Consider the following 129,891-nt stretch of genomic DNA (forward strand, 5'->3'; position numbering starts at 1 on the left):
CAGGACTCCATCTAGAAGTAGTTCATCTTATACTGTGGAGACGTGTGGCAGTACTCCAGCTAGAAGTAGTTCATCTTATACTGTGGAGACGTGTGGCAGGACTCCATCTAGAAGTAGGTCATCTTATTCTGTGGAGACGTGTGGCAGTACTCCAGCTAGAAGTAGTTCATCTTATACTGTGGAGACGTGTGGCAGGACTCCATCTAGAAGTAGGTCATCTTATACTGTGGAGACGTGTGGCAGGACTCCAGCTAGAAGTAGGTCATCTTATTCTGTGGAGACGTGTGGCAGGACTCCAGCTAGAAGTAGGTCATCTTATTCTGTGGAGACGTGTCATCTATGGAACCTGATCTCTTGCTCCATCGCTTCACATGCTTGTTGTCCTGTGAGTTTGAAAGTGTCATGCTCACGCTAAACATGTTATTGTTCATTGAATTGTAAAAAAAATAATAATAATTAAATCTTACTGTATGGACCATCAGTAGGACAGTAGTTAACTGTCTATACACTTGATGCCCTTCCAGACTCCCTCTGCCTACCCAAGGACTTCAGAGGACAAAAATCAGTTAACCACCTAAATGAGGAACTCAATTTAACCTTGCGCAATACCCTAGATGCAGTTGCACCTCTATAAACTAAAAACATTTGTCATAAGAAACTAGCTCCCTGGTATACAGAAAATACCCGAGCTCTGAAGCAAGCTACCAGAAAATTGGAACGGAAATGGCGCCACACCAAACTGGAAGTCTTCCGACTAGCTTGGACGGAAATGGCGCCACACCAAACTGGAAGTCTTCCGACTAGCTTGGAAAGACAGTACCGTGCAGTATCGAAGAGCCCTTACTGCTGCTCGATCATCCTATTTTTCCAACTTAATTGAGGAAAATAAGAACAATCAACAAAAAAATGTCTGATACTGTCGCAAAGCTATCTAAAAAGCAGTCAGGATGGTGTTTCACTTCAGCAGTAATAAATTAAATAACTTCTTTGAGGAAAAGATCATGATCATTGGAAAGCAAATTACGGACTCCTCTTTAAATCTGCGTATTCCTCCAAAGCTCAGTTGTCCTGAGTCTGCACAACTATGCCAGGACCTAGGATCAAGCGAGACACTCAAGTGTTTTAGTACTATATCTCCTGATATAATGATGAAAATAATCATGGCCTCTAAACCTTCGAGCTGCATACTGGACCCTATTCCAACTAAACTACTGAAAGAGCTGCTTCCTTTGCTAGGCCCTCCTATGTTGAACATAATAAACGGCTCTCTATCCACTGGATGTGTACCAAACTCACTAAAAGTGGCAGTAGTAAAGCCTCTCTTGAAAAAGCCAAACCTTGACCCAGAAAATATGAAAAAGTATTGATTTATATCGAATCTTATTTTAGAGAAGGCTGTTGCGCAGCAACTCACTGCCTTCCTGAAGGCAAACAATGTATACGAAATGCTTCAGTCTGGTTTTAGACCCCATCATAGCACTGAGACTGCACTTGTGAAGGGGGTAAATAACATTTTAATGGCATCAGACCGAGGCTCTACATCTGCCCTCAGTGCTCCTAGACCTTAGTGCTGCTTTTGATACCATCGATCCCCACATTCTTTTGGAGAGATTGGAAACCCAAATTGGTCTACACAGACAAGTTCTGGCCTGGTTTAGATCTTATCTGTCGGAAAGATATCAGTTTGTCTCTGTGAATGGTTTGTCCTGTGACAAATCAACTGTACATTTCGGTGTTCCTCAAGGTTCCGTTTTAGAACCACTATTGTTTTCACTATATATTTTACCTCTTGGGGATGTCATTCAAAAACATAATGTTAACTTTCACTGCTATGCGGATGACACACAGCTGTACATTTCAATAAAACATGGTGAAGCCCCAAAATTGCCCTCGCTAAAAGCCTGTGTTTCAGACATAAGGAAGTGGATGGCTGCAAACTTTGTACTTTTAAACTCGGACAAAACAGAGATGCTTGTTCTAGGTCCCAAGAAACAAAGAGATATTCTGTTGAATCTGACAATTAATCTTGATGGTTGTGCAGTCATCTCAAATAAAACTGAATGACATCGGCGTTAATTTGGTCCCTGATCTCTCTTTTGACGAACATATCAAGACTGTTTCAAGGACAGCTTTTTTCCATCTACGTAACATTGCAAAAATCAGAAACTATCTGTCCAAAAATTATGCAGAAAAATGAATCCATGCTTTTGTTACTTCTAGGCTAGTCTACTGCAATGCTCTACTCTCTCTACTCTCTAAATACATTTTTGTTAGTGCTAAATATGGCTGCTAGAATCCTGACTAGAACCAAAAAATGTGTTCATATTACTCCAGTGCTAGCCTCCCTACACTGGCTTCCTGTCAAGGCAAGGGCTGATTTCAAGGTTTTACTGCTAACCTACAAACCATTACATGGGCTTGCTCCTACCCATCTTTCCGATTTGGTCCTGCTGTACATAACTACACGTATGCTACGGTCACAAGACGCAGGCCTCCTAATTGCTCCTAGAATTTCTAAGCAAACAGCTGGAGGCAGGGCTTTCTCCTTTGAGCTCCATTTTTATGGAACGGTCTGCCTACCCATGTGTGAGACGCAGACTCGGTCTCAACCTTTAAGTCTTTACTGAAGACTCATCTCTTCAGTGGGTCATATGATTTAGTGTAGTCTGGCCCAGGACTGTGAAGGTGAACGGAAAGGCTCTTGAGCAACGAACCGCCCTTGCTGTCTCCGCCTGGCCGGTTCCCCTCTTTCCACTGGGATTCTCTGCCTCTAACCCCATTACAGGGGCTGTGTCCCTGGCTTACTGGTGCTCTTCCATGCCGTCCCTAGGAGGGGTGCGTCACTTGAGTGGTTTGAGTCACTGACGTGATCTTCCTGTATGGGTTGGCGCCCCCCCTTGGGTTGTGCCGTGGCGGAGATCTTTGTGGGCTATACTCGGCCTTGTCTCAGGATGGTAAGTTGGTGGTTGAAGATATCCCTCTAGTGGTGTGGGGGCTGTGCTTTGGCAAAGTGGGTGGGGTTATATCTTTCATGTTTGGCCCTGTCCGGGGGTATCATCGGATGGGGCCACAGTGTCTCCTGACCCCTCCTGTCTGAGCCTCCATTATTTATGCTGCAGTAGTTTATGTGTCGGGGGGCTAGTGTCAGTTTGTTATATCTGGATATCTGGAGTACTTCTCCTGTCTTATCCGGTGTCCTGTGTGAATTTAAGTATGCTCTCTCTAATTCTCTCTTTCTCTCTTTCTTTCTCTCTCTCTCTCTCTCTCTCTCTCTCTCTCTCTCTCTCTCTCTCTCTCAGAGGACCTGAGCCCTAGACCATGCCTCAGGACTACCTGGCATGATGACTCCTTGCTGTCCCCAATCCACCTGGCCATGCTGCTGCTCCAGTTTCAACTGTTCCGCCTGCGGCTATGGAACCCTGACCTGTTCACCGGATGTGCTACCTGTCCCAGACCTGCTGTTATCAACTCTCTAGAGACAGCAGGAGCGGTGGAGATACTCTTAATGATCGGCTATGAAAAGCCAACTGACATTTACTCCTGAGGTGCTGACTTGCTGCACCCTCGACAACTACTGTGATTATTATTATTTGACCATGCTGGTCATTTCTGAACATTTGAACATCTTGGCCATGTTCTGTTATAATCTCCACCCGGCACATCCAGAAGAGGACTGGCCACCCCTCATAGCATGGTTCCTCTCTAGGTTTCTTCCTAGGTTTTGGCCTTTCTAGGGAGTTTTTCCTAGCCACCGTGCTTCTATACCTGCATTGCTTGCTGTTTGGGGTTTTAGGCTGGGTTTCTGTACAGCACTTTGAGAAAACAGCTGATGTAAGAAGGGCTTTATAAATACATTTGATTTGATACTAGTACATAAACTAGCCGTCAACGAGTATGTAACATCTGAAATGGGACTCCATGTCACCACTTCTTCCGAAGTCAGCCCCTCTCCCTGTTCGGCGGCATTCGGCGATCGACGTCACCAGCTTTCTAGCCATCGCCGCTCCATTTTTCGTATATCCATTTGTCTTGTTTCCATACACACCTGGTTTACATTTCCCCAATTAACTTCTTGACTGCTACCCATCCCTTAAGCGGGATAATTTTCATCAGCAACCGCTGAATAGCGTAGCGCCACAGTCAAATAATATTACTAAAAAATATTCATATTCATGAAATCACAATTGCAATATTGCAAAACACAACTTAGCCTTTTGTTAATCCACCTGTCATCTCAGATTTAGAAATTATGCTTTACAGCGAAAGCAATCCAAGCGTTTGTGTAAGTTTATCGATAGCACAACAAAACATTATGTACACTAAGCATTAAGTAGCTAGGTCACGAAAATCAGAAAAGCAATCAAATTAATCGTTTACCTTTGATGATCTTCGGATATTTTCACTCACGAGACTCCCAGTTACACAACAAATGTTCATTTTGTTCCATAAATATCTTATATCCAAAATACCTCCATTTGTTTGTCGCGTTATGTTCAGAAATCCACAGAAAAGAGCGGTCACGACACTGCAGGCGAAAATTCCAAATAATATCCATAATGTCCACAGAAACATGTCAAACGCATCTAAAATAGCTAGCTTGCTTTGTGAGAGAGAACTCGGGAGACAAAGGGCTGTGAGACATGGGTTTAACTCTGGACACATGAAAGGTGGGATGTATATGAAGGGTACGGGGAAACAGAAGACGAACAGCAGAGGGGCTAATGATCTTGGAGATGGGGAACAGGCCGATAAACCGGGGGGAGAGTTTGCAGGATTCCACCCGGAGGGGCAGATCCCGGGTGGACAGCCATATCTTCTGCCCGAGACGATACCGGGGAGCCGGGGTCCAATGGCGATCCGCTTGTCATCGATACCTGGAGGTTGTCTTGAGGAGGGCCGACCGGGCTCTCCTCCAGGTACGACGACAGCAACGGACAAACATCTGGGCAGAAGGTATGCCGACCTCCTCTTCCTGCTCAGGAAAGAGCGGGGGCTGATACCTGAGGGAACGCTCACATGGTGATAGGCCCATGGCAGAGCAGGGAAGGGTGATGAGCAGGAACTGAATGGTTTCGCTATGATTCCCTGACACCTGTAGGTTGATGAGAGTGGTGTTATGAGTGACCCGACCGATAGAGTGCCCGTCCAGCGATCTAACATCCATGGGAATGGAGAGGGGCTGAGTGGGGATGTTCAGCTCAGAAGCCAGTGTGGCATCCAAAAAGCTCTCGTCGGCCCCAGAGTCAATAAGGACCCGGAGAGATTTGGACTGGTTTCCCCACAGCAGAATGACATGAAAAGGGGTGCGAGTAAGGGAAGCAGAAAAGTTCCTCATATGGCCCACCAGAGTACTCACTCCTACCGGTAAGCCTGGTCTTTTACCGGGCACGAGAACACAAAATGACCAAAAGTCCCACAATACAGCTCCTTGTGCTGATCCGGTGTTGACAGCCCAGCCCTGGCTAATTGCATCACAAAGACAGGTGAAACAGATCAGTTGAAATCTAACTGCACTGTCCAATTTACAGTGGCTATTAAGAGTGAAATAATACTATGCTATGGTTTGAGGAAAGTGCACAATTTCTAACATGAAAAGTTATTAATTAACAAATTAGACACATTTGGGCAGTCTTGATACAACATGTTGAACAGGAATGCAATGGTCCATTGGATCAGTCAAAAACGTTGCACAAACACTGCTGCCATCTAGTGGCCAAAATCTATATCGCAGCTGGGCCTTGCATTTCAAAGATGATGGTACAAAAAAAATGCTAGAGAACAGTTGTTTTTTTCTTTGTATTATCTATTACAAGATCTATTGTGTTATATTCTCCTACATTCCTTTCACATTTCCACAAACTTCAAAGTGTTTCTTTCAAATGGTACCTGGAATATGCATATCCTTGCAACAGGCAGTTAGTTGTGGGTATGTCATTTAGGCAAAAATTTAAAAAAAGGCGCGGATCCTTTAGAGGCTAGCAGTCGGCGCCCCCATTTCTCAAGGCATGAGTGGTTTGAGTCTTCAAATAATCACTCCATTGTGGAATTGCCTTATCAGTTGTTAGTTGAATATTATATCTTACCATTTAGAAAAGGGCGCGTATAATACCTCTGCGTACACATAACTGACAATCTGAAATGGTCCACCCACACAGACAGAAGCACAACAGCGCTTCTTTTTATTTATTTTTTTATTTTTTTATTTCACCTTTATTTAACCAGGTAGGCTAGTTGAGAACAAGTTCTCATTTACAACTGCGACCTGGCCAAGATAAAGCACAGCAGTGTGAACAGACAACAACACAGAGTTACACATGGAGTAAACAATAAACAAGCCAATAACACAGTAGAAGAAAAAAAATAATAATAAATACGGCTTGGCCCCTAAGACCATTACAAACTTTTACAGATGCACCATCGAGAGCATCCTGTCAGGATGTATCACCGCCTGGTCCGTCCGCAGCCGCAAGGCTTTCCAGAGAGTGGTGCGGTCTGCCCAACTCACCACCTGCCCTTCAGGACATCTACAGCCCCCGGTGTCACAGGAAGGCCAAGAATTTCATCAAGGACCTCAGCCACCCATGCCACGGCCTGTTAACCCCATCATAGCTGGGACCGAGAGACTGAAAAATTGCTTTGATCTCAGGGGCATCAGACCTAAATAGTCACCACTAGCCAGCCTCCTCCCAGTACCCTGCCCTGAACTTAGTCACTGTTGCTAGTATGAAACTGTATGCACTCTGGAGTCACTCTGGATAAGAGCACCTGCTAAATTACTAAAATCTAAATGTAGCCTGCTACCTGATTTGATTTGATTTAATGTTAGCTTGCCAATTTGACACGGTCCATCAATCAATGTAGCCTACCATGTTTGTCAACAGCAATCGTGATTAAACCCTCTTAAAAACAATGTTGAAAAGGGGACAATGTGAGCTAACTACGCTAGGTAGGCCTATGTTTGTTGGAGAAAACAATGCATTATGTCTACTTACCACAATGTTTAAGCCAACTGTTCAAAGTTTCTACCTGTAGTTTACACAGTAAACATGATCAGCTAACAGTAACGTTACTTTGGCAACTGGACCCTTCTGCTGCTTGCCAGGCAGAGCAGACAAAGGATGGGGAAATGAACCTAAACCACTACGTGTCATGTATAGTTCACTTTAATTTCATATCATTCAAATATCCAATGAATGGCGGCCAATATTGAGAGATATATCGTCAGGCTACCCTGACGTATCTGAAATGGCATGATCAGTTGATGTTTACTGACCATGGAAAGTGTGCAGTTACTTCCTGTATAACTCTGATGATAGAGCTAAATGGGCACGACTGTTTTTTGTATGGAACAATATGACATTTGTTGCTTTGACTATGGTCATCAAGAAGTGATGCTATTACAACCAAATAGTTCATATTTATTTAACAATCACTTGAAATCAGTCAGTCAGTGGTATTAGTATCAGAACCAGTCAGTCAGTGGTATTAGTATCAGAACCAGTCAGTCAGTGATATTAGTATCAGAACCAGTCAGTCAGTGATATTAGTATCAGAACCAGTCAGTCAGTGATATTAGTATCAGAACCAGTCAGTCAGTGATATTAGAATCAGAACCAGTCAGTCAGTCAGTGATATTAGTATCAGAACCAGTCAGTCAGTGATATTAGTATCAGAACCAGTCAGTCAGTGATATTAGAATCAGAACCAGTCAGTCAGTCAGTGATATTAGTATCAGAACCAGTCAGTCAGTGATATTAGTATCAGAACCAGTCAGTCAGTGATATTAGTATCAGTGAAACCAGTATCAAAACCAGTCAGTCAGTGATATTAGTATCAGAACCAGTCAGTCAGTGATATTAGTATCATAACCAGTCAGTCAGTGATATTAGTATCAGAACCAGTCAGTCAGTGATATTACGTATCAGAACCAGTCAGTCAGTGATATTAGTATCAGAACCAGTCATCAGTAGATATCAGAACCAGTCAGTCAGTGATATTACGTATCAGAACCAGTCAGTCAGTGATATTAGTATCAGAACCAGTCAGTCAGTGATATTAGTATCAGAACCAGTCAGTCAGTCAGTTGTATTAGTATCAAAACCAGTCAGTCAGTGATATTAGTATCAGAACCAGTCAGTCAGTGAAATTAGTATCAGAACCAGTCAGTCAGTGATATTAGTATCAGAACCAGTCAGCCAGTGATATTAAGTATCATAACCAGTCAGTCAGTGATATTAGTATCAGAACCAGTCAGTCAGTCAGTTGTATTAGTATCAGAACCAGTCAGTCAGTGATATTAGTATCAGAACCAGTCAGTCAGTGATATTAGTATCAGAACCAGTCAGTCAGTGATATTAGTATCAGAACCAGTCAGTCAGTGATATTAGTATCAGAACCAGTCAGTCAGTGATACCAGTCAGAACCAGTCAGTCAGTGAAATTCAAAACCAGTCAGTCAGTGATAACCAGAACCAGTCAGTGATATTCAGAACCAGTCAGTCAGTGATATTAGTCAGCCAGTGATATTTAGTATCATAACCAGTCAGTTGTATTAGTATCAGAGTCAGTGATATTAGTATCAGAACCAGTCAGTCAGTCAGTCAGTTGATATTAGAATCAGAACCCAGTCAGTCAGTGATATTAGTATCAGAACCAGTCAGTCAGTGATATTAGTATCAGAACCAGTCAGTCAGTGATATTAGAATCAGAACCAGTCAGTCAGTGATATTAGAATCAGAACCAGTCAGTCAGTGATATTAGTATCAGAACCAGTCAGTCAGTGATATTAGTATCAGAACCAGTCAGTCAGTAGTATCAGAACCAGTCAGTCAGTGATATTAGTATCAGAACCAGTCAGTCAGTGATATTAGAATCAGAACCAGTCAGTCAGTCAGTGATATTAGTATCAGAACCAGTCAGTCAGTGATATTAGTATCAGAACCAGTCAGTCAGTGATATTAGTATCAGAACCAGTGAAATTAGTATCAGAACCAGTCAGTCGGTGATATTAGTATCAGAACCAGTCAGCCAGTGATATTAAGTATCATAACCAGTCAGTCAGTGATATTAGTCTCAGAACCAGTCAGTCAGTCAGTTGTGTTAGTATCAGAACCAGTCAGTCAGTGATATTAGTACCAGAACCAGTCAGTCAGTGATATTAGTATCAGAACCAGTCAGTCAGTGATATTAGTATCAGAACCAGTCAGTCAGTGATATTAGTATCAGAACCAGTCAGTCAGTGTTATTAGTATCATAACCAGTCAGTCAGTGATATTAGTATCAGAACCAGTCAGTCAGTGACATTAGTATCAGAACCAGTCAGCCGGTGATATTAGTATCAGAACCAGTCAGTCAGTGATATTAGGTCAGGCTGACTAAAGAAGTGGTACGAGACAAGATTAACGAGATAAGACAGGGGATTGAGGTCAAACCTAATTCACACACACCTATAAACACTGTCAAACCTAGTGTGTGTGTGTATATATATATATATATGTGTGTGTGTGTGTGTGTGTGTGTGTGTGTGTGTGTGTGTGTGTGTTGTGTGTGTGTTGTGTGGCTGATTATCATAGGATACATGCAGAGTGTGGACAAGGCTGACTCAGGCTCTAGTTATTATTGTCAGCTAAGGAAGACCAAGTTAGTTGACTGGAAATAGTTGACATTATCCATCATCGGCTACAATAACTAAGATGTGCTTGACTCAACGCTCCAATCCAACCACCCAATCACCTTACACATACACTCTTGATTGGCACTGGCGTTTGGGATCAGTAGTGACTTACTGGTTGATTTACAAATACGAGTAGTTTGAATGGACAAGAAGTCTAACTTCATCTAGGCTACTCTGGACTGATACTGTCCTTCAGACACAGGCCCCAGCCAGATCACACATTGAGAGACAGAGAGAGAGAGGGAGAGAGAGAGAGAGAGACAGAGAGAGAGGCAGAGAGATAGAGAGGGAGAGAGAGAGAGAGAGAGAGAGGCAGAGAGAGAGAGAGAGAGAGAGAGAGAGAGAGAGAGAGAGAGACAGAGAGAGAGAGGCAGAGAGATAGAGAGGGAGAGAGAGAGGGAGGGAGAGAGAGACAGAGAGATAGAGAGGGAGAGAGAGAGGGAGAGAGAGGCAGAAAGAGAGAGGCCTATGCGATAATATGAGTGTAATTCGCTAAGTGACAGTGTTGAGCAGTGTTGAGGGAGGGAGGTGAGAAATCTGTTAACTGTCCCTCGTGATCATCCTGATCAATCTGTCCCTTGTGATCATCCTGATTAATCTGGAGCAAGACATAATGCTAATTAACATAATTTATTTACATTTTATTTATCCGTTATTTTACCAGGTAAATTGACTGGGGATTATTAGGTGACCGTGATGGTTTGAGGGCCAGATTGGAATTTAGCCAGGACACCGGGGTTAACAGCTCTACTGTTACGATAAGTGCCATCCGAAAGACGGCACCCTACACAGGGCAATGTACCCAATCACTGCCCTGGGGCATTGGGATATTATTTTAGACCAGAGGAAAGAGTGCCTCCTACTGGCCCTCCAACACCACTTCCAGCAGCATCTGGTCTCCCATCCAGGAACCCCGCAGGTAGCTAAGGAAGAGAAGCCTGGAAAATAATAGCCGAAACCACACGAGCACACACGCACATAACCACACACATGCACACACACATAACACACAAACACATACACAAGGCATGTTCCAGGCATAAGCAACAGTGGTTTTTCTCTTATGTCAGTCACTGACAGCCACTCAATTAGCCATGTCAGCTAACAATGTTTTGATTGGTAGTTAGTCTAGCCAGCTATCTAAACTTGAAGTAATCATGGAGGAATACTAGGGCAAACAGGGGATGTGCCCAGGGGCTCTGACCTCCTGGGGCCCCCATAAGGTTTTGTTTTTCATTCTCACTCAGACATCATATTAGCATGGCATAAATCATTACAAAATGGGTAGAATTGCAGGAAATGTGCCTTAACCCCCCTCCCCTCCCCTCCCACCAAATATTGCTTAGGGCCCACATACCCACACACACAACGCCTGACTCAGGGCGAAGAGAGGAGGAGGAGAAGAGCGAGATGTTTTCGTATGCATTAAGGGAGTGGTGTTCAGATTAAGTAAACGAAAGCAATATTGGGCGCAGGAGAGAGTCCTACATTCCCGCGCTCCGAGGTCAGGTTGTCAACAGAGAGCATTTGGAGTGGTTGTGAGAGTTTATGCGAGAGCGCTCGTGTATGTGTGCCTCCAGAAATACACAAACCACCCTGCTTTAGTAATCAAATTAATGTCGGGGATTTCCTGTCCTCTGGCGGACAATATGTGATTAAACGGAAATCGATCGAGGAGGAACTTCGCGGGAGCAGGATTTATACAACATTTTAGTGTTAACCCTAACGCTGCTCCTGTCCCATTCGGGGACACTGTTGAACGGGAGAAAGTTTCGACCTTACTATATTACTAACAATCATTCCCCCGCTCTGTCGACTGAGAGGAGAAAAATAGGAGAGGAATATAACGTTTTTTTTCCAAACCGAGAGCACTGAGAGAACTGCATGGGGCGACCGGGGCCAGGGCTCGTTATCGATCCGGTGTAAATATGACGTCTGTGTTCGGTTATGCTCCCGTCTTGAACGCTGTTCTGATCGAAGACAACCCGGGATAATAGATAAATACTCCGGGGACTTCACCACACACACACACACACACACACAAACACAAAGTGCGCGGCAGTGGCACGCACGGTGAGCCAGCCAGCATGTAGCGGAGGAGCTCACGACACACCGGGAAGCCGACTTCATCAGCAGGAGATGAGGTCTAGAGTTATTAAAAAAGTTGCATCAGTCGTTAATTTATCCACCCACTCTACTCCGTCGCCACCTTCAACAGTGAAGCACCAGATATAAATCATCGTACGGGACTGGGAACTACAACAACTGAATTTAGGACACACGGCGCACGCCTGTCCGGACAAAAGTTGCGGTGGAGCATCCGAGATAGGGGATACGTATTTGGAGAGAGGCAAAGGACGCACGGCACGGCGAAGACAAGCTGTGTGTGTAGTTAGGAGTGTGTATTAGAGTGTGTGTGTGTGTGTGTTGTGTGTAGCTGAAGCGATTAAAAGGTGTTTAATCCTGGAACACGTAGCACCAGCAGGTTGGCTTCTGTTCACCTGGTACCCGCGAGACAACACAACTCAGGTAACTATAAACCTATTATATTACCGGTCCTGTTCCTATTGCAACTCTGAGTGTCTGTCTGTTGTTCATAGTTAGAACACAAGTTAAAGTCGAAGTCATAGTGTCTCAAACTGGGCTGTCCTTTTTACGCAGCAGCTTTAGTTACCCAAGTGGCAGCCCTCACGGGTCATAGCAGTAGTCTGGTGTTAGTACCACGGATCAGACAGGGAGAGGGGGACATTGGAATAACGTTCCCTCTCTCGCCTCTCTCTCCCTTTCATTATTTGTGTGTGTGTGTGTGTGTGTGTGTGTGTGTGTGTGTGTGTGTGTGTGAGTGTGTGTGAGTGTGTGTGTGTGTGTGTGTGTCGGTGTGTGTGTGTTGGTGTGTGTCGATGTGTGTGTCGGTGTGTGTGTGTGTGTGTGTGTCGATGTGTGTGTCGGTGTGTGTGTGTGTGCATACGTGTGTGTGTTGGTGAGTGTGTGTTTCAAAGACAGAGAGAGAGACCTTTGATCAGGTAGTTCAGGCAGGGAACCACATACTACTTTCTACTGATTCCTGTCTGTTTGGAAGTTTCCTATGTCCTGATGACAACAGAGGAGACAGATAACTGATGAGAGTAGAGAGACAGATAACTGATGAGAGTATAGAGGAGACAGACAACCGATGAGACTATAGAGGAGACAGACAACTGATGAGACTATAGAGACAGATAACTGATGAGACTATAGAGGAGACAGACAACTGATGAGACTAGAGAGACAGATAACTGATGAGACTATAGAGACAGATAACTGATGAGACTATAGAGGAGACAGATAACTGATGAGACTAGAGAGACAGATAACGTATGAGGCTAGAGAGACAGATAACTGATGAGACTATAGAGACAGATAACTGATGAGAGTATAGAGGAGGCAGACAACCGATGAGACTATAGAGGAGACAGACAACTGATGAGACTATAGAGACAGATAACTGATGAGACTAGAGAGACAGATAACTGATGAGACTATAGAGGAGACAGACAACTGATGAGGCTAGAGAGACAGATAACTGATGAGACTATAGAGACAGATAACTGATGAGGCTAGAGAGACAGATAACTGATGAGGCTAGAGAGACAGATAACTGATGAGACTATAGAGGAGACAGATAACTGATGAGGCTAGAGAGACAGATAACTGATGAGACTAGAGAGACAGATAACTGATGAGACTAGAGAGACAGATAACTGATGAGGCTAGAGAGACAGATAACTGATGAGACTATAGAGACAGATAACTGATGAGACTATAGAGGAGACAGATAACTGATGAGACTAGAGAGACAGATAACTGATGAGGCTAGAGAGACAGATAACTGATGAAACCATAGAGGAGACAGATAACTGATGAGACTAGAGAGACAGATAACTGATGATGCTAGAGAGACAGATAACTGATGAGGCTAGATAGACAGATAACTGATGAGACTAGAGAGACAGATAACTGATGAGACTATAGAGGAGACAGATAACTGATGAGACTAGAGAGACAGATAACTGATGAGACTAGAGAGACAGAGAACTGATGAGACTATAGAGGAGACAGATAACTGATGAGACTATAGAGACAGATAACTGATGAGACTAGAGAGACAGATAACTGATGAGACTATAGAGGAGACATATAACTGATGAGACTATAGAGACAGATACCTGATGAGACCATAGAGGAGACAGATAACTGATGAGACTAGAGAGGAGACATATAACTGATGAGACTATAGAGACAGATAACTGATGAGACTATAGAGGAGACAGATAACTGATGAAACCATAGAGGAGACAGACAACTGATGAGACTATAGAGACAGATAACTGATGAGACTAGAGAGACAGATAACTGATGAAACCATAGAGGAGACAAACAACTGATGAGACTATAGAGGAGACAGATAACTGATGAGACTAGAGAGACAGAGAACTGATGACACTAGAGAGACAGATAACTGATGATGCTAGAGAGACAGATAACTGATGAGACTAGAGAGGAGACAGATAACTGATGAAACTATAGAGACAGATAACTGATGAAACCATAGAGACAGATAACTGATGAAACCATAGAGACAGATAACTGATGAGACTAGAGAGACAGAGAACTGATGAGACTAGAGAGACAGATAACTGATGAGACTAGAGAGAGACAGATAACTGATGAAACTATAGAGACAGATAACTGATGAAACCATAGAGACAGATAACTGATGAAACCATAGAGACAGATAACTGATGAAACCATAGAGACAGATAACTGATGAAACCATAGAGACAGATAACTGATGAAACTAGAGAGGAGACAGATAACTGATGAGACTATAGAGGAGACAGATAACTGAGCTACATCACAGACAGTGTTGGACACATACCATTGAATGCCTACAGTTCTGACTGTGTGTGTGTGTGTGTGTCTTATGCACTTCTCATCAATAAACGTAGCTCAAAGTGCTTCAAAATAAGTATTCGGTACGTGGCTGTGTTTAAGAGAGACTGCATTATGATTGCATGACTAATATGGCATCCTAATGACTAACTGACTAATATAATAGTAATTATAATAATATGTGTGTGACTTCAGAGTGCTCACTGCGCTAACTGTGAAACGACTGTGGTCCAGAATTCAACAAGTCTCTTTTCAGTTTAACCCTTTAGGCTATAAACCTCTGATGACATTTCACACACGTAAACACAAACAAACAAATGCACACACACAGACACACTACAAAATTGTTGATTTAGCATGTGTAACTGCGATTCTAATCAGTACAGTGAACCATTGTAGCCAGTACGTAATGGTTCATCTAACCTCCTGAGGTGGAAACTGAGCTGCGCTTCCTGACCTCCTGCCAAATGTATGACCATATAAAGAATTTGAAAACAAGTCCAATTTGGATAAACTCCCATATCTATTGGGTATACCACAGTGTACCATCACAGCAGCAAGATTTGAGGCCTGTTGCCACAAGAAAAGGCCAACCAGTGAAGAACAAACACCATTGTAAATACAACCCATATTTATGTTTATTTATTTTTCCTTTTGAATATTTGATATTTGCACATCATTACAACACTGTATATAGACATAATATGACATTTGAAATGTCTTTATTGTCATTGTTCATTTCACTTTTGTGTCATATCTATTTCACTTGCTTTGGCAATGAAAACATGTGTTTTCTATGCTAATAAAGCCCCTTACAATGAAATTGAATTGAAATTGAGAGAGAGAAAGAGACTGGGGGGGGGGGGGGGTGTTAAGCAATGATACATCTAGAGGTAACTGCCAAAATAAATGTAACACTTGATTAAATAAGGGACACAAAGGATATTGAAAGCAAGTTGTTCCTGTGTGGTTCCCAAGTTAATTAAGCAATTAAGCAATTCCAGACACTTCTACATTTACATTTACATTTAAGTCATTTAGCAGACGCTCTTATCCAGAGCGACTTACAAATTTCTATGCCAAGAATCTATGCTAAGGCAAAGCTGTTCTGGCTGCTTGTGGTGGCCCAACGCCCTATTGTTCTGGCTGCTCATAGTGACCCAACGCCCTGCTGTTCTGGCTGCTTGTGGTGGCCTAACGCCCTGCTGTTCTGGCTGCTTGTTGTGACTCAACGCCCTGCTGTTCTGGCTGCTCATGGTGGCCCAACGCCCTGCTCTTCTGGCTGCTCGTAGTGACCCAACGCCCTGCTGTTCTGGCTGCTCGTAGTGACCCAACGCCCTGCTGTTCTGGCTGCTCGTAGTGACCCAACGCCCTGCTGTTCTGGCTGCTCGTAGTGACCCAACGCCCTGCTGTTCTGGCTGCTCGTAGTGACCCAACGCCCTGCTGTTCTGGCTGCTCGTAGTGACCCAACGCCCTGCTGTTCTGGCTGCTCGTAGTGACCCAACGCCCTGCTGTTCTGGCTGCTCGTAGTGGCCCAACGCCCTGCTGTTCTGGCTGCTCGTAGTGACCCAACGCCCTGCTGTTCTGGCTGCTCGTAGTGACCCAACGCCCTGCTGTTCTGGCTGCTCGTAGTGACCCAACGCCCTGCTGTTCTGGCTGCTCGTAGTGACCCAACGCCCTGCTGTTCTGGCTGCTCGTAGTGACCCAACGCCCTGCTGTTCTGGCTGCTCGTAGTGACCCAACGCCCTGCTGTTCTGGCTGCTCGTAGTGACCCAACGCCCTGCTGTTCTGGCTGCTCGTAGTGACCCAACGCCCTGCTGTTCTGGCTGCTCGTAGTGACCCAACGCCCTGCTGTTCTGGCTGCTCGTAGTGACCCAACGCCCTGCTGTTCTGGCTGCTCGTGTTGACCCAACGCCCTGCTGTTCTGGCTTCTCGTAGTGACCCAACGCCCTGCTGTTCTGGCTGCTTGTGGTGACCCAACGCCCTGCTGTTCTGGCTGCTTGTGGTGACCCAACGCCCTGCTGTTCTGGCTGCTTGTGGTGACCCAACGGCCTGCTGTTCTGGCTGCTCGTAGTGACCCAACGCCCTGCTGTTCTGGCTGCTCGTAGTGACCCAACGCCCTGCTGTTCTGGCTGCTCGTGTTGACCCAACGCCCTGCTGTTCTGGCTTCTCGTAGTGACCCAACGCCCTGCTGTTCTGGCTGCTTGTGGTGACCCAACGCCCTGCTGTTCTGGCTGCTCATGGTGACCCAAAAAGCTCAATTTTAGTTTCATCTGACCAGAGTAGCTTCTTCCATATGTTTGGGGAGTCTCCCACATGCCTTTTGGCAAACACCAAACGTGTGCTTATGTTTTTCTTTAAGCAATGGATTTTTTTGGCCACTCTTCCATAAAGCCCAGCTCTGTGGAGTATATGGCTTTGTGGTCCTATGGACAGATACTCCAATCTCCGCTGTGGAGCTTTGCAGCTCCTTCAGGGTTATCTTTGGTCTCTTTGTTTCCTCTCTGATTATTGCCCTTCTTGCCTGGTCTGTGAGTGTTGGTGGGCAGCCCTCTCTTGGCAGGTTTGTCATGGTGCCTTTTTCTTCCATTTTTTAATAATGGATTTAATGCTGCTCCGTGGGATGTTCAAAGTTTCTGATATTTTTTTATAACCCAACACTGATCTGTACTTCTCCACAACTTTGTCCCTGACCTGTTTGGAGAGCTCCTTGGTCTTCATTGTGCTGCTTGCTTAGTGGTGTTGCTGACTCTGAGGCCTTTCAGAACAGGTGTATATATACTGAGATCATGTGACACTTAGATTGCACACAGGTGGACTTTATTTAACTAATTATGTGACTTCTGAAGGTAATTGGTTGCACCAGATCTTATTTATGGGCTTCATAGCAAAGGGGTTGAAGACATATGCATCTACCACTTTTCTGTTTTAGATTTGTTTAGATTTTTTAAAACAAGTTATCCCTTTCATTTCACTTCACCAATTTGGACCATTGGTGGTCCATGTCCATTACATGAAATCTAAATAAAAATCCATTTAAATTACAGGTTGTAATGCAACAAATTAGGAAAAACGCCAAGGGGGATGAATACCTTTGCAATGCACTGTATAGGCCATCAGGAGGGTATGTTAGGTTATAGGACCCTTGGAATGTGAATTCTGAGATACTGCCAAGTAAAATACTTCACATTCTCTGTCTCTGTCTCTCTCTCCGCCTCTCTCTATTTCTCTCTCTCTGCCTCTCTCTCTCTATTTCTCTCTGCCTCTCTATTTCTCTCTCTCTCTCTCTCTCTCTCTCTCTATTTCTCTCTGTCTCTCTCTCTGCCTCTCTCTCTCTCTCTCTCTCTATTTCTCTCTCTCTCTCTGCCTCTCTCTCTCTCTCTCTATTTCTCTCTCTCTCTCTGTTGCTCTCTCTATTTCTGTCTCTCTCTGCCTCTCTCTATTTCTCTCTCTCTGCCTCTCTCTCTCTCTCTATTTCTCTCTCTCTCTCTGTCTCTCTCTCTGCCTCTCTCTCTCTGTTGCTCTCTCTATTTCTCTCTCTCTCTGTCGCTCTCTCTATTACTTTCTCTCTCTCTCTGTCTCTCTCTCTGCCTCTCTCTCTCTCTTTCTCACTATGGATTAGAGCTGGATTCACAAACTTGGTGATTTGAGTGAGGTTGGGTGGATGTCATCGTGTGTCATAACAGTGGTGTCTTCTATCATGTCTTCCTGGGGTGCTGCGTCGGGTTCTAAAGGGGGGCTTTGCTGCACTGCTGTTACTCTTTCAAGTAGCTACTGGAGTGTAGGATGATGCTGCTGTCTCCTCTGGTTCATCACCTACAACAGGGAATGTTTTCATCAGACACAGACACTGAGGAAACTCAGCCCAATAAGACTTGATCCTTCTACAGAGCAGGAGCATTTTCATACACTCAGCGGGAAGACGCTACCCATCTATGCAGGGACTGAAGTCTACGAGGTGGTCGGGTGGTTTAGTAACTGACTCTACCCTGAGAGGAGGCTGCCAGTTCCTGTGCAAACCTCCCTCAGAGAAGTGTACAGCTGCTCTATAATGGACAGTTACTCATAGAGCCATCTCAAACAGATATGATTTGTACCCTGATCCATCAGTGGAAAGGTGGTGCTGTTTTTGTGGGTAGTAGGGGCCAGTATTAGGAATGAGGAGACAGTGTAAGGTAGGAGGAGACAGTGTTAGGTAGGAGGAGCCAGTGTAAGTTAGTAGGCACCAGTGTTAGGTAGGAGGAGCCAGTTTAAGGTAGGAGGAGACAGTGTTAGGTAGGAGGAGACAGTGTTAGGTAGTAGGGGCCAGTATTAGGTAGGAGGAGGCAGTGTTAGGTAGGAGGAGACAGTGTTAGGTAGGAGGAGTCAGTAGTGTTAGGTAGGAGGAGATAGTGTTTGGTAGGAGGGGAGAGTGTTAGGTAGTAGGGGCCAGTATTAGGTAGGAGGAGACAGTGTTAGGTAGGAGGAGACAGTGTTAGGTAGGAGGAGACAGTGTTAGGTAGGAGGAGTCAGTGTTAGGTAGGAGGAGACAGTGTTTGGTAGGAGGAGACAGTGTTAGGTAGGAGGAGACAGTGTTTGGTAGGAGGAAGCAGTGTTTGGTAGGAGGAGACAGTGTTTGGTAGGAGGAGTCAGTGTTAGGTAGGAGGAGACAGTGTTAGGTAGGAGGGGAGAGTGTTAGGTAGGAGGGGAGAGTGTTAGGTAGGAGGAGACAGTGTTTGGTAGGAGGAGACAGTGTTAGGTAGGAGGGGAGAGTGTTAGGTAGGAGGGGAGAGTGTTAGGTAGGAGGAGACAGTGTTTGGTAGGAGGAGACAGTGTTAGGTAGGAGGGGAGAGTGTTAGGTAGGAGGGGAGAGTGTTAGGTTGGAGGAGACAGTGTTAGGTAGGAGGGGAGAGTGTTAGGTAGGACTAGACAGTGTTTGGTAGGAGGGGAGAGTGTTAGGTAGGAGGAGTCAGTGTTAGGTAGGAGGAGACAGTGTTAGGTAGGAGGAGACAGTGTTTGGTAGGAGGGGAGAGTGTTAGGTACAGTGTTAGGTAGGAGGAGACAGTGTTATGTAGGAGGAGTCAGTGTTAGGTAGGAGGAGACAGTGTTTGGTAGGAGGAAGCAGTGTTTGGTACAGTGTTAGGTAGGAGGAGACAGTGTTCGGTAGGAGGAGACAGTGTTAGGTAGGAGGAGTCAGTGTTAGGTAGGAGGACACAGTGTTTGGTAGGAGGAGACAGTGTTAGGTAGGAGGGGAGAGTGTTAGGTGGAGACAGTGTTAGGTAGGAGGGGAGAGTGTTAGGTAGGAGGAGACAGTGTTAGGTAGGAGGAGACAGTGTTAGGTAGGAGGAGACAGTGTTAGCTAGGAGGAGACAGTGTTAGGTAGAGGGAGTCAGTGTTTGGTAGGAGGGGAGAGTGTTAGGTACAGTGTTAGGTAGGAGGAGACAGTGTTAGGTAGGAGGAGTCAGTGTTAGGTAGGAGGGGAGAGTGTTAGGTAGGAGGAGACAGTGTTAGGTAGGAGGAGTCAGTGTTAGGTAGGAGGAAGCAGTGTTAGGTAGGAGGAAGCAGTGTTTGGTAGAGTGTTAGGTAGGAGGAGACAGTGTTAGGTAGGAGGAGTCAGTGTTAGGTAGGAGGAGATAGTGTTTGGTAGGAGGGAGAGTGTTAGGTAGGAGGAGACAGTGTTAGGTAGGAGGAGACAGTGTTAGGTAGGAGGAGACCGTGTTTGGTAGGAGGAAGCAGTGTTTGGTAGGAGGAGACAGTGTTTGGTAGGAGGAGTCAGTGTTAGGTAGGAGGAGAGAGTGTTAGGTAGGAGGGGAGAGTGTTAGGTAGGAGGAGACAGTGTTTGGTAGGAGGAGACAGTGTTAGGTAGGAGGGGAGAGTGTTAGGTAGGAGGGGAGAGTGTTAGGTAGGAGGAGACAGTGTTTGGTAGGAGGAGACAGTGTTAGGTAGGAGGTGTGAGTGTTAGGTAGGAGGAGACAGTGTTAGGTAGGAGGAGACAGTGTTAGGTAGGAGGAGACAGTGTTTGGTAGGAGGAAGCAGTGTTTGGTAGGAGGAAGCAGTGTTAGGTAGGAGGAAGCAGTGTTTGGTAGAGTGTTAGGTAGGAGGAGACAGTGTTAGGTAGGAGGGAGTCAGTGTTAGGTAGGAGGAGACAGTGTTTGGTAGGAGGAAGCAGTGTTTGGTAGGAGGAGTCAGTGTTAGGTAGGAGGAGACAGTGTTAGGTAGGAGGGGAGAGTGTTAGGTAGGAGGGGAGAGTGTTAGGTAGGAGGAGACAGTGTTTGGTAGGAGGAGACAGTGTTATGTAGGAGGGGAGAGTGTTAGGTAGGAGGGAGAGAGTTAGGTTGGAGGAGACAGTGTTAGGTAGGAGGGAGAGTGTTAGGTAGGACTAGACAGTGTTTGGTAGGAGGGGAGAGTGTTAGGTAGGAGGAGTCAGTGTTAGGTAGGAGGAGACAGTGTTAGGTAGGAGGAGACAGTGTTTGGTAGGAGGGGAGAGTGTTAGGTACAGTGTTAGGTAGGAGGAGACAGTGTTAGGTAGGAGGAGTCAGTGTTAGGTAGGAGGAGACAGTGTTTGGTAGGAGGAAGCAGTGTTTGGTAGGAGGAGACAGTGTTTGGTAGGAGGAGTCAGTGTTAGGTAGGAGGAGACAGTGTTAGGTAGGAGGGGAGAGTGTTAGGTAGGAGGGGAGAGTGTTAGGTAGGAGGAGACAGTGTTTGGTAGGAGGAGACAGTGTTAGGTAGGAGGGGAGAGTGTTAGGTAGGAGGGGAGAGTGTTAGGTTGGAGGAGACAGTGTTAGGTAGGAGGGGAGAGTGTTAGGTAGGTCTAGACAGTGTTTGGTAGGAGGGGAGAGTGTTAGGTAGGAGGAGTCAGTGTTAGGTAGGAGGAGACAGTGTTAGGTAGGAGGAGACAGTGTTTGGTAGGAGGGGAGAGTGTTAGGTAGGAGGAGACAGTGTTAGGTAGGAGGAGTCAGTGTTAGGTAGGAGGAAGCAGTGTTAGGTAGGAGGAAGCAGTGTTTGGTAGAGTGTTAGGTAGGAGGAGACAGTGTTAGGTAGGAGGAGTCAGTGTTAGGTAGGAGGAGATAGTGTTTGGTAGGAGGGGAGAGTGTTAGGTAGGAGGAGACAGTGTTAGGTAGGAGGAGACAGTGTTAGGTAGGAGGAGACCGTGTTTGGTAGGAGGAAGCAGTGTTTGGTAGGAGGAGACAGTGTTTGGTAGGAGGAGTCAGTGTTAGGTAGGAGGAGAGAGTGTTAGGTAGGAGGGGAGAGTGTTAGGTAGGAGGAGACAGTGTTTGGTAGGAGGAGACAGTGTTAGGTAGGAGGGGAGAGTGTTAGGTAGGAGGGGAGAGTGTTAGGTAGGAGGAGACAGTGTTTGGTAGGAGGAGACAGTGTTAGGTAGGAGGTGTGAGTGTTAGGTAGGAGGAGACAGTGTTAGGTAGGAGGAGACAGTGTTAGGTAGGAGGAGACAGTGTTTGGTAGGAGGAAGCAGTGTTTGGTAGGAGGAAGCAGTGTTAGGTAGGAGGAAGCAGTGTTTGGTAGAGTGTTAGGTAGGAGGAGACAGTGTTAGGTAGGAGGAGTCAGTGTTAGGTAGGAGGAGACAGTGTTTGGTAGGAGGAAGCAGTGTTTGGTAGGAGGAGTCAGTGTTAGGTAGGAGGAGACAGTGTTAGGTAGGAGGGGAGAGTGTTAGGTAGGAGGGGAGAGTGTTAGGTAGGAGGAGACAGTGTTTGGTAGGAGGAGACAGTGTTATGTAGGAGGGGAGAGTGTTAGGTAGGAGGGGAGAGAGTTAGGTTGGAGGAGACAGTGTTAGGTAGGAGGGAGAGTGTTAGGTAGGACTAGACAGTGTTTGGTAGGAGGGGAGAGTGTTAGGTAGGAGGAGTCAGTGTTAGGTAGGAGGAGACAGTGTTAGGTAGGAGGAGACAGTGTTTGGTAGGAGGAGAGTGTTAGGTACAGTGTTAGGTAGGAGGAGACAGTGTTAGGTAGGAGGAGTCAGTGTTAGGTAGGAGGAGACAGTGTTTGGTAGGAGGAAGCAGTGTTTGGTAGGAGGAGACAGTGTTTGGTAGGAGGAGTCAGTGTTAGGTAGGAGGAGACAGTGTTAGGTAGGAGGAGAGTGTTAGGTAGGAGGAGAGTGTTAGGTAGGAGGAGACAGTGTTTGGTAGGAGGAGACAGTGTTAGGTAGGAGGAGAGTGTTAGGTAGGAGGAGAGTGTTAGGTTGGAGGAGACAGTGTTAGGTAGGAGGAGAGTGTTAGGTAGGTCTAGACAGTGTTTGGTAGGAGGAGAGTGTTAGGTAGGAGGAGTCAGTGTTAGGTAGGAGGAGACAGTGTTAGGTAGGAGGAGACAGTGTTTGGTAGGAGGGAGAGTGTTAGGTACAGTGTTAGGTAGGAGGAGACAGTGTTAGGTAGGAGGAGTCAGTGTTAGGTAGGAGGAGACAGTGTTTGGTAGGAGGAAGCAGTGTTTGGTACAGTGTTAGGTAGGAGGAGACAGTGTTCGGTAGGAGGAGACAGTGTTAGGTAGGAGGAGTCAGTGTTAGGTAGGAGGACACAGTGTTTGGTAGGAGGAGACAGTGTTAGGTAGGAGGGAGAGTGTTAGGTGGAGACAGTGTTAGGTAGGAGGGGAGAGTGTTAGGTAGGAGGAGACAGTGTTAGGTAGGAGGAGACAGTGTTAGGTAGGAGGAGACAGTGTTAGCTAGGAGGAGACAGTGTTAGGTAGAGGGAGTCAGTGTTTGGTAGGAGGGGAGAGTGTTAGGTACAGTGTTAGGTAGGAGGAGACAGTGTTAGGTAGGAGGAGTCAGTGTTAGGTAGGAGGGGAGAGTGTTAGGTAGGAGGAGACAGTGTTAGGTAGGAGGAGTCAGTGTTAGGTAGGAGGAAGCAGTGTTAGGTAGGAGGAAGCAGTGTTTGGTAGAGTGTTAGGTAGGAGGAGACAGTGTTAGGTAGGAGGAGTCAGTGTTAGGTAGGAGGAGATAGTGTTTGGTAGGAGGGGAGAGTGTTAGGTAGGAGGAGACAGTGTTAGGTAGGAGGAGACAGTGTTAGGTAGGAGGAGACCGTGTTTGGTAGGAGGAAGCAGTGTTTGGTAGGAGGAGACAGTGTTTGGTAGGAGGAGTCAGTGTTAGGTAGGAGGGGAGAGTGTTAGGTAGGAGGGGAGAGTGTTAGGTAGGAGGAGACAGTGTTTGGTAGGAGGAGACAGTGTTAGGTAGGAGGGAGAGTGTTAGGTAGGAGGGAGAGTGTTAGGTAGGAGGAGACAGTGTTTGGTAGGAGGAGACAGTGTTAGGTAGGAGGTGTGAGTGTTAGGTAGGAGGAGACAGTGTTAGGTAGGAGGAGACAGTGTTAGGTAGGAGGAGACAGTGTTTGGTAGGAGGAAGCAGTGTTTGGTAGGAGGAAGCAGTGTTAGGTAGGAGGAAGCAGTGTTTGGTAGAGTGTTAGGTAGGAGGAGACAGTGTTAGGTAGGAGGAGTCAGTGTTAGGTAGGAGGAGACAGTGTTTGGTAGGAGGAAGCAGTGTTTGGTAGGAGGAGTCAGTGTTAGGTAGGAGGAGACAGTGTTAGGTAGGAGGGAGAGTGTTAGGTAGGAGGGGAGAGTGTTAGGTAGGAGGAGACAGTGTTTGGTAGGAGGAGACAGTGTTATGTAGGAGGGAGAGTGTTAGGTAGGAGGAGAGAGTTAGGTTGGAGGAGACAGTGTTAGGTAGGAGGGGAGAGTGTTAGGTAGGACTAGACAGTGTTTGGTAGGAGGGGAGAGTGTTAGGTAGGAGGAGTCAGTGTTAGGTAGGAGGAGACAGTGTTAGGTAGGAGGAGACAGTGTTTGGTAGGGGAGAGTGTTAGGTACAGTGTTAGGTAGGAGGAGACAGTGTTAGGTAGGAGGAGTCAGTGTTAGGTAGGAGGAGACAGTGTTTGGTAGGAGGAAGCAGTGTTTGGTAGGAGGAGACAGTGTTTGGTAGGAGGAGTCAGTGTTAGGTAGGAGGAGACAGTGTTAGGTAGGAGGGAGAGTGTTAGGTAGGAGGAGAGTGTTAGGTAGGAGGAGACAGTGTTTGGTAGGAGGAGACAGTGTTAGGTAGGAGGAGAGTGTTAGGTAGGAGGGGAGAGTGTTAGGTTGGAGGAGACAGTGTTAGGTAGGAGGGGAGAGTGTTAGGTAGGTCTAGACAGTGTTTGGTAGGAGGGGAGAGTGTTAGGTAGGAGGAGTCAGTGTTAGGTAGGAGGAGACAGTGTTAGGTAGGAGGAGACAGTGTTTGGTAGGAGGGGAGAGTGTTAGGTACAGTGTTAGGTAGGAGGAGACAGTGTTAGGTAGGAGGAGTCAGTGTTAGGTAGGAGGAGACAGTGTTTGGTAGGAGGAAGCAGTGTTTGGTACATTGTTAGGTAGGAGGAGACAGTGTTAGGTAGGAGGAGACAGTGTTCGGTAGGAGGAGACAGTGTTAGGTAGGAGGAGTCAGTGTTAGGTAGGAGGACACAGTGTTTGGTAGGAGGAGACAGTGTTAGGTAGGAGGGGAGAGTGTTAGGTAGGAGGAGACAGTGTTAGGTAGGAGGAGACAGTGTTAGGTAGGAGGAGACAGTGTTAGCTAGGAGGAGACAGTGTTAGGTAGAGGGAGTCAGTGTTTGGTAGGAGGGGAGAGTGTTAGGTACAGTGTTAGGTAGGAGGAGACAGTGTTAGGTAGGAGGAGTCAGTGTTAGGTAGGAGGGGAGAGTGTTAGGTAGGAGGAGACAGTGTTAGGTAGGAGGAGACAGTGTTAGGTAGGAGGAGTCAGTGTTAGGTAGGAGGAAGCAGTGTTAGGTAGGAGGAAGCAGTGTTTGGTAGAGTGTTAGGTAGGAGGAGACAGTGTTAGGTAGGAGGAGTCAGTGTTAGGTAGGAGGAGATAGTGTTTGGTAGGAGGGGAGAGTGTTAGGTAGGAGGAGACAGTGTTAGGTAGGAGGAGACAGTGTTTGGTAGGAGGGGAGAGTGTTAGGTACAGTGTTAGGTAGGAGGAGACAGTGTTAGGTAGGAGGAGTCAGTGTTAGGTAGGAGGAGACAGTGTTTGGTAGGAGGAAGCAGTGTTTGGTAGGAGGAGACAGTGTTTGGTAGGAGGAGTCAGTGTTAGGTAGGAGGAGACAGTGTTAGGTAGGAGGGAGAGTGTTAGGTAGGAGGGAGAGTGTTAGGTAGGAGGAGACAGTGTTTGGTAGGAGGAGACAGTGTTAGGTAGGAGGGGAGAGTGTTAGGTAGGAGGGGAGAGTGTTAGGTTGGAGGAGACAGTGTTAGGTAGGAGGGAGAGTGTTAGGTAGGACTAGACAGTGTTTGGTAGGAGGGAGAGTGTTAGGTAGGAGGAGTCAGTGTTAGGTAGGAGGAGACAGTGTTAGGTAGGAGGAGACAGTGTTTGGTAGGAGGGAGAGTGTTAGGTACAGTGTTAGGTAGGAGGAGACAGTGTTAGGTAGGAGGAGTCAGTGTTAGGTAGGAGGAGACAGTGTTTGGTAGGAGGAAGCAGTGTTTGGTACAGTGTTAGGTAGGAGGAGACAGTGTTAGGTAGGAGGAGACAGTGTTCGGTAGGAGGAGACAGTGTTAGGTAGGAGGAGTCAGTGTTAGGTAGGAGGACACAGTGTTTGGTAGGAGGAGACAGTGTTAGGTAGGAGGGGAGAGTGTTAGGTAGGAGGAGACAGTGTTAGGTAGGAGGAGACAGTGTTAGGTAGGAGGAGACAGTGTTAGCTAGGAGGAGACAGTGTTAGGTAGAGGGAGTCAGTGTTTGGTAGGAGGGAGAGTGTTAGGTACAGTGTTAGGTAGGAGGAGACAGTGTTAGGTAGGAGGAGTCAGTGTTAGGTAGGAGGGGAGAGTGTTAGGTAGGAGGAGACAGTGTTAGGTAGGAGGAGACAGTGTTAGGTAGGAGGAGTCAGTGTTAGGTAGGAGGAAGCAGTGTTAGGTAGGAGGAAGCAGTGTTTGGTAGAGTGTTAGGTAGGAGGAGACAGTGTTAGGTAGGAGGAGTCAGTGTTAGGTAGGAGGAGATAGTGTTTGGTAGGAGGGGAGAGTGTTAGGTAGGAGGAGACAGTGTTAGGTAGGAGGAGACAGTGTTAGGTAGGAGGAGTCAGTGTTAGGTAGGAGGAGACAGTGTTAGGTAGGAGGGGAGAGTGTTAGGTAGGAGGGGAGGGTGTTAGGTAGGAGGAGACAGTGTTTGGTAGGAGGAGACAGTGTTAGGTAGGAGGGGAGAGTGTTAGGTAGGAGGGGAGAGTGTTAGGTAGGAGGAGACAGTGTTTTGGTAGGAGGAGACAGTGTTAGGTAGGAGGGAGAGTGTTAGGTAGGAGGGGAGAGTGTTAGGTTGGAGGAGACAGTGTTAGGTAGGAGGGGAGAGTGTTAGGTAGGACTAGACAGTGTTTGGTAGGAGGGGAGAGTGTTAGGTAGGAGGAGTCAGTGTTAGGTAGGAGGAGACAGTGTTAGGTAGGAGGAGACAGTGTTTGGTAGGAGGGGAGAGTGTTAGGTACAGTGTTAGGTAGGAGGAGACAGTGTTAGGTAGGAGGAGTCAGTGTTAGGTAGGAGGAGACAGTGTTTGGTAGGAGGAAGCAGTGTTTGGTACAGTGTTAGGTAGGAGGAGACAGTGTTAGGTAGGAGGAGACAGTGTTCGGTAGGAGGAGACAGTGTTAGGTAGGAGGAGTCAGTGTTAGGTAGGAGGACACAGTGTTTGGTAGGAGGAGACAGTGTTAGGTAGGAGGGGAGAGTGTTAGGTAGGAGGAGACAGTGTTAGGTAGGAGGAGACAGTGTTAGGTAGGAGGGGAGAGTGTTAGGTAGGAGGAGACAGTGTTAGGTAGGAGGAGACAGTGTTAGGTAGGAGGACACAGTGTTTGGTAGGAGGAGACAGTGTTAGGTAGGAGGGGAGAGTGTTAGGTAGGAGGAGACAGTGTTAGGTAGGAGGAGACAGTGTTAGGTGGGAGGGGAGAGTGTTAGGTAGGAGGAGACAGTGTTAGGTAGGAGGAGACAGTGTTAGGTAGGAGGAGACAGTGTTAGGTAGAGGGAGTCAGTGTTTGGTAGGAGGGGAGAGTGTTAGGTAGGAGAACATCTGTCTCTGATATCTAAAGTCAACTGTTGTTCATGGAGTAACACCAAATTAGCTTGTCTGTCTGCTAAATGTTGAGCCTGTGTTTGTTTACAATGTAGAGTGAGGAGCCTCAACGCAGGGAAGGCGTGGTCCCGGGGGGTAGGAGCGATGAGTTCGCTGCGTGTCCCTGTTCTACTGGCGATGCTGGTCCTCCTGCTGACCGCTGGATTCTGCAAACAGAGCTCTGTGCACGTGACCCCGGGGGCGAGCACAGGGGCGCGCACGGACGGACGCAACCTCCTGGAGCTCATCATGGACAAGGTGCGTCTGACGCGGCAGCAGCAGGACGAGGTACACGTGCGCCACCCCGCCAAAAAACAGGAGTTCACCTTGGAGACCAAGGAGAGGAATGAAGTGAACAAGTCTCATCACGGAGAACACATCATAGGTCAGTCATTAACCATTAGTAACACACCTCACCATGGAGACAACGTCATAGGTCGGTCATTAACCATTAGTAACACACCTCACCATGGAGACAACGTCATAGTTCGGTCATTAACCATTAGTAACACACCTCACCATGGAGACAACGTCATAGGTCGGTCATTAACCATTAGTAACACACCTCACCATGGAGACAACGTCATAGGTCAGTCATTAACCATTAGTAACACACCTCACCATGAAGACAACGTCATAGGTCGGTCATTAACCATTAGTAACACATCTCACCATGGAGACAACGTCATAGGTCAGTCATTAACCATTAGTAACACACCTCACCATGGAGACAACGTCATAGGTCGGTCATTAACCATTAGTAACACACCTCACCATGGAGACAACATCATAGGTCAGTCATTAACCCTTAGTAACACACCTCACCATGGAGACAACGTCATAGGTCAGTCATTAACCATTAGTAACACACCTCACCATGGAGACAACGTCATAGGTCAGTCATTAACCCTTAGTAACACACCTCACCATGGAGACAACCATGGAGTAACACATCTCACCATGGAGACAACGTCATAGGTCGGTCATTAACCATTAGTAACACACCTCACCATGGAGACAACGTCATAGGTCAGTCATTAACCATTAGTAACACACCTCACCATGGAGACAACGTCATAGGTCGGTCATTAACCATTAGTAACACATCTCACCATGGAGACAACGTCATAGGTCAGTCATTAACCATTAGTAACACATCTCACCATGGAGACGTCATAGGTCGGTCATTAACCATTAGTAACACACCTCACCATGGAGACAACGTCGTAGGTCAGTCATTAACCATTAGTAACACACCTCACCATGGAGACAACGTCATAGGTCAGTCATTAACCATTAGTAACACACCTCACCATGGAGACAACGTCATAGGTCAGTCATTAACCATTAGTAACACACCTCACCATGGAGACAACGTCATAGGTCGGTCATTAACCATTAGACACCTCACCATGGAGACAACGTCATAGGTCGGTCATTAACCATTAGTAACACACCTCACCATGGAGACAACGTCATAGGTCGGTCATTAACCATTAGTAACACACCTCACCATGGAGACAACGTCATAGGTCGGTCATTAACCATTAGTAACACATCTCACCACACGTCCTCACCATGGAGACAACGTCATAGGTCGGTCATTAACCATTAGTAACACACCTCACCATGGAGACAACGTTAGGTCGGTAGTAACACATCTCACCATGGGAGTCATTAACCATTAGTAACACATCTCACCATGGAGACAACGTCATAGGTCGGTCATTAACCATTAGTAACACATCTCACCATGGAGACAACGTCATAGGTGGAGACATCTCACCATGGAGACAACGTCATAGGTCGGTCATTAACCATTAGTAACACATCTCACCATGGAGACAACGTCATAGGTCGGTCATTAACCATTAGTAACACTCACCATGGAGACAACGTCAGGTGGAGTAACACATCTCACCATGGAGACAACGTCATAGGTCAGTCATTAACCATTAACACATCTCAACATTAGTAACACACCTCACCATGGAGACAACGTCGTAGGTCAGTCATTAACCATTTGTAACACACCTCACCATGGAGACAACGTCATAGGTCGGTCATTAACCATTAGTAACACACCTCACCATGGAGACAACGTCATAGGTCGGTCATTAACCATTAGTAACACACCTCACATGGAGACAACGTTAGGTCGGTCATTAACATTAGTAACACACCTCACCATGGAGACAACGTCATAGGTCGGTCATTAACCATTAGTAACACACCTCACCATGGAGACAACGTCATAGGTCGGTCATTAACCATTAGTAACATAGGTCGGTCATTAACCATTAGTAACACACCTCACCATGGAGACAACGTCATAGGTCGGTCATTAACCATTAGTAACACACCTCACCATGGAGTCATAGGTCGGTCATTAACATTAGTAACACACCTCACCATGGAGACAACGTCATAGGTCGGTCATTAACCATTAGTAACACACCTCACCATGGAGACAACGTCATAGGTCGGTCATTAACCATTAGTAACACACCTCACCATGGAGACAACGTCATAGGTCGGTCATTAACCATTAGTAACACACCTCACCATGGAGACAACGTCATAGGTCGGTAATTAACCATTAGTAACACATCTCACCATGGAGACAACGTCATAGGTCGGTCATTAACCATTAGTAACACACCTCACCATGGAGACAACGTCATAGGTCGGTCATTAACCATTAGTAACACACCTCACCACGGAGACAACGTCATAGGTCTGTCATTAACCATTAGTAACACACCTCACCATGGAGACAACGTCATAGGTCGGTCATTAACCATTAGTAACACATCTCACCATGGAGACAACGTCATAGGTCGGTCATTAACCATTAGTAACACACCTCAACATGGAGACAACGTCATAGGTCAGTCATTAACCATTAGTACCTCACCATACAACGTCACGGTCATTAATGGTAACACATCTCACCATGGAGACAACGTCATAGGTCGGTCATTAACCATTAGTAACACATCTCACCATGGAGACAACGTCATAGGTCAGTCATTAACCATTAGTAACACATCTCACCATGGAGACAACGTCATAGGTCGGTCATTAACCATTAGTAACACATCTCACCATGGAGACAACGTCATAGGTCGGTCATTAACCATTAGTAACACACCTCACCATGGAGACAACGTCATAGGTCGGTCATTAACCATTAGTAACACACCTCACCATGGAGACAACGTCATAGGTCGGTCATTAACCATTAGTAACACACCTCACCATGGAGACAACGTCATAGGTCGGTCATTAACCATTAGTAACACATCTCACCATGGAGACAACGTCATAGGTCGGTCATTAACCATTAGTAACACACCTCACCATGGAGACAACGTCATAGGTCGGTCATTAACCATTAGTAACACACCTCACCATGGAGACAACGTCATAGGTCGGTCATTAACCATTAGTAACACACCTCACCATGGAGACAACGTCATAGTTAAGCTGGATACCTGCTACTATTGACCCTTTAAAAATAATAAATATGTATAATTTTCCCTCTCAATTGTTGTATTTTGATCTGCTGTGTGAATCCCCCCTTCTTTCTCATGTTTTGTTGATGTGGTAATCACGTTGATGCTATCTCTTGTTTGATGTGGTAATCACGTTGATGCTATCTCTTGTTTGATGTGGAAATCAAGTTGATGCTATCTCTTGTTTGATGTGGAAATCACGTTGATGCTATCTCTTGTTTGATGTGGTAATCACGTTGATGCTATCTCTTGTTTGATGTCGTAATCACGTTGATGCTATCTCTTGTTTGATGTGGTAATCACATTGATGCTAGCTCTTGTTTGATGTGGTAATCACATTGATGCTATCTCTTGTTTGATGTGGTAATCACATTGATGCTATCTCTTGTTTGATGTGGTAATCCTGTTGATGCTAGCTCTTGTTTGATGTGGTAATCACGTTGATGCTATCTCTTGTTTGATGTGGTAATCACGTTGATGCTATCTCTTGTTTGATGCGGTAATCACGTTAATGCTATCTCTTGTTTGATGTGGTAATCACATTGATGCTAGCTCTTGTTTGATGTGGTAATCAAGTTGCTGCTATCTCTTGTTTGATGTGGTAATCACGTCGATGCTATCTCTTGTTTGATGTGGTAATCACGTTGCTGCTATCTTGTTTGATGTGGTAATCAAGTTGCTGCTATCTCTTGTTTGATGTGGTAATCACGTTGATGCTATCTCTTGTTTGATGTTTTAAACACGTTGATGCTAGCTCTTGTTTGATGTGGTAATTACGTTGATGCTATCTCTTGTTTGATGTGGTAATCACGTTGATACTATCTCTTGTTTGATGTGGAAATCACGTTGATGCTATCTCTTGTTTGATGTGGTAATCAAGTTGCTGCTATCTCTTGTTTGATGTGGTAATCACGTTGATGCTATCTCTTGTTTGATGTGGTAATCACGTTGATGCTATCTCTTGTTTGATGTGGTAATCACGTTGCTGCTATCTCGTTTGACTGACACTGGTAAAAACACCCAATCAAAAACACACTTTTTTCCCACAAGTTGTCCGTCAGTCCAACTTTCATGTGGTCAAAATGGTGTTTATTTCCTGTTCTCGCAGAGGTGTTCCCCAGAGACCTGAGGCAAAAGGAGAAGTTCCTCAAACACCTAACAGGTCAGACACTACTGCTTCTGTGTGTGTGTGTGTGTGTGTGTGTGTGTGTGTGTGTGTGTGTGTGTGTGTGTGTGTGTGTGGTCACCAGTGTAACTTCTGTCTGTGTCTCTGTGTGTCTCTCAGGTCCACTATACTTTAACCCAAAGTGTAGGAAACATTTCTATAGACTATACCACAACACCAGAGACTGTACCATCCCTGCCTGTGAGTATTAATGGCGGAAATATACACACACACACACGCACACACATACGCGCGCACACACACACACACACACACACACACACACACACACACACACACACACACACAGAAGCAGTAGTGTCTGACACCTAAGATAGTAAGGGGAAGCCAGATATGTATCTACAGCCAAGCGTATTGCCTCTATCATAGTCATTACACTCATATACTTATAGGGTTGCAAAAGAACTTTTTCTTGAAATCCTGGTTCCTGAAAAAAGCGGGAAATCCGGAATCCATCAACCAGGATTTCTGGAAAACTTGGGAATTTTTGAAAAGTTAGCATATTTTTACAACTCTAAGCTGATATCATCTTGTGACATGTCTTGTGTCTGACTAAACAGATATCAGAATGGCAACTATATACTGTAGCAGTCCAAGGTTTGGACACTCATTCAAACATTTGTATTGATTTAAAGAATGTTCTGCATTGTAGAATAACAGTGAAAGACAACAAAACTATGAAATAACACATATAGATTCACCTAGTAACCGAAAAAAGTGTTAAACAAATCAAAATGTATTTTAGATTTTTTAGATTTTTCAAAGTAGCCACCCTTTGCCTTGATGACAGCTTTGCACACTCTTGGCATTTTCTCAACCAGCTTCACCTGTAATGTTTTTACAACAGTTTGGAAGGAGTTCTCACATATGCTGAGCACTAGTTGTCTGCTTTTCCTTCACTCTGCGGTCCAACTCATTATAACCCATCTCAATTGGGTTGAGATTGGGGTGATTGTTGAGGCCAGGTCATCTGATGCAGCACTCCATCACTCTCCTTCTCGGTCAAATAGCCCTTACACAGTCTGGAGGTGTGTTTAGGGTCATTGTCCTGTTGAAAAATAAATGATAGTCCCACTTAGCGCAAACCAGATGGAATGGCTTATCACTGCAGAATGCTGTGGTAACCATACTGGTTAAGTGTGCCTTGAATTCTAAATAAATCACTAACAGTGTCACCAACAAAGCACCCCCACACCATGACACCTCTTCCTCCATGCTTCACGGTAGGAACGACACATGCAGAGATCATCCGTTCAACTACTCTGCGTCTCACATAGACACGGCGGTTGGAACCAAACATTTCAAATTTGGACTCATCAGACCAAAGGACAGATTTCCACCGGTCTAATGTCCATTGCTCAAGTCTTTTCTTCATATTAGTGTCCTTTAGTTGTAACGATCGTCGTTGGTGGAAGAAGGAGTAGACCAAAACGCAGCGTGGTAAGTGTTCATGTTGTAAATTTAATCAAAACTGAACACTAAACAAAATAACAATAAGGAATAACGAGAACGAAACAGTTCTGTCAGGTGAAGCAGACAAAACAGAAAACAACTACCCACAACTCAAGGGCGAAACCAGGCTGCCTAAGTATGGTTCTCAGTCAGAGACAACGATTGACAGCTGCCTCTGATTGGGAACCATACCAGGCCAAACACATAGAAATACAAACATAGAACAAAACAATAGAATGCCCACCCCAACTCACGCCGTGACCAACCTAAAATAGAGATATAAGAAAAGGAACTAAGGTCAGGACGTGACATTAGTAGTGGTTTCTTTGAAGCAATTTGACCATGAAGGCCTGATTCACGCAGTCTCCTCTGAACAGTTGATGTTGAGATGTGTCTGTTACTTGAACTCTGTGATGCATTTATTTGGGCTGAAATTTCATAGGCTGGTAACTCTAATCAGTTTATCCTCTGTAGCATGGGTAACTCAGGGTCTTCCATTCCTGTGGCGGTCCTCATGAGAGCCAGTTTCATCATAGCGCTTGATGGTTTTTGCGACTGCACTTGAAGAAACTTTAAAAGTTCTTGACATTTTCCATATTGACTGACCTTCATGTCTTAAAGAAATGATGGACTGTCGTTTCTCTTTGCTTATTTGAGCTGTGCTTGCCATAATATGGACTTGGTATTTTACCAAATAGGGCTGTCTTCTGTACGCCCCCCAACCCCCCCTACCTTGTCACAACACATCTGATTGTCTCAAACTCATTAAGAAGGAAATAAATTCCACAAATTAACTTTTAACAAGGCACACCTGTTAATTGAAATGTATTCCAGGTGACTACCTCATGAAACTGGTTGAGAGAATGCTAAGAATTCACAAAGCTGTCATCAAGGCAAAGGGTGGCTACTTTGAAGAATCTCAAATAGAACATATATTTTGATTAGTTTTGGTTACTACATGATTCCATAAGTGTTATTTCATAGTTTTTATGTCTTCACTATTATTTAATGTATAAAATACTAAAAAAAATTAAGAAAAGCCCTGGAATGAGTAGGTGTTTCCAAACTTTTGACTGGTATTGTATATACACTGTATATACTTTATGTTTTTCAAACATTAGGAACACCTTCCATGAACCCCCCCCCAACGCCCTCAAAACAGCTTCAACTTGTCGGGTCATGGACTCTACAAGGTGTCGAAAGCGTTCCACTGGGATGGTGGACCAGGTTGACTCCAATCAAATCAAACTTTATTTGTCACATGCGAAAAATACAACAGGTGTAGTAGACCTGACAGTGAAATACTTACTGACAAGTTCTTAATTAACCAACAATGCAGTCCAAGAAAGAGTTATGAAAATATTGACCAAATAAACTAAAGTAAAAAAATTTAAAAAGTAACACAATAAAATCATAATAACGAGGCTATATACAGGGGGTACAGAGTCAATGTGGAGGCTATATACAGGGGGTACAGAGTCAATGTGGAGGCTATATACAGGGGGTACAGAGTCAATGTGGAGGCTATATACAGGGGGTACAGAGTCAATGTGGAGGCTATATACAGGGGTACAGAGTCAATGTGGAGGCTATATACAGGGGGGTACAGAGTCAATGTGGAGGCTATATACAGGGGTACAGAGTCAATGTGGAGGCTATATACAGGGGGTACAGAGTCAATGTGGAGGCTATATACAGGGGGTACAGAGTCAATGTGGAGGCTATATACAGGGGGTACAGAGTCAATGTGGAGGCTATATACAGGGGGTACAGAGTCAATGTGGAGGCTATATACAGGGGGTACAGAGTCAATGTGGAGGCTATATACAGGGGGTACAGAGTCAATGTGGAGGCTATATACAGGGGTACAGAGTCAATGTGGAGGCTATATACAGGGGGTACAGAGTCAATGTGGAGGCTATATACAGGGGTACAGAGTCAATGTGGAGGCTATATACAGGGGGTACAGAGTCAATGTGGAGGCTATATACAGGGGGTACAGAGTCAATGTGGAGGCTATATACAGGGGGTACAGAGTCAATGTGGAGGCTATATACAGGGGGTACAGAGTCAATGTGGAGGCTATATACAGGGGGTACAGAGTCAATGTGCGGTGGTACAGGTTAGTCGAGGTCATTTGTACATGTAGGTAGGGGTGAAGTGACTATGAGTACATAATAATCAGCGAGTAGCAGCAGTGTAAAAGCATATGGGGAAGGGGAGGGGTGTCAATGTAAATAGTCTAGGTAGCCATTTTATTAATTGTTCAGGAGTCATATGGCTTAGGGGTAGAAGCTATTAAGGAGCCTTTTGGTCCTAGACTTGGGACTCCACTACTGCTTGCCGTGCGGTAGCAGAGAGAACAGTCTATGACACCTCCTAGTATAGATGTCCTGGATGGCAGGAATCTTGGCCCCAGTGATGTACTGGGTCATCCGCACTAGCCTCTGTAGTGCCTTACGGTCAGATGCCGAGCCAGTTGCCATACCAGGCGGTGATGCAATTGCTCAGGATGCTCTCGATGGTGCAGGTGTAAAACCTTTTGAGGATCCGGAGGCCCATGCCAAATCTTTTCAGTCTCCTGAGGGGGAAAAGGTGTTGTAGTGCCCTCTTCACGACTATCTTGGTGTGTTGGGACCATGATAGTTTGTTTATGATGTGGACACCAAGGAACTTGAAACTCTCAAATTGCTCCACTACAGCCCCGTCGATGTTATTGGGGGCCTGTTTGGACCCCCTTTTCCTGTAGGTCACGATCAGCTCCTTTGTCTTGCTCACATTGAGGGAGAGGTTGTTGTCCTGGCACCACACTGCCAGGTCTCTGTATAGGCTGTATCATCGTTAAAAGTAATCAGGCCTTCCACTGTTGTGTCGTCAACAAATTTAATGGTGGTGTTGGAGTCGTGTTTGGCCACACAGTCGTGGGTGAACAGGGAGTACAGGAAGGGACTAAGCACGCACCCCTGAGGGGTGCCAGTGTTGAGGATCAGCGTGACAGACGTGTTGTTGCCTACCCTCACCACCTCGGGGCGGCCCGTCAAGAAGTCCAGGATTCAGTTGCAGAGGGAGATATTTAGTCCCAGGGTCCTTAGCTTAGTGATGAGCTTTGTGGGCACTATGGTGTGGATCGCTGAGCTGTAGTCAAAGAACAGCATTCTGACATAGGTGTTCCTTTTGTCCAGGTGGGAAAGGGCAGTGTGGAGTGCGATTGAAATTGCGTCATCTGTGGATCTGTTGGGGCGGTATGCAAATTGGAGTGGGTCTAGGGTATCCGGGATTATGCTGTTGATGTGTGCCATGACCAGCCTATCAAAGCACTTCACGGCTACCGGAGTGAGTGCTACGGGGCGGTAATAATTTAGGTAGGTTACCTTCGCTTCCTTGGGCAGAAGGATTATGGCGGTCTGCTAGAAACATGAAGGTATTACAGACTCTGTCAGGATGAGTTTGAAAATGTAAATGAAGACACCTGTCAGTTGGTCCGTGCATACTTTAAGTACACGTCCTGGTAATCTGTCTGGCCCCGCAGTTTTGTGAATGTTGACCAGTTCAAAGGCCTTGCTCACATCGGCTACCGAGAGCATTATCATACAGTCATCTGGAACAGCTGGTGCTCTCATGCATGCTTCAGTGTTGCTTGCCTCGAAAAGTGCATAAAAGGCATTTAGCTCGTCTGGTAGGCTCTCGCCACTGGGCAGCTCATGGCTGGGTTTCCCTTTGTAGTCCATAATAGTTTTCAAGCCCACCACTTCTGACGAACATCAGAGCTGGTGTAGAAGGATTCGATCTTAATCCTGTATTTACACTTTGCCTGTTTGTGGTTCGTCTGAAGGCATAGTGGGATTTCTTATAAGCGTCTGGATTAATGTCCCGTTCCTTGAACGCGGCAGCTCTAACCTTTAGCTTGATGTGGATGTTGCCTGTAATCCATGGCTTCTGGTTAGGATATGTACGTACGTTCACTGTGGGGATGACGTTGTCGATGTACTTACTGATAAAGCCAATGACGGAGGGGGTACACTCCTCAATGACATTGGATGAATCCCGGAACATATTCCAGTCTGTGCTAGCAAAACAGTCCAGTAGCGTAGCATCCGTGTCATCTGACCACTTCTGTATTGAGCGAGTCACCGGTACTTCCTGCTTTAGTTTTGGCTTGTAATCAGGAATCAGGAGGATAGAACTCTGGTCAGATTTGCCAAATGGAGAGGGAGAGCTTTGTACGTGTCTCTGTGTGTGGAGTAAAGGTGGTCTAGAGTTTTTTCTCCCCTCTGTTTGCACATGTGACATGCTGGTAGAAATGAGGTAAAAAGGATTCAAGTTTTCCTTCATTAAAGTCCCTGTTTGCCTGCATTAAAGTCCCTGGCCAGTAGGAGTGCTGCTTCTAGATGAGCATTTTCCTGTTTGCTTGTGGCCTTATACAGCTCGTTGAGTGCGGTCTTAGTGCCAGCATCGGTTAGTGGTGGTAAATAAACAACTACGAAAAATATAGATGAAAACTCTCTTGGTAGATAGTGTGGTCTACAGTTTATCTTTAATATTAGACATCACGCACCAGCTGCTATTGACAAATAGACACGCTCCTCGTTTTAGCAGATAATAGTCCGTAGCAGATGTCTCTGTCCTGCCGATGCATAATCCCGGTAGTTTTATATTATCCGTGTTGTCGTTCAGCCACGACTCGGTGAAACATAAGATATTACAGTTTTTAATGTCCCGTTGGTAGAATAGTCTTGATCGTATATCATCCATTTTGTTTTCCAATGACGTTGGCCAATAGAACGGATGGTAGTAGAGGTGTACTCACTCGCCTAAGAATTTTCCGAAGGAAGCCCAATCTCCGCCCCCTTTTTCTCCATCTTCTCTTCACGCAAATGACGGGGATTTGGGCCCGTTCCCGAAAAAGCAGTATATCCTTCGCGTCGGCCTCGTTAAAGTAAAACAATCTTTATCCAGTTCGAGGTGAGTAATCGCTGTGATGATGTCCAGAAAGTTATTTTTTGGTCGTAAAAGACAGTAGCAGCAACATTATGTACAAAATACGTTTTAAAAAATAATTAAAAATTACAAACGCGCAAAAACAAATAACAAAATAGCACAGTTGGTTAGAAGCATGTATAACATCAGCATGTATAACATCAGCATGTATAACAGCAGCATGTATAACATCAGCATGTATAACAGCAGCATGTATAACATCATGTATAACATCAGCATGTATAACATCAGCATGTATAACATCAGCATGTATAACAGCAGCATGTATAACAGCAGCATGTATAACATCAGCATATATAACATCAGCATGTATAACATCATGTATAACAGCAGCATGTATAACATCAGCATATATAACAGCAGCATGTATAACAGCAGCATGTATAACAGCAGCATGTATAACAGCAGCATGTATAACAGCAGCATGTATAACATCAGCATGTATAACATCATGTATAACATCAGCATGTATAACATCAGCATGTATAACAGCAGCATGTATAACATCAGCATGTATAACATCATGTATAACATCAGCATGTATAACATCAGCATGTATAACAGCAGCATGTATAACAGCAGCATGTATAACAGCAGCATGTATAACATCATGTATAACATCAGCATGTATAACATCATGTATAACATCAGCATGTATAACATCATGTATAACATCAGCATGTATAACATCAGCATGTATAACATCAGCATGTATAACATCATATATAACATCAGCATGTATAACATCATGTATAACATCAGCATGTATAACATCATGTATAACATCAGCATGTATAACATCATGTATAACATCAGCATGTATAACATCAGCATGTATAACATCATGTATAACATCAGCATGTATAACATCATCATGTATAACATCAGCATGTATAACAGCATCATGTATCAGCACATCAGCATGTATAACATCATGTATATCAGCATGTATAACATCAGCATGTATAACATCATGTATAAACAGCATGTATAACAGCATGTATAACATCAGCATGTATAACATCAGCATGTATAACATCAGCATGTATAACATCAGCATGTATAACATCATGTATAACATCAGCATGTATAACATCAGCATGTATAACAGCAGCATGTATAACATCAGCATGTATAACATCAGCATGTATAACATCAGCATGTATAACATCAGCATGTATAACAGCAGCATGTATAACATCAGCATGTATAACATCATGTATAACATCAGCATGTATAACATCATATATAACATCAGCATGTATAACAGCAGCATGTATAACATCAGCATGTATAACATCAGCATGTATAACATCATGTATAACATCAGCATGTATAACATCATGTATAACATCAGCATGTATAACATCAGCATGTATAACATCAGCATGTATAACATCAGCATGTATAACATCAGCATGTATAACATCAGCATGTATAACATCAGCATGTATAACATCATGTATAACATCAGCATGTATAACATCAGCATGTATAACATCATCATGTATAACATCAGCATGTATAACATCATCATGTATAACATCAGCATGTATAACATCAGCATGTATAACATCAGCATGTATAACATCAGCATGTATAACATCAGCATGTATAACATCATCATGTATAACATCAGCATGTATAACATCAGCATGTATAACATCATGTATAACATCAGCATGTATAACATCATCATGTATAACATCAGCATGTATAACATGTATCAGCATGTATAACATCATGTATAACATCATGTATAACATCATGTATAACATCAGCATGTATAACATCAGCATGTATAACATCAGCATGTATAACATCAGCATATATAACATCAGCATGTATAACATCATGTATAACATCATCATGTATAACATCATATATAACATCAGCATATATAACATCAGCATATATAACATCATCATGTATAACATCAGCATGTATAATAACATCAGCATGTATAACATCAGCATGTATAACATCATATATAACATCAGCATATAACATCAGCATGTATAACATCAGCATATATAACATCATGTATGTATAACATCAGCATGTATAACATCAGCATATATAACATCAGCATATATAACATCAGCATATATAACATCAGCATGTATAACATCAGCATGTATAACATCAGCATATATAACATCAGCATATATAACATCAGCATGTATAACATCAGCATGTATAACATCAGCATGTATAACATCATGTATAACATCAGCATGTATAACATCAGCATGTATAACATCAGCATGTATAACATCAGCATGTATAACATCAGCATGTATAACATCATGTATAACATCAGCATGTATAACATCATGTATAACATCAGCATGTATAACATCATGTATAACATCAGCATGTATAACATCAGCATGTATAACATCAGCATGTATAACATCAGCATGTATAACATCAGCATGTATAACATCAGCAGCATGTATAACAACATCATCAGCATGTATAACATCATGTATAACATCAGCATGTATAACAGCAGCATGTATAACATCAGCATGTATAACAGCAGCATGTATAACATCAGCATGTATAACAGCAGCATGTATAAACAGCATGTATAACATCAGCATGTATAACATCAGCATGTATAACATCAGCATATATAACATCAGCATGTATAACATCAGCATGTATAACATCAGCATGTATAACATCAGCATGTATAAGAGCAGCATGTATAACAGCAGCATGTATAACAGCAGCCATCCCCTCCAGCATCATTTGCTTCCAACAGTTGTGTCAACTTGGCTGTGTATTCTTGTATTCTTTGGGTGTTCGTCCATTTTTGAAACACACGGGAAAACGATTGAAAATCCCAGCAGTGTTGCAGTTCTTGACACAAACCGGTGCGCCTGGCACCTACTACCATACACCTGGCACCTACTACCATACACCTGGCACCTACTACCAGACCTCGTTCAAAGGGGACATACGTCTTTTGTCTTGACCATCTGAATGGCACACATACACCATACATGTTTAAATTGTCATTGATCATAGCCTGGATTCACCTGGTCAGTCCACGTCAGGGAAAGAGCAGGCGTTCCTAATGTTTTGTACACTCAGTTTACATGTCATTATTCTAAATTATAACAACGTTGCATTCCAGCAATAACGACTTACTCTAACAATGTGTGAGTTACTCAAAACATTGTTGTTTGTAGACTGACCTGTGGTGTGTGTTGTTTTTCAGACTATAAGAGGTGTGCCCGTCTTCTCACCAGACTGGCCGGCAGTCAGAGGTGTACAGAGAGGTAGAATACCCTGGTAAGACTATGGATGATGTGTACAGAGAGGTAGAATACGCTGGTAAGACTATGGATGATGTGTACAGACAGAGAGGTAGAATACCCTGGTAAGACTATGGATGAGGTGTACAGAGAGGTAGAATACCCTGGTAAGACTATGGGTGAGGTGTACAGAGAGGTAGAATACCCTGGTAAGACTATGGATGAGGTGTACAGAGAGGTAGAATACCCTGGTAAGACTATGGATGATCACCTCACTTTCTCTATCTCTTCCTCTCTCCCCCTTCTTCTCTCTTTCCCTCTCTCTTCCCTCTTCTCTTCCCCCTCTCCTTCCCTCCCTCTCTCCCCTCTCTTTCCTTCTTTTCCCCTCCTCTCTCTCCCCCTCCTTCTCTCTCTCCCCTCTCTTCCCTCCTTCTCTCCCTCCTTCTCTCTCCCCTCCTTCTCTCTTCCCCTTCTTCTCTCTTCCCCTCCTTCTCTCTCCCCTCCTTCTTCTCCCCCTCTTCTCTCTTCCCCTCCTCTCTCTCTTCTTCTCCTCCTTCTCTCTTCCCCCTCCTTCTCTCTTCCCCTTCTTCTCCTTCCCTCCTCTCTCTTCCCCTCTTCTCTCTTCCCCCTCTTCTCTCCCTCTCTCTGCCTCTTCTCTCTTCCCCTCCTTCTCTTCTCCCCTCCTTCTCTCTTCCCCTCCTTCTCTCTTCCCCCTTCTTCTCTCTTCCCTTCTTCTCTCTTCCCCTCCTTCTCTCTCTCCCTTCCCCTCTTCTCTCTCCCTTCTTCTCCTTCCCCTTCTTCTCTCTTCCCCTCCTTTCTTCTCTTCTCTCTTCCCCTCTTCTCTCTTCCTTCTTCTCTCTTCCCCTCCTTCTCTCTTTCCTTCCTTCTTCTCTCTTCCCCTCCTTCTCTCTTCCCCTCCTTCTCTCTTCCCCTTCTTCTCTCTTCTTCCCTTCTTCTCTCTTCCCCTTCCTTCTCCCTTCTTCCCTTCTTCTTCTCTCTCCCCCCTTCTTCTTCTCTTCTCCTTCTTCTCTCTTCCCCTCCTTCTCTCTTCTCCTTCCCCTTCTCTCTCTCCCCTCCTTCTCTCTTCCCCTCCTCCTTCTCTTCCCCTCCTTCTCTCTTCCCCTTCTTCTCTCTTCCCCTTCTTCTCTCTTCCCCTCCTTCTCACTTCCCCTTCTTCTCTCTTCCCCTTCTTCTCTCTTTCCCTTCTTCTTCTTCCCTCTTCCCCTCCTTCTTCTCTCTTCCCCTCCTTCTCTCTTCCCCTTCTTCTCTCTTCCCCTTCTTCTCTCTTTGCCTTCTTCTCTCTTCCCCTCCTTCTTCTCTTCTTTCCCTTCTTCTCTCTTCCCCTCCTTCTCTCTTCCTCCTTCTCTCTCCCCTCCTTCTCTCTTCCTCTTCTTCTCTCTTCCTCCTTCTCTCTTCCCCTCCTTCTCTCTTCCCTTCTTCTCTCTTCCCCTTCTTCTCTCTTTCCTTCTTCTCTCTTCCCCTCCTTCTCTCTTCTCCTTCTTCTCTCTTCCCCTTCTTCTCTCTTTCCCTTCTTCCTCTTCCCCTCCTTCTCTTCTCTCTTCTCTTCCCCTTCCTCTTCTTCCTCTTCTCTCCCCTCCTTCTCTCTTCCCCTCTTCTCTCTTCCCCTCCTTCTTCTCTCTCTCTTCCTTCTTCTCTCCCCTTCTTCTCTCTTCCCCTCCTCTCTTCCCCTTCTCTTCTCTTCCTTCTCTCTTCCCCTTCTTCTCTCTTCCCCTCCTTCTCTCTCCCTCCTTCTCTCTTTCCCTTCTTCTCTCTTCCCCTCCTTCTCTCTTCCCCTTCTTCTCTCTTTTCCCCTTCTTCTCTCTTCCCTTCTTCTCTCTTTCCCTCTCTCTTCCCCTCCTTCTCTCCCCCTCCTTCTCTCTTCCCCTCCTTCTCTCTTCCCCTCCTTCTCTCTTCCCCTTCTTCTCTCTTCCCTTCTTCTCTCTTTCCCTTCTCTCTCCCCCTCCTTCTCTCTTCCCCTTCTTCTCTCTTCCCCTCCTTCTCTCTTCCCCTTCTTCTCTCTTCCCCTTCTTCTCTCTTCCTTCCTTCTCTCTTCCCCTTTCTTCTCTCTTCCCTTCTTCTCTCTTCCCCTCCTTCTCTCTTCCCTCCTTCTCTCTTCCCCTTCTTCTCTCTTCCCCTCCTTCTCTCTTCCCCTCCTTCTCTCTTCCCCTCCTTCTCTCTTCCTTCTTCTCTCTTCCCCTTCTTCTCTCTTTCCCTTCTTCTCTCTTCCCCTTCTTCTCTCTTCCCCTCATTCTCTCTTCTCCTTCTTCTCTCTTCCCCTTCTTCTCTCTTTCCTTCTTCTCTCTTCCCCTCCTTCTCTCTTCCCTTCTTCTCTCTTCCCCTCCTTCTCTCTTTCCCTTCTTCTCTCTTCCCCTCCTTCTCTCTTCCCCTTCTTCTCTCTTTCCCTTCTTCTCTCTTCCCCTTCTTCTCTCTTTCCCTCTCTCTTCCCTCCTTCTCTCCCACCCTCCTTCTCTCTTCCCTCCTTCTCTCTTCCCCTCCTTCTCTCTTCCCTTCTTCTCTCTTTCCCTTCTTCTCTCTCCCCCTCCTTCTCTCTTCCCCTTCTTCTCTCTTTCCCTCCTTCTCTCTTCCCCTTCTTCTCTCTTCCCCTTCTTCTCTCCCACCCTTCCTTCTCTCTTCCCCTTTCTTCTCTCTTCCCCTTCTTCTCTCTTCCCCTCCTTCTCTCTTCCCCTTCTTCTCTCTCCCCCTCCTTCTCTATTTCCCTTCTTCTCTCTTCCCCTCCTTCTCTCTCCTTCTCCCCCTCCTTCTCTCTTCCCCTCCTTCTCTCTTCCCCTTCTTCTCTCTTTCCCTTCTTCTCTCTTCCCCTCCTTCTCTCTTCCCCTTCTTTTTTCTCTCTTCCCTTCTTCTCTCTTCCCCCTTCTTCTCTCTTCCCTCCTTCTCTCTTCCTCTTCTTCTCTCTTCCCCTTCTTCTCTCTTCCCCTTCTTCTCTCTTCCCCCTTCTTCTCTCTTCCCCTTCTCTCTCCCCCTCCTTCTCTCTTCCCTTTCTTCTCTCTTCCCTCCTTCTCTCTTCCCCTTCTTCTCTCTCCCCCTCCTTCTCTCTTTCCCTCCTTCTCTTCTCCTCCTTCTCTCTTCCCCTCCTTCTCTCTTCCCCTTCTTCTCTCTTCCCCTTCTTCTCTCTTCCCCTCCTTCTCACTTCCCCTTCTTCTCTCTTCCCCTTCTTCTCTCTTTGCCTTCTTCTCTCTTCCCCTCCTTCTCTCTTCTCCTTCTTCTCTCTTCCCCTCCTTCTCTCTTCCCCTCCTTCTCTCTCCCCCTCCTTCTCTCTTCCCCTTCTTCTCTCTTCCCCTCCTTCTCTCTTCCCCTCCTTCTCACTTCCCCTTCTTCTCTCTTCCCCTTCTTCTCTCTTTCCCTTCTTCTCTCTTCCCCTCCTTCTCTCTTCTCCTTCTTCTCTCTTCCCCTTCTTCTCTCTTTCCCTTCTTCTCTCTTCCCCTCCTTCTCTCTTCCCCTTCTTCTCTCTTCCCCTCCTTCTCTCTTCCCCTCCTTCTCTCTTCCCCTCCTCTCTTCCCCTTCTTCTCTCTTCTCCTTCTTCTCTCTTCCCCTTCTTCTCTCTCCCCCTCCTCTCTTCCCCTTCTTCTCTCTTCCCTCCTTCTCTCTTCCCCTTCTTCTCTCTTCCCCTCCTTCTCTCTCCCCTCCTTCTCTCTTTCCCTTCTTCTCTCTTCCCCTCCTTCTCTCTTCCCCTTCTTCTCTCTTTCCCTTCTTCTCTCTTCCCCTTCTTCTCTCTTTCCCTCTCTCTTCCCCTCCTTCTCTCCCCCTCCTTCTCTCTTCCCCTCCTTCTCTCTTCCCCTCCTTCTCTCTTCCCCTTCTTCTCTCTTCCCTTCTTCTCTCTTTCCCTTCTCTCTCCCCCTCCTTCTCTCTTCCCCTTCTTCTCTCTTCCCCTCCTTCTCTCTTCCCCTTCTTCTCTCTTCCCCTTCTTCTCTCTCCCCTTCCTTCTCTCTTCCCCTTTCTTCTCTCTTCCCCTTCTTCTCTCTTCCCCTCCTTCTCTCTTCCCCTCCTTCTCTCTTCCCCTTCTTCTCTCTTCCCCTCCTTCTCTCTTCCCCTCCTTCTCTCTTCCCCTCCTTCTCTCTTCCCCTTCTTCTCTCTTCCCCTTCTTCTCTCTTTCCCTTCTTCTCTCTTCCCCTTCTTCTCTCTTCCCCTCATTCTCTCTTCTCCTTCTTCTCTCTTCCCCTTCTTCTCTCTTTCCCTTCTTCTCTCTTCCCCTCCTTCTCTCTTCCCCTTCTTCTCTCTTCCCCTCCTTCTCTCTTTCCCTTCTTCTCTCTTCCCCTCCTTCTCTCTTCCCCTTCTTCTCTCTTTCCCTTCTTCTCTCTTCCCCTTCTTCTCTCTTTCCCTCTCTCTTCCCCTCCTTCTCTCCCACCCTCCTTCTCTCTTCCCCTCCTTCTCTCTTCCCCTCCTTCTCTCTTCCCCTTCTTCTCTCTTTCCCTTCTTCTCTCTCCCCCTCCTTCTCTCTTCCCCTTCTTCTCTCTTTCCCTCCTTCTCTCTTCCCCTTCTTCTCTCTTCCCCTTCTTCTCTCCCACCCCTTCCTTCTCTCTTCCCCTTTCTTCTCTCTTCCCCTTCTTCTCTCTTCCCCTCCTTCTCTCTTCCCCTTCTTCTCTCTCCCCCTCCTTCTCTATTTCCCTTCTTCTCTCTTCCCCTCCTTCTCTCTCCTTCTCCCCCTCCTTCTCTCTTCCCCTCCTTCTCTCTTCCCCTTCTTCTCTCTTTCCCTTCTTCTCTCTTCCCCTCCTTCTCTCTTCCCCTTCTTTTTTCTCTCTTCCCCTTCTTCTCTCTTCCCCTTCTTCTCTCTTCCCCTCCTTCTCTCTTCCTCTTCTTCTCTCTTCCCCTTCTTCTCTCTTCCCCTTCTTCTCTCTTCCTTCTTCTCTCTTCCCCTTCTTCTCTCTCCCCCTCCTTCTCTCTTCCCCTTTCTTCTCTCTTCCCCTCCTTCTCTCTTCCCCTTCTTCTCTCTCCCCCTCCTTCTCTCTTTCCCTTCTTCTCTCTTCCCTCCTTCTCTCTCCCCCTCCTTCTCTCTTCCCCTCCTTCTCTCTTCCCATTCTTCTCTCTTTCCCTTCTTCTCTCTTCCCTTCTTCTCTCTTCCCCTTCTTCTCTCTTCCCCTTCTTCTCTCTTCCCCTCCTCCTCTCTTCCTCTTCTTCTCTCTTCCCCTTCTTCTCTCTCCTCCTCCTTCTCTCTTCCCCTTTCTTCTCTATTCCCCTTCTTCTCTCTTCCCCTCCTTCTCTCTTCCCCTTCTTCTCTCTCCCCCTCCTTCTCTCTTTCCCTTCTTCTCTCTTCCCCTCCTTCTCTCTCCCCCTCCTTCTCTCTTCCCCTCCTTCTCTCTTCCCCTTCTTCTCTCTTCCCCTCCTTCTCTCTTTCCCTTTATCTCTTCCTCTCTCTCTCTCTCTCTCTTCCTCTCTCCCTCCCTCCTTCTCTCTTTCCCTCTATCGCTTCCTCTCTCTCTCTCCCTCCTTCTCTCTTTCCCTCTATGCTTCCTCTCTCTCTCTCCCTCCTTCTCTCTCTCTCCCCCTCCTTCTCTCTCTCTCTCTCTCTCTCTCCCTCTCTCTCTCTTCCTCTCTCTCCCTCCTTCTCTCTTTCCCTCTATCGCTTCCTCTCTCTCTCTCTCTCCTTCTCTCTTTCCCTCTGTGTCCTCTCTCTCTCTCCCTCCTTCTCTCTCTCTCTCCCTCTCTCTCTCTCTTCCTCTCTCTCTCTCTCCTTCCTCTCTTTCCCTCTATCGCTTCCTCTCTCTCTCTCCCTCCTTCTCTCTCACCCTCCTTCTCTCTTTCCCTCTAACTCTTCTTCTCTCTCTCTCCCCTCCTCTCTTTCACTCTCTCTCTCCCTCCTTCCCTCTATCTCTTCCTCTTTCTCTCTCCCTTCTTGTCTCTTTCCCTCTCTCTCCTTCCTTCTCTCTTTCTCTCTCTCTCTCCCTCCTTCTCTCTTTCCCTCTATGCTTCCTCTCTCTCTCTCCCTCCTTCTCTCTCTCTCCCCCTCCTCTCTCTCTCTCTCTCTCTCTCTCTCTCCCTCTCTCTCTCTTCCTCTCTCTCCCTCCTTCTCTCTTTCCCTCTATCGCTTCCTCTCTCTCTCTCTCTCCTTCTCTCTTTCCCTCTGTGTCCTCTCTCTCTCTCCCTCCTTCTCTCTCTCTCTCCCTCCTTCTCTCTTCTCTCTCTCTCTCTCTCTCTCTTCCTCTCTCTCTCTCTCCTTCCTCTCTTTCCCTCTATCGCTTCCTCTCTCTCTCTCCCTCCTTCTCTCTCACCCTCCTTCTCTCTTTCCCTCTAACTCTTCTTCTCTCTCTCTCCCCTCCTCTCTTTCACTCTCTCTCTCCCTCCTTCCCTCTATCTCTTCCTCTTTCTCTCTCCCTTCTTGTCTCTTTCCCTCTCTCTCCTTCCTTCTCTCTTTCCCTCTCTCTCTCCCTCCTTCTGTCTTCCTCTCTCTCTTCCTCCTTCCCGCTATCTGTTCCTCTCTCTCTCTCTCTCACTCTCCCTCCTTCTCTCTTTCTAATGTTTCCTCTCTCCTTTCTTCCTTCCCTCTCTCTCTCTACCTTGACACCTCTTTCTCCCAGTGTTTAAGGGGTAGAGCGTATATAATGAGTATCTTTATAGCAGATAAATAAGCATGCGTTTCCTCCCGCTAGTAAAAGTGAATTATAGCTAGGCTGCTGTGTTCACTGTCTGACGGTGTGTGTTTGTGCGTGCTGTAGGGCTGAGCTCCATAGCAGTATAATTCAGTCGTTGAATTCAATAACAAATAGTTGGTAGGTCTGTGAATTCCAGTGTCATTTTGCAGCAGTTGATTTAGTGGTGGAGTCGTCAAATCAAAAGAATTCCAGAAAGACATTAAAATGGAGAAAACAAAATGTTTTTTTTTATTGTAGATATGACCCATGTGAAACTGTGGGAAAAAAATCGTATATATATATATATTACAGTCAAATATATCATCAGACTGTCATCACTGTTACTCTTTCTCTCTCGCTCCCGCCTGCCCTCTCTCTCTCTCAACCCCCACCTCTCTCTCTCTCGCTCTCAACCCCCACCTCTCTCTCTCTATCTGTCTCTCTCTCTCTCTCTCTCTCTCTCTCTCTCAACCCCCACCTCTCTCTCTCAACCCCCACCTCTCTCTCTCTCTCTCTCTCTCTCTCTCTCTCTCTCAACCCCCACCTCTCTCTCTCTCTCTCTCTATCTCTCTCTCTCTCACCCCTCTCTGTCTCTCTCCAACTCTCACCCCTCTCTCTCTCTCACCCCTCTCTCTCCAACTCTCACCCCCCTCTCTCTCTCTCACCCCTCTCTCTCTCTCTCTCTCTCTCTCTCTCTCTCTCTCTCTCTCTCTCTCTCTCCCCTCTCTGTCTCTCTCTCTCCACCCTCTCTGTCTCTCTCTTTCTCCCCCTCTCCCCCTCCCCCCCCCCTCTCTCTCTCTCCCCCCTCTCTCTCTCTCTCTCTCCCCCATCTCTGTCTCTCCAGATATATCATTAGTCTGCCATGTCTCTCAGGCACTTTCTCTAGGAAGAAATTCCACATGCAGTGAAGTACAAAGTTCACTAAATGTCTCTCTCTCTGTCTCTCTCTGTCTCTCTGTATCTCTCTCTCTCTCTATGTCTCTCTCTCTCTCTATGTCTCTCTGTCTCTCTCTGTCTCTCTCTCTCTCGCTCTCTCTGTCTCTCTCTGTCTCTCTCTCTCTCTGAACAGAGCCCATGAAAGAGAGAAGTGCCTTGGAAGATGAACAGAGAGACTGCTAGTAGTATCAATGTATCATGGGGAATGTTAGTTATGTTAGGACATTCATAGAAGCTCACACATACTCTACTCTACTTTACTCAACTCTACATTCGGACAATCTCCGAGTTCAGCTGCCAAAAACCCTGACGACACGTGGATGCTGTTTTACACTTGGATTATATCATGACACTATGCGGGAGTGCTCCTGTGTTCATTGACATGCCTTCATCATGGGTTAGAACAAACACATTTGGTTGGAGTTTGGTTGGTGGTCTCTGAGCTGTGGTTGTAGACAGAAAGAAAGACTGACAGACAGACAGACACACGGACAGACAGACGGAGAGACAGACAGACGGAGAGACAGACAGACACACGGAGACAGACAGACGACAGAGAGACAGACAGACAGACAGACAGACAGACAGACAGACAGACAGACAGACACACGGAGAGACAGACAGACACGGAGAGACAGACAGACACACGGAGAGACAGAGACATGGAGAGACAGACAGACACACGGAGAGACAGACAAACAGACACACGGAGAGACAAACAGACACACAGACAGACACACGGACAGACACACAGAGAGACAGACAAACACACAGACAGACACACGGAGAGACAGACTGACACACGGATTGACAGACAGACGTAGACAGTCACACAGACAGACAGACGTCCTGATATGTTCTTCAGCTACATTGCATTAGATGCAGAGAACCACAGAAGTGAACTAATCTCTGATGTAATGACCTGATTGGTAACCTGGTATAATTCCTGATGGATTGCCTGACTGGTAGGCTGGTGGTCTGCATCAGGAGGAGGAGTATGCCACACTGCTTCAGGATTTATGGGAAAGTTACCAGAATTTTGCAACCCAATGAGGACCAATCTGATATCACAGCCTATTTCCTATACTTCACTCATAGGGCTCTGGTAACCTGGTAACCATATAGGGCTATGGTAACCTGGTAACCACATAGAGCTCTGGTAACCACATAGAGCTCTGGTAACCTGGTAACCACATAGAGCTCTGGTAACCTAGTAACCATATAGGGCTCTGGTAACCTGGTAACCACATAGAGCTCTGGTAACCTGGTAACCATATAGGGCTCTGGTAACCTGGTAACCACATAGAGCTCTGGTAACCTGGTAACCACATAGAGCTCTGGTAACCTGGTAACCATATAGGGCTCTGGTAACCTGGTAACCACATGGAGCTCTGGTAACCTGGTAACCACATAGAGCTCTGGTAACCTGGTAACCACATGGAGCTCTGGTAACCTGGTAACCACATAGAGCTCTGGTAACCTGGTAACCACATAGAGCTCTGGTAACCTGGTAACCACATAGAGCTCTGGTAACCTGGACCCACATAGAGCTCTGGTAACCTGGTAACCACATAGAGCTCTGGTAACCTGGTAACCACATAGAGCTCTGGTAACCTGGACCCACATAGAGCTCTGGTAACCTGGTAACCACATAGAGCTCTGGTAACCTGGACCCACATAGGGCTCTGGTAACCTGGTAACCACATAGAGCTCTGGTAATCTGGTAACCACATAGAGCTCTGGTAACCTGGTAACCACATAGAGCTCTGGTAACCTGGACCCACATAGGGCTCTGGTAACCTGGTAACCACATAGAGCTCTGGTAACCTGGTAACCACATAGAGCTCTGGTAACCTGGACCCACATAGGGCTCTGGTAACCTGGTAACCACATAGAGCTCTGGTAACCCACATAGAGCTCTGGTAACCTGGTAACCACATCGAGCCCTATAAGGGTATTACCAGAGTTCTACCAGGTTACATCTACTGCATGTGGATGGGGAACAGTAGAGAATAGAGTGTGGGATCTCAGTTTAAATCTTAGTCTCTGAAATACTCCTAAAGAAGAGATCATCGTCGCCACCTGACAGCCAAACCAACTGTCTGAACAATGTGTTACATGTGGTATTATACAGATATATTTATATATTGTCTCTTTGTGTACACCTACCCTGCAATGTAAATATTGTAAATACTAAATATATATGACATATAAATAAATGTGTTTGGTAAAGAACATTACGTTTCGTTACCATGATGACTATTGTACTGAAATATATTTATGTGCAATAGATAGATATATATTTATATTTAAACTTTTATTTCATCTTTATTTAACCAGGTAGGCTAGTTGAGAACAAGTTCTCATTTACGACTGCGACCTGGCCAAGATAAAGCAAAGCAGTGCGACAATAAACAACAACACAGAGTTACACATGGAATAAACAAACATACAGTCAATAACACAATAGAAAAGTCTATATACAGTGTGTGCAAATGAGGTAAGATTAGGGAGGTAAGGCAATAAGTAGGCCGTAGTGGCGAAGTAATTACAATATAGCAATTAAACATTGGAGTGATAGGTGTGCAGAAGATGAATGTGCAAGTAGAGATACTGGGGTGCAAAATAAATAACAATATGGGGATGAAGTAGTTGGGTAGGCTATTTACAGATAAGGCTGTGTACAGGTGCAGTGTGCTGCTCTGACAGCTGGTGCTTAAAGCTAGTGGGGGAGATATGAGTCTCCAGCTTCAGTGATTTTTGCTATTCATTCCTGTCATTGGCAGCAGAGAACTGGAAGGAAAGGCGGCCAAAGGAAGAATTGGCTTTGGGGATGACCAGTGAGATATACCTGCTGGAGCGCGTGCTACGGGTGGGTGCTGCTATGGTGACCAGTGAGCTGAGATAAGGCGGGGCTTTACCTAGCAGAGACTTGTAGATGACCTGGAGCCAGTGGGTTTGTCGACGAGTATGAAACGAGGGCCAGCCAACGAGAGCATACAGGTTGCAATGGTGGGTAGTATATGGGGCTTTGGTGACAAAACGGATGGCACTGTGATAGACTACATCCAATTTGCTGAGTAGAGTGTTGGAGGCTATTTTGTAAATGACCTCGCCAAAGTCAAGGATCGGTAGGATAGTCAGTTTTCCAACGGTATGTTGGCAGCATGAGTGAAGGAGGCTTTGTTGCGAAATAGGCGAGACTGGTACTTTGGACCTCAGTGTGTGTGTGTGTGTGTGTGTGTAACCCTCTGCCTGCCTTTACAAAGTGTGACCCTTTCTCAGTGTACTGTTGTCACAGAAGCTCATTAAAGTGAAACCACACACACACACACACACATAGTAAACCACTCAACAATAATGTTAGTGTTGGTAGACTGCTATACAAGGCAGAGAGGGGAGTTGCTAAAGCAAAGTTTATTTTTCAGTCCTGAGATGAGAGACGTGACCACAAGGTTTATTATAGCTGATCGTTAGTTGACCACGAGGTTTATTATAGCTGACCGTTAGTTGACCACAAGGTTTATTATAGCTGACCGTTAGTTGATCACGAGGTTTATTATAGCTGACCGTTAGTTGACCACGAGGTTTATTATAGCTGACCGTTAGTTGACCACAAGGTTTATTATAGCTGACCGTTAGTTGACCACAAGGTTTATTATAGCTGACCATTAGTTGACCACAAGGTTTATTATAGCTGACCGTTAGTTGACCACAAGGTTTATTATAGCTGACCATTAGTTGACCACGAGATGAGACCCCCCCCATCCCCCAGAAAGTAAAGAAAGACATTAACTAAGAACCATATGACACTCAGCAATGGCACACATACAGTACACACACACACACACACACATCCACTAACCAGGTCATGAGGCTCTTTCTCTTCTCCCTCTATCGCTCCTCTCTTTCTCACGCATTCCTTCTGGAATTCCTATCATGAGTCAGTTTCTGTGTGTGTGTGTGTGTGTGTGTGTGTGTGTGTGTGTGTGTGTTTTGTGTGTGTGTGTGTGTGTATGTGTGTGTGTGTATGTGTGTGTGTGTGTGTGTTGGTTACAGTTGAATATTAGACATTAAATCAGATCACCCGAGGCTAAACAGCAGTATCACTCAGAGGAGCCACATTTTAATGTTATTTAACAAAGCTTGTTCTATTATAATAATTACTTTACAATTGTTTATTGTAGGAATCAGGGATCTGTTACACACACACACACACACACAAACACACATACACAAACACACACACATACACACACAAACACACACACACACACACGCACACACACGTGATTCTCTGTTCTAATTCAATTAAATGTTTCTTCTCCCTTCATATTATCATGTCATCTGAATGTCTGTGTGTGTGTGTGTGTGTGTGTGTGTGTAACAGATCCCTGATTCTTACAATAAACACTAAACTCACATTACCCCCAAAGTAAGTGAAATAGATACAAAACAAAAGTGAAACAAACAATACAAATGAACAGTAAACATTACACTCAGTTAACATTACACTCAGTTAACATTACACTCAGTTAACATTACACTCACAAAAGTTCCAAAAGAATACAGATGTTTCAAATGTCATATGTCTATATACAGTGTTGTAACTATGTGCAAATAGTTACAAAAGGGAAAATAAATAAAAATAAATATGTGTTGTATTTACAATGGTGTTTGTTCTTCGCTGGTTTCCCTTTTCTTGTGGCAACAGGTCACAAATCTTGCTGCTGTAATGGCACACTGTGGTATCTTAAAATTGGGTTTGTTTTCAAATTCTTTGTGGGTCTGTGTAATCTGAGGGAAATATGTGTCTCTAATGTGGTCATACGTTTGGCAGGAGGTTAAGAAGTGCAGCTCGGTTTCCACCTCATTTTGTGGGCGGTGTGCACATAGCCTGTCTTCTCTTGAGAGCCATGTCTGCCTACGGCGGCCTTTCTCAATAGCAAGGCTATGCTCACTGAGTCTATACATAGTCAAAGCTTTCTTTCATTATGGGTCAGTCACAGTGGTCAGGTATTCTGCCACTGTGTACTCTCTTAGGGCCAAATAGCATTCTAGCTTGCTCTGTTTTTCTGTTAATTCTTTCCAATGTGTCAAGTAATTATCTTTTTGTTTTCTCTTGATTTGGTTGGGTCTAAGTGTGTTGCTGTCCTGTGGGTGTCAGGGATTTCCTCCTCTTCTTCCGAACAGGAGAGGCGAAAAGGATCAGAGGACCAATATGCGGCGTGGTAAGTGTCCATGGTTCTTTTTAATACGTAAAGGTACACATGAACAACTGACTACAAAAACAAGAAATGTGAAAGACCCCAAACAGTCCTATCTGGTGCAGACACAGAGACAGGAACAATCACCCACAAACACACAGTGAAACCCAGGCTACCTAAGTATGATTCTCAATCAGAGACAACTAATGACACCTGCCTCTGATTGAGAACCATACTAGGCCGAAACATAGAAATACCCAAAACCTAGAAAAACAAACATAGACTGCCCACCCAACTCACGCCCTGACCATACTAACTAAATACAAAACACAGGAAATAAAGGTCAGAACGTGACACTACCCCCCCCCCCCCCAAAGGTGCAAAACCTTGACCTATAGGGGAGGGTCTGGGTGGGCGTCTGTCCGCGGTGGCGGCTCTGGCGCGGGATGCGGACCCCACTTCACCATGGTCTTAGTCCGCCTCATTGTCCGCCTCCGTGGCTCTCTAACCATGGCAACCCCTCTCAATGACTACACTGGACAGAGGGGCAGCTCGGGACAGAGGTGCAGCTGCTTGGGACAGAGGTGCAGCTGCTCGAGACAGAGGGGCGGAAGCTCTGGCGCCTCTGGGCTGAGGGGCTCTGGCGCCTCTGGGCTGAGGGGCTCTGGCGCATCTGGGCTGAGGGGCTCTGGCGCATCTGGGCTGAGGGGCTCTGGCACCTCAGACTCCGGCAGCGGCGCCGGACAGGCGGGAGACTCCGGCAGCAGCGCCGGACAGGCGGGAGACTCCGGCAGCAGCGCCGGACAGACAGGAACACCTGCAGGGAGGAGACAGAGACAGCCTGGTGCGTGGAGCTGCCACAGGAACCACCAGGCTGGGGAGAACTTCAGGAGGCTTGGTGTTAGGAGGAGGCACCTGAAGGACCGGGCTGTGGGGGAGCACTGGAGCTCTGGTGCGCAACCTTGGCACCACTTCCCCAGGCTGGACAACTACTCTAGCCCAGACCCTCCAGAGTGCAGGCACAGGTTGAACCGGGCTGTGGGTAAGCACGGGAGATCTAGTGCTTACTACACGCACCTCTCCCTTAGGCTCCACTCCCACATTTGCCCGGCACGAGCAGAGCGCAGGCAGAGGACGCACTGCACCCTCCCAGCGCCCTGGAGACACAGCACGCAGAGCCGGCGCAGGATACCCTGGACCAAAACTGCGTACCGGCGACCAGACCCGCTGAGCAGGCACCATACGCCCTGGCTCGATGCCCACACTCGCATGGCACTATCGGGGGGCTGCCCTATAGCGCACCGGACTATGGGCACGTACTGGCGACACCGTGCGCTTAACCGCATAACACGGTGCCTGACCAGTAACGCGCTGCTTATAATAAGCACGAGGAGTGAGCTCAGGTCTGCTACCTGGCTTAGTACCACACCTTGTCTGCCCCCCCCCAAAACATTTTTGGGGCTGCCTCTCGTACCTGTCGCACTGCCGTGCTGCCTCCTCATATCGCCGCCGCTCAGCATTCGCTGCCTCCAGCTCTGCTTTGGGGCGGCGATATTCCCCAGCCTGTGCCCAGGGTCCCTCTCTGTTCAGTATCTGCTCCCATGTCCAGGAGTCTTGTGATGCTGGCCGCTGTTGTTGCTGCTGCTGCTGCTGCTGTTGTCGCTGTTTTTTACCACGCCGCTTGGTCCTTGGTTGGTGGGTGATTCTGTCAGGGATTTCCTTCTCTTCTTCCGAAGAGGAGAGGCAAAAAGGATCAGAGGACCAATATGCGGCGTGGTAAGTGTCCATGGTTCTTTTTAATACGTAAAGGTACACATGAACAACTGACTACAAAAACAAGAAATGTGAAAAACCCCAAACAGTCCTATCTGGTGCAGACACAGAGACAGGAACAATCACCCACAAACACACAGTGAAACCCAGGCTACCTAAGTATGATTCTCAATCAGAGACAACTAATGACACCTGCCTCTGATTGAGAACCATACTAGGCCGAAACCTAGAAAAACAAACATAGACTGCCCACCCAACTCACGCCCTGACCATACTAACTAAATACAAAACACAGGAAATAAAGGTCAGAACGTGACAGTGGGGTCTGTTTGTGAACAGAGCTCTCTTCTCTCTGTCTCATTCCTCCCCTTTACTTACTACTCTCTCTCCTTTCCCTCCCTATGTTTCTCTCTCTGTCTCTCTCCCCCTCTCTCTTTTTACTTCCTCTGTTTCTCTCTCTCTCTTTTCCCTCCCTCTCTTTCTATCTCTCTCTCTCTTTTCCCTCCCTCTGTTTCTATCTCTCTCTTTTCCCTCCCTCTGTTTCTATCTCTGTCTCTCTCTCTCTTTTCCCTCCCTCTGTTTCTATCTCTCTCTCTCTTTTCCCTCCCTCTCTTTCTATCTCTTTCTCTCTTTTCCCTCCCTCTGTTTCTATATCTCTCTCTTTTCCCTCCATCTGTTTCTATCTCAGTCTATCTCTCTCTCTCTTTTCCCTCCCTCTCTTTCTATCTCTCTCTCTTTTCCCTCCCTCTGTTTCTATCTCTCTCTCTTTTCCCTCCCTCTGTTTCTATCTTAGTCTATCTCTCTCTCTCTTTCCCTCCCTCTGTTTCTATCTCTTTCCCTCCCTCTGTTTTCTCTCTCTCTCTCTTTTCCCTCCCTCTGTTTCTATCTCTCTCTCTTTACCCTCCCTCTGTTTCTATCTCTGTCTATCTCTCTCTCTCTTTTCCCTCCCTCTCTTTCTCTCTTTCTCTCTTTTCCCTCCCTCTGTTTCTATCTCTCTCTCTTTTCCCTCCCTCTGTTTCTATCTCAGTCTATCTCTCTCTCTTTTCCCTCCCTCTGTTTCTCTCTCTCTCTCTTTTCCCTCCCTCTGTTTCTATCTCTCTCTCTTTTCCCTCCCTCTGTTTCTATCTCAGTCTATCTCTCTCTCTCTTTTCCCTCCCTCTGTTTCTATCTCAGTCTATCTCTCTCTCTCTTTTCCCTCCCTCTGTTTCTCTCTCTCTCTTTTCCCTCCCTCTGTTTCTATCTCAGTCTATCTCTCTCTCTCTTTTCCCTCCCTCTGTTTCTATCTCAGTCTATCTCTCTCTCTCTTTCCCTCCCTCTCTTTCTATCTCTCTCTCTCTTTTCCCTCCCTCTGTTTCTATCTCAGTCTATCTCTCTCTCTCTTTTCCCTCCCTCTGTTTCTCTTTGTCCAATGACACTTTCTCCTGTTTCTAATTAACTGATGGATTGACAAAGGGGTGGAAAGGGGGCTCTGTTCCCCACACACACACACACACACACAGATACACACACACAGATACACACACACACAGACACACACACACACACACACACACACACACACACACACACACACACACAGGTACACACACACACACACAGACACACACACACACACACACAGATACACACACACAGATACACACACACACGCACACACACACACGCACACACATCCTAAGCTATAACCCGGGCATGCTGCTAACTTTATAAGTCCAAATTGTAAGTCGCTCTGGATAAGAGCGTCTGCTAAATGACTTAAATGTAAATGTATAAGTGTGTGTGGGGGAGGGGGGGATGAGTGTGAGAAAAACAGAGTTAAAATGTGTGAACGAGGAATGAAAGTGAGCGAAGCAGAGTGAACCGTTAACCTGGGGGCGGATGGGGATGGGGAGGGGTGAAGTCTCTACCTCAGCAGACCCTCTCTTACATTCACACGCCTCACCTTCCCTTGATTCTCTATTCTATTTCTCTTTTGATCACAACTTCTTCATGACATGTCTACAGAGCATTAGGGTTGCCACCTATACATTACTGTACTATCACAGGGAAAGAATCCAAGAACAAGCTGATCTGACAGTAGGGCTGGGTTGGTGCCAACTCATTACCTGTCCATACATGGAGACACCGGGTTGGACTATATGGGAAATGAACACTATAGGTCAGCCCTGGTAGCAGCCAGCATCATATACCACGTGCTGGCTGGCTAAGCAGGGCTTGGTTCTGGTCGATCCAGATGCTGCTACAAGTGGTGTTGGAGGACCAGAGAAGGCACCACGACGCCATGACAAGAACAGGAATGCAAAAAATTCCAGTCATTTCTCAAATACACAGGTGTTCCAGAAATCCTGGTTGGAAGACTTCCGGAATGAGGATAGTATAAGCAGGAATTCCAGGAATCCTGGTTTGCAGAGTTCCGGAATGAGGATAGTATAAGCAGGAATTCCAGGAATCCTGGTTTGAAGAGTTCCCGGAATGAGGATAGTATAAGCAGGAATTCCAGGAATCCTGGTTTGCAGAGTTCCAGAATGAGGATAGTATAAGCAGGAATTCCAGGAATCCTGTTTGGAAGAGTTCTGGAATGAGGATAGTATAAGCAGGAATTCCAGGAATCCTGTTTGGAAGAGTTCTGGAATGAGGATAGTATAAGCAGGAATTCCAGGAATCCTGTTTGGAAGAGTTCCGGAATGAGGATAGTATAAGCAGGAATTCCAGGAATCCTGTTTGGAAGAGTTCCAGAATGAGGATAGTATAAGCAGGAATTCCAGGAATCCTCCAACCAGGGTTTCTAGGAAGAATGGGTATTTTGGGGAAGTAACTGGAATTTTGTAAACTGGGCAAGAGAAGGACAGCAGGACCAGAATGGAAAGAGTAGACACTTGAAATTGTCAATATGCTTGTATGCGCTGGGTAACTTCTTAGTCAAGATTGCCAACACTCACTGATTGAGTGATGCCACGAGACCGCAATTTTCTAAATCGAGGGTCAACTCCCTCTGTGTGCAAATAAAACATGCTTATGGAAGCCGTATCAGGAAAGTTACGATCTGGAATTGATTGAATAGGCTAGTCAGCATGTGTGTGTGTGTGTGTGTGTGTGTGTGTGTGTGTGTGTGTGTGTGGTTCACCCAGTGTAAAGGAGTTGTGTGTATCAATGTGACTGGAGAAGGAGAGGAACTCAGTAAGTAGCTTACTGCTGGGACAAGTCAGTGTGTGTGTGTCTGGTTCACCCAGTGTAAAGGAGTTGTGTGTATCAATGTGACTGGAGAAGGAGAGGAACTCAGTAAGTAGCTTACTGCTGGGACAAGACACCTCAGTAAGTAGCTTACTGCTGGGCCAAGACACCTCAGTAAGTAGCTTACTGCTGGACCAAGACACCTCAGTAAGTAGCTTACTGCTGGGCCAAGACACCTCAGTAAGTAGCTTACTGCTGGGCCAAGACACCTCAGTAAGTAGCTTACTGCTGGACCAAGACACCTCAGTAAGTAGCTTACTGCTGGGCCAAGACACCTCAGTAAGTAGCTTATTGCTGGACCAAGACACCTCAGTAAGTAGCTTACTGCTGGACCAAGACACCTTAGTAAGTAGCTTACTGCTGGGCCAAGACACCTCAGTAAGTAGCTTACTGCTGGGCCAAGACACCTCAGTAAGTAGCTTACTGCTGGACCAAGACACTTCGGTAAGTAGCTTACTGCTGGACCAAGACACCTCAGTAAGTAGCTTACTGCTGGGCCAAGACACCTCGGTAAGTGGCTTACTGCTGGGCCAAGACACCTCAGTAAGTAGCTTACTGCTGGACCAAGACACCTCAGTAAGTAGCTTACTGTTGGACCAAGACACCTCAGTAAGTAGCTTACTGCTGGACCAAGACACCTCAGTAAGTAGCTTACTGCTGGACCAAGACACCTCAGTAAGTAGCTTACTGTTGGACCAAGACACAACATGACCACGGAATGTTCCCACCCCCCCTCACCCCCATCACCTCCCCTCACTAACCCCTTCCCTCCCCTCACTAACCCCCCTCCCACCTCTCCTCCCCTCACAAACCCCCTCTCTCCTCCTCCCCTCACTAACCCCGCTCTCCTCCCCCAATTCCTCCCCTCACTAACCCCCTCTCTCTCTCTCCCCCTCTCTCACTAACCTCCTCCCCCCTCCTCCCCTCACTAACCTCTCCTCCTCACTAACCCCCCTCTCCCCTCACTAACCCCAACTCCCCTCTCTCCTCCCCTCTCTCCCCTCACTAACCCCCTCTCTCCCCCTCCCTATAGTCATGTAGTGTTCCCTATAGTCATGTAGTGTTATGTCACTAATGTCATGTAGTGTTATGTCCTATTGTCTGTCCTATAGTCCTCTCCTCATGTAGTGTTATGTCTCCCTCCCCTAGTGTTATGTCCCATGTAGTGTTATGTCAGCTATAGTCCCACCTAATGTCCTCCCTCACTAACCCATGTAGTGTTCTCCTCATGTAGTGTTATATGTCATAGTCTAGTGTTATGTCTATGTCATGTAGTGTTATGTCAGCTATAGTCATGTAGTGTTATGTCAACTAATGTCATGTAGTGTTATGTCAGCTATAGTCATGTAGTGTTATGTCAGCTATAGTCATGTAGTGTTATGTCAGCTATAGTCATGTAGTGTTGTGTCAACTAATGTCATGTAGTGTTATGTCAGCTATAGTCATGTAGTGTTATGTCAGCTATAGTCATGTAGTGTTATGTCAGCTATAGTCATGTAGTGTTATGTCAGCTATAGTCATGTAGTGTTGTGTCAACTAATGTCATGTAGTGTTATGTCAACTAATGTCATGTAGTGTTATGTCAGCTATAGTCATGTAGTGTTCAGCTATAGTCATGTAGTGTTATGTCATGTCTATAGTCATGTAGTGTTATGTCAGCTATAGTCATGTCATGTAGTGTTATGTCAGCTATAGTCATGTAGTGTTATGTCAGCTAATGTCATGTAGTGTTATGTCAAGTCTAGTGTTATGTCATATAGTCATGTAGTGTTATGTCAGCTATAGTCATGTAGTGTTATGTCAGCTATAGTATATGTCATGTAGTGTTATGTCAGCTATAGTCATGTAGTGTTATGTCAGCTATAGTCATGTAGTGTTATGTCAGCTATAGTCATGTAGTGTTATGTCAGCTATAGTCATGTAGTGTTATGTCAGCTATAGTCATGTAGTGTTATGTCAACTAATGTCATGTAGTGTTATGTCAGCTATAGTCATGTAGTGTTATGTCAGCTATAGTCATGTAGTGTTATGTCAGCTATAGTCATGTAGTGTTATGTCAACTAATGTCATGTAGTGTTATGTCAGCTATAGTCATGTAGTGTTATGTCAACTATAGTCATGTAGTGTTGTGTCAACTAATGTCATGTAGTGTTATGTCAACTAATGTCATGTAGTGTTATGTCAACTATAGTCATGTAGTGTTATGTCAACTAATGTCATGTAGTGTTATGTCAGCTATGTCATGTAGTGTTATGTCAGCTATAGTCATGTAGTGTTACGTCAACTAATGTCATGTAGTGTTATGTCAAATGATGTCATCTAGCATTACTGTATGCAAACTAACGTCATGTAACATTAGGTCAACTAGAGTTCTCACAGTTTCCTTCAAACTGTTTGAACTGTACAGGCTCTCTAAGAAGGCTTTAACTACCAGGTCACACAATACATCAAACAAGCATCGTCTCTACAGCACTAGGCAGATCTGACCGCCTGTATTTCCCTGCATTCAACAACTCCTCCCGCAAAATATAAGAAAGACGGAGAACTAGCCTTTAGATGGATAAATAGTAGGGCTATGACACCGAGCTGGACAAAAGCAATACTCTCAACTTAACATTGAACCATTTCTGGAGGAGTCTTAGCAGCGTGTTCTGATGATCACTTTGGCTGTGTCCCAATCATCTCCTTGCTGACAAAGTGTAGACGTGTTAATATCCCCTCACTGAATTGAAAGGAAATGGCTGTTATAATAAATATGGTGGAAACTCCCTCTAGCCCATGTCTCCAACAATCCAATGCTTTCACATTTGTGGGGAGTAAAATATATTTACAGTATAATTTTCTACAGTATTATTTCTACATTGTAGAATAATAGTGAAGACATCAAAAATATGAAATAACACATATGGAATCATGTAGTAACCAAAAAAGTGTTAATCAAATCAAAATATATTTTATATTTGAGGTTCTTCAAAGTAGCCACGCTTTGCCTTGATGACAGCTTTAGAGACTCTTGGCATTCTGTCAACCAGTTTCATGAGGTAATCACCTGGATGTTATTTTAATGGACACAAAATGTGCTTTTCTTTCAAAAACAAGAACATTTCTAAGTGACCACAAACTTTTGACCGGTAGTGTATATTTTACTTTTATTGGGTCCCTTGATTGCTGCATTGGTTGCAGTGGGAGGTTGAGGTGTGGACACTGAAGTCACAAGGGAGCTGAACTGTAGCTTTCCTCCAGCGGCTGACAAGTCTTAAAGCAACAGGCAGACATTTCCCAGGGCTGCCTCTCCTGTTGCCATGATTTGTGCCCGTGTTCATTAACACCTTGGAGACTTGGAGATAGACAACACTTATTCTCTCTCAACTTCTCTCTGTCTCGGCTTTAGGTCTACAGCAGCGGTGCGGCAAAATGTTTACTTTCAAGTTCCCTCAACAGCACTATTATCAATATCTATATAATCAAAAGTCTAATTAAAAAACAACAAGTAGGAAAGAAAGTAGTTTGCATAGCGTCTCTCTCATTCTCTCTCTCAAGTCAATACATTTCAATTCAATTTAAGGGCTTTGTCATTGGAAACGTGTTAACATTGCCAAAGCAAGTGAAGTAGATAATAAACAAAACAAACAATAAAAATGAACATTAAACATTACACTCACAAAAGAATAAAGACATTTCAAATGTCGTATTATGTGCAAAGAGTTAAAGTACAAAATGGAAAATAAATAAACATAAATATGGGTTGTATTTACACTGGTGTTTGTTCTTCACTGGTTGCCCTTTGACTGTGGCAACAGGTCACAAATCTTGCTGATATGACTGCACACTGTCACGTCCTGACCATAGAGAGCCCTTATTTTCTATGGTAGAGTAGGTCAGGGCGTGACTGGGGGGTTAGTCTAGTTTATTATTTCTATGTGGGGTTCTAGTTTTTTTATGTTGGTGATTTTGTATGATTCCCAATTAGAGGCAGCTGGTAATCGTTGTCTCTAATTGGGGATCATACTTAAGTAGCATTTCTTCCACCTGTGTTTTATAGGATATTGTTTCGAGTTAGTGCACGTAGCACCTCTGTAATCATGGTTCGTTGTTTGCTTCCTCTTTCTTTATTGTTATGTGCGTTTCACTAAATAAAGATGTGGAACCCAGATCACGCTGCATGTTGGCCCGATAATTATTCCAACGATCGTGACACACACTCATATTTCACCCAGTAGATATGGAAGTTTAACAAAATTGGGTTTGTTTTTGAATTCTTTGTGGATCAGTGTAATCTGAGGGAAATATGTGTCTCCAATATGGTCATATATATATGGTCATATATTTGGCAGGAGGTTAGGAAGTGCAGCTCAGTTTCCACCTCATTTTGTGGGCAGTATGAACATAGCCTGTCTTCTCTTGATAGCCAGGTCTGATTACGGTGTCCTTTTTCAATAGCAAGGCTATCCTCACTGAGTCTGTACATCGTCAAATCTTTCCTGAAGTTTGGGTCAGTTGAAATCGTCAGGTATTCTGCCGCTGTGTACTCTCTTCAGGCCAAATAGCATTCTAGTTTGCTCTGTAATTTTGTTAATTCTTTCCTATGTGTCAAGTAATTATCTTTTTGTTTTCTCAGGATTTGGTTGGGTCTAATTGTGTTGCTGTCCTGGGGTTCTGTAGGGTCTGTTTGTGAACAGAGCCTCAGCACCAGCTTGCTTAGGGGACTCTTCTCCAGGTTCATCACTCTGTAGGTGATGGCTTTGTTATGGAAGGTTTGGGAATCGCTTCCTTTTAGGTGGTTGTAGAATTTAACTTCTCTTTTCTGGATTTGGATAATTAGCGGGTATCTGCCTAATTCTGCTCTGCATGCAGTATTTGGTGTTTTACGTAGTATACTGTGAATATTTTTGCAGAATTCTGAATGCAGTCTCAAGTTGGTGTTTGTCCCATTTTGTGAATTCTTGATTGGTGAGCGGACCCCAGACCTCACAACCATAAAGCGCAATGGGTTCAAGTATTTTTAGCCAGACCCTAATTGGTATGTCAAATGTTATGTTCCTTTTGATGGCATAGAAGGCCCTTCTTGCCTTGTCTTGTTCACAGCTTTGTGGAAGTTACCTGTGGCGCTGATGTTTAGGCCGAGGTATGTATAGTTTTTTGTGTGCTCTAGGGTAACGGTGTCTAGATGGAATTTGTATTTGTGGTCCTGGCGACTGGACCTTTTTTGGAACACCATTTTGGTCTTACTGAGATTTACTGTCATGGCCCCGGTCTGGCAGTGCCCAGGTCTGTCAGGGCCCTGGTATTACAAAATCTGTGCAGACGATGTAGGTGCTGCTGTAGGCCCTCCTTGGTTGGGGACAGAAGCACCAGATCATCGGCAAACAGTAGACATTTGACTTCAGATTCTAGTAGGGTGAGGGTGCTGCAGACTGTTCTCGTGCCCTCGCCAATTTGTTGACATACATGTTGAAGAGGATGGGGCTTAAGCTGCATCCCTGTCTCACCCCACGGCACTGTGGAAATAAATGTGTTTTTTGCCAATTTTAACCACACACTTGTTTGTGTACATGGATTTTAAAATGTTGTATGTTTTCTCCCCAACACAAATTTACATCAATGTGTATAGCAGACCCTCATGCCAAATTGAGTCAAAAGGTTTTTTGAAATCAACAAAGCATGAGAAGACTTTGCATTTATTTTGGTTTGTTTGTCAATTAGGGTGTGCTGGGTGAATACATGGTCTGTCGTACAGTATTTGGTAAAAAGCCAATTTGACGATTGCACTTTCTCTCTGTCTGCAAAAAAGAACAAGTAGTGGAAGAAAGTAGTTTCCACAGCCTCACTTTCTCTCTCTCTCTCTGCTCTCTCACTCAATTTCAATCTCTCTCTCTCCCCCTCTCTCTCTCCCCCTCAATTTCAATCTCTCTCCACCATCTCCTCCTCCAACACCACCACCTCCATCACCACCATCTCCTCCATCACCACTTCCTCCACCACAACCATCTCCTCCACCACTTCCCCCACCAGCTACTCCACCAACTCCTCCATCACCACCACCTCCATTTCCTCCATCACCATCACCTCTACCTCTACCACTTCCTCCACCACAACCATCTCCTCCACCACTTCCTCCTCCAGCTCCACACACAGTCAGGTTGTGTCACCAAGGTGTGTGAGAACACCGGTTGTAGAATTCAACATTCCAGAACTGCATACAGTACACTACATAGATACTAACACACTGGTTCGTATGACATCAGACATGTTAACCACACACAGACATGTACACACACACACACACACACACACACACAGAGAGGTTAGCAGTGTCTGAGGTGCGATGGATTCTCTGCTCCTGACTGGTTGACTGTGACCCCCCCCCCTCCCAATCATACACACCCAGGTATGTCAGAAATGCAACAAGTGTCTTTTGCTGCTGCTGTGTGTGTGTGTGTGTGTGTGTGTGTGTGTGTGTGTGTGTGTGTGAGAACTGATCAAAGTAACCAGGGGAAGGTACTAGACTCTCTGGGTAAGGGGCAAGAGGAGTGGTGCATCATGTGTAATATGTGGGAGGGTAGAGCAGTGCTTGTGTGTGTGACATTTTTGTAGATTGTCAGGGCACAACAAGCCTGTTCATCAAATAGATGAAAAGGAGGGCAGGAGGGGAGGGGATGAAGCTTCACGAAATGTGTTTCCAGTGCTCCATAGTCTAATGTCGGTGAGCTTTACACCACTCCAGCCGACGCTTGGCATTGCGCATGGTGATCTTAGGCTTGTGTGCGGCTGCTCGGCCATGGAATCCCATTTCGTGAAGCTTCCTAATGAACAGTCCTTGTGCTGACGTTGCTTCCAGAGGCAGTTTGGAACTTGATAGTGAGTGTTGCAACCAAGGACAGATGATTGTTACACGGTGCTTCTGCACTCGGCGGTCGAGTTCTATGAGCTTATGTGGCCTACCACTTTGAGGCTGGGCCGTTGTTGCTCCTAGTCGTTTCCACTTCACAATAACAGCACTTACAGTTGACCGGGGGAAGCTCTAGCAGGGCATAAAACCCTATGACAGTGCCACGTTGACAGTCACTGAGCTCTTCAGTACGGGCCATTCTACTGACAATGTTTGTCTATGGAGATTGCATGGATGTCTGCTCGATTTTATACACCTGTCATCACAGGGTGTGGCTGAAATAAGTCTGTACCCACAACCACAACACTTCTAGCATGATGTCTCAAAACGTCCCCTTCAATGAGAAATGTCATGAGAAAGTGGCGATTAATATATGCAGATATAAAGTGTGATTATGCTGTTTTGTATTTGTGCAGTTGTGAGCAGCAATGTTCCCTGGTCATTTTGCAATAATTACTCCCAGCAACCCCCTAAAGTCTTGCGTAATTGGTCAGCTGCTCGATTAAGTTCTGGGTCTATATACAGGGCATTCGGGGAATATTCAGACCCCTTGACTTTTTCCACATTTTGTTACATTACAACCTTATTCTAAAATGGATTAAAATGTGCTCTTTCCCCTCATCAAACTACCCACAATACTCCATAATGACAAAGCAAACACAATGGTTTTTAGAAATGTTTGCAAATGTATAAAAATAAAACAACTGAAATATCACATTTACATAAGTATTCAGACCCTTTACTCAGTATAGTGTTGAAGAACCTTTGGCAGCGAACACAGCCTAGAGTCTTCAGCAACGCTGTCATCAAGGCAAAGCGTGGCCACTGAAGAATCTCAAATACAACATTTATTTTGATTTGTTTAATAGTTTTTTGGTTACTACATGATTCCATATGTGTTATTTCATAGGTTTGATATCTTTACTATTATTCTACAATGTAAAAATAAAGAAAAACCCTTGAATGAGTAGGTCTGATACGGTAGACAGGTGTGTGCCTTTCCAAATCATGCCCAATCAGTAGAATTTAAGACAGGTGGCCTCCAATCAAGTTGTAGAAACATCTCAAGGATGATCAATGGAAACAGGATGCAAAGGGTCTGAATACCTATGTACATTGTGTATTTATGTTTTACATTTTTTACACATTTGCAAAGAATTCTAAAAACCTGTTTTTGCGTTGTCATTATGGGGTATTTTGTGTAGATTGATGAGGAGCATTTTTTTTTTTTTTAATTTAACAAATCTACAATAAGGCTGTAACGTAACAAAATGTGGAAAAAGTCAAGGGGTCTGAATACTTTCCGAATGCACTGTATGTTAGAAGATCTAAAGATGAGTGGAACCAGATCTAGGAGCTCCACTCTCTCTCTGTGCAAGTTTAAGGGCTGAATGTCCTCTTCCCTTCCAAAATGTGAAAGTTGCCAACACCTGCGAAATCGTGATATGTCCAAATAACCAATGAAAAACCAGAACTACTCCTGCTGTTAATCCACACATTCCTTCCTGTCAGATTCTACGATACCAGGGATGTTTATGTAGATCTGTCCACAATAGATTCATGTAAAAACAAAGACTGGTCTTACTCTTGAAGCCTATGGCATTTAGGTTGTTTGAGAGTCTGTGCTCAAAACACACACAACTGCATCAAATATGCCCAGTTCATCTTCACAAAATACTTGGGAAGACGAATAACAGAAGACAATGTGCTTAGGGTCACAATGTGTATTTTTACATGACGTAGCCTATATTTATCAGATAGGCAACTCATTTAGGATCCCAGAACCAAATTCTTGCATGAACACTGACCTCCGGCCTCCTAACATATATGTTCCCATCATATGGCCAAGTTGCAAAGTCAAAATTGGCCATATCATAAACCTTTCTAAAGAAGACAAACTTAATTTAAGGTTAGGTCTTGCCATAAGGTTAGCAGTGTGGTTAAGGTTAGGTTTAAAGCAGGGAGAGGGAGGCTTAGGTTATTAAGAATGTCTCCCTCTGCCTATACGTGAACACACGTGGCATCCCGGGCAACTTCGAGAAAAACAATTTTATATCAGAGTTGTGCCTGTTGTTCAGATGCAAATCTGACCTCTCATTGGATAGACTTTTCCCACTTGCAGTCATTTATTCCCATTGTTAGAGAAAACAGTCCAATATCGTGTCAATATAATAGACAAGCTTTGTTTTAGAATCTGAAATTGTCAAATTAAGTGGAGCTTCTAACTGTGCAACTTGCCCAGAAAGTGACACACCCCACTAATGGTTTCGTTAAGGTTGATTCAGGGAGAGTTTGTCAATTTAATTTCACCTTTATTTCACTAGGCAAGACAGTTAAGAACAAAAATCTTATTTTTCAATGAAAGCCTAGGAACAGTGGGTTAACTGCCTTGTTCAGGGGAAGAATGACAGATTTTTACCTTGTCAGCTCGGGGATTTGATCTTGCAACCTTTTGGTTACCACTAGTCCAACTAGGTTACCTGCCGCACCTCCACTCTAACCACTAGGCTACCTGCCGCACCTCCACTCTAACCACTAGGCTACCTGCCGCCCCTCCACTCTAACCACTAGGCTACCTGCCGCCCCTCCACTCTAACCACTAGGCTACCTGCCGCCCTCCACTCTAACCACTAGGCTAACCACTAGGCTACCCGCCCCTCCACTCTAACCACTCCACTCTAACCACTAGGCTACCTGCCGCCCCTCCACTCTAACCACTAGGCTACCTGCCGCCCCTCCACTCTAACCACTAGGTTACCTGCCGCCCCGCCCCAGAGAATTGTATTATTTAGAATCCTGTTTACAAAGAGTGGCTTTTCCTGTAGTGACAGAGTCAGGGAATGATTCTTCAAAGAATGACAACGCATTGGCCAACAACACTTTGCTAATGGTAGGCCTACCTGTATATACTTATGTCTGCCGGTACGCGCACTGCAGTTACAACACACGTGAGCGCGCAAGCAGGTCCTGATGTTGATGGCATAGGCGTCACATTCCCTTATCCGGCTGTCCAGACGCTGCCTGTCTGTAAAGTTATTAAAACGGTTGAAAACAGTCTATAGATGACACGCATACCTAATTTGTGTTACCTTTTCCATATAATGGGAATTCATAGTTCCATATGTTTCTGTTTGATTGTTCATGTGACCATTTGATGTGTATGAGTGTAATTAAATTGAGACGAGGTCTTTCTGGCAGCACACGAGACAGCCAGGGGAACAGGTGTGTAAGGACGCTATTTTATTACTTACCTGCCGCAGGTGACTATGGTAGAAGTCTAACAAACTAACTGACGAACTGAAGCGAAACAAGTCACAGTTGATAAAAGTAAGTATCCCATTTTTTATATACCTAGTTATAGCTCATTAAATGTGTTTTGTGGAGTTGGTATGCTGTAGCAACTGTGTTTCCGGACTTATACTGCCTCCCTCTCGTCTGTGGGAGGCACAGAATGACGGTCAGTTTGGCCAAACAACGATGAAAGTTTTAAAACTAGTTTGGATATGACGGCTTTTCTCTCTTTTGTTGAGAATAATATGAAATATGAAAATAATCTGTTAGATAAAACAGGAGAGAAACAGGAAAGTCACGTGATAAGCAAACACGTTGAGGTATTTTATTCCCCGAAGTAGGTTTTATATCAGACATTCAACAGACGTTATTCAATCTCTTGTCATAACGTTTGTATTGATTGTCATGAATGTCAAAACAAGTAGTACTTTGTCAAAACATTTCTAGCCTACTTGTTCAACCTTTGATTTGCATATGTTCTTGTGTTGATTCGAGAGAAATAATCGGATCATATAGAACTTAATTTAAATAACTTGTTTACAATAACTTTAGCATTGTTTGTCATAGAAACATGCTAATGATGCTAAACAGGTCTGGCCTACTTTTACAACGTTTGATTTGCATGACAAATGTGTGTTGATCTGATAGAAATAATCAAATGTGACCGACCACCTCATTTTGGTCTTTATGTAGCTACATTTGAAGTGATGTTTTTTTGTTGTTGCGTTGTAAAGAATAAACTATCAAAATAAAGTTGCGCTCCATGTGTAAATCTCCCAGCAATTTAATGGGTCTTTACCAATGTTTCGGCATCACTGTGCCTTCCTCAGGGTAATGTGATGAACCAGGTTATGTAGACAAACAGTGCAATTAGTGTAACCAATGACAATAGTGAGGGGTGTGTCATAATGATTAAGGTAATTAGAGTTAATGAAACTGTAAAAAAAAAAATAGTATATGGCATATTAAATATATTATGCTATTGTTATCATATAGAAACATAATGGAGTATTGTACATCATATTAGCATCAGCAAATGTTTCACATAATTTCGTATAATTTTTGTTACATGTAATCTTTTAGTTCATCTTTAGAGATATATAATGAGCATCATCAACAGGGGGAACATATTAGGTGTAATTTACGCTAATAAGCTGTAAAAAAATAATTTTTCAATTTATAAGACTTGTTCATAGAGGAAAATATGTTAATAAGAGTAAAAACTCACTGCTATAATAAATACAATGGTATGTCATACACTGTTTTTGAGGAACAGTGGGAAAGTAATTCTGCTTTGAAAGTAGATAAACCTGTAACCCCACTTTTAAGAAAATGGCCCGTGAATGTTTTTTGGTACACCTACTGGAGAGCTCTTCTTTGTCCACACCCATTCAGTATGGTTCACACCCTCTTAAGCCTTAAGCCCCACCCATCTCTTTAAGGATTCACATGTATGGACCATGTTCAAAACAATCAAAGATTTCACAACTAAAAGTAGTAGCTTACAATAAGGAAAATCTCCAGGTAAAAAATAAACGTTTTTATCGAGTCCTTGGCCTACATCCTAATCTGACTTTGGTGCAGGTCATGTTGTTGTTCGCATTACTGTCTCTGGTAAACACACACTATATGTAATTAAATGTATGTTTATTCATCACATTGCGGAGGACACAGAATGTGTAAACGGTACAGTGAAATGGTTACTGGCATAGTAGGAATATTTAAAATGTCCAGGTGTAAATATGTTATAATTATTAGATTCTTACCCAGACACACTTGTCTAAAGTGATGCATGTGAAGGAAATGCTGTACCCCCAGCCACATCTAGCTGATCCTCAACACTGTGGCCCCTCAGGCGTGCGTGCTTAGTCCCCTGCTGTACTCCCTGTTAACCCACGACTGCATGGCAAAGCACGACTCCATCGTTAACTTTGCTGACGACACAACAGTGGTAGGCCTGATCACCGACAATGACGAGACAGCCTATAGATAGGTCAGATACCTGGCAGTGTGGTGCCAGGACAACAACCTCTCAACGTGAGAAAGACAAAGGAAATGATCGTGGACTACAGGAAATGAAGGACCAAACATGCCGCCTTTCACATCAACGAGCTGTAGTGGAGCAGGTCGAAAGTTTTTAAGTTCCTTGATGTCCACATCACCAACAAAATATATCATGGTCCAAACACACCAAGAAAGTTTTGAAGATGGATTGTCTTAATTCCTCTCAGGAGACAAAGGTATTTTCATGGGTCCCCAGATCATCAAAGTTCTACAGCTGCACCATCGAGCGCATCCTAAACAGTTGCATCACTGCCTGGTATGGCAATTGCTTGGCATCTGACCTTACGGCACTACAGATGGTAGTGTGTACAGCCCAGTACATAACTTGGGCCATGCTACCTACCATCCAGGACCTATATACTAGGCGTGTCAGAGGAAGGCCCAAAAAATGATCCGACTCCAGTCACCCAAGTCATAGACGCACGGCAAGCGGAACCGGAATGCCAAGTCTCAGTCCATAAAGCTCCTTAACAGCCTCTACCCCCATACCCCCAAGCCATAGGACAGCTGAACAATTAATCACATGGCCACCCGGGCTATTTGCATTGACCCCCCCCACCCCCCTTTTGATTTTACACTACTGCTACTCACTATTTATTATCTTTGCATAGTCACTTTACTCTTACCTACATGTACAAATTACCTCGACTAACCTGTGCCCCACACATTGACCGGTACCCCCTGTATATAGCCCCACACATTGACCGGTACCCCCTGTATATAGCCCCACACATTGACCGGTACCCCCTGTATATAGCCTCCACATTGACCGGTACCCCCTGTATATAGCCTCCACATTGACTCAGTACCGGTACCCCCTGTATATAGCCTCCACATTGACCGGTACCCCCTGTATATAGCCTCCACATTGACCGTACCCCCTGTATATAGCCTCCACATTGACCGGTACCCCCTGTATATAGCCTCCACATTGACCGGTACCCCCTGTATATAGCCTCCACATTGACCAGGTACCCCCTGTATATAGCCTCCACATTGACTCAGTACCCCCTGTATATAGCCTCCACATTGACCGGTACCCCCTGTATATAGGTACCCCCTGTATATAGCCTCCACATTGACCGGTACCCCCTGTATATAGCCTCCACATTGACCGGTACCCCCTGTATATAGCCTCCACATTGACCGGTACCCCCTGTATATAGCCTCCCACATTGACCGGTACCCCCTGTATATAGCCTCCACATTGACCGGTACCCCCTGTATATAGCCTCCACATTGACCGGTACCCCCTGTATATAGCCTCCACATTGACCGGTACCCCCTGTATATAGCCTCCACATTGACCGGTACCCCCTGTATATAGCCTCCACATTGACCTGTATATAGCCTCCCCTGTATACCCCCTGTATATAGCCTCCACATTGACCGGTACCCCCTGTATATAGCCTCCACATTGACCGGTACCCCCTGTATATAGCCTCCCTGTACCCCCCCTGTATATAGCCTCCACATTGACCGGTACCCCCTGTATATAGCCCCCACATTGACCGGTACCCCCTGTATATAGCCTCCACATTGACCGGTACCCCCTGTATATAGCCTCCACATTGACCGGTACCCCTGTATATAGCCTCCACATTGACCTGTACCCCCTGTATATAGCCTCCACATTGACCGGTACCCCCTGTATATAGCCTCCACATTGACCGGTACCCCCTGTATATAGCCTCCACATTGACCGGTACCCCCTGTATATAGCCTCCACATTGACCGGTACCCCCTGTATATAGCCTCCACATTGACCGGTACCCCCTGTATATAGCCTCCACATTGACCGGTACCCCCTGTATATAGCCTCCACATTGACCGGTACCCCCTGTATATAGCCTCACAATTGTTACTTTCCGTTTAAATTAAAGCACTTTTTACATTTTAGTTTATTTAGTAAATATTTTCTTAGCTGCATTGTTGGTTAAAGGCTTGTAAGTAAAGCATTTCACATTAAAGTCTATACCTGTTTGTATTCGGCGCATGTGACAAGTGCAGTTTTGATTTGACTCAAAGGTTGGTGACCACAGAATTACATAATGGGTCCCTGATCTGTACTATAGAGAAATGCATCATTATTATTATTATGTCGTCTTCTGTCCCCAAACAAGACTACATTTGGTTAGTCTAGACCAAGTCTGAAACAATCATATAGATGTCTGTTTCACAAGTTTGGACATTAGAGTTTTGTACATTTTTTTATAATCTGGTGTATTCCACTTTGTGTCGAGGTACAGATCTGGGGAAGGGTACCAAAACATTTATGCACCATTGAAGGCCGCCCGACCAGTCTGGGGAGAAGGGCCTTGGTCAGGGAGGTGACCAAGAACCTTGACTAAGAACCCAATGGTCACTCTGAAGAGCTCCAGAGTTCCTCTGTGGAGATGGGATAACCTTCCAGAAGGACAACCATCTCTGCAGAAGTCCACCAATCAGGCCTTTATGGTAGAGTGGCCAGACTGAAGACTACCCTCAGTAAAAGGCACTTGCCAGCCTGCTTGTGGTTTGCCGAAACCTGGCAACATCCCTATGGTGAAGCATGGTGGTGGGAACATCGTTATGGTGAAGCATGGTGGTGGGAACATCCCTACTGTGAAGCATGGTGGTGGCAGCATCATGCTTTGGGGATGTTTTTCAGTGGCAAAGACTAGTCAGGATTGAGGCAAAGATGAACTGAAAAAGTACAGAGATCCTTGATGAATACCTGCTCGAGCGCTCAGAAATTCAGACTGGGGCAAAGGTTCACCTTCCAACAGGACATCGACCCTAAGCACACAGCCAAGACCATGCAGGAGTGGCTTCGAGACTATTCTCTGAATGTCCTTGAGTAGCTCAGCCAGAGCCTGGATTTGAACTCTATCAAATATCTCTGGTGAGACCTGAAAATAGCTGCAATTCTCCCCATCCAACCTGACAGAGCTTGAGAGGATCTGCAGAGAATGGGAAAATCTCCCCAAATACAGGTGTACCAAGCTTGTTGCATCAAACCCAAGAAGAGTCAAGGTTGTAATCACTGCCAAAGGTGCTTCAACAAAGTCCTGAGTTAAAAGGGTCTGAATACTTACATACATATCACATTTACATATCTTAATAAATTATCAACAATTTCGAAGAAAAAAAAAACTGTTTGCTTCGTCGTCATGGTGTGTCATTCGCGTGAGAACAAAATATATACAACTTTGATTTTATTTTTAGAATAAGTTGTAACGTAAGAATGTCAAGAGGTATGAAGACTTTTTCCATCTGATCAGAAATCAAAGCTTTTTCTCCATTCCACATGGTTGGGATGGAAAATGGTTCCCAAAAAAATGTCGCTTAATTTCTCATATGAATTCTTAACTTTCTTTTCCCCCCAATTTTGACATGCTTCTATGAACTTCACATGTTGCTCATGGGTCCTTGTTTAGATGGAAATTGTCCGTATGCGTGTATCTCTGACAGTGTATAGGTTAAATGAATGTGTAACAGTACTGGAGCGGCAGGGTAGCCTAGTGGTTAGAGCGTGGGACTAGTAACCGGAAGGTTGCAAGTTCAAACCCCCGAGCTGACAAGGTACAAATTTGTCGTTCTGCCTCTGAACAAGGCCGTCATTGAAAATAAGAATTTGTTCTTAACTGACTTGCCTAGAGGTAAAATAAAATAAATATACTGTAGTTCATGTGATCTTACCCAGGCCACAGTCTCCAGCCCAGGTCTTCATTCAGACTGCTTATCACTAATTAACCAGCTCATTCAAAAACCCTCTGGATTTTTTTCCCTTCATTAATTAGTTCTCTCGCTCTCTCTGAACGTTCATTAGCCGTGTGTTAACTGTGTATTAGCAGTAATTGGATAGTCATTAGTGTCTGCGTTCATTAGCGTGGTGGTGATTTGACGGCCTCCTATTGAGGCCTGATGTTCTCATTAGTTACTAATGGATCTGCTAGACATGCAGATGTGTTAGTGATGAGCGGGTCAGCTGTTCACCTGAAACTGCCTAACTACATGTAATAAAGTGAACATCTGAGGCCTGACCTGCTAATGTAGAAAGAGCTGTACAGGCAGTGCCCTTTTTAAAAAAATAAAAAAAAATGTTTTTTAAGCCTAATTTACTGTGTGCTCAGTTTTGGGACAGTTATATTTGTGCGTCTAACTTTGTTACTCATCATTAACAAATTAATTCAGTAACTATCCGTAACCATGGTAGCATCCACATTTTAATGTAGAAGTGTTTAGAACCATTCTTATTTACAATTAAAAGTGACTCCAAAATGACACCATACAGTATTTACCATTCATTTCTATTGGGCACAAAATAACATGAAACACAACCAAAACAAACAGCAAATGCATCCAACAGGTTTGTAGTGTCACAAACTTCACGTAGTCATTGCGTGCTATGAATATGGGACCAAGTACTAAACTTGTATTTTTTTACTACTTTTAATACACAAGTGAATTTGTCCCAATACTTTTGGTTCCCTAAAATGGGGGGGGGGGGGGGGGGGGGGTTCTGCTATGTGTATAAAGTGTTGTGATTTCTTAACAGTTCACCTGATATGGACGAAAATACCCTCAAATGAAGGCTGACAGCCTGCACTTTCACTTCTTTGTTAATAGTCATTGTATCATTTCCCAATACTTCTGGAGCTCCCTGTACGATGGGCCCTGTTTCTTCTTATAACTTCCGACATTTTGGTAGGGTTTGTGTTAGTCAACTTGTCTATTATTAGATATATGCCGCTTCTCTTCTGTGATAGCCTAACGTAGCAGTGAAAGAAACACCTGAAACTAGACCATCTACATACTGGTCTTGACAAGAAGAGAAAAGAACTGTTGTGAGGCTCATAACAGAGTAAATGTGGAGGAGGCGTTAAGATGGCATGTCGCCCTGTTAACGTCCAAAAGTCCTGTCACAGGAACTCTTTCCATTTCCCCAGAAAAACCGGAACATCTGGTTGTTGGACTTGGCAGAGTCTGTCATTACTTGTTGCCATACTAGAAGACTAAAATAAACCAGAAAATATGTTGTACATTGACAGATTGAAGCGTTCAATCAAGTTGCCAATGGCATCCGTAAAGTTCTCTCATCTGATTCTGGCACGCAGCAAAGATGTTTAGGGATCAGGGAGAAAATGCACGCAGCAAAGATGTTTAGGGATCAGGGAGAAAATGCACGCAGCAAAGATGTTTAGGGATCAGGGAGAAAATGCACGCAGCAAAGATGTTTAGGGATCAGGGAGAAAATAACACAAATAACACAAACAGGAAGGATTTTTCGTTGCAAAATTTTCTAATATCAGTTTGACAGGTTTTAAGCGACATATTAAGCTGTGAAAAATGACTCATGTTTCTGATAGGATTTGGCCTTTTATGTGAAGCTTATGTGGTTGACGTACAGTCAGCTTTTATGACTCTGATATAGATTTCCATAATATATTGTGCCTGGTTGCTAAAATTCTACACCGTTTGCTCAATTTCACCTTATGAGAAAACAAACGCTGTGTGTGTGTTGACGACAAAACCATCTTTAGGAGGTAGATCAGCTTTTAATAATGCAGATTGATGGAAGCTACAATGTAAATATATTTTTCCCTATCCTCCACTAATTGGAGTAAACTAATGGACAGCAACTCTTAGGCTTCTACTTCCTGCGTATACATTTTACAGACGCAATGTATTTTACAATTTTAACTTTAACTGTGCTGTTCCACAAATGTTCTGAACCTACAGTGGCTTGCGAAAGTATTCACCCCCTTGGCATTTTTTCCTATTTTGTTGTCTTCCAACCTGGAATTAATTTTTTATTTTTTTATGGGGGGGGGGTTGTATCATTTGATATACACAACATACCTACCACTTTGAAGATGCAGCATATTTTTCATTGTGAAGCAAACAAGAATTAAGACTCACACAAAACATGAGCGTGTTTAACTATTCACCCCCCCCCCCCCCCCCTGAAGTCAATACTTTGTAGAGCCACCTTTTGCAGCTATTACAGCTGCAAGTCTCTTGGGGTATGTATCTATAAGCTTGGCACATCTAGCCACTGGGATTTTTGCCCATTCTTCAAGGCAGAACTGTTCCAGCTCCTTCAAGTTGGATGGGTTCCACTGGTGTACAGCAATCTTTAAGTCATACCACAGATTCTCAATTGGATTGAGGTCTGAGCTTTGACTAGGCCATTCCAAGACATTTAAATGTTTCCCCTTAAACCACTCGAGTTTGCTTTAGCATTATGCTTAGGGTCATGCTGGAAGGTGAACCTCAGTCCCAGTCTCAAATCTCTGGAAGACTGAAACCGGTTTCCCTCAAGAATGTCCCTGTATTTAGCACCATCCATCGTTCCTTCAATTCCTACCAGTTTCCCAGTCCCTGCTGATGGAAAAACATTGGGAATGGTGTTCTCGGGGCGATGGGAGGTGTTGGGTTTGCGTCAGACATAGTGTTTCCCTTGATGGCCAAAAAGCTAAATTTCAGTTTCATCCGACCGTAGTACCTTGTTCCATATGTTTGGGAAGTCTCCCACATGCCTTTTGGCGAACACCAAACATGTTTACTTTTTTTTTTCTTTTTTCTGGCCACTCTTCCGTAGAGCCCAGCTCTGGAGTGTACGGCTTAGTGGTCTTATGGATAGATACTCCACTGTGGAGCTTTGTAGCTCCTTCAGGGGTCTCTTTGTTGCCTCTTATTAATGCCCTCTTTGCCTGGTCTGTGTGTTTTGGTGGGCGACCCTCTCTTGGCAGGTTTGTGGTGCCTTTCCTTTTTTTGTGCTCTGTGGGATGTTCAAAGTTTAAGATATATATATATATTTTTTTTTTTATAACCAAACCCTGAGCTGTACTTCTCCACAACTTTGTCCCTGACCTGTTTGCAGAGCTCCTTGGTCTTCATAATACTGCTTGCTTTGTGGTGGCCCTTGCTTAGTGGTGTTGCAGACTCTGCGGCCTTTCAGAACGTGTGTGTACTGAGATCATGTGACACTTCGATTGCACACAGGTGGACTTTATTTAACTAATTATGTGACTTCTGAAGGTAATTGGTTGTACCTGATCTTATTTAAGGGCTTCATAGTAAAGGGGTTGAAGACATACACCCACGTACCACTTTTCTTTTTTTTATGAGTAAAAAAATAATCTTCACCAATTTGGACTATTTTGTTTATGTCCATTACATGAAATCTAAATAAAAATCAATTTAAATTACAGGTAATGTAACAAAATAGAAAAAACTCCAAGGGGGTGGATACTTTTGCAAGGCAGTGTGGGTGTGTATACATTGTACGGCCCCAGTATATTTCAGCTCCACACAACCCCTTTCATCTAACTCTGAACACCGTCCAGTTTTAATTTCTATTTGCCATATTTTTCAACTGTGATGTTTCACAAAAATTCTGAACCTTCTAATTCTCAGTTTCTACGGCTTGTAAATAGAAACATTTTTGCTAAAAGTACCAGTCAAAAGTTTGGACACCTACTCATTCAAAGATTTTTCTTTATTTGTACGATTTTCTACATTGTAGAATAATAGTGAAGACCATCAAAACTATGAAATAAATCATGTATTAACCAGAAGAAGAAAAAAAATATATATATTTGAGATTATTCAAAGTAGCCACCCTTTGCCTTGACAGCTTTGCACACACTTGGCTTTCTCTCAACCAGCTTCATGAGGTAGTTACCTGGAATGCATTTCAATTAACAGGTGTGCCTTAAGAGATCATTTGTGTAGTATAATTTCCTTAATGCGTTTGAGCCAATCAAATGTGTTGTGACAAGGTAGGGTTGGTATACAGACGCACTCTTTGGTGAAATACCAAGCCCATATTAGGGCAAGAACCGCTCAAATAAGCAAAGAGAAATGACAGTCCATTACTTCAAGACATGAGTCAGTCGATGCAGAATATTTCAAGAACTTTGAACGTTTCTTCAAGTGCAGTCGCAAAAACCATTGAGGACTATGATGAAACTGTCTCTCACGAGGACAGCTATAGGAAAGGGAGACCCAGAGTTACCTCTGCTGCACAGAATAAGTTCATTACCTATTTTATTTAAAAAAAAAATGTTTTTATGGAGGCTGGTAACTAATGAACTGCACATCAGATTGCAGCCTAAATAAATGCTTCAGAGTTCAAGTAACATTCATCAACTGTTCAGAGAAGACTGCATGAATCCTTCAGGGTTGAATTTCTGCAAAGAAACCACTACTAGAGGATGATAATTAATAATAATAAGACTTGCTATGGCCAAGAAACACGAACAATGGACATTAGACTGGTGGAAATATGTCCTTTTTTTGGTCTGAGTCCAAATTCGAGATTTTTGTTTCCAACCACTCTTTGTGCGATGCAGATTAGCTGAACAGATGGTCTCGGCATGTGTGGTTCCCACCGTGAAGCATGGAGGAGGAGGCGTGATGGTGTTGGGGTGCTTTGCTGGTAACACTCTGTGATTTAATGTAGATTTCAAGGCACACTTAACCAGCATGGCTACCACAGCCTTCTGCAATGATACGCCATCCCATCTGGTTTGGGCTTAGTCCCACTATCATTTGTTTTTGTTTTGGGCTTAGTCCCACTATCATTTGTTTGTTTAAACAGAACAATGATCCAACACACCTCCAGGCTGTGTAAGAGCGATTAGACCAAGAAGGAGAGTGATGGTGCTGCATCAGATGACCTGGTCTCCACAATCACCTGACCTCAACCCAATTGAGATGGTTTGGGATGAGTTAGACCGCAGAGTGAAGGAAAAGCAGCCGCCAAGTGCTCAGCATATGTGGGAACTCCCTTCAAGACTGTTGGAAAAGCATTCCTCCTGACGCTGGTTGAGTGTGACGGCTTTGCACACTCTTGGCATCAAGGCAATGGGTGGCTACTTTGAAGAATCTCAAATATTAAATAAATGTTGATTTGTTTAAGACTTTTGTTACTACATGATTCTGTATGTGTTATTTCATAGTTTGTCTTCATTATTGAAAATAGTGGGGGGAAAAAAACAAACTTAAATGGTTTTTCTTTTCTGAGGTGTTTGTGTATAACGTTCTATTGTTTGCAATTATTTTAAGAGGCCTAACAGAGGGAAGAGGGGTAAGTGTGCCTTTCTCATTGAGGACAAACTCTTTGGACAGCTCTTCAGAGACAACACCGTAACACCATGGCTGTACTAAATTCTACGGGGACATCAGATTACTGAAAAAATTATGGGGACTGTAAAAAAAAAATATCTGATCACTTTGAAGTTGATATGCGTGTGTGCACTTGATCCATCTTCTCTCCTCTCTCTTGTCAAGAACTTCTCTATAATTGTATGTTTTTTTTTTGTTTGTCAATATTTTGTATCTTTGTCAACATGTTTACGACAAGCTATGGGAAGATATCAGAACGGGGATGTTAGGGAATAATAACATATTGTACAGGATACATTTGTACTGTAGTGAAGCAGTCTCTATAGTAATGCATGGTCTCTTTCATAATTATGTGAATTGTCACTTACTAGAGTAATGCTGGGATGTTTTATTATTTTTTTTAATCAAAATAGTTTCATGTAATTATGATGGTGATGTATGGATTCCAATTATCATCCTGAATACATGTTAGACACGGACACTCAACACTGCAAATTGGTTGAGTTATTTATTTAGAACTCACATTAGTCTTATTCCTATCCAGACACCATATACACACACTCATTAATCACATCCAATATCACACACATCACTCTACTCAGATCTACTACACACATCTTGAATCAATTTTCCAACATTGGCTCACAGGCAAGGGAATAAAACAAATATTGCTAGAAGCTATTTCTTGAATCGTAAACATCAAAGTTTTGATGTCTGTCTTTGACCATCATCATACCTCTTATGGCAGTAACTTTACAGGCACTTATGGTACATTTTAGCCTGGTACATTTTAGCCTGAGAATAGTATCTAGTTATGGTAAGGGGTGAATTAAGTATAGCCTGTTATAATTGTAATGGCTTAGACTGATCTTTTTTTAATAATCTGCTATGTGCCTAAAGGAATATTTTATATATATATATATATATAACTGTTTACAGGAAATTCACTCTACATCCTTAAAGCAAGTTGTGTGAAAAAGGAATGGGGTGGTTAAATGTTCTGTCCTGGACAAAGGAACTCGAGGTGTGATGCTATTAATTAATAAATGTTGATCTGAATGTGCAAATAGTCACGAATGATTTGCGAGGAAGTTGGATCTTTTTGAATATGAAGGTGAATGAAAAACAGATTTGGCTCGTTAATCTATATGGTCCAAATCAGGATGATCCATACTCCTTCCAAAATATTTATGCCAATTTATTGAACTTACAGGCAACAAACGATCAAATCATTATGGTGGGAGACTATAACAGTGTTATGAACCGTGCCCTTAAGGAGATCACAAATCACAAATGTTATGGACACATTAGAAATAGTGGATATTTGGTGACCAAAAAAACCCTAGTGAGATCTTCATGGAGGAGACTTAATCAAGCTAGTGGTCTTGACGACTTCTCTCTTTCTAGCTTGCATCAAAGGTTCATGTATTGATCGGGGACAGAATGCGATTGGATCATCTAATTGGCTTTCACATAACTCTTACAGAATTTCCTGGGATATTGGAAATGTAGTCCGTCTACTGGAGAACAATGTATTCTTTAAGACAAAATGTTCCAGTACAATATAGGTTCAGCAAATCCCCTTATTGGTTTGGATGCCTTTTTTTATATGTACTTTTAAAAAATTTTTTTTTACAAAAAGCAGTGTGTCTGAAGAGACGAGACTAACAAGGGAAATGCATTAACTGTTAGTACAGGTAGATGGCAATAAAAACAGTTCTACAGAGATAAAGCTAACTGGATGAAATATATATATATATATATATATAAATGGTGAAAAATGCACAATTCTTCCTGAATCTCCCACACAGTAATGCAACCAAAAATAATTAGCTGAAAGTGGAAGCTAAATATGGTAAGCAGATGGGGGGAAAGAGAACCTCTCACCCTCAATGACAGTTACTTTAAGGATTTCTTTCCAAATAATATAATACAAAACATTTAAAATTTAACAAATGGACAAAAAGATCAGGAATACATTTTTTTGAGGCTATTAAAGGAAAAAAACATGTTTTAATATATACAGTTAAGTCAGAAGTTTACATACACTTAGGTTGGAGTCATTAACCTCTTCAGTCGACCCTCTACTTTTTTGAACATTTTGTTAAAAATCGCGCAACATTTCAGCGCCCTGCTACTCATGCCAGGAATATAGTACGTTCATATGGTTAGAATGTGTGGATAGGAAACCCTCGGACGTTTTTAAAACTGGTTAAATCACGACTGTGGCTATTACATAACGTGCGTTACATCGGAAAGCGCAGGAAAACCTGATCACAGAAAATGGAAATAAATATCCTTGCGCCACTTCCAGCAATTGTTAACAGTGAGCCGAATTAGATAAGACCGAGCATTCAACTCCCACAGCATCCCCATGTTGTCTAGAGTCTTGTGAATTGAATCATCTTTGATTCTTGGTTGAACCGAAAGAGGGGCACGACTTACCTCCGGTCTCCGCCCAGATCATTCCGGAAGAGCTCTCTCCTGAAATTTTTTCCAAGATGACAGCTAATGATATTTACATCGCCTACGGATGATTTTTATCGCTTATTAACGTTTACTAATACCTAAAGTAGCATTACAAACGTATTTCGAAGTGTTTTGTGAAAGTTTATAGTCTACTTTTTGAATTTTAAAAATGACGTTACGTTGTGAAATCGCTGTTTTTTTCGTTTATCACACAGTCTACATATAACGATATCTTGGCTTTATATGGCCGATTTAATCGAAATAAAGACCCAATAGTGTTTATGGGACATCTAGGAGTGCCAACAAAGAAGATGGTGAAAGGTAATGACTGTTTTCTATTTTATTGTGCGGTTTGTGTAACGCCGAAATGCTAATTATTTTGTTTACGTCCCCTGCTGTGCTTTTCTGTTGTAGTGTATTGGTGCATGCTATCAGATAATAGCTTCTCATGCTGTCGCCGAAAAGCATTTTAAAAATCTGACTTGTTGCCTGGATTCACAACGAGTGTAGCTTTAATTTGATACCCTGCATGTGTATTTTAATGAACTTTTGAGTTTTAACTAATACTATTAGCATTTAGCGTAGCGCATTTGCATTTCCAGAGCTCTAGTTGGGACGCAAGCGTCCCAAGTAGAGGCAAGAGGTTAACTCGTTTAAAAAAAAATTGTAGACCACAAGTCTGGTTCATCCTTGGGAGCAATTTCCAAATCCCCGAGGGTACCACGTTCATCTGTACAAACAGTAGTACGCAAGTATAAACACCATGGGACCACGCAACCATCATACCACTCAGGAAGGAGACGTGTTCTGTCTCCTAGAGATGAACATACTTCAGTGCGAAAAGTGCAAATCAATCCCAGTACAACAGCAAAGAACCTTGTGAAGATGCTGGAGGAAACGGGCACAAAAGTAACTACATCCACAGTAAAACAAGTTCTATATCGACAACCTGAAAGACAGCTCAGCAAGGAAGAAGACACTGCCCCATAACCGCCATTAAAAAGCCAGACTACGCCTTCTCTGTAGTGATGATTCACGCTTCACCATCTGGCAGTCCGATGAACTAATCTGGGTTTGGTGGAAGCCAGGAGAACGCTACCTGCCTGAATGCATAGTACCAACTATAAAGTTTGGAGGAGGAATAATGGTATGGGCCTGTTTTTCATGGTACAAGACCCCTTAGTTCCAGTGAAGTGAAACCTAACGCTACAGCATACTGGACGTTTTTGTGCTTTCAACTTTGTGGCAACGGTTTGCGGAAGGCCCTTTACTGTTTTCAGCATGCTAATGCCCTCGTGCACTTAGCGAGGTCCATGAAGTAGTGGTTTGTCGAGATCGGTGTGAAGACTGACTGGCCTGCACAGAGCCCTGACCTCAACTCCATCAAACACCTTTGGGATGAATTGGAACGCCGACTGCGATCCAGGCCTCAGTTCCCAACATCCATTCCCGACCTCACTAATGCTTTTATGGCTGAATGCTGCAGGGACTTGCTTCCGATGTTCCAACATCTGATGGAAAGACTTCTCAAAAGAGTGGAGGCTGTTAGAGCAGCGAACGGGGGGAACCACCTCCATATAAATGCCCATGATATTGGAATGAGGTTATCGACGAGCAGGTGTCCACAGTTTAGGTCATGTAATGTATGTAGGAACTTGACTGTGGTGTTTCCTACAAACGAGTATCACAATATGTGTATAATTCCTTTTTAAAATTTTGGTTCACACTGAGCACATGTGACAGTCTGGAGACGCCGTGGAGAACGTTCTGCTGCCTGCTTTCACCTCTTGAACATCAGACTCTGAAGCCTCATCTTCACTGTCACTTTCCAACCTTGTTGAGGATGGCTCGTTGTCAGGCTCAAAAAGCCTCAAATTCGCCCAGATTGCCACTAATTTCTCAACCCATGTATTGGTCAGCCTGGTGTGTGTGATCCCAAACAAGGACCAGTTGCAATCTGGGGCAGTGAATTGAGGGTAGGACTCCTCCACTTTAGGCCAAGCAGCCTTCATGTTCAGCCTTGTCTGTCACCAGTGCAAATACCTTCTGTGGTCCAAGGTCATTGACTGCCTTCAGCTCATCTGCAATGTAGAGACCCTTGTCTGTGCTCTTGTAGAATACTGGTTGAGGGGTGGAGATGATGTAGTTAATTATTCCTTGCCCACAAACATTTGACCACCCATCAGAGATGATTGCAATACAGTCTGCTTTCTCTAGGATTTGCTTGACCTTCACTTGAACTCTGAACTCCACATCGTATAGATAAAGCATGTCTGGTTGGAGGGGTCTATGCTGGGTGAAGAACATTCAGAAATCTCTTCCAATACACATTGTGAGCATCAGAGGTGAACCAGTTGCATACACAGCTCGAGCAAGACATTCATCAGCATTTCTGACTACTTTCCTCCATCGAGTCAAAAAAAACCTTCTGATGACCGTTCCACAGGTGCATGATCATTAATTGTTTATGGTTCATTTAACAAGCATGGGAAAGGGTGTTTTAAACCCTTTACAATGAAGATCTGTGAAGTTATTCTTTTTACGAATTATCTTTGAAAGACAGGGTCCTGAAAAATAGACGTTTCTTTTTGTTTGTTGCTGACTTTGTCAAATAAAATCTATTCACCCCACCCAGTATTGTACTGAAAATGTACCAGAAAGCATGTAGTCCTTGGCTCAGACAGTGTAGTAGTTTGGGCTCAATAGCATCTCATTACTATGCAAGAGCTTGTGAATCAGCTGTACATGTGATGGAAGGAATGCACTGTGCATGCAGAGGGTTGCAATTCCATTGAATTGGGGGATAGTTTAACCAAAATATGTCACAAGACCTATACTTGCTTTATTTGTATATCACAAAAAAATGGTTCACTGTTAGTTTATAACTTTAAAAAAATAAGCAAAATTCCCCAAATTCCAGGGTGTTACTTTCCATGGTAAATTACCGGAAAGTTTCCAACCCTGCTGCAGAAGTGAATATTGTGTGTGGTAGGTTATAGACAGTCAGTGTCCTTATTTCACTTTTCCATTTAACCCATCTGAACAGTACAATGACCTTGATGTGCCATTTTATTTACATTTTTTAAATTTTTTGTAATCCCATCTATCACACAGAATATATTTCTCAAAACAATAGGCTTCTGTTCTGGTTTTCCCTTCTCTTTATTTTCAATTTTTGGTATTGTCCTATTTTTTTTCCGTAACTCCAGGTAAGATAATAAAACTAGATGAATATAAATGGGAGAAAAAAACCTCCATGAATTCCACAATAATTATACATGAATGGCTTTTCACAGCATTTTTCTCCTTACCCTCCCGCCCTTCATCCACACAGTATTTCATGACCCCAAACCCAGCCGACCGCGGATAATACCTGCAGGATGTGTGTGATGGAGGGTTGACACTTCACCTTACGACTCCGTTGGTTGCAACATCAGGGTTGTGGGTTCAATTCCCAGTATGGGGGGGGGGGGGGGGGATTTAAATATATTTCACTTAACTGTAAGTCTCTTCTGGATAAGAGCGTCTGCTAAATGACTCAAAATGTACTCTGAAAGACCCTCCAGCTTTTCCCGGAGCTCTTCGGGAGCACAGGTTTGGCCACCCCTGGAATCACGAACATAATCCGTCACGTGTGTTTTTTATAGACATTCAGTGACCCAGATAGGAATGTATTGTGTTGTTTTTTTAAATGTATTTTTTAAATATACCAGACAACAAGTTCAGTGTCACAAACTAAACCCATGATCCACAGAGTTCATTTTGAATGGTTTGTGCTCATTTGGTCACACACGCGTGTGCGTTTGTGCATGTGTGCAGCCCAGGGCCTCCTGCTGTAACACCACACAGCACTGTGCCCAGAGAGAAAGAGAGGGGGTGGTAGGTAGTCAGCTGATGGTGGGGCCATGGGATAGCCAAGTGGGGGGGGGGGGTCCTTCGTCAGCACTGAGAGGTGTCCACAGCTCTGCCTGACTGAAACGCCAGTCTTGTACGTGTTCATGTTGTTCTGACATTAGCCACAGGTGACACATTAAACAGTCCTGAACAGCAGATGGTATCGGTGGCATCTGTGAACACACCTGTGTGTGTGTGTGGGATGCTGGTCTATTAGGCTGAGCTTCTTCATGGCACATTGTATTTAAGTACATCCACAATGTACTAATTTATACCCACATGAACATTCCTTACCCAGCCTACGGATATCCGTGACCCTCCAAGATTCCATTACATTTACATTTAAGTCATTTAGCAGACGCTCTTATCCAGAGCGACTTACAAATTGGTGCATTCACCTTATGACATCCAGTGGAGCAGCCACTTTACAATAGTGCATCTAAATCTTTTAAGGGGGGAGGATTACTTTATCCTATCCTAGGTATTCCTTAAAGAGGTGGGGTTTCAGGTGTCTCCGGAAGGTGGTGATTGACTCCGCTGTCCTGGCGTCGTGAGGGAGTTTGTTCCACCATTGGGGGGCCAGAGCAGCGAACAGTTTTGACTGGGCTGCGCGGGAACTGTACTTCCTCAGTGGTAGGGAGGCGAGCAGGCCAGAGGTGGATGAACGCAGTGCCCTTGTTTGGGTGTAGGGCCTGATCAGAGCCTGGAGGTACTGAGGTGCCGTTGCCCTCACAGCTCCGTAGGCAAGCACCAGGGCACCATTCCCTTGTCTCTCTCTCGCTGTCTCTCTGTCTCTGTGTATGCTCGGGGACATGTGAATGAGCTGCTCTTGAAAGATATCACAAGATGGATTCCTCGTTCACTCTGCACTCACCAACTGATATTTGGGGGAGCTGTCCTGCTTTCAACTGGCTCTGGTAGGGGGGCTGTCCTGCTTTCAACTGGCTCTGGTAGGGGGGCTGTCCTGCTTTCAACTGGCTCTGGTAGGGGGGCTGTCCTGCTTTCAACTGGCTCTGGTGGGGGGGAGCTGTCCTGCTTTCAACTGGCTCTGGTAGGGGGGCTGTCCTGCTTTCAACTGGCTCTGGTAGGGGGGAGGGGAGCTGTCCTGCTTTCAACTGGCTCTGGTAGGGGGGGCTGTCCTGCTTTCAACTGGCTCTGGTAGGGGGGGGCTGTCCTGCTTTCAACTGGCTCTGGTAGGGGGAGGCTGTCCTGCTTTCAACTGGCTCTGGTAGGGGGAGCTGTCCTGCTTTCAACTGGCTCTGGTAGGGGGGCTGTCCTGCTTTCAACTGGCTCTGGTAGGGGGGGGGGCTGTCCTGCTTTCAACTGGCTCTGGTAGGGGGCTGTCCTGCTTTCAACTGGCTCTGGTAGGGGGAGCTGTCCTGCTTTCAACTGGCTCTGGTAGGGGGGAGCTGTCCTGCTTTCAACTGGCTCTGGTAGGGGGAGCTGTCCTGCTTTCAACCTTCTCTGGTAGGGGGAGGGGCTGTCCTGCTTTCAACTGGCTCTGGTGGGGGGCTGTCCTGCTTTCAACTGGCTCTGGTAGGGGGGAGCTGTCCTGCTTTCAACCTTCTCTGGTAGGGGGAGGGAGCTGTCCTGCTTTCAACTGGCTCTGGTGGGGGGAGCTGTCCTGCTTTCAACTGGCTCTGGTAGGGGGAGGGGGAGCTGTCCTGCTTACAACTGGCTCTGAGGGGTGGGGGGCTGTCCTGCTTTCAACTGGCTCTGAGGGGTGGGGGAGGAGCTCCTGCTTTCAACTGGCTCTGGGGGCTGTCCTGCTTTCAACTGGCTCTTGAAAGTTGTATTAGTAGATTGCCCAATTTGCTATTTCTAAATTGGCTAGTGCATCATTAGTTATTGCATACCTTAGAGCAGGTATTCCCAAACTGGGGTACGCGCAATGCCGTCGGGGGGGGGGGACGCCAAATAAAATTGAGATTCACATTTAAAAATGTTTTAAAAAAATCTTCATGTTCAAACAGTCCATATGTATGCTTTTATAACAGACAGAAGTAGTGACACACCGATATGACATTTTTGGCCAATACCTGATATTTTCCTTGCCAAAAACCCCATACCGATTTTATAAAAAATTGCGTCACTACAGTCCCTGGTTCGAATCCAGGCTCTATCACATCCAGCTTTGGATTGGGAGTCTCATAGGGCGGCACAAAATTGGCCCAAGGCCGTCTGGGTTTGGCTGGGTTAGGCCGTCGTCGTAAATAAGTATTTGTTCTTAACTGACAACAAATCAATTCCAAGTGTATTTGTCACGTGAACCGAATAAAACGGGTGTAGACAGTGAAATGTTTACTTACAGGCCCTAACCAATGGTGTGTGTGTTAAGTAAAGAAATAAAACAACAGTAAAAAGACTGTTGAAAATAACAGTAGCAAGGCTATATACAGACACCAGTAGTCAGGCTGATTGAGGTAGTATGTAGATATGGTTAAAGTGACTATGCATATATGATGAACAGAGAGTAGCAGTAGTGTAAAATAGGGGTTGGTGGGTGTTGGGACACAATGCGGTTAGCCAATGTGCGGGAGCACTGGTTGGTCGGGCCAATTTGAGGTAGTATGTACATGAATGTGTAGTTAAAGTGACTATGCATAGAAGATAGAGTAGCAGCAGTGTAAAAGAGGGTTTGGGGAGGCACACAATGCAAATAGTCTGGGAAACCATTTGGTTACCTGTTCAGGAGTCTTATGGCTTGGGGGTAAAAACTGTTGAGAAGCCTTTTTGTCCTAGACTTGGCACTCCGGTACCGTTTACCATGCGGTAGTAGAGAGAACAGTCTATGACTAGGGCGGCTGAGGTCTTTGACAATTTTCAGGGCCTTGCTCTGACACCGCCTGGTGTAGAGGTCCTGGATGGCAGGCAGCTTTGCCCCAGTCATGTACCGGGCGGTACGCACTAATACTCTGTCGTGCCTTGCGGTCGGAGGCCAAGCAAGTACCGTACCAGGCAGTGATGCAACTGGTCAGGATGCTCTCAATGTTGCAGCTGTAGAACCTTTTTGAGTTGCCTAGTTAGATAAAGGTTACACACACACACAGACCAAACATTTATTTTGTTGGCATTTACTTAAGTCCCCATTACCAGTAAAACCAAAACCTCTTTCTTTCTGTTCAGTCGTTTCATTTCTCAACCAGGATCTCTATGGAACTCCGTTTGGGTCAAATCAGGAACTGAATATGACTGCACGTGACAATAATTTTAACGTATTCATACATTTTTGTTTTTACGTAGTTATTACACGATCACTTGTATTTCAAATGTCACAACGATTCATCCATATATGCTGGCGATGCTGGTAAAGTTGTCTCGCGCACCTACAGTGCCGGTCATACATTTAAAAAAAAAAAGTAACTAGCTGATGGATGCAAACAATGTTCTTCCCCAAAAACTAAATCTGTTTCAGTAGCTATTCTTAGCTAGCTAACTATATAGCTAGGTGTCATCTAAAATAACTCTAGTTTATACGACGGTTCTCATTTGATTAATGATGGTCGGCCCCATCTATGTGAAGCTAGCCACAATAAGGATTAGCCACAATAGTGGACTTTGCAGTTAGCTTTCAAATCACATTAGACTCATTAGACTTTAGAATTGCATTGGTGGCATACTTATTTCACTGTACAGCCTTAACCTATGGATGGTGGATCAATGACATGGGGTATCAGTCTACTCCGTGACACCCAGAGAACATTAGCATTGTAGCTCTTATTGCGGGACTCTGAAACAACTGTGAATTGAGCCACATTTATTGTCAACCTGTGTGTATTGAACACTATTCCAGAGGAAAAACAATACTGCGTGGATGTTTTGGAGTCTGAGAACTCTGAAGGGGGGGGATATATATCTTGGGTATTGAGTAGACTGTTACACAATTTCATTGGTCCCCAATCCTTAGGTAAAGCTGTACAGTGCAATATGAACGTCAATACACACAATAGGCTGACTGTGTTAAATCACCTCCCCAGTCACAGTCCCGCGATAAGCGCTACAATGCAAATATTTGCTTAAACTCTTCACAGTTGTGGTCTGTGGGTGTCACCGAGTATTACTGATACCCCATTTCATTGCTTCACATTTCAACCTTGTTTAACATTATCTAGTCTAAATATGGCATGATTCTACCAATTGTAACCTTCTGCATCATTTTTGAAGGCAAACCGCAAATTCCACTATTGTGCCTAATTCCTTATTGTGGCTAGCACCACAACACATAACCTGGCCCGGTCGAGCCTCACTAGCCAGATGAAGCTAGCTGGCTGCTTATAACGTTAGTTTTGGGCAACAGGGTTAAGTAGCTGGCTAGCTTGTTATTTTCATGAGCTGATGTTCAATTTCAGTAGGTGAACAACAAGTGACTACCTAGTTAATACTCACAAGGATTCCTAAATCATTGCTAAGAATAGTGAAAATGACTGCAGTTTCCTACTGGTCATTTGTTTTCATGCTGGTTGTGTTGGTTCTAGCTAGGTAGGTAGCTAGCTAGCCCAAAAGTTGTGGTCGAACAAATGATGCTTTATTACCAACGTGGTATTGTAAACACATCGTTTGTGGCCGGTGTTTGCAGACTTGTTTACGGCTTTGACAGTGCTACTGGTATTAGTTGTGGTGGTTCTTGGCTTGCATGTGCACATTAAGAACACACACTATTCTGTAATAGAACTGTTATTTGATGTGTCAAAAAGTAAAGCTTATTTAACTAGTCAAATAGTGTTATTGTCAGTGTTATTTGACGTGTATGTTATTTTTGTTGACCCGCAAAGACCCAAACGGCGTTCCGTAGTATGTCGTGAAGCTAATAGTTAGTGACGTTATTACTGTGTAACTTCGGTTTAGCAACATATGGTAATGTTAGTGTGTACTGGTGCTCGTCCACTCCATGACAGAGATTGACAAGGGCAGTGAATTCTATTATCTTGACGTTTAATGGATTTCGCCTTTGAGTTTGTCTCACTCAAATGTTGCTTGCTCACTCAAATGTTGCTTGCTCATTCAAATGACTGCTTGACTTGTTTACTACTCAATCCACACTGCAGACATTGTGGGCTAGGTTAGGAATGCTGTGTTGCACGTGTAGCGCAACATTTTACGTGGCGTCATTAGGTATGCACGTCAGCTTTGACATCTGTTTTTCACAGTGTCGTTAAACTAGACATTGGGCCTATACCGATGTTGGCGTTCTTAGCTAAAATCGTCTGCTTCCGATATATCATGCATTCCTATACAGAAGTATGCTGGTTATCAAGTATTGACATGGTTTTTTTTTTTATTGAGAGAGGAGCTTAAAGTTTTCTTAACTGACCATAATTTTCACTGATCTGACCGATTTACATGATGACGAGTTTCTCACATGACTGGCAAATAGGGGTGATGTTTTTTTCTCGCCCGAATGATCTGAATCTAGGATTACAGCGACTAACTACACTGCTCAAAAAAATAAAGGGAACACTAAAATAACACATCCTAGATCTGAATGAATGAAATATTCTTATTAAATACTTTTTTCTTTACATAGTTGAATGTGCTGACAACAAAATCACACAAAAATGATCAATGGAAATCAAATGTATCAACCCATGGAGGTCTGGATTTGGAGTCACTCTCTAAATTAAAGTGGAAAACCACACTACAGGCTGATCCAACTCTGATGTAATGTCCTTAAAACAAGTCAAAATGAGGCTCAGTAGTGTGTGTGGCCTCCACGTGCCTGTAAGACCTCCCAACAACGCCTGTGCGTGCTCCTGATGAGGTGGTGGATGGTCTCCTGAGGGATCTCCTCCCAGACCTGGACTAAAGCATCCGCCAACTCCTGGACAGTCTGTTGGTGGATGGAGCGAGACATGATGTCCCAGATGTGCTCAATTGGATTCAGGTCTGGGGAACGGGCGGGCCAGTCCATAGCATCAATGCCTTCCTCTTGCAGGAACTGCTGACACACTCCAGCCACATGAGGTCTAGCATTGTCTTGCTTTAGGAGGAACCCAGGGCCAACCGCACCAGCCTATGGTCTCACAAGGGGTCTGAGGATCTCATCTCGGTACCTAATGGCAGTCAGGCTAGCACATGGAGGGCTGTGCGGCCCCCCAAAGAAATGCCACCCCACACCATGTCTGACCCACCGCCAAACCGGTCATGCTGGAGGATGTTGCAGGCAGCAGAACGTTCTCCACGGCATCTCCAGACTCGGTCACGCCTGTCACATGTGCTCAGTGTGAACCTGCTTTCATCTGTGAAGAGCACAGGCCGCCAGTGACGAATTTGCCAATCTTGGTGTTCTCTGGCAAATGCCAAACGTCCTGCACTGTGTTGGGCTGTAAGCTGTGGTCTGTGGTCTGTGGTCCCCACCTGCAGAACCACTCCTTTATTGGGGGTGTTTTGTTACTTGCCTATAATTTCCACCTGTTGTCTATTCCATTTGCACAACAGCATGTGACCTTTATTGTCAATCAGTGTTGCTTCCTAAGTGGACAGTTTGATTTCACAGAAGTGTGATTGACTTGGAGTTACATTGTGTTTAAGTGTACCCTTCATTTTTTTGAGCAGTGTATATTCAATGTGCGGGACAAATTTGAGGCTATGATTAAAAAGTTGAAATGAACTCAAGCTTATGGACAATGTCGCCTGTGATATAGCGAAGCACCTGTGTGAGTTGGCTGCACAATTATGCAGGTACTTAACTGAAATGATGACACAAACAACTGGATTCGTTATCCCTTTCATGCCCTGCCTCCAGTGCATGTACTGATATCTGAACAAGAGAGCCTCATCGAAATTGCATCAAGCGGTTCTGTGAATTTTATTTAACTTCATTGGGATAGGGGGCAGCATTTTCACTTTTGGATGAAAAGCGTGCCCAGATTAAACTGCCAGCTACTCAGTCCCAGATGCTAATATATGCAGATTATTAGTAGTATTGGATATAAAACAATCTGAAGTTTCTAAAACTGTTTGAATGATGTCTGTGAGTATAACAGAACCCATATGGCCTGAGAAAAAATCCAACCAGGAAGTGGGAAATCCTGAGGTTTGTAGTTTTTCAACTCGGCCCCTATTGAAGATAGTGGGATATGGGTCATGTTGTACTTCCTAATGCTTCCACTAGATGTCAACAGTCTTTAGAAAGTTGTTTCAAGCTTCTACTGTGAAGAGGGGCTGAATGAGTCTGAGGTCTGCCAGCAGCCATGAGCTCGTAACGCGTGGTCATGTGAAAGTTACCTCACGTTCCATTGCTTTTCTACAGACAATGGAATGCTCCGGTTGGAACATTATTGAAGATGTATGTTAAAAACACCCTAAAGATTGATTCTCTCCTTCGTTTGAAATGTTTCTACGACCAGTAATATAACTTTTTGGACTTTTCGTCCGACCACCTCCGCTGGACTTGCACGCGTTTTTGGTTCTGGTTACCAACCGCCCTAACAAAAGGAGGTATATGGACAAAGTTCATAATTTATCAAACAATTCCAACATTGGCATTATTAACACTATTTGACGAGTCAAATAAGCTTGTTGACCAATCAGGACCTGAATATGACTGCACGTCACAATTTAACTCGTTCATACATTTTTTTAACGTAGTTATTACACATGAAATACGAGTGAGTGTAATCAATGTCACAACGATTCATTGATACGTATGCTATTATGCTGGTAAAGTTGTCTCACGCACCTACAGTTGCTGGTCATATAAAAAGCCATCTAGCTCATGGATGCAAACATTGTTCTTCCCCAAAACATAATAAAACATTAGTTTCAGTAGCTGTAATTAGCTAGCTAGCTAGCTAGCTATATAGCTAGGTGTCATCTAAAATAACTCATTTGTAAGACACTTCTCATTTGATTTAATGTTGGTCGGACCCATCTATGTGAAGCTTGCCACAATAGTGGACTTTGGTTAGTCTTCGTAATCCGTTTTTTCACCAAAACCCCATATACTACCCGCCACTGCGACCTGTACACTCTCGTTGGCTGGCCCTCGCCTCATACTCGTCGCCAAACCCACTGGCTCCAGGTCATCTACAAGTCTTTGCTAGGTAAAGCCCCGCCTTATGTCAGCTCACTGATCACCATCGCAGCACCCACCCCACAGCACGCTCTCCAGCAGGTACATCTCACTGGTCACCCCAAAGCCAATTCCTCCTTTGGCCGCCTTTCCTTACAGTTCTCTGTTGCCAATGACTGGAACAAACTTCAAAAATGGCTGAAGCTGGAGACCCATATCTCCCTCACTAACTTTAAGCACCAGCTGTCAGAGCAGTTCACAGATCACTGCACCTGTACATAGCCCATCTGTAAATAGCCCATCCAACTACCTCATCCTCATACTGTATTTATTTTGCTCCTTTGCACCCCAGTATAATTACTTGCACATTCATCTTCTGCACATCTATCACTCCAGTGTTTAATTACTATATCGTAATTACTTCGCCACTATGGCCTATTTTTTTTGCCCTCCCTTATCTTGCCTCATTTGTGCACACTGTATGTATATATACTTTTTTCTACTGTGTTATTGATTATGTTTGTTCCATGTGTAACTCTGTGTGCCGAACTGCTTTGCTTTATCTTGTCGCAGTTGTAAATTAGAACTTGTTCTCAACTAGCCTACCTGGTTAAATAAAGGTGAAATAAAAAAATAATTATACTAGTTGTATTCATGTGCATCACTGTCAATGACATGCTTTTGTTTCCACTATTGCCTAATCCTTATCGTGGCTAGCTTCACAACACAACCCGGTCTGGTATAGCCTCACTAGCCAGATGAAGATAGCTGGCTGAAAGAGACATTTTCAGTTAGACGACTAAAAGGCGGAATCCTTCCAAAATAATGGAATTCTTTGCCCTTGACAATCAACCGTTCTGTCGTGGGTGATGTTGGCTTTCATCGACTGGTCGAGCACCTGTACACGCAATTTTTCAGATGTTGCCCTACCGGAGTTACACAGTATTGTTGAAACTCACATCCCTGAGCTACTTGCTATGAGCGTCAATGCTGTTAGTTTCTTCTGTTAGCCCCATGGGCATTATGGGTCAACGAGGATTTCCTACTGAGGAAAGCCGTATTGCTGAAGAATGTGCTGGTTCTCATACCGCTGCTGCCATTTCAATGGCATTTGAGAACATATTTAAAACTTGGAAACATGAACACACTCCTAACGCCATTCGAACAACTGACTTGAGAAGTAAGCTCATCAACTGTGTCTGCAGCAGACGTGATACCCTCTGTCATGGCATTGAAATGCCTCCTCAACAAAGCTGCCCACACAGACTGTGGGGTTAAAACTTACAAAAGTACTCAAGGCTGTGAACAAGCGATTCGGTGACATTCTGAGGCCCTCTACTGTGTCGCCACCATGCTCGATGCTAGGTACAAGGACCGCTACTTCCATGCTCGATGCTAGGTACAAGGACCGCTACTTCCATGCTCGATGCTAGGTACAAGGACCGCTACTTCCATGCTCGATGCTAGGTACAAGGACCGCTACTTCCATGCTCGATGCTAGGTACAAGGACCGCTACTTCCATGCTCGATGCTAGGTACAAGGACCGCTACTTCCATGCTCGATGCTAGGTACAAGGACCGCTACTTCCATGCTCGATGCTAGGTACAAGGACCGCTACTTCCATGCTCGATGCTAGGTACAAGGACCGCTACTTCCATGCTAGGTACAAGGACCGCTACTTCCATGCTAGGTACAAGGACCGCTACTTCCATGCTAGGTACAAGGACCGCTACTTCCATGCTAGGTACAAGGACCGCTACTTCCATGCTAGGTACAAGGACCGCTACTTCCATGCTAGGTACAAGGACCGCTACTTCCATGCTAGGTACAAGGACCGCTACTTCCATGCTAGGTACAAGGACCGCTACTTCCATGCTAGGTACAAGGACCGCTACTTCCATGCTCGGTACAATGACCGCTACTTCCATGCTCGGTACAATGACCGCTACTTCCATGCTCGGTACAAGGTACAAGGACCGCTACTTAGACAAACGGGGTTTACGTGAAATGTTACCTACACAGCTGGACGAGATGGAAATGGACACAGTCACAGTCCACACTGAGGAAGAGAGGCCACGGACAGACAGCTGAAACTTCACTGCTTGACATGATGAAATCCTGGTTGAGAATTAAACTGAACAACGAAAACAGCACAGCAAATAATTGAAAGAAATAGGTTTTGACTGTTTTACTGGTAATGGGGACATATGTAAATGCCAACAATAAATTTTTGGTGTGTGTGTTGTGTAACCTTTGTTCAACTGACTTGGCTAGTTAAATATTCTTATTTACAATGACGGCCAATTGTGCGCCGCCCTATGGGACTCCCAATCACGGCCGGATGTGATATAGCCTGGATTTTAACCAGGGACTGTAATGATTCCTCGTGCACTGAGATGCGGTGCGTTAGACCACTCTGTGTGTAAACTATTTAATTGTACTAGTAGGTTTTAAAAGTCTGGTTTATATAGGTATCTGTTTGTTTTGGAAAGGAAGGTATCGGCCAAAAGTATAGTATAGTATAATCTTTGCCACGGTGCATAGAAGCTGTTCTGGCTTGTGGTGGACCATGTTGTATTTACCAGTTACCTGTATATTCTGTCCAGGAAGTCCACAGGCATAGAGCTGATGAAACTGTGGGTTTGCACACAACCAGTCAAAAACCGTCTCCGGGAAGCTCATCTGCGTGCACGTCGTTCTCACCAGGGTCTTACGCCCCTTGATCCTGGAAGTGTAAACACGCCAGACGCCATCAGAAGTGTCCACTTTATTTGAGGGGATAGGGTGTGTTAAGTGTTGATCTTTATTAGCAGTTTGTCATTAAGCAGGAATGTGTCTGTCTACACGGCAGGTATGACCAGTATTAGCAAACCGGAGATACTGCATTAAAGTGAACTCTGTCATACACACATTCTCACACACACACATTCACACACACACACACACACACACACACACATTCACACACACACACATTCTCACACACACCCCTTCTATTGAATTGTGTGATTGAGCAGCATGCTAATGTGGTGATTCAGAGCAATATGAAATCATTCTGATCTTGTCTGCACCAGGCCAGGGAGTGGCTCCCAGATTACACCTAATATAACCCTGGACAGGTTAGATCAGGGCTCTTACACCTTGTTTCCTCGAGAGCCTCTCCTGTTTTTTTCTTTCTCTAATTACAGTTGTAACTAACCTTATTCAGCTTATCAACCAACTAATTATTTGAATCCAGTGCACTAGTTTAGGCTTGGAGTGAGAACCTACAGCAGGGTAACTCCAGGACCAGGGTTGGAGTTAACCTACAGCAGGGTAACTCTCCAGGAACAGGGTTGGAGTCTAAACCTACAGCAGGGTAACTCTCCAGGAACAGGGTTGGAGTCTAAACCTACAGCAGGGTAACTCTCCAGGAACAGGGTTGGAGTAGAAACCTACAGCAGGGTAACTCTCCAGGACCAGGGTTGGAGTAGAAACCTACAGCAGGGTAACTCTCCAGGACCAGGGTTGGAGTAGAAACCTACAGCAGGGTAACTCTCCAGGAACAGGGTTGGAGTCTAAACCTACAGCAGGGTAACTCTCCAGGAACAGGGTTGGAGTCTAAACCTACAGCAGGGTAACTCTCCAGGAACAGGGTTGGAGTCTAAACCTACAGCAGGGTAACTCTCCAGGAACAGGGTTGGAGTAGAAACCTACAGCAGGGTAACTCTCCAGGACCAGGGTTGGAGTAGAAACCTACAGCAGGGTAACTCTCCAGGACCAGGGTTGGAGTATAAACCTACAGCAGGGTAACTCTCCAGGAACAGGGTTGGAGTCTAAACCTACAGCAGGGTAACTCTCCAGGAACAGGGTTGGAGTAGAAACCTACAGCAGGGTAACTCTCCAGGACCAGGGTTGGAGTAGAAACCTACAGCAGGGTAACTCTCCAGGAACAGGGTTGGAGTCTAAACCTACAGCAGGGTAACTCTCCAGGAACAGGGTTGGAGTCTAAACCTACAGCAGGGTAACTCTCCAGGGACAGGGTTGGAGTCTAAACCTACAGCAGGGTAACTCTCCAGGGACAGGGTTGGAGTCTAAACCTACAGCAGGGTAACTCTCCAGGAACAGGGTTGGAGTAGAAACCTACAGCAGGGTAACTCTCCAAGACCAGGGTTGGAGTATAAATCTACAGCAGGGTAACTCTACAGGACCAGGGTTGGAGTATAAACCTACAGCAGGGTAACTCTCCAGGAACAGGGTTGGAGTTAACCTACAGGAGGGTCTCTCTCCAGGAACAGGGTTGGAGTATAAACCTACAGCTGGGTAACTCTCCAGGAACAGGGTTGGAGTATAAACCTACAGCACGGTAACTCTCCAGGAACATCCCAATTATAGGTGGCTGGTGCAAAACCAAAAAGGTGTCCTCTCTCTGTCTCTGTGTGTGTCCTCATCCACTCCCCTTCATGGATCTGAGATGACTGCACAGTTCAATATAGCTTCTACCATACCGCTTTCACCTGTTCAATCATAGCAGACCTGTGAAGTAGACTGGAGAGCAGAAGGGGCCAGTTTAAAAGATAATAATAATAATGGAATGCAGCCCTCCCTAGGTCTACGGAACAAGCTAGAACAGTCACTGAGTTCAAGAACCGTTCTGTTGTCTGAACCGTGTCCTCATATAGCCTCCTATCGTATGTGTATCTCTCTATTGTGTAAGGTATTAAGGTGACATCATCAGATCGGTATGTAGCTACAGTGTCCTCCATGCTGTAATTCTATTGGTAATACTGGAGAAATCTGGTTTGGTTCAGTTGCTCTGACTCCACTTCCTGAAACACTGGCAACTGTTACAAACATCAGCTAAGGTGATCTGGCTGTTTTTAGAGTATTTTGTTAGGATCCCCATTTAGCTGTTGCGCATGCAGCTCTTTATCTACTCATCCCGAGGTTCATAGTTGTAGCACAGAGTTTCTAACCCCAGAGGTGCAACATCGCCAGACTTCCACGAACGCTTGCGAAGCAGACCAGGGTTTGGGTTTTTCGAAATCAATGAGTAACCCTGTCCAACATGAAGTCTGTGTGTGTGTGTGTGTTTGACAGTGAATAACCCAATCCCGTCCAACATGAAGTCCGAGGCGAAGAAAGCTGCCAAGATCCTCAGAGAGTTTACTGAGATCTCCAACCGCACTGGGCCTGACAAACTCATCCCAGGTGTGTGAATGTGTGCGGGGTGGGTGTATGTGTTCCTGTTCATCTGAGTGTGCTCGTTTTCATCCTGCCCTTACTCTCATCTCTGACTCATACCTAATCATTTCTCTCGTTCTCGGCATGGCTTTACGGTGATGTCATCAGGGTTTTGTCAGGTAGACTCAACGGCCTTGGTTTCTCAAATTACTGCCTCGCCTGGTTCACCAACTACTTCTCAGAGTCGTCTGGCAGTCTCTATGGGGGTGCCACAGGGTTCAATTCTCGGGACGAATCTTCTCTGTATACATCAATGACATCGCTCTTGCTGCTGGTGATTCGCTGATCCACCTCTACACAGACGACACCATTCTGTATACATCTGGCCCTTATTTGGACACTGCTAACAAACTTACAAACGAGCTTCAACGCCATCCAACACTCCTTCCGTGGCCTCCAACTGCTTTTAAATGCTAGTAAAATTAAGTGCATGCTCTTCAACCGATTGCTGCCTGCACCATCCCGCCCGACTAGCATCACTACTCTGGCCGGTTCTGACTTAGAATATGTGGACAACTACCTTGGTGTCTGGTTAGACTGTAAACTCTCCTTTCAGACTCACATTAAGCATCTCCAATCCAAAATTACATCTAGAATCGGCTTCCTATTTCACAACAAAGCCACGTTCACTCACGCTGCCAAACATACCCTCGTAAAACTGACTATCCTACCGATCCTTGACTTCGGCGATGTCATTTACAAAATAGCCTCCAACACTCTACTCAGACTGCATCCAGTTTGCTATCACAGTGCCGTCTGTTTTGTCACCAAAGGCCCGTATACTACCCATCACTGCGACCTGTATGCTCTCGTTTTCTGGCCCTCGCTACATGTTCGTCGCCAAACCCACTGGCTCCAGGTCATCTATAAGTCTTTGCTTGGTAAAGTCCCGCCTTATCTCAGCTCACTGGTCACCATAGCAACACCCATCCGTAGCACGCGCTCCAGCAGGTATATCTCACTGGTCATCCCCAAAGCCAGTTCATCCTTTGGGCTGCCATTCCTTCCAGTTCTCTGCTGCTAATGACTGGAACCAATTGCAAAAATCTCTGAAGCTGGAGACTCATATCTCCCTCTAACTTTAAGCATCAGCTGTCAGAGCAGCTTTCCGATCACTGTACCTGTACACAGCCAATCTGTAAATGGCACACCCGACTACCTCATCCCAATATTATTACTTACCCACTTGCTCTCTTGCACCCCAGTATCTCTACTTGCACATCATCTGCAAATCTATCATTCCAGTGTTGTAATTATTTCTCCTCTGTGGCCTATTTATTGCCTTACCTCCCTACTCTTCTACATTTGCACACACTGTACATAGATCTTTCTATTGTGTTACTAACTGTACGTTTGTTTAACTCTGGGGTTTTTTGTCACACTGCTTTGCTTTATCTTGGCCAGGTCGCGGTGGTAAATGAGAACTTGTTCTCAACTGGCCGACCTGGTTAAATAAAGGTGACATAATAAAAACCTGTTTTTACTGTGACGTCATCAGGGTTTTGTCAGGTGACAGTCCTCATTTCCGGATATGGCAGGTAATTGTGCCATAACAGGACCTGCTAATCATTTGTGCTTTTTCTCCCTCCAGCCAATATATTAGCCAAGTGTCAAGGCCTGGCCATCATCACAGTGATCAAGGCAGGCTTTATGATCACAGCTCGAGGCGGCAGCGGTATAGTCATCGCTAGACTGGCTGACGGACGTAAGTTCACCACCACCACACACACACTATATGGTCATCGCCAGGACATAAGTTCATTACATCCTCCCTCTCACTAGGTTGGTCTGCTCCCTCTGCCATTGGTATAGCTGGTCTGGGCGGTGGCTTTGAGATTGGAGTTGAGGTAGGTTGACCACCAGACACACGAGGGATCCAAACTAACATTTTCCCTTGCTCTCCTCTTGGGTTAAAAGAACATGTGCACAGTGTCACACAATAGAAAACAGAGGAGTAATTCACTAAGCTCTATTAAGAGGTGTGACTACTGGTAAATAAGTTCATCCAGACATTTGGTTTGACAATTCGGCCTATAAAAAAAAAAATCACCCCCTTTTTTTGTTGTTGTATCCAATTGGTAGTTTACGGTCCTTTCCCCATCGCTGCAGAACTGAAAAAGTGTGTGCGTGCAAGGAGGCCTACAAACCTGACTTTTTTTTTTTTTTTTACACCAGCTCTGTACCGCTGCATAGCCCATCTGTAAATAATCTACCTACATCATCCCCATGTTGTTTTTATTTACTTTTCTGCTCACCAGTATCTCTACTTGCACATTACCATCTGCTCATCTTTCACCCCCGTGTTAATTTGCTAAATTGTAATTACTTCGCTACTATTGGCCTATTTATTGCCTTACCTCCTTACTCCATTTGCACACACTGTATATAGACGTTCTTTTTTTTCTATTGTGTTATTGACTGCGCTTGTTTATTCCATGTGTAACTCTGTTGTTTGTGTCGCACTGCTTTGCTTTATCTTGGCCAGGTCACAGTTGTAAATGAGAACTTGTTCTCAACTGGCCTACCTGGTTAAATAAAGGTGTTCTCAACTGGCCTACCTGGTTAAATAAAGGTGTTCTCAACTGGCCTACCTGGTTAAATAAAGGGGAAATAAAAAATATAAAGCTCGGTCAGGAGGAATGGGTCAAAATTCACCCAACTTATTGTGGGTAGCTTGTGGAAGGCTACCCGAAACATTTGACCCAAGTTAACCTCTTTAATGGCTAGACCTAAGCTGTTCAGAACACCTGCTAATTGATGTTAGCCTCACTGTGTTTTTACAGTCTCCATCTCCGTCCTGCCCTGGGTGTCAGGGCCCGGTTGCTTAAAACATTTAAAGTTTTCCCATTTTCACTTACCTACTGGAATTGTTTAAGGGCGTTGCATAGAGCCCTTAGGTAAGGGCATACTTAAGGGGTTAAACAATTTTAAAGCAATGCTACCAAATATTAATTGAGTGTGTGAACTTCTGACCCACTGGGAATGTGATGAAAGAAATAAAAGCTGCTCTCTCCCCTTCTCCCAGTCTGCCCTCCCTCTCCCCTTCTCCCAGTCTGCCCTCCCTCTCCCCTTCTCCCAGTCTGCCCTCCCTCTCCCCTTCTCCCAGTCTGCCCGCCCTCTCCCCTTCTCCCAGTCTGCCCTCCCTCCCCTTCTCCCAGTCTGCCCTCCCTCTCCCCTTTTCTCCCAGTCTGCCCGCCCTCTCCCCTTCTCCCAGTCTGCCCGCCCTCTCCCCCTTCTCCCAGTCTGCCCGCCCCTCTCCCCTTCTCCCAGTCTGCCCGCCCTCTCCCCTTCTCCCAGTCTGCCCTCCCTCTCCCCTTCTCCCAGTCTGCCCCCTCCCTCTCCCCTTCTCCCAGTCTGCCCTCCCTCTCCCCTTCTCCCAGTCTGCCCGCCCTCTCCCCTTCTCCCAGTCTGCCCGCTCTCTCCCCTTCTCCCAGTCTGCCCTCCCTCTCCCCTTCTCCCAGTCTGCCCGCCCTCTCCCCTTTTCCCAGTCTGCCCGCCCTCTCCCCTTCTCCCAGTCTGCCCGCCCTCTCCCCTTCTCCCAGTCTGCCCGCCCTCTCCCCTTCTCCCAGTCTGCCCGCCCTCTCCCCTTCTCCCAGTCTGCCCGCTCTCTCCCCTTCTCCCAGTCTGCCCGCTCTCTCCCCTTCTCCCAGTCTGCCCGCTCTCTCCCCTTCTCCCAGACCTAAACACTACTGTCTCTGTGTGTGTCTAGGTATCAGACCTGGTGGTGATTCTGATGCAGCGCAGGGCGGTGGATTCTTTCTCTAAAGGAGGGAACCTCACTCTGGGGGGCAACTGTACTGTGGCGGTAGGACCGATGGGGAGGTAAACACACACACACACTCATAATCTTGGTTCATGGTTGGCCAAAACCAGTCAGGGTCCAACCATGGCTCATCCCTCTTGATGTGTTCCAGCCCTGAGGCTGTGGGTTAGGGGCTCCCCGAGGCTGTGGGTTAGGGGCTCCCCGAGGCTGTGGGTTAGGGGCTCCCCGAGGCTGTGGGTTAGGGGCTCCCCGAGGCTGTGGGTTAGGGGCTCCCCGAGGCTGTGGGTTAGGGGCTCCCCGAGGCTGTGGGTTAGGGGCTCCCCGAGGCTGTGGGTTAGGGGCTCCCCGAGGCTGTGGGTTAGGGGCTCCCCGAGGCTGTGGGTTAGGGGCTCCCCGAGGCTGTGGGTTGAGGGCTCCCCGAGGCGGTGGGTTAGGGGCTCCCCGAGGCGGTGGGTTAGGGGCTCCCCGAGGCGGTGGGTTAGGGGCTCCCCCTTATTTAAACTGGACGCTTTGTGGACACTTGAATGTCTGAGCAGGGATTGTGGAGGGGAAATGGTTTTGTGACGTGTGTTTTGGGTTGGGGTGGTACTTGCTGTGTGTTGACAGAAGAAGTGAGAGCTGTAGAAGTGGTTGATGTTTTATAGGGTGGAGGCGTGTGTGTGTGTGTGTGTGTGGTTGCTCTTGTTGTCACAGGTTAATTGTTGTCTATGAGTAGAGGTGGAATGCTGCCTGAAGCAGACTCCCTCTCAGTCTTTATTTAGAATGACACACCAGTTTGGGTAATTAAAATAAACATAGTTATCATCAAACAAGGAGATGGGGTGGTGGTGTGTCTGTTTTTTAAATATAGCAACAATAAAACAATGAGAGGTTAATGTCAGATGGGAGTGCCTTTTCTTTGTTCAGGTGACATTTACAACATGGGACCTCCCTTGCACACACAGACACATGTCTGGGTTTCTTACATTTTAATTTCACCTTTTTTAGTCAACTAGGCAAGTCGGTTAAGAACAAATTCTTATTTACAATGACTGCCTGAGACGTGGTCCCGTAATATTTGATGCTTTCTAATGTCAGGGAAGTTTTAATGGTCTCCTTCAATACTCATCGCTAAGTAGTGGGATTCTGATCAGTGTACCATACTCAACACTCTGACCTTCCTCTATCTCTCGTGTGTGTGTGTGTGTGTGTGTGTGTGTGTGTGTGTGTGTGTGTAGGAACGTGGAGGCTGATGTAGCGCTACGTAGCACAGCAGCAGTGTTTACCTACTGTAAGTCCAGAGGGCTGTTTGCTGGAGTCTCTCTGGAGGGATCCTGCCTCATAGAACGCAAAGACACCAACCGCAAGTACGTTACACACCGTGTGTGTGTTGTATTAATGTGTGTGTGTGTGTTGTATTAATGTGTGTGTTGTATTAATGTGTGTGTTGTATTAATGTGTGTGTTGTATTAATGTGTGTGTGTGTGTGTGTGTGTTGTATTAATGTGTGTGTGTGTGTGTGTGTGTGTGTTGTATTTGTGTGTGTGTGTGTGTTGTATTAATGTGTGTGTGTTGTATTAATGTGTGTGTGTGTGTGTGTTGTATTAATGTGTGTGTGTGTGTGTTGTATTAATGTGTGTGTGTGTTGTATTAATGTGTGTGTTGTATTAATGTGTGTGTGTGTTGTATTAATGTGTGTGTGTGTTGTATTAATGTGTGTGTGTTGTATTAATGTGTGTGTGTTGTGTTGTATTAATGTGTGTGTGTGTTGTATTAATTTGTGTGTGTGTGTGTTGTATTAATGTGTGTGTGTGTGTGTGTATTATGTGTGTGTGTGTGTTGTATTAATGTGTGTGTGTGTTGTGTGTGTGTGTTGTATTAATGTGTGTGTGTTGTGTGTGTGTTGTATTAATGTGTATGTGTGTGTGTGTGTGTGTTGTATTAATGTGTGTGTGTGTGTGTGTGTGTTGTATTAATTTGTGTGTGTGTGTGTTGTATTAATGTGTGTGTGTGTGTGTGTTGTATTAATGTGTGTGTGTGTGTTGTATTAATGTGTGTGTGTGTGTGTTGTATTAATGTGTGTGTGTGTGTGTGTGTTGTATTAATGTGTGTGTGTTGTATTAGTGTGTGTTGTATTAATGTGTGTGTGTGTGTGTGTTGTATTAATGTGTGTGTGTTGTATTAATGTGTGTGTGTTGTATTAATGTGTGTGTGTTGTATTAATGTGTGTGTGTTGTATTAATGTGTGTGTGTGTGTGTGTGTTGTATTAATTTGTGTGTGTGTGTTAGGTTCTACTCCCAGGACATCCGTGCGTCGGCCATATTGAATGGAGATGTAGAACCTCCCCCAGAAGCTGATGACCTGTACTGTGTCCTGGAGAGCTACACAGATAAATACACTACTGAGTGGACAGCCAAACACCTAGCGCAGAAGGTACTATATTATTAAAATACACTACTGAGTGGACAGCCAAACACCTAGCGCAGAAGGTACTATATTATTAAAATACACTACTGAGTGGACAGCCAAACACCTAGCGCAGAAGGTACTATATTATTAAAATACACTACTGAGTGGACAGCCAAACACCTAGTGCAGAAGGTACTATATTATTAAAATACACTACTGAGTGGACAGCCAAACACCTAGCGCAGAAGGTACTATATTAAAATACACTACTGAGTGGACAGCCAAACACCTAGCGCAGAAGGTACTATATTAAAATACACTACTGAGTGGACAGCCAAACACCTAGCGCAGAAGGTACTATATTATTAAAATACACTACTGAGTGGACAGCCAAACACCTAGCGCAGAAGGTACTATATTATTAAAATACACTACTGAGTGGACAGCCAAACACCTAGCGCAGAAGGTACTATATTATTAAAATACACTACTGAGTGGACAGCCAAACACCTAGCGCAGAAGGTACTATATTATTAAAATACACTACTGAGTGGACAGCCAAACACCTAGCGCAGAAGGTACTATATTATTAAAATACACTACTGAGTGGACAGCCAAACACCTAGCGCAGAAGGTACTATATTATTAAAATACACTACTGAGTGGACAGCCAAACACCTAGCGCAGAAGGTACTATATTATTAAAATACACTACTGAGTGGACAGCCAAACACCTAGCGCAGAAGGTACTATATTATTAAAATACACTACTGAGTGGACAGCCAAACACCTAGCGCAGAAGGTACTATATTATTAAAATACACTACTGAGTGGACAGCCAAACACCTAGCGCAGAAGGTACTATATTATTAAAATACACTACTGAGTGGACAGCCAAACACCTAGCGCAGAAGGTACTATATTATTAAAATACACTACTGAGTGGACAGCCAAACACCTAGCGCAGAAGGTACTATATTATTAAAATACACTACTGAGTGGACAGCCAAACACCTAGCGCAGAAGGTACTATATTATTAAAATACACTACTGAGTGGACAGCCAAACACCTAGCGCAGAAGGTACTATATTATTAAAATACACTACTGAGTGGACAGCCAAACACCTAGCGCAGAAGGTACTATATTATTAAAATACACTACTGAGTGGACAGCCAAACACCTAGCGCAGAAGGTACTATATTATTAAAATACACTACTGAGTGGACAGCCAAACACCTAGTGGCAGAAGGTACTATATTATTAAAATACACTACTGAGTGGACAGCCAAACACCTAGCGCAGAAGGTACTATATTATTAAAATACACTACTGAGTGGACAGCCAAACACCTAGTGCAGAAGGTACTATATTATTAAAATACACTACTGAGTGGACAGCCAAACACCTAGTGCAGAAGGTACTATATTATTAAACTACACTACATGACCAAAAGTATGTGGACAGATGCTCGGCAAACATTTCATTACAAAATCATGGGAATTAATATGGAGTTGGTTTCCCCCTTTGATGCTATAACAGCCTCCACTCTTCTGGGAAGGCTTTCCACTAGATGTTGGAACATCGCTGTGGGGACTTGCTTTCGTTCAGCCACAAGAGCATTAGTGAGGTCGGGCACTGATGTTGGGCGATTAGGCCTGGCTCACAGTTGGCGTTCCAATTCATCCCAGAGGTGTTCGATGGGGTTGAGGTCGGGGCTCTATGCAGGCCAGTCAAGTTCTTCCACACCGATCTCGACAAACCCTTTCTGTATTGACCTCGATTTGAGCACAGGGGCGTTGTCATGCTGAAACAGGAAAGGGCCTTCCTCAAACTGTTGCCACAAAGTTGGAAGCACAGAATCTTCTAGAATGTCATTGTATGCTGTAGCGTTAAGATTTATCTTCAATGGAACTAAGAGGCCTGAACCATGGAAAAACAGCTCCAGACCAAGCAAATCCAGATTCGTCCATCGGACTGCCAGATGGTGAAGTGTGATTCAGCTCCAGAGTCCAATGGCGGCGAGCTTTACACCACTCCAGCCGACGCTTGGCATTGCGCATAGTGATCTGAGGCTTGTGTGCGGCTGTTCTGCCATGGAAACCCATTTTGTGAAGCTTCCTAATCAACAGTTCTTGTGCTGACGTTGTTTCCAGAGGCAGTTTGGAACTTGGTAGTGAGTGTTGCAACCAAGGACAGATGATTTTCATGAGCTTCAGCAATTGGCAGTCCTGTTCTGTGAGCTTGTGTGACCTATCACTTCGTGGCTGAGCCGTTGTTGCTCCTAGACATTTTTACTTCACAATAACAGCACTTACAGTTGACCCGGGGGCAGCTCTAGCAGGGCAGAAATTGGACGAACGGACTTGTTGGAAACAGGGCATCCTATGACGGTGCCACGTTGAAAGTCACTGAGCTCTTCAGTACGGGACATTCTACTGCCAATGTTTGTCTATGGAGGTTGCATGGCGGTGTGCTCCACTTTATACACCTGTCAGCAACGGGTTTGGCTGAAATAGCTACATCTGCTCATTTGAAGGGGTGTCTTCATACTTTTGTGTGTTTGTGTATATATCACAGGAGGCTGTTGGCACCTTAATTGGGGAGGACAGGTTCGCTCTCTTCCAGACATTTATGAGCCGCCCTCCTCTCAGCAGCCTCCTCTGGTAATATACAGTATAATATATATGGTTCTGGAACCCTGTATTTACATCACATCTTGACATAGCAGGTAGGCAAGGCAACCACATCTCCCAGTCATAGTAAAACCTTCCTCTTGAAAGCGGCCATCATCAGTCGGTAAGAAACGGTCAGGAAGGTTATCACGGCAGTAGTTTTATATTGATAAATGTACTGATGGACACTCTACTGGATCTATGAGATTACTGCATTGTTGTGTATTATAGAATAGTACTGTCTTTATACAGCAGACCTTCAAACCCATATGTTATAGAATACTACTGTCTTTATACAGCAGACCTTCACACCCATATGTTATAGAATACTACTGTCTTTATACAGCAGACCTTCAAACCCGTATGTTATAGAATACTACTGTCTTTATACAGCAGACCTTCACACCCATATGTTATAGAATACTACTGTCTTTATACGGCAGACCTTCACACCCATATGTTATAGAATACTACTGTCTTTATACGGCAGACCTTCAAACCCGTATGTTATAGAATACTACTGTCTTTATACAGCAGACCTTCACACCCATATGTTATAGAATACTACTGTCTTTATCTTTACTGTCTTTATACGGCAGACCTTCACACCCGTATGTTATAGAATACTACTGTCTTTATATGGCAGACCATCACACCCGTATGTTATAGAATACTACTGTCTTTATATGGCAGACCTTCAAACCCGTATGTTATAGAATACTACTGTCTTTATATGGCAGACCATCACACCCGTATGTTATAGAATACTACTGTCTTTATATGGCAGACCTTCAAACCCGTATGTTATAGAATACTACTGTCTTTATACGGCAGACCTTCAAACCCGTATGTTATAGAATACTACTGTCTTTATATGGCAGACCTTATAGAATACTACTGTCTTTATACGGCAGTTATGTTAGAATACTACTGTCTTTATACGGCAGACCTTCAAACCAGTATGTTATAGAATACTACTGTTATAGAGATACAGTATGTTATAGAATACTACTGTCTTTATACGGCAGACCTTCAAACCCGTATGTTATAGAATACTACTGTCTTTATACGGCAGACCTTCAAACCCGTATGTTATAGAATACTATTCCTCCCTGTCTAATGTAAATCTACTGTCCGGCAGACCTTCAAACATGTTATAGAATACCCCCAGACACTTCAAACCCCTTAATTCCTCCCTGTCTAATGTAAATCTAATCCACAGCACCATGTTGGTCTGAGGACATCTACCCCTTAATGTGTACCACGCTCTAATCCACAGCACCATGTTGGTCTGAGGACATCTACCCCTTAATGTGTTAGTTGGGGATGGGGATGTCTACCCTTGGGGACGTCTACCCGGCTAGGTTGGGGACGCCTACCCGGCTAGGTTGGGGACGCCTACCCGGCTAGGTTGGGGACGCCTACCCGGCTAGGTTGGGGACGCCTACCCGGCTAGGTTGGGGACGTGTATGGTTGGTGTGTGCCCTGCTAGTTGGGGACGCGTACCCGTATAGTGTGTGCCCGGCTAGTTGGGGATGTGTGTGGTTGGTGTGTACCTGGCTAGTTGGGGATGTGTACCCGGCTAGCTGGGGATGTGTACCCGGCTAGCTGGGGGTGTGTGTGGTTGGTGTGTACCCGGCTAGCTGGGGATGTGTGTGGTTGGTCTCATGCTTCTCTTCTCTCTCTCCTTCCATTCCTCTGTTTCTGGGTGTGTCGTTCAGGCCAGTGGTCCTCCAGCTAGACCCCGAGCTCCTGCCACACAGAGACCTGCTAGCACTTACAGGACGGAGGGTAACACTGATGCACAAACATATATATATATATATATATATATATATTATCACACACACTGATGCACAAACATATATATATATATAGATATATATATATATATATATATATAGATATCACACACAGTAGTGGTTTTATACCAGTAGCAGTATGCCTGCTTTGTAGTCAGTGACACCTTGTTTGTGTGGGTTGGCTACAATTCTTTGTCCATAAGGAAATTCCTATGACTTTGACTGATGTGTAACTGTCTGTGATGTGTTTTAGCAGTGAAGCCCTCCCTCTATCCAAGCGTCTCTGCTTTCAAATCTGGCAGCACAGGTGAGTGACCCTTTCCCTAAAACCTTCATCACCAACGTCCTCACCACCCTCTCTTGTTGGAACACAGTCAGTGCACCTCTTCTCTAGATCTTTACTGTAATGGAGATTGTGTTCTCAGTTAACTTAGTTTCTAAACCCGGAATCTGCAACCCTGTTCCTGGAGAGCTAACCTCCCCTAGGTTTTCACTACAACCCTAATCTAGCGCAAAAACAACAAAAAAATCCACCATGCGGATCTAAGACTAACGTGCAATCACCCCCTCCCACACACGTGCTTCTGTGCAGGTTGAATCAGGTTACTTAGGATGGAGAAGTGTGTGGGAGGGGGTGATTGTTTTCTTAGTCTTTCTCCCTCTTTCTCTCCCTTTGTCTGTTACTCTCTCGCTTCCCTTTTTTCTCCTCTGTCTCTCTCTGTCTCTCTCTCTCCTTCTCTCTCTCTCTGCATGCCAGGGCTGTCATTACTCCTTCTAATGTCTGTGGTAGTCTTGGGCTGTGGCCCATTGACTCTATGGCAGCAGCTGCCCCCATTCTGGTAGGTGTTTGATCATCCTTCAGTGACCAGGGGAATGCTTTCATTTACACAGTGGCCGACCACCATGCCAAAACACACCACTGTTGACACGGCACGAGATAAGTGTGTGTGTGTGTTTTCGCTGCAGGTGAAGTGTGACATGAGGGGAAGATGGGTAGAGATTGTTTGCTTTCTTGGTGATGTATTAAACTGTGATCTCAAGTCCAGCCAAAATAAACATACTGGCTTCACAATGCACCTTGGGTAATAAGACCAGCTGTGTGTGTGTGTGTGTGTGGAGCACACTTCAAACGCAGTCGTCACACACCCCTCCTAGTTAACGCGAGAGAGTGAAAGAGAGAGCTAACTAGAACTGCTACTTGGGAGGGTGTGTGACGACTGTGTTTGAAGTCTGCTCTGCACACACACACACACACACACACATAGCTGGTCTTATTACCCAAGGTGCATTCTAGTTAGCTCGCTCTCTCTCTCGTTATCTTTCTCTCGCGCGCTCGCCTGTTTTCCTTTGCTCGCTCTCTCGCTATCCCTCCCTCGCTCGCTCTCTCGCTATCCCTCCCTCGCTCGCTCGCTATCCCTCGTTATTACCCAAGGTGCATTCTACTTAGCTCTCTTTCTCTCGCGCTATCCTTCTCTCTCGCGCTATCCCTCGCTCTCTCGCTATCCCTCGCTCTCTCGCTATCCCTCGCTCTCTCGCTATCTCTCGCTATCCCTCGCTCTCTCGCTAACCCTCGCTCTCTCGCTATCCCTCGCTCGCTCTCTCGCTATCCTTCGCTCGCTCGTTACCTCTCGCTCTCGTGAAATAATCAAAATTGAGAAGACTACAGTATTAGAATTTAACAGAGACATTTTAAAGTGTTAGCTGATAATATATGTATTTTAACAATGTGCAAATAGTTGTAGTACGAATAGTAGGGAAGACAAACAGATACATGGTTGCCCTTTTCTCATGGCAACGGGCCACATCTTGCTGCTGTGACTGCACACTGTGGTATTTCCAGATGGGAGTTTATCAATGTTTGATTTGTTTTTAAGTTCTTTTGTAGGTCTGTGTGATCTGTATCTCTAATATGGTCATATGTTTGGCAGGAGGTTAGGAAGTACATCTCGGTTACCACCTGATTTTGTAGGCACTGGGCACACAGTCAGATCTGGCATTCGCCATTAGGCAGGCCTCGGCAGCCTCTCTCAATAGCAAGGCTATGCTCACCGAGTATGAACAGTCGTTGAGAATGACACAAATATTAATTTTCAGTCTGCTGCCTCAGTTTCTATGATGGCAATTTGCATATATCATTATTATTATTATTATTATCATTATCATTTATCGCCTTCCAGGTTCCCTCGGAGAGTTCATCAATGAGCTTGATGCCTTGATAAGCTCCTTTCCTGAGGACGGCTCACCTCTCACAGTTCTGGGCGACTTTAACCTCCCCACGTCTACCTTTGACTCATTCCTCTCTGCCTCCTTCTTTCCACTCCTCTCCTCTTTTGACCTCACCCTCTCACCTTCCCCCTCTACTCACAAGGCAGGCAATACGCTCGACCTCATCTTTACTAGATGCTGTTCTTCCACTAACCTCACTGCAACTCCCCTCCAAGTCTCCGACCACTACCTTGTATCCTTTTCCCTCTTGCTCTCATCCAACACTTCCCACACTGCCCCTACTCGGATGGTATCGCGCCGTCCCAATCTTCGCTCTCTCTCCCCCGCTACTCTCTCCTCTTCCATCCTATCATCTCTTCCCTCTGCTCAAACCTTCTCCAACCTATCTCCTGATTCTGCCTCCTCAACCCTCCTCTCCTCCCTTTCTGCATCCCTTGATTCTCTATGTCCCCTATCCTCCAGGCCGGCTCGGTCCTCCCTCCTGCTCCGTGGCTCGACGACTCATTGCGAGCTCACAGAACAGGGCTCCGGGCAGCCGAGCGGAAATGGAGGAAAACTCGCCTCCCTGCGGACCTGGCATTCTTTCACTCCCTCCTCTCTACATTTTCCTCTTCTGTCTCTGCTGCTAAAGCCACTTTCTACCACTCTAAATTCCAAGCATCTGCCTCTAACCCTAGGAAGCTCTTTGCCACCTTCTCCTCCCTCCTGAATCCTCCTCCCTCCTCCTCTGCAGATGACTTCGTCAACCATTTTGAAAAGAAGGTCGACGACATCCGATCCTCGTTTGCTAAGTCAAACGACACCGCTGGTTCTGCTCACACTGCCCTACCCTGTGCTCTGACCTCTTTCTCCCCTCTCTCCAGATGAAATCTCGCGTCTTGTGACGGCCGGCCGCCCAACATCCTGCCCGCTTGACCCTATTCCCTCCTCTCTTCTCCAGACCATTTCCGGAGACCTTCTCCCTTACCTCACCTCGCTCATCAACTCATCCCTGACCGCTGGCTACGTCCCTTCTGTCTTCAAGAGAGCGAGAGTTGCACCCCTTCTGAAAAAACCTACACTCGATCCCTCCGATGTCAACAACTACAGACCAGTATCCCTTCTTTCTTTTCTCTCCAAAACTCTCGAACGTGCCGTCCTTGGCCAGCTCTCCCGCTATCTCTCTCAGAATGACCTTCTTGATCCAAATCAGTCAGGTTTCAAGACTAGTCATTCAATTGAGACTGCTCTTCTCTGTATCACGGAGGCCCTCCGCACTGCTAAATCTAACTCTCTCTCCTCTGCTCTCATCCTTCTAGACCTATCGGCTGCCTTCGATACTGTGAACCATCAGATCCTCCTCTCCACCCTCTCCGAGTTGGGCATCTCCGGCGCGGCCCACGCTTGGATTGCGTCCTACCTGACAGGTCGCTCCTACCAGGTGGCGTGGCGAGAATCTGTCTCCTCACCACGCGCTCTCACCACTGGCGTCCCCCAGGGCTCTGTTCTAGGCCCTCTCCTATTCTCGCTATACACCAAGTCACTTGGCTCTGTCATAACCTCACATGGTCTCTCCTATCATTGCTATGCAGACGACACACAATTAATCTTCTCCTTTCCCCTTCTGATGACCAGGTGGCGAATCGCATCTCTGCATGTCTGGCATACATATCAGTGTGGATGACGGATCACCACCTCAAGCTGAACCTCGGCAAGACGGAGCTGCTCTTCCTCCCGGGAAGGACTGCCCATTCCATGATCTCGCCATCACGGTTGACAACTCCATTGTGTCCTCCTCCCAGAGCGCTAAGAACCTTGGCGTGATCCTGGACAACACCCTGTCGTTCTCAACTAACATCAAGGCGGTGGCCCGTTCTTGTAGGTTCATGCTCTACAACATCCGCAGAGTACGACCCTGCCTCACACAGGAAGCAGCGCAGGTCCTAATCCAGGCACTTGTCATCTCCCGTCTGGATTACTGCAACTCGCTGTTGGCTGGGCTCCCTGCCTGTGCCATTAAACCCCTACAACTCATCCAGAACGCCGCAGCCCGTCTGGTGTTCAACCTTCCCAAGTTCTCTCACGTCACCCCGCTCCTCCGCTCTCTCCACTGGCTTCCAGTTGAAGCTCGCATCCGCTACAAGACCATGGTGCTTGCCGCCACGGAGCTGTGAGGGGAACGGCACCTCAGTACCTCCAGGCTCTGATCAGGCCCTACACCCAAACAAGGGCACTGCGTTCATCCACCTCTGGCCTGCTCGCCTCCCTACCACTGAGGAAGTACAGTTCCCGCGCAGCCCAGTCAAAACTGTTCGCTGCTCTGGCCCCCCAATGGTGGAACAAACTCCCTCACGACGCCAGGACAGCGGAGTCAATCACCACCTTCCGGAGACACCTGAAACCCCACCTCTTTCAGGAATACCTAGGATAGGATAAAGTAATCCTTCTCACCCCCTTAAAAGATTTAGATGCACTATTGTAAAGTGGCTGTTCCACTGGATGTCTTAAGGTGAACGCACCAATTTGTAAGTCGCTCTGGATAAGAGTGTCTGCTAAATGACTTAAATGTAAATGTAATATACTCCAGAATGTTATGAATGATCAGATGAATTGCAATTAATTGCGAAGTCCTTCTTTGCCATGCAAATTAACTGAATCCCCCCAAAATATTTCCACTGCATTTCAGCCCTGCTACAAAAGGACCAGCTGACATGTCAGTGATGCTCTCGTTAAAGCAGGTGTGAGTGTTGACGAGGACAAGGCTGGAGATCACTGTCATGCTGATTTGAGTTCAAATAAAAGAGGGTGGTGCTTGGAATCATTGTTCTTCCTCTGTCAACCATGGTTACCTGCAAGGAAACACATGCCGTTGCTTTGCACAAAAAGGGCTTCACAGGCAAGAATATTGCTGCCCGTAAGATTGTACCTAAATAAACCATTTATCGGATCATCAAGAACATCAAGGAGAGCGGTTCAATTGTTGTGAAGAAGGCTTCAGATCACCCAAGAAAGTCCAGCGAGCGCCAGGACCATCTCCTAAAGTTGATTCAGCTGCGGGATCGGGGCACCACCAGTACAGAGCTTGCTCAGTAATGGCAGCAGGCAGGTGTGAGTTGCATCTGCACACACAGTGAGGCGAAGACTTTGAGGATGGCCTGTTGTCAAGAAGGGCAGCAAAGAAGCCACTTCTCTCCAGGAAAAACATCAGGGACAGACTGATATTCTGCTAAAGGTACAGGGATTGGACTGCTGAGGACTGGAGTAATGTCATTTTCTCTGAATCCCCTTTCTGATTGTTTGGGGAATTTGGAAAAAGCTTGTCCGGAGAAGACAAGGTGAGCACTACCATCAGTCCTGTGTCATGCCAACAGTAAAGCATCCTGAGACCATTCATGTGTGGGGTTGCTTCTCAGCCAAGGGAGTGGGCTCACTCCCAATTTTGCCTAAGAACACAGCCATGAATAAAGAATGGTACCAACACATCCTCCAAGAGCAACTTCTCCCAACCATCCAGGAATAGTTTGGTGACGAACAATGCCTTTTTCAGCATGATGGAGCACCTTGCCATAAGGCAACAAAACATCGATATTTTGGGTCCATGGCCAGGAAACTCCCCAGACCTTAATCCCATTGAAAACTTGTGGTCAATCCTCAAAAGGCGGGTGGACAAACAAAAACCCACAAATTCTGACAAACTCCACGCATTGATTATACGAAATTGACAGCATGCCAGGGTGGATTGCAGAGGCCTTGAAAAAGAAGGGTCAACACTGCAAATATTGAGTCTGCATCAACTTCATGTAATTGTCAATCAAAGCCTTTGACACTTATGAAATGCTTGTAATTATACTTCAGTATTCCATAGTAACATCTGACAAAAATATCTAAAGACACTGAAGCAGCAAACTTTGTGGAAATTAATATTTGTCATTCTCAAATTTAGGCCACGACTGTACATAGTCAAAGCTTTCCTTCATTTTGGCTCAGTCACAGTGGTCAGGTATTCTGCCACTGTGTACTCTGTTTTAGAGCCAAATAGCATTCTAGTTTGCTCAGTTGTTTTGGTCGATTCTTTCCAGTGTGTCAAAATAGTTATCTTTTTGTTTCATCATTTGGTTTGGTCTAAATGTGTTTCTGTCCTGAGGCTCTGTGGTGTCTGTGCTTGTGAACAGAGCCCCAGAATCAGCTGGCTGATGGGACTCTTCTATAGGTTCATCTCTGTAGGTCAGGGCTTTGTGGTGGAATGTGTGGGCATTCCTTTTAGGTGGATGTAGAATTGAACAGCTCTTTTCTGGATGTTGATCACTATAGGCCTAATTCTGCTCTGCTTGGTGTTTTGTGTTGTACACCAAGTATATTTTTGCTGAATTCTGCATGCAGATTCTTAGGTGTTTGTCCAATTTGGTGAATTATTGGTTGATGAGTGATGAGTGGACCTCACAATCACAGAGGGCAATGTGTCCTAGAACTGATTGAAGTATTTTTACCCCCTCTGTCATATCCTCTGTATCTGGCCCCCTCTGTCATATCCTCTGTATCTGGCCCCCTCTGTCATATCCTCTGTCTCTGGCCCCCTCTGTCATATCCTCTGTCTCTGGCCCCCTCTGTCATATCCTCTGTCTCTGGCCCCCTCTGTCATATCCTCTGTCTCTGGCCCCCTCTGTCATATCCTCTGTCTCTGGCCCCCTCTGTCATATCCTCTGGCCCCCTCTGTCATATCCTCTGGCCCCCTCTGTCATATCCTCTGGCCCCCTCTGTCATATCCTCTTTCTCTGACCCCCTCTGTCATATCCTCTGTCTCTGGCCCCCTCTGTCATATCCTCTGGCCCCCTCTGTCATGTCTCTCTGTCTCTCTCTCTCTCTGTCTCTCTCTCTCTCTGTCTCTCTCTGTCCTCTCTGTCTCTCTGTCTGTCTGTCTCTCTGCGCTCTGTCTCTCTGCGCTCTGTCTCTCTGCGCTCTGTCTCTCTGCGCTCTGTCTCTCTGCGCTCTGTCTCTCTGCGCTCTGTCTCTCTGCGCTCTGTCTCTCTGCGCTCTGTCTCTCTGCGCTCTCTGTCTCTCTGCGCTCTCTGTCTCTGCGCTCTCTGTGCTCTCTGCGCTCTCTGCGCTCTCTGTCTCTCTGCTCTCTGTCCTCTCTGCTCTCTGTCCTCTCTGCGCTCTCTGTCTCTCTGTCTCTCTCTCTCTGTCTCTCTCTGTCTCTCTGTCTCTCTCTCTCTGTCTCTCTCTGTCTCTGTTTCTCTCTGTCTCTGTCTCTCTCTGTGTCTCTCTCTCTCTCTCTCTGTCTCTGTCTCTCTCTGTCTCTCTGTCTCTCTCTCTCTGTCTCTCTCTGTCTCTCTCTGTCTCTGTCTCTGTCTCTCTCTGTCTCTCTCTGTCTCTGTCTCTCTCTGTGTCTCTCTCTCTGTCTCTCTGTCTCTGTCTCTCTGTGTCTCTCTGTCTCTGTCTCTCTGCGGCTCTCTGTCTCTCTGTGTCTCTGTGTCTCTGTCTCTCTGTGGCTCTCTGTCTCTCTGTCTCTCTGCTCTCTGCGCTCTCTGTCTCTGTCTCTCTGCTCTCTGTCTCTCTGCGCTCTCTGTCTCTCTGTCCTCTGCGCTCTCTGTCTCTCTGCTCTCAGTCTCTCTCTGCGCTCTCTGTCTCTCTCTGTCTCTGTCTCTCTGCGCAGGTATTGCCCTCTGGTGGTGACAGTCGCTGTTGTATTTCTGTTTCAGAATCCTATAAGAGAAGTCCAAGTAGCACAAGGACAGTCCAAAACGATTACGGTATTTATTATTATTATTATTATTATTATTCTTATTAGGATCCATGTGGTCTGACACATAACGGAAAATACATTAGACAAAAATACTTTACAATTTACATTTGAAAGACTTTACAAATAGACAAGACAGTTCTAATACCTGAAAGGTAACATTTAATGTGAGGGTGAAACCGTTGAATCAAGTCTGTATGTGCAACATTCACTCAGTACAGGTTGATTTGAGGCTGTTGCATGTAATGACTTGATGTGCATTCAACAAGGCCTGCTGTTCACCGGTTCACTGAATACACCGGGGATCATATATGAATGATGTCCGACCGTAGTGCAGCTGTAAGCAAAGCCGTTCGGATCTGCAGGCTACTGTTTGGCTAGCTATATTTTACTTCGACAGTAAGACGACGTTATAGCTACAAAACATATCTACACTAGTTACCACACACTTGGTTTTAGCTAAACTGTTGGGTACTTGCTGTGTAATCATACTAGCGTTAGTGTTCGGTTAACCATAAATACATGAGTTTACTTTAGCGATGCGGCTAGCTGCATCCAAGCTAACTAACATTTGACTGTTCCTAGGTGGGGTCGGGTCGTGGGACGCGGGGCCTGTAGTCGTCACGGCGGTACACCCGTTCACAGGGCAACAGCCTGGCGACCTGAGCTTCAACCCTGGCGACCGCATCACTGTGGTTACCAAGACAGAGTCACAGTATGACTGGTGGGAGGGAACGCTGAACGGACGGACCGGAATCTTCCCCGCTAACTTCGTCTCCTACCCCTGAACACACACACACACACAGGTCTGTCACACACACACAGGTCTGTCACACACATGGACACTTATATTGCTGGGAGTAATGTTTTCAACACACTACATGGACACATGATGTCCCACACTCTCTAACACGAACATTCTCCACAATGTTCAAGACTCACACTAACTGACTCTGATTACTACAGTTCAGGGGAAGGTCTTCCTATAGGATGGTATGGGTAGCCACGCTGTCTTCCTATAGGACGGTATGGGTAGTCACGCTGTCTTCCTATAGGACAGTATGGGTAGCCACGCTGTCTTCCTATAGGACGGTATGGGTAGTCACGCTGTCTTCCTATAGGACGGTATGGGTAGTCACGCTGTCTTCCTATAGGACGGTATGGGTAGTCACGCTGTCTTCCTATAGGACGGTATGGGTAGCCACGCTGTCTTCCTATAGGACGGTATGGGTAGCCACGCTGTCTTCCTATAGGACGGTATGGGTAGTCACGCTGTCTTCCTATAGGACGGTATGGGTAGTCACGCTGTCTTCCTATAGGACGGTATGGGTAGTCACGCTGTCTTCCTATAGGACGGTATGGGTAGTCACGCTGTCTTCCTATAGGACGGTATGGGTAGCCACGCTGTCTTCCTATAGGACGGTATGGGTAGCCACGCTGTCTTCCTATAGGACGGTATGGGTAGCCACGCTGTCTTCCTATAGGACGGTATGGGTAGCCACGCTGTCTTCCTATAGGACGGTATGGGTAGCCACGCTGTCTTCCTATAGGACGGTATGGGTAGCCACGCTGTCTTCCTATAGGACGGTATGGGTAGCCACGCTGTCTTCCTATAGGACGGTATGGGTAGCCACGCTGTCTTCCTATTGGACGGTATGGGTAGCCACGCTGTCTTCCTATAGGACCGTTCCTACCTGAATTTGTCCAATAGAAACTCTTGTTTTCGTTGCAAAAAAAAAATTCTACAGTGTTTTGATTAATGAATACACCCCCAGATGTTACCAGCCAGCTCTGTTCACTTCTAGAGACCCGAACCACGCTGGAAAGGGTGATGTAGAAAGACTATATCCGAGCCAGTGCAGTGCAGTTTGGGTCGGCAAGATGGTGTGAATAAGGTACCAGTTTTAGAGCATTGAACAGAGGAAAGCTAAAGAACGGTGCTGTTATCACGGACTCTGCTACTCTGTTACACTGTTTTATTCTCACTCACTATTTTATATGCTCTCCGTCAAGTCACAAATTGGTTTGACAAGGGTGTTTGACATATATTACAATGAAGTCAATAGATTATTATTATAGATTATTTAATTTTTTTGTTTCTATAAAATGCATTATATATTACTATTATATTATCTGTGCCTGTGGGTTATTTTATGTTCTGAAGTTTCTGGGATTATGTGCAGTATTTTTCTCCATACTACCGTTTTGTATGATCAAAAGTATTTAATATAAAATCTGTTTTATCTTAACATCTGTATGTAATGATAGTTTGTACGGATTTCTCTCTGAATGTGTGTGTGGATATGTATTAAAGAACCTTGTCTGTAAGAGGTGTAGTTTGTCTTCTGGCCACAGGAGGGCGATGTACTCCTGTCTCTACTGCCAATCAGGATGCTGTCCCATTTTCTACCTACCCATGTGTCATGCATTAGATTGGTGCAAGCATGGCTGGTCTGTAATATCAGTTTTTTTTTTTTTTGTCAAATTTCCCCATGTCCACTTGCCAACACACCACTCACAAACACTGTGTGTGTGTGTGCATGTGTGTGTTGTGAATGATTGTCCAGGGTGAGTACAGTTCTACTTTGGAATAGTAGATTATTGCCCTGGGGAAAAGACACATGCGTTCTTATGAAATTGAAAATTCCATCTTTTTTAAATTTAATAGCAAAGAACAGAACATCTGTACAGGGTAACATTCCTCACCCTGTCATGGGCCTATAGGAACGGACAACGTTCCTACACACAACAGTACTGAACACGGCAACAAGACCACACCCCCTTTTAACGATAAGACGGCCTCCATCTCCCGTCAACTCAACATCCCTTGCATCTTGGTGACCTATTTCTACACTGTTTCATGTTAACACAGTAGGAATGTCTACAAGGGAAGGTAAGTGTAGAAACGGCGATACGGTAAGAGACGTTTTTAATAATTTGTAAAAGAATAACGCGTACTAAAACACACTCCCTGAACAGCTGTTTATACAAAGGCCCGTTTCCTCGCATCACAAACACACATTCACATGCTAGTTGGAACCAAGGAACTGGCGTGTTCTAACTGGTTGGAGTTATACGCGTTCAAACCAATTAGCAAGTTTGCCATTTTAGAATATCCTAGGCCACGATACACACAGAGACACAAACAAGTCTTTCAATATCAAATCATTTCTGGTTAACAATTACATAACTGTAATAAAAATTGTTTTTTGTTTTTTTTAGCAACAACAAACAAAAAAATTGTCAAGAATTTTCCTAGGACTGTCTTGAGTGTGAACTGAAAACTACAGTAGCTGTTATTGGCAGAGAGGTTTGGGAACTCTCTTTTGTTATTGGTCCAATTTACCGCATGGTGATGTCACCATGGAGAGCCAAAACTCCCGTCATAACACTGATAAAACATATTCACACTTTTACAGTGTTCGTGTTCGTTTTATCAACTGTTATACTATATGATACAAAACACAGGGAAAACTGAATATTTAACATCACTGGGCCTTTTAAAGAAAGTAAGGCCCTATAAAATCTGCCTTGCAGATGGAATCACGGAATCCAGACATTTTCAAATGGAATTCGACAATATTCAAGCATTTCTTGAATTTATTTTATTTGCCCAAGTTGATACGGATCGGCGTTCCGTCAACGGGACAGTTGTAAAATCATTCAGCGCGTTATATCAAGATCGCAGATTTTAGAGGAACAACAAATGTCGGACCATAGAAGTGTCTTATATCGGCTGAAAACTTAAATTCTTGTTACTATAATATAATATATACTGCACTGTCCAATTCACAGTAGCTATTACTGTGGAAAAAATGCCATGCTATTGTTTGAGAGCTCCAACAAAACACTTTTTTCAACGTGATAGGCTGAAGGTGAAATGTGGACTTACATTCTGAAATCTTGCTCTGATTTATCATCCAAAGGGTCCCAGAAATTTTACATGAACATGATGTGTCATTGTCTTAGATAAAATCCTTTTTCATATCCTAAAAAGGTCCATATGCACAATCGATTTTTGTATTTCCACTCGTTCATTTTGCAAAGAAAGTAAATTGTGAAAATCTCACCCTAAACGTTGTAAAAAAACAAACACTGGTTGTTTTCTTTCTTTGTATTTTCTTCTACCAGATATATAGTTTTATGTTCTACATTCAATTCACATTTCCACAAACTTCAAAGTGTTTCCTTTCAAATGGTTTCAAGAATATGCATATCCTTGTTTCAGGTCCTGAGCTACAGACAGATAGAGTTGGGTATGTTGTTTTAGGTGATTTTTTTTTAAAGGGGGCTGTCCCTAAGAAGATTTAAAATATATGACATTAAAGTGCATCATTGATTGGTATTTTCCCACAATTATCTGAAAGGTCATAGTTCTGAAAGTTCCGCTACAAGACCATGGTGCTTGCCTACGGAGCTGTGAGGGGAACGGCACCTCAGTACCTCCAGGCTCTGATCAGGCCCTACACCCAAACAAGGGCACTGCGTTCATCCACCTCTGGCCTGCTCGCCTCCCTACCACTGAGGAAGTACAGTTCCCGCTCAGCCCAGTCAAAACTGTTCGCTGCTCTGGCCCCCCAATGGTGGAACAAACTCCCTCACGACGCCAGGACAGCGGAGTCAATCACCACCTTCCGGAGACACCTGAAACCCCACCTCTAAGGAATACCTAGGATAGGATAAAGTAATCCCTCTCACCCCCCCCTTAAAAGATTTAGATGCACTACTGTTCCACTGGATGTCATAAGGTGAATGCACCAATTTGTAAGTCGCTCTGGATAAGAGCGTCTGCTAAATGACTTAAATGTAATGTAAATGCATAGGAAAGCCCGTGTGTGTGTTGTGTGGTGCTCCTTTGTGCAGCCGTTATTTTATTTTTTATTTATTTTATTTATCCGTTATTTTACCAGGTAAGTTGACTGAGAACATGTTCTCATTTGCAGCAACGACCTGGGGAATAGTTACAGGGGAGAGGAGGGGGATTAATGAGCCAATTGTAAACTGGGGATTATTAGGTGACCGTGATGGTTTGAGGGTCAGATTGGGAATTTAGCCAGGACACCGGGGTTAGCGATGATGCTAATATTAACCGTCTGCTGATAGATCGGAAGGCTTTACCGAAAAGAAAAAACAACTTCACAATTAAATGTGAACTACAATGCAGCCTCTGCCTACCTGGCAGAATGATCTCATGATTATGTACATCAATGCAGTAGCCATTTTGTTTCATAAACTCTGCATCACATGAGCGCTACAGAAACACCGCTAACCAAACAAAGGTCTCTCGTTTCTTAGATTTTTCCCAGACCTCAAAAGTGGTTTTAAGCTTTGTTGTGGCACTTAGAACATCACATGTTATTTTATTTAAAAATGTGTGATTTTGAGAGAACTATTGAAAAATTAAACGAAATTTGGGACACAAAATCAAGCGAAGGAGAATGCAGATTTTTATAGGGAGCTAAGAATGTTCTCCACAGGCTGGACAGACCAGATCACACAGATTTAAAGTTTAAACAGTAAAACCAGGGTCATGTTCAGTTGGGTACAACGTAACAAAAACAATTATTAGAACTTATTGGACACTGTTCGGCTAGTATCTCAGTGCTCCATGGACCTTTTAAATACATGTATCAACAGCATGTGTGCAGAGTGTTTTCATTTGAGTTGGGCTCCTGTGGGTGGTGGGAGGGTTTCTCGGGGTCTGTGTCTCCCAGGAACGGACAGGCCTTGTCAGCTGGGGTGTCCACTGAGCGCCTGTCAGGAAATACACATCTCAGCTGGAGAGACGGTAACATGTGTCTCTATTGAACATATTTCTTGGTCCAGGACTCTGAGTAGCAGGTCACAATACCCGCTGGACACAAATTGGTTAAATCATGTTGTTTCCACATAAAACAAAATGATGCAATGTAATGAGGATGAATCAATGTGGAAAACTAATCGAATTTGCAAAAAAAGTAAAACGTTAAAAAAAATATATATATTGGACATTTAAACCCGAAATGACGGAATTCTCATTTAGTTTGATTTCACGTTAAGTTGACAACTCAATTAAATGTAAATACAAATTTGATGTTTAACTGGCGTCTGTGCCCAGCTGGTAGGGACTGAAACAGGTCATTACACATGGTAGAAGGGAAGGGGGGGAGGAGTGGGACGAGAGAGGTAGGGGGAGAGAGGGGGGTAAATAGTTAACCTAAAATAAGAAGTTATGTAACACTGAGATATACACACACTGACAGACACACCAGCTTTCTGAACTCTTGAGTATAGGTCATAGCATTTCATGCCAGCTGCTGTTGGCAAACTGAAGAGAGAGAGAGACCACTTCAAGGGTGTAACACTCACACTCAAACACATACCATTTAGCTCCACAGTAGCAAGCAAGGTATGTGTAAGGCTACATGTTTTTGTGTTAGTGTGTGCACAACTTGTGCATTTGGGTGTGTGTGTGTGTGTCAAAGGTCTCTTACCTTGTGGAGCATGATGACCAGGCTAATGGGAGGTGTAGCCTGGGTTGTCTGTCACAGTCCTCCAGTGAATCAGGGAGCAGCACACCGCTGGTCTCCGGTAGCAACAGACACAGTCCCGCCCCGACAATGGGGCCACTCCCATAAAGAATCATAGCGGCCAATGGGATGGTTTCTCCTCTAGGACTGACCACCGCATTGAGGATACACCCCACTCTGTAACACAGACACACCAAGCCCACACACTTCTGTCTGAAACAGACACACACACACACCACACAGTCAAGATACAGCGTGCCCATACAACTCAAACATACACATATTGCACAAACAGAGATATACACACACATCAGGTATTACTCAAGCATGGAGATAAGATGACCTTTGACCCAGGCGAGTGTGTGAGGTCAATAGATAAGTGCTGTGTGTCTGCTGGGTTGAGATAGGGACTAGTCCTGTCAGGGGTCAGACACACACACACACACTCCCCGTACCTGATGAGTGTAGGGAAGAGCTCGATGCCGTAGAGTAAAGACACAAACACACTGGTCTGCATACACAGCTTCCCCACTAGGGCCAGAGCCATCACCAACCCTGGGACAGCTACACACACACACACAGTGTTGGATCACTGGAGGTTGTGTCGATGTGTTTGTTGTGTGTGTGCGTGTGTGTGCCTGTGCGTGTGTTTACCGTAGAAGCGTGATGCGAGCAGGGACAGCAGGCAGAAGGAGCCACTGAGGAGCAGGGACAGCATGCTGATTGGGCGTCTGCCACAGCGGGCCAATAGGAATGGGACGAGCAAGCAGGGTGCCTCTGATAGGCCGCTGAAGAACTGAGCCAGGAAGACATCCACACCGAAACGCCCGACATTCAGACAGATACCGTAGTACGTCAGGGCTGATGTTAGCCTAACACACACGCATACACAGTGGGGAGAGACAGCATCAGACACAGTGGGAGAGACAGCATCAGAGACAGTGGGGAGAGACAGCATCAGACACAGTGGGGAGAGACAGCATCATACACAGTGGGGAGAGACAGCATCATACACAGTGGGGAGAGACAGCATCATACACAGGGCGGAGAGACAGCATCAGACACAGTGGGGAGAGACAGCATCATACACAGTGGGGAGAAACAGCATCAGACACAGTGGGGAGAGACAGCATCATACACAGTGGGGAGAGACAGCATCAGAGACAGTGGGGAGAGACAGCATCATTCACAGTGGGGAGAGACAGCATCAGAAACAGCATCATTCACAGGGCGGAGAGACAGCATCATTCACAGTGGGGAGAGACAGCATCAGACACAGTGGGGAGAGACAGCATCAGACACAGGGCGGAGAGACAGCATCAGACACAGTGGGGAGAGACAGCATCAGACACAGTGGGGAGAGACAGCATCATTCACAGGGCGGAGAGACAGCATCAGAGACAGCATCAGACACAGGGCGGAGAGACGGAATCAGAGACAGCATCAGACACAGTGGGGAGAGACAGCATCATTCACAGGGCGGAGAGACAGCATCATTCACAAGGCGGAGAGACAGCATCATTCACAGGGCGGAGAGACAGCATCAGACACAGTGGGGAGAGACAGCATCAGACACAGGGCGGAGAGACGGAATCAGAGACAGTGGGGAGAGACAGCATCATTCACAGGGCGGAGAGACAGCATCATTCACAAGGCGGAGAGACAGCATCATTCACAGGGCGGAGAGACAGCATCAGAAACAGCATCATTCACAGGGCGGAGAGACAGCATCATACACAGGGCGGAGAGACAGCATCAGAAACAGCATCATTCACAGGGCGGAGAGACAGCATCATTCACAGGGCGGAGAGACAGCATCATTCACAGGGAGGAGAGACAGCATCATACACAGTGGGGAGAGACAGCATCAGACACAGTGGGGAGAGACAGCATCATACACAGTGGGGAGAGACAGCATCATACACAGTGGGGAGAGACAGCATCAGACACAGTGGGGAGAGACAGCATCAGACACAGTGGGGAGAGACAGCATCATCAGATAGCATCACAGTGGGGAGAGACAGCATCAGACACAGTGGGGAGAGACAGCATCAGACACAGTGGGGAGAGACAGCATCAGACACAGTGGGAGAGAGACAGCATCATTCAGGGCAGAGGGACACAGTGGGGGAGAGACAGCATCAGACACAGTGGGGAGAGACAGCATCATTCACAGTGGGGAGAGACACACAGACACAGTGGGGAGAGACAGCATCAGACACAGTCAGAGACAGCATCATTCACAGGGCAGAGAGACAGCATCAGACACAGTGGGGAGAGACAGCATCATTCACAGTGGGGAGAGACAGCATCAGACACAGTGGGGAGAGACAGCATCATACACAGTGGGGAGAGACAGCATCATACACAGTGGGGAGAGACAGCATCAGACACAGTGGGGAGAGACAGCATCAGACACAGTGGGGAGAGAGACAGCATCAGACACAGGGCGGAGAGACAGCATCATACACAGTGGGGAGAGACAGCATCAGAGACAGCATCATACACAGTGGGGAGACACAGCATCAGAGACAGCATAATACACAGTGGGGAGAGACGGCATCATACACAGTGGGGAGAGACAGCATCATACACAGTGGGGAGAGACAGCATCATACACAGTGGGGAGAGACAGCATCATACACAGTGGGGAGAGACAGCATCAGACACAGTGGGGAGAGACAGCATCAGACACAGTGGGGAAAGACAGCATCATTCACAGTGGGGAGAGACAGCATCAGACACAGTGGGGAGAGACAGCATCATTCACAGTGGGGAGAGACAGCATCAGACACAGTGGGGAGAGACAGCATCAGACACAGTGGGGAGAGACAGCATCATTCACAGGGCAGAGAGACAGCATCAGACACAGTGGGGAGAGACAGCATCATTCACAGTGGGGAGAGACAGCATCAGACACCGTGGGGAGAGACAGCATCAGACACAGTGGGGAGAGACAGCATCAGAGACAGCATCAGACACAGTGGGGAGAGACAGCATCATACACAGAGTACAGCGGTAGAACCTGACAACCTCTCTTTTTTTCTACACACTTTCAGTGAGCTACAAAAGTGACACATGTTGTTTTATCTCTGTGCTCCAGCACTTTGGATTTTAAATTATACTATGAGGTTAAAGTCCACTGACAGCTTTAATTTGAGGGTATTTTCATCGTGATTGTTGTGCTAGGAATATGGGACCAAATACTAAACTTTGGACACTTTTTAATACACAGAAGTGAATTCGTCCCAATACTTTCCATCTCCTATGGAAATGGAAGGACTGTGTACAAAAAGTGCTGTAATTTCTAAACAGTTCACCCAATATGCATGAAAATACCTTTAAATTAAAGCTGACAGTCTGCACTTTAACATCAGTCATTGTATCATTTCAAATCCAAAGCAGTGGGCCACTCTTCAATTTCACCTGGGCTAGCGCAGGTGATACACCTTCCCACTAACGAGATGGACAACCCAGCACAGGTGATACACCTTCCCACTAACAAGATGGATAACCCGGCACAGGTGATACACCTTCCCACTAACGAGATGGACAACCCAGCACAGGTGATACACCTTCCCACTAATGAGATGGACAACCCGGCACAGGTGTAACACCTTCCCACTAACGAGATGGACAACCCAGCACAGGTTATACACCTTCTCACTAACGAGATGGACAACCCAGCACAGGTGATACACCTTCCCACTAACGAGGTGGACAACCCAGCACAGGTGATACACCTTCCCACTAATGAGATGGACAACCCGGCACAGGTGTAACACCTTCCCACTAACGAGATGGACAAGCCGGCACAGGTGTAACACCTTCCCACTAACGAGATGGACAACCCAGCACAGGTTATACACCTTCTCACTAACGAGATGGACAACCCAGCACAGGTGTAACACCTTCCCACTAACGAGATGGACAACCCAGCACAGGTGTAACACCTTCCCACTAACGAGATGGACAACCCAGCACAGGTTATACACCTTCTCACTAACGAGATGGACAACCCAGCACAGGTGATACACCTTCCCACTAACGAGATGGACAACCCGGCACAGGTGTAACACCTTCCCACTAACGAGA

General features: G+C 45.1%; 3 protein-coding genes across 8 annotated transcripts in view; 2 read left to right on the forward strand and 1 right to left on the reverse strand.

Moving 5' to 3' along the window:
- Positions 1-11,077: 11,077 nt before the first annotated feature.
- On the forward strand, positions 11,078-50,090 carry LOC135561924 (ALK and LTK ligand 2b-like). Its single transcript, XM_065004362.1, has 6 exons — positions 11,078-12,201; positions 27,658-27,986; positions 32,228-32,281; positions 32,405-32,485; positions 41,988-42,061; positions 49,678-50,090. Exons 2-5 carry the CDS (start codon positions 27,707-27,709, stop codon positions 42,050-42,052), a joined length of 480 nt encoding a protein of 159 aa, XP_064860434.1. The 5' UTR covers positions 11,078-12,201; positions 27,658-27,706; the 3' UTR covers positions 42,053-42,061; positions 49,678-50,090.
- Positions 50,091-69,838: 19,748 nt separating this feature from the next.
- sh3yl1 (SH3 and SYLF domain containing 1) lies at positions 69,839-121,615 on the forward strand. Of its 5 annotated transcripts, XM_029688587.2 has the most exons (12): positions 69,840-69,971; positions 100,571-100,681; positions 102,306-102,419; positions 102,497-102,561; positions 104,424-104,536; positions 105,695-105,823; positions 106,746-106,890; positions 111,262-111,331; positions 111,596-111,649; positions 119,247-119,297; positions 119,873-120,093; positions 121,093-121,615. In XM_029688587.2, coding segments are annotated over exons 1-11 (1,056 nt in total). In that variant the 5' UTR covers positions 69,840-69,970; the 3' UTR covers positions 120,076-120,093; positions 121,093-121,615. The 5 variants fall into 5 exon arrangements, with proteins under 5 accessions (XP_064860436.1, XP_064860435.1, XP_029544447.1 ...); XM_029688586.2 differs by having other exon boundaries at positions 119,873-121,615; XM_029688588.2 differs by having other exon boundaries at positions 111,599-111,649; positions 119,873-121,615.
- A 3,096-nt stretch (positions 121,616-124,711) lies between these two features.
- si:dkey-190l8.2 overlaps positions 124,712-129,891 on the reverse strand; it is a 19,855-nt gene continuing 14,675 nt past the window's right edge. Inside the window, exons 7-10 of one of the 2 annotated variants that reach the window (XM_029688583.2) lie at positions 126,451-126,668; positions 126,252-126,360; positions 125,761-126,009; positions 124,712-125,041 (exon numbers count right to left, since the gene is read on the reverse strand). In XM_029688583.2, coding sequence (XP_029544443.1) covers positions 124,918-125,041; positions 125,761-126,009; positions 126,252-126,360; positions 126,451-126,668 — 700 coding nt within the window. In that variant the 3' untranslated portion in view covers positions 124,712-124,917. The other variant, XM_029688584.2, reaches the window with a different exon arrangement.

Source organism: Oncorhynchus nerka, linkage group LG18 (genome assembly GCF_034236695.1).
Source record: "Oncorhynchus nerka isolate Pitt River linkage group LG18, Oner_Uvic_2.0, whole genome shotgun sequence".
Lineage (NCBI taxonomy): Eukaryota > Metazoa > Chordata > Actinopteri > Salmoniformes > Salmonidae > Oncorhynchus > Oncorhynchus nerka.

Coding starts and splice junctions, on each gene's coding strand:
- LOC135561924 (XM_065004362.1), top strand. CDS start 27,707: ATGAGTTCGCTGCGTGTCCCTGTTCTACTGGCGATGCTGGTCCTCCTG. Junction 27,987..32,227: donor TCACGGAGAACACATCATAG/GTCAGTCATTAA, acceptor CTGTTCTCGCAG/AGGTGTTCCCCAGAGACCTG. Junction 32,282..32,404: donor GTTCCTCAAACACCTAACAG/GTCAGACACTAC, acceptor TGTGTCTCTCAG/GTCCACTATACTTTAACCCA.
- sh3yl1 (XM_029688586.2), top strand. Junction 105,824..106,745: donor CGCAAAGACACCAACCGCAA/GTACGTTACACA, acceptor TGTGTGTGTTAG/GTTCTACTCCCAGGACATCC. Junction 106,891..111,261: donor CCAAACACCTAGCGCAGAAG/GTACTATATTAT, acceptor TGTGTCGTTCAG/GCCAGTGGTCCTCCAGCTAG.